This window comes from Podarcis bocagei, assembly GCF_964188305.1.
Source record: "Podarcis bocagei genome assembly, chromosome: 9".
Lineage (NCBI taxonomy): Eukaryota > Metazoa > Chordata > Lepidosauria > Squamata > Lacertidae > Podarcis > Podarcis bocagei.
Window position 1 is genome coordinate 38631222 of NC_138134.1, and position 144179 is coordinate 38775400.

At 40.8% G+C, this 144179-nt stretch overlaps 3 protein-coding genes across 4 annotated transcripts in view; 1 reads left to right on the forward strand and 2 right to left on the reverse strand.

The window, feature by feature from the left end:
• ASIC5 (acid sensing ion channel subunit family member 5) overlaps nt 1-3657 on the forward strand; it is a 17581-nt gene extending 13924 nt beyond the window's left edge. The window contains exons 9-10 of one of the 2 annotated variants that reach the window (XM_081208430.1): nt 1105-1196; nt 2100-3657. In XM_081208430.1, coding sequence (XP_081064556.1) covers nt 1105-1196; nt 2100-2290 — 283 coding nt within the window. In that variant the 3' untranslated portion in view covers nt 2291-3657. The remainder of the gene's footprint in view (nt 1-1104; nt 1197-2099) is intronic. The other variant, XM_081208429.1, reaches the window with a different exon arrangement.
• Nucleotides 3658-13114: 9457 nt separating this feature from the next.
• On the reverse strand, nt 13115-57737 carry GUCY1B1 (guanylate cyclase 1 soluble subunit beta 1). The gene is made up of 14 exons (XM_081208395.1): nt 57586-57737; nt 56922-56995; nt 35126-35226; nt 34619-34737; nt 31184-31381; nt 24411-24641; nt 23675-23791; nt 23303-23436; nt 21502-21699; nt 18521-18758; nt 17141-17281; nt 16241-16395; nt 15413-15539; nt 13115-14268 (listed from the first exon to the last, which is right to left on the reverse strand). The coding sequence occupies exons 1-14, from the start codon at nt 57586-57588 to the stop codon at nt 14245-14247; spliced, it is 1860 nt and encodes a 619-aa protein (XP_081064521.1). The 5' UTR covers nt 57589-57737; the 3' UTR covers nt 13115-14244.
• An 11524-nt stretch (nt 57738-69261) lies between these two features.
• GUCY1A1 (guanylate cyclase 1 soluble subunit alpha 1) lies at nt 69262-102448 on the reverse strand. Its single transcript, XM_081206859.1, has 9 exons — nt 102186-102448; nt 84256-84613; nt 80602-80663; nt 79608-79666; nt 77206-77915; nt 75873-76358; nt 75242-75385; nt 71123-71277; nt 69262-69985 (listed from the first exon to the last, which is right to left on the reverse strand). Exons 2-9 carry the CDS (start codon nt 84499-84501, stop codon nt 69784-69786), a joined length of 2064 nt encoding a protein of 687 aa, XP_081062985.1. The 5' UTR covers nt 84502-84613; nt 102186-102448; the 3' UTR covers nt 69262-69783.
• Nucleotides 102449-144179: the final 41731 nt, after the last annotated feature.

Sequence of the window (144179 nt, forward strand, 5' to 3'; positions counted from 1 at the left end):
TAGCAATTAGTCACTGAAGCATGACAAATTACAGGGAAATGTTTCTGTTCCCAAGTGATTAACCAGTCAGGATCAAACAAACATATTAATGAGTTTAACATCATAAATTAACTAATAGTCATCCATTGATTTTTCAGAAACTTTAAAAGGTAGTTTCAACTATTTACAGCCCTATTCCAAATATGTATTGTGGCATTGCCTCAGCTACCTCAGGAAGCCCAAACTGTGGGATCCATTAGCAGGGTCATTATGGTAATTATAACGCAACAGGTTTAAAATGGAGGTGGTCCTTGAAGAAAGGAGTGCTCACGTGAGTTGAGCCTTCATTTTTAGAGCTAGGATTGCCTAACATTGATTTATTAAACAAAATTTAATGGTCCAACTAAATGTTCATAAAAAAAGAAAACTATTAGCTCAGAATTTAAGTAATAGCTAGGCCAAGGTGAAGCACTCAAAGCTGGTCATCAGCAATCATTTGAACTGAGTACCGGTAAGTAAATACTATTTCAATGGTGTCATTTTTCATTGTTATCTAGTGATCCTAGGAATTTTAGTACATTTTGCAGCAACCAGTGAGGGTTGCCATTAAGTGTACACTCAGCCCAGAGTTTCTCCTGACCTTATCTCTTTGGCACATGTACCTAAATGAAACATTCATGTTCCCAGGCATTTATCTGTTTGCCATATCCAAACATTATACTTTTAGATTCATATTTATTTTTAAAAAACCTGTAGATGTGTACTTAAAAAATCCCAAGGACATTATCCAGTCTTCCTGCCTACCTGGATAATCTGTTCCATGCACAAGAGTTGCCTGCTTCCCATTGGAAGTTACTCTTCTTCACATTGGGATACTTCTTATGAGAAGACACAGGGGCTCATAAGAACTGTTTAGGCTGACTTTAAAACATATGAAAACACTCTTGAGTGTGCTGCAGAATCAAATTCTATGTTCTCTCCACCTCCCCACGATTTCAGATTATTGTTACTTTGTTTAAAGCATGAATAGTATTTTCTGCAGATGGTGATGGCTAGATTGATCATCATGATGATAATAAATAGTAATACAATTGCATACTAAAAGTGTGCCTTTATTATCCATAGGCGTAACCTTGTATATATTGACATTAGATATCATGATTTGAATTACAAAATGACCCGGCAGCAGAAGGCATTGAGTGTATCTGAGCTACTTGGTAAGTGACCCAAATGAACTTAAACAAACAAACAAAAAAACCCCCTACATTTCTGTGTGATCACAATAATGAAGTGGTTGTTGACATAATTACTTTATGCTGCATCACACTATCACTGTTTTCGTAATTAGCATTATTTGGATAATAAGATAGAACTATCTTTACCAGCGGATGGTATTTAACAGTGGGCAGTAATTAGTGGGTAGTATTTTTTTTTTACCCAGAATAGAATCAATAAACATTACTAAGTTAGGGTCATTAATTTCAGTGGGTCTACTCTGAGTAAAAAAAACAGTTGACTACCACCCAGTATTTCTATATAATACGTTTCTATTTGTTTGCTAACAAGTCTTGCATTACACTAGGCTACAGCACAATAATATTTATTTAGAAGTAATTTCCACTATGTTCAGTAGGTAAGTGTGTATGGTATTTTAGTTTCACTTTGGGCCCACAGAAACCAGTAGAACTTAAGTTAGTAATAGATTTCAACAGAGTTGCATAACGGAAGTGGTCGTTCTGGTGAGTATTTTTCAATCTGAAGCACAAAATCTATTCAGTTTTGAAATGGATCTTATTCAACATTGTGCAAGTACATTTCTGTTTCAGCAAGGGACTTCCCCTTGCTCTCTGCCCCACCATCCAAATGCTTTCTGGAATGTTCTGGAGCATATTTGGGGGGCATGTTGGGATTACAGGAGGGAGGATAGGAAGGGGAAGTCCCATTGTGATGACATAAGTCCATTTCATTAGAGGGCTTTCACTCAGTGTGTCAGTGATTTCAAGACTGAAGACTAGTATCCCAATCCTGAACACATTTAGATAGAATTAAATCATACTAATGTCGATAGAATACAGAGGCACAGAATTGCTGGACCAATCTCTCTATTTCTTTCATTACAGCTGATGTTGGTGGCCAACTTGGTTTGTTTTGTGGAGCCAGTATGATTACAATCATAGAGGTTGTGGAATATATTTTCACCAACTTCTGTTGGATGTGTGTCTTTCTTCTACTGAAAGCACCAGAAGTGCCCAACTGGAATACTACAGATCAGAATGCACAAACACACAAAAGAAGAATACAAGAATGTTAAGGGCTTGCAGAAAGGGAATGGAAGAAGGTGAAATTTTCTTTTCAGTAAATGGCATTTCCTTCTGAAAATAATGCAAGATAAAACAGTATTCAGTTCACACTTATTTCTCTGATGCAAGTCCAGAAAACAGATATTAGGGAAGGCAAGTATTTATGAATGCAGGGCTTGTTTATCCTGGTAGTCTGCACCGTCACGGAGAACACAGAATTTCCTCGTGTACAATAGAATTCACATTAGTCCACATTTATGTCAGTGGGATGTAGGTGTGCCTAATTCTCATTGGAGTGCACAAAATGACATTCCCCCATCCCAACTTATAATTGGTTCACTCTCTCTAAGTTTTATTGGATAACTTTCATAGGAAACTGAGTGGGGTGAGGTGTCCTAGAATTCTCCTAAGCTTGGAAAGGTCCTCCACCATTGCTATCTCTCTGGGTGGTAGCTTCCTTCCCCACCTACCCTGCTACTTTCCAGCAGTTTCTCAACTGTATCAAGTGTGAGGGGAAGAGCCAAAATGGGCAAAGACAAGACTGATGGAGGTCAAGGATTCAATATGAATTACCTTGGTTCTCATCTCAAATGAAGGCATCTGAGCATGCCTATGTTAATAGGAGTTATTGAAATGGCCATTTTTATTTCTGAAGATGTATTTATCAGGAGAGCAATTGTACAGCTAAAGTGCATGACACAACTTCCGTGTATCCTGCCACTTAAAGGCTAGCGGGTGTTCAAAAGTATGCCTCTACCTCCATCCTTCAGTGAGGAAGTTCCTCTTCATTCAGTAGTCAAGATGGGCATGAGATGTAGTCATGTAGTAAATTCATGATTATTAGATGTACAGCTGAACACATAATAGGCATATGCACATGTGAGCATGATTGATGATGCAAGACTGTACTAATGAACATGATAAAAGTGCAAACTGAAATTATAATTCACTGTTAATTCTGCTTCATTTGGGATAGTCTGCTAATTTTTGCATGCAAAAGTCAAGTTGGACTAGCATAGCAAACTGCAGACCAATAATGCTTGCTGTTGGGTGTGGGTCATGAGTCTACACAGAAGGAAGAATGATTTGGAGCTAAATCACTCTGTCACTGCTAAATGCTATGTGCTCATGCTTCAATAGAGATATAGGACCTCAGGCATCTCCACTTGCTGCCTTTTTCTCCTCCTGCCTTTCCTTAGAAGCCTCATATTGAGTCAGACCTTTTGTCCATATAACTCAGTATTGTCCACACTGGCGGCTGCAGCTTCCTCCAGGGATTCAGGCAGGAGCTGTTCCTAGCTCTACCTGGAGACACCAGGGATTGGACCTGGGTCCTTCTGCATGCAAAGCAGGTGTTCTATTCTGGAAAGAAAGTCCTTCCATATGTTAGAATTGCATTGCAGCATTATACCCAGCTTCGGAATGCTTCAGTTTTCCCATTCCGCCTTGCACTGCAGACAGCAAATCCTTGAAAAGCTTCCTAAAGAGATTTGGTAGATATATGGAAGATAGTGGTGTGGGCACAGGCCTTCCAAGTCAAAGGGTATTGCTTCAAAGCAGGTTTGAGCTCTAGAACCAGACCTCAACAATTTTGGGAAATTAATCTCTGAAGCAAGTGAATAATATAAAGTAGAAACTATAGACATTATAAAAATAGTAATACTTTAATCAAAGTTTTTTTGAAAAGGACATGACTGCAACATTTCACATAATGCAAAAACCCTTTTGTTAGATAGAATTTAAAATATATTGTTATAGACAGCCAACTCACCCACACCCTAACAGGGAAATAAATAGCTGAGGGGGGGTGTTTGCTTTAGATTGGAGAATCCCTAATTGCAATTTATGACCAGCAGATGTCCTACTTAGCTTTCTATTTTTCCAGAATAAAATGAGAGATTTTCAGGTAAAGAATGATCTTTAAAACACACAATATCCATAGCTACTTTTTTGTGCTCACTACTGACACTGCAGTCCAGTGAAACCACATTTATGATGTTCAGTAAGGGGAAGATCAGGTGAGCTGTGAGCCTTCTTAGTCTGATGTCCTGGTGCTCACTGCCAAGGGGCCTGGTCTCCCTCCATATACTTCTTAATTTTAAGTTGCACTTGGGCCAAATAAACGACTTATTCAAATAGAGGACTGTCCTCCGACAGCCCTTCAAATCAAGGCTCAACTCTGTAAAGTAGGACCCAACCCACCCTATGCGCAATGTGGCCCATGTTACTCAGAAATATGTATTTTTGCCATTCTCTGCTTTCACTGAGAGAAAAGTGACGATGTAAATGGTAGCAGAATTGTTATTTTGCAATCACTTTTTCTTCAAAGAAATATCAGTGCATGAGCCAGTGGACTCAATGTGTTTATATGGCCTAAATGTCCTTGTTTGTGTTGACAGATATTGCCAACTCAACCCTGAGGTAACTCTGAAACTTACTAGCTTAAACAAACTGCATTACAGTGGTACCTCGGGTTACATACGCTTCAGGTTACATACGCTTCAGGTTACGGACTCTGCTAACCCAGAAATAGTGCCTCAAGTTAAGAACTTTGCTTCAGGGTGAGAACAGAAATCGTGCTCCAGTGGCGCGGCAGCAGCAGGAGGCCCCATTAGCTAAAGTGGTGCTTCAGGTTAAGAACAGTTTCAGGTTAAGAACGGACTTCCGGAACGAATTAAGTACTTAACCCGAGGTACCACTGTACTAGTATTTTGTTCCACCAATACAATATCAAACTGACAGACAGTGTATGAAGATTCACAGGGGACATACCGTAACTGTATACACAAAGTCCAAACAAAACTGGCCAAGGTGCATAAACTGAACTGAGGATGTCCAATCATGTGTTGCCTCATTGTTGCCGTCTCCTTTTTCCCATCCTGTGGCTCTGACATTTTATCTTAGCATTGTATTTAGTGCTCAGCATTTGTAAGGACATGAACACACACACCTCATCCACCCCCCAGACTGCATTAATCTTTGGGGTATGCAAAATCAAAGAACTACCAGGAATGCCAATGTGGCTGAGGGTTCCCACACCCACACCCACCTGCCAGAAGGCTTTAATTCAGTAGTAGAGCATCTGTTCTGCATGCAAAAGGGCCTTAGGTTTAATACCCGCTGTCTTCTGAAAGAGCTAGGAAAGACTCTTACCTGAAATCCTGGAGGGCCTCCGCCAATCTGTGTAGACAGTCCTGAGCTAGAAGGACCAATAGCATCAAGCTATATAGCCCTGTTCCCATGTGGAATTTCTGTCCTTAATTACAAAAGGTATGCCTCAGGGAGAAGCTGAAGTAGTGATACAGCTTTTTTTCTGTTAAAAAGGAAAAACAAATCCCCCAACTACCTCATCTTCGAGGACAGGCACACCTTCACTTGAAAGTTCTTCCATTCCTCCTCTCCCACAAAAAATCAATATTATTTCACTGAGTTGGTGTGGGTGTGTATCTGGCCCAGCTTGAGTTGTAATACCTTTAATACTTATTAACATTTGATCCAAACAATCAAAGTGGCATCTTGCTCTGGGCTCTAAAATACACATTTCTTCTGAATAGCCAGATGCATAGGGACCTGGGGCAGGAGAAAGGTGTGTGCATGCATGTGCACACACCTGGATTCAGCTATCATATTTCACCATCAACTGAAATGCTCAGGTGAGCAGAAATGGGTACAGTATGCTGACCAAATGATAAGGCGCTTCCATTTCCATCTCACCTAAACTCAGTTGACATATCTACACCTTTCTTTATGTATCCTCACCATTTGATGGACATCTTGCTAATTCTGAACATCTTTCCTGTCGTGATATTTGTTTGAAATACTGAAGTTTCAAAATACTTCCATGATTCAGGTTTCACTGGAACTCTCTTTAAGAGTGTTAGGTAATACTCACAGGAACACATTTTCTTGAGAGCGGTTGATATTTTTAATTGCTTGGATTTGGATCCTAATTTTTATTATCTGTTTAGAACACCAAGTGTTATATCGCATTCCTTGCTGGAAACCACATACACACAAAGGCTGGGTGGAGGGGGAAGAAAGAAACAGCTGTTTTCCCAAACTTACAGATATGTAAAACATGGTGTCTTTTATTGATATCACAACCATCAGTCCTCTTCATTTTGATCTGTGTTGATTAGTATCTACCAAAATGCATGCAGCTGCTAAAGGGAGCTGTTTTAAAGCAACATTTCTTCAGTCTCAATAATACCACGACACATTAAATTTAAGAAGGCATTTCTTTAAAAAGTTAAAGCCTGGGTTATTAATGCAGTGTAAATATTGTTGCAGCTGTAGACATATTGCCTTCAGCAGTGGAAGCAACTACTGATAACCTTGTATTTGTTTGTGCAAATTGTCCAACCTAGTGGCCCTAACTACCTCTTTCCTTTAAGAAAACCATTTTTATACTGAATTCCAAAATCACTGGGCAACAAAAGAGGCACAATACACGAGACTATCTTGTGATTAATTTCAAGAAGCATAAGGACTTTGTTCAATACCACCGACCGTACAAGGGACTCTGGAGATGGCACCATTCCTCAAAGTGAACATGCTCCATTTGCTGTACCTAGGTACCATTTTTGCTGTGATCTTCCCAAATACAGTGGTACCTCGGGTTAAGTACTTAATTCGTTCTGGAAGTCCGTTTTTAACCTGAAACTGTTCTTAACCTGAAGCACCACTTTAGCTAATGGGGCCTCCTGCTGCTGTCGTGCTGCCAGAGCACAATTTCTGTTCTCATCCTGAAGCAAAGTTCTTAACCTGAGGTACTATTTCTGGGTTAGCAGAGTCTGTAACCTGAACCGTATGTAACCTGAAGCATATGTAACCCGAGGTACCACTGTAGATATTTCCTTGTACCCTGCTGTTTCTCCATGGATCTCTACAATGTTTCCAGGTGTATGCAAGCCTGTCAAACCCACATAGCTTCAAAGACAGAATTTAATCAAGAACATACAAGGCTATCTTATTTTGGTCTAGCTAACTCTACACCGTTATAAGCCACCCCAATCTCTGAGTGGTGCAAGATTCCAGGAGTTGCAGATGCACTTCAACCCAGGGTCTGTGTTTCCTTTTGGACAATTAATTATTTATATATATATATATATATATATATATATATATATATATATATACACACACACACACACACACACACACACACACACACACACACACACATACATACATACCCCACCCATCTGACTGGGCTTCCCCAGCCACTCTGGGCGGCTTCCAAAAAAATATTAAAATACTGCAATACATCAAACATTAAAAGCTTCCCTAAACAGGGCTGCCTTCAGATGTCTTCTAAAGGTCTGGTAGTTGTTGTACTCTTTGACATCTGGTGGGAGGGCGTTCCACGGGGAAGGCGCCACTACCGAGATGGCTCTCTGCCTGGTTCCCTGTAACTTGGCTTCTCGCAGTGAGGGAACCGCCAGAAGGCCCTCGGTGCTGGACCTCAGTGTCCGGGCTGAACGATGGGGGTGGAGACGCTCCTTCAGTGAGGCACAGTGGAGACTGTGATGTCTTTATGATTTACTTACACATATACACAACCTAAGTCTACCATGGAGGGATCTCTAGCATTACATTCCAAAAGACTTTGGCTTCTCCCACAGCCATAGCATTGGATTCAAAACAGACATCAGCATCCTACTTTTTGACTCTCTCTCCAGCCCCTGCTTAGTAACTCTGCTGCCATTCTGAACTCAAATGTTTCTCAAAACACTGGCATTGTCTTTTAAGCTAAACCCTCAAGTTGAGGGAGGGACAAAACCCACTCATTTGCAAATGAGATTTGCCTAAACAGCTCATCCCCAGGCTATCACCTCAAAATGAAATTATCTTACTTAATTAGCTTTTACACTTGGCTCACTTAAAGGATTAACAAGGTCTAGCACAGGCTTAGATACATACTGGCTCTGGCTTAAATACACACCAGTCTAGATATCACCTCCAAGCAAATTAGCTTTCACACCCCAAACCTTAATTAAATTCTAGCACCCATAAGGCTATAACTATGCTGACTGGAAGTAGCCGTCCAGGGTTTCATGTATGAATCTTTCCCACTCCTGCCATAAATTACCAGACATGGAACTAAACCTGTATCCAAAGCAGCTACATCCCCTTCAAGAGGATTAGGTAAAGGTAAAGGACCCCTGGATGGTTAAGTCCAGTCAAAAGCAGCTATGGGGTGCGGCACTCGTCTCACTTTTCAGGCCAAGGGAGCCGGCGTTTGTCCACAGACAGCTTTCCAGGTCATGTGGCCAGCATGACTAAACCATTACTGGTGCACGGAGGACAGTGACAAGTGCCAGAGCACACGGAAACACCGTTTACCTTCCCAACACAGCGGTACCTATCTACTCACACAGGTATGCTTTTGAACTGCTAGGTTGGCAGAAGCTGGGACAGAGCAACAGGAGTTCACCCTGTCGTGAGGATTTGAACCACTGACCTTCCAATCGGCAAGCCCAAGAGACTCAGTGGTTTAGACCACAGTGCCACCCACTTTACCTTTATTTGAGGATTATTATTATTCCGTCCATATATTTTCCATTACTTTCTCCTGAAGGAGCACAACATGATGGCATGTAGGATGTGTGACTTATTTTAAACTAGTAAGTGGTCTGGCTTTGCTGTTTTTCAGCTGAACAATTAGTTATTTGAAATCCTTAAGGAACGATGGGAAACATAATGACAGCCTATGGCACTTGTACAACAGTTAGCTTGTGGAGTACACTGCCGCCTCTTGAAATGTAACAGCACGGCCTGCCATAGTTTAGCTAACTCAAAAAGTCACACAAACATAACCAGTGATCAATGGAGCTTACTGTTTACTGATCAGTTAAAATAAACAGATTGGGATCCAAAGGCCAGGTTTCCCACAGAAGCTATTTACATACCCTGAAATGTTGCTCCTGAAAGTCAGGGTAACTCCAAGAGTGGCATCAAGTGCAAGTCAGAAACAAACACCAAAAAAGTCCCTGTGTGCATGCAGATGCTATAGGTGCACACAAGGGCTGTTGGGAAATATGCAGGAAGGCTTCAGTCTAGTAGATCATCCATTTATTTAAATACTTTCTGGTTTCAAACAAGCCAGTGCACAGTTCTGTTTATATGGAGAATTGTCTTTATGACACGGTTTGTAATATCAGCACCAAAATCTGAATCACCAGTAAACACCTCACCACTTCAAAATAGTTTAAATTACCCGTATGTCATGCCAATTTTGAGGTACAAACATTGTACAGAAGAATTGATTATGCCAGCAAGAGCACACAGCAGAAGAACACATCAACTAATGGTTAAATACCATAATGACAACTCAAACAGGCCAGCTGAATAAGAGAGAACATGACTTTTACAATAGGTATTGATTCTAGCCGGTCCTCCATTCTAAAATGCCAATATGCTTTGAATAGATTGTATGCTGGGTCTTTTACTGACTTTTAAAAATCCCGTTAATTATATAATATTATGGCTTCAGGACAATAATATATCCTTCCTTATTTAGAAATGAAACTGAGTTTTCTGTTTTGTTTTGTTTTTGTTTTGGCTTAGCAACCATCTTCATTGAAACTGCCTGATCTCACCTCAGAGTGTGAACACATGTCTGCATGTGGTTTTTCACAGAACTTCTCGAAAGCAGTGAGGAAATGACCTTTCAAAAAATTCAAATATGTTGTGAATTGATATCAGCTATTCTCAGTATCAGGCTTCCCTATACCTCTAAACTTAACTTGCATTTTCATAGCAAGAATTATTACTGGAAAGTTAGATATGCTCCAATTTTAAAAAAAGTTTTCACAAGTTTGCACAAGCTCTCCCCATTTGCTGTTATGCATATCCTTTTCTTCCGTTCCTGTGAAGTGTACTGTTTTAGCTCAGCACAAAGTCCGTGGAATCCCAGTATCTTGACATGACATCTATTTAAATGCTGTATGTCAGTTATTGTTTTATTTCCAACTTTACAACCCACTCACAATCAGCATTTTCACGTTGGCTATTAATTTATAGACAAGTGGCTACCTGTGAATTTTTACAGAAATGAGGGAAAGACCCACTTCAGTTTTTATAGTGCAAACAACTCAGCCAACTGTACAATTAGGCAGAGTGAGGCAGATGTTTGGGGGTTGAAGGCAGTGGCAGCTTTTCCCTGGCTGGTCCTCCTGGGGTCATCCTCCAGCAACTCTTGTGCTTGTGGACTAGTGGCCTGGTAGCAGCAATTCTTACTTGTTGCTGTCCAGAACTGGCTGGCTGTCTCACTCAATTGCCTGCTGAAGAACAAGTCATCAAGCAGTGATGAGTTAGTGGTGGTCTTAAGAGGACAGAACTGAGTGAGCAACATGGGCAGCACTGCAGAACCTAAGCTACTTTGCTGCCCTTGGATGTGGAGGACGTCGATGTCCCTATCACCACTGTTTTACTGCCACCCTGGGTAGCTTCTATTCCTGGAATGTGGGTGAGGGAGCACAATCTTCTCTTCCTGCAGGAAAAGTTCTTGGGGTGCCTCTGCATAAGGCACATACCTTAAACATATCAGTGGTTGTTTTCTTTATGTGGCAAGGGCAGCATGATTGGTACAAATTGAACTGAGCAGCTCTTATGGGACACCTGACATCACAGTTAGCACTGCAATTTATGCCATGCTACAATGAATCTGATTAACAGTGCATTTCTATATACACATAGTTCAGAGTTGGCCCCATTGCACTCAAAATGATTTATTTTTAAGCGACTATTCATAGGATTGTACTGTTAGCTCTATCGATGGCATGGTTCAGACTGTTGCATGCAGGAATTTAAAATGAGAGTGGTGACCATCTTTTTTCCAAAAGCAATTTAGTGCCCCCAGAAGCATGGTTATAATTAAGAAGTGTGTAATAGATTTGCACCAATGTTAAAGGAACGATGGTGCTGGAAACCTTAAGGCTCTTCGTATCTTGTACCCGCCATGATTTGTCTCCAGCAGCTACCATTCCTGTCCTTTTAAAGGCTTTGAACAGTTGTTGATAGCAGCTGTTTCTGGTATTAATCAGCTCTGCAGTTCTGATGCAGTATTAGAGATTGTAGTGCTGGAAGAAAAGAAAATATACTGAGCTGGTTTAACTTTTATAGAAACTAACCTTATGTGAGTTTCTTTTTTGATGCCTTGTTTTGCAGGTGTGGAAAATTCTAGTATTTGGTTCTAATAAGGTTTTCCTTTGGAACATAAAGTACAATGAAAATATGGACCTCAGCCAACATAGCACACAAATGTGAACACTCAGACTTCAGTCCCCTAAGTAAGTGTGTTTGGGGCTGGAACGCAAAATGAAAGATGTGTGCTCTTACAGTACAAATTTAAGCTCTATTATAAACAGGCTGGATTTGAAAATTCTACTAAAGTAGTGAGGAGGGAAACCTCCCCTTCCTAGGAGATGCAAAAGTGGTGACAGAGAAAGCAGGGGTCACATACACTTTCTTCTTGCTTAGCAGAGCATCCAAATAGACCCTAAAGCAAATGCAGCATGACATACACTAGCAGGCTCAATCTGGCCTATAAAATTCTTGAGATTTTTTGCGTGCATGATTCACAGATTTCTGGAAATCAACCATCAAAACCTCAGCTCTACGGTTTGCAATGGAATGCAGCCTATGGATTCAGTGAGTCTGAGATCAAGCCATGGGCTACAACAGGGGTGAATATAAACCTTCTTCAGCTTGAGGGCCACATTTACTTCTGTCCAATCTTCTATGCGTCATGTGCCGATGGTTGGTGGGGGCAGAGGCAAAAGTGGGAGGAGCAACACATGTAAATGTTCACCTTTCTACAGCAGGCTAGCTTCTATGCAAACTCACAAACGGCATCCGAACAAGCAAGAGGCATCACTCAAGGACACATTCCAGCCAGGCAAAAACTCTTGATGTGTGAGGCAGGGCCTAAGACTCCCCACCCTTGGATTATGATCTACTTAAATAAGGGAGACTCAATTCAGAAGATAGGGGATAAATTGTATTTATTATACCATTTCCAATATTAACATATGGTTTTCCACAGGGAGAAACCCTTTCAGTGAGAAAAAGCCCATAATTTAAAGACCTTCCTTATACACGTTGACATAAAACATTTATACATATATTTTATGTTGGTTAGATATATATATATTTATATAAACTAGAGACTGACAAATTTTATACATTACATTCATATTTATGTATATATACATATATGTACATGTTCATATCTTATAAAGGCATCATCAAAAAATATGAAATGAATTAGGAGTCGATGTATATATTCCTACAATATATCTAAACTGAGTTCATTAATTCTGACAGGTTTAGAATACAAGATAATCAGAAGTTCATAAAAATAAAAGTGCAGCTCACATTTACACTGGTCTATGTAGACACACATATGATGAACCTGAATAATCAAGGTTCTCTATATAATAATGGACAAACTTTTTTTTCAAGCAATAAAACAAGTCTTTAAAAAAGAGAGGCTAAAAAAAAAGGTTTTTCTTGATAACCATATCCAAAACATGTCTTTCACTTATAGGGAAATAGTATAAAATAATACTGTTGCCTCAATTTCACCCAAGAGAGCAGTCTGACCAGATCCTGGGGAAAGCAAATTTCAAGGGGAATCTTCAAGAACGCACAGCAGGTTTTGCCACCATGCTAATTGTGGAAATAGGCTTCTTGCATAGTGCACATCTGATCATTCCTGGTGCTCTGCCCAGAGGGTCAGGGCAATGGAAAAGACTGTATGGTAGAAGCCTAATGTTTTAAAATTCCTAGTGCCTTTGGAGACTGACTTCTTCCTTTAAAAAGTACAAAGCAATCTTACTTGTATTCTTGGATACTTTTGTGGAGAGGAGCAGTTATTTGCCTTGCAATTTAGAAGTACCTAATCCATGCTTTGTAGCCTAACCATGCTGTGCATTCAGGGTCATTTTGCACATGCCTATACTGTATATGTCACATGGGACAGTCTTTGCCAATGCCTCTGTATGGGCCTTGCAAGAAGCAGAATGACAGAGACCTGTGACTTATTATAGGTCCCCTAATTTCAGATAAAAACTTGGTCAAAGCCCCAGAAATTCTTCATTATTATGGACCTCAAAGTTGGGTATCCAATTTTTTCTTTGGAATGTCCCCTGGTCTAAAAAGCAATAATATCATTATGCATTATATTAAAAGTTGTCCAACAACGTATTATGCAAGTATGCATGAATCATCTTTACCCCCAGAATTCAGTAGGAGAAATAGGAGAGAACACAATTAGATTTAGAACAGAAATTGACTCACATTTCCTACTATAACATAATATTAAACAACCTACCCTTCTCTTCCATGTATAAAATGCGTATGTTGCATCAGCAGACTGTCAATACATAGTAAAAGAGCAACCACCAGCGTACTGAAGCTACCTTCTAGAACAAACTGCAATATTTCACAATAGCAGATTGGAGGAAAGCAGATGGATTAGTATAAACTTTACAACAAAATGCCAAATCACGGCTATAAAAATATCAGTTCTCTGAGCTCATGATGCTTGCTATCAATTGGAATTTTTCCCCTCGCAGAAACAGTTTGAGTTACAGCATCATAAAGATCGTGGTGATTAGTCACTAAAGATGTAGATGAGAAGCATATGTGTGAAGCACTACGTCCCTTATGGCATGTGAAAAAGTTTATGTTAGATAAAGAATGGGAGACCAAAGACATTGAGATACACAGACCCACAGAAGACCTACTACAATATCAAAAGGGGGGGTGACCATAGAGCAGCACAGAGGGGTCGGGCAGAGGAGCTTAGTGAAAATGTTATTGTTTGGCACAGATTGGATGAACAAACAGAAGAGACACAAATGTAGCAACAGCAGTCACATCTAATTACAAACAGGCTGTATTAGTGGCAGGACACAGTGTTCCACTCTGTTCTTTGTCCTCTTGCTTTTCGCCTGGCTCAGTTAGCATCATGCGTTACATCCTTGAAGGCATGCGAGAAAAGTTTGAAAAGGAAAGAGTTGAGCTTGTGGTAATAATGTGTAATAAGTTAAGATATATTCTCACATGGGTGAAGTGCAACAAATTAAAACGGTGTTTGAGGAAGCACATACTTTATGTATCTTGGTAGTGACACTAACCCATATTTAACCATGGGAGTTACTCTCAAGTGAACTTGATAGTTTCAATTCCTATAAAATAAGAAAATACCTCCAATTGCCTTGTGGGATCTGGAACATTCCACAATATCCCATGTAATGCAATTCAGTACTGATGTTTGAGAAAATTCCCATTTTAAAACAGGACTCTGCCAGCAATAGGCCCAATTCAGGCACATTCTCTGGGAGCTGGTGCAATGAAGGGTCATTTTATTCCTGCCACCCCCTTCTTTTGCCTTGGGTGGCATAAGTGCTAGGGATGGAGCACTGGCTGTGCAGCTTCATCAAGCCCCCATCCCAGCAAGCCAGGAGTTAGGATTACAACCTAAAGCAATTAGTTAGCTACTTCTGCTAGTAGTTCACAATCTGTTAGAATATAAATCTATTGCTCTATAGTAAAGCCTGCTCATTAGGATGCCATAATTACTATGCACTTTACCAATTTAAAACAATTTATTTGGAGTGAAGAGTTTTCAACTTTAGAGCTTCAACAAATAGTGGCTTTCAATTTTACGTCAGGCTAAATTGCAAATATGTTTTGGTAAAATCAATCCGTTTCTGAAAACAAATACTAAGGGGATGTTGTGTGCATATTACAGGTGACTGACAGCAATATCATTTTAAATGAAGAGAAGCAAGGTTAGAAATTTCTGCTACTCCTAGCCACAGACATTGCATAATACCAGTTCCAGCAAAGTAGGACGTAGAAAGTGTGTGAGATTAAAATTTAAAGACTTAGTGCTCTCTCGTTGACTTTTTGAAGCAGAAAGCCTGATTTCTAACAAATGCATAAACACCAGGGACAAATTAATATATTGTCAAGAAATATATTAATGGGTTTAAAAAAGAAGGTTAACTTATTCGAGGGAACACTGAATTTTACAAGGAAAACAATGTCTGTCATGATTCTGACTGTTCATACATATTCTGTGCGTCTTCTTTTTAAAAGCACTTTTTGATTAGTCATACCTCTGTCTCTGTGCACTTTCTGGACAAAAACCAAACTTGCATTGGTTCTTTTTTACCCTTCATGGAAACGGGACCTCTGTGTTCCAGATGGAATTGTGGGTCTGAATTTTCAGGAGCCATTAGACACCTGCAAATAAAAAGAGATATAACTGAATCATTAACTGCAAAATACACTTTCATGAAGTGCTTTCAGACCAAGACTTGCAATACAGTAAAGATGTCAGAATACGTCTTAAAGAGACTATAACACCCAGAGTATCTGAAGGTGACTGTCTTTCCCCGTATGGAATAATTGCTCGCACTAACAATGCAACTGTAACCCCCTGATCTTTGTAGCTGCAGGGTTTTCGGATTTGGAAGAGTTGACCTTCTTATGATCTCTGATGACAGGGGAGAGCTCCATCACCACCACGGAGGTCCTCATTGTACCCAGTCAGATAGGAAGCCTCCAGCAGCATTTTTCCTGCTTGTGGTAGCCTTTGGGAAGGCCCACAGTGCCAGCAATTTTGTATCTCCCAGATCCAAAGTTTTATGGATCTATCAAAGGTCACAATTTATGTACCTCTCAACTGTGGTAGCCTGGAGTTGGTACAGCAAAAAACAAAAATCTCCCACCCTGTCAGATATACTCTCTCCACTCTGTCTGACTGTTCCCCAGTCAGGGGTAGAATTGCTCTGTGATGCAAGTATTGGCAGTGTGCCCCCCCCCAAAAAAAAACAGCTGCTATAAGGCGCTGTCTCTAAAATCAATGAAAAAGTGAGCCCATTGTTCTAAGAAAGCTGTTTTCTGGATATTGCAATAAGCCATCTGTACACTCAATTTCTCACCTGTAAGTATATTCAGAGATATTGATTCTTCCTTTCTCTCCAGTAGTTTCTGTTCTGCTTGTTAGATTAACAGTGTTTCCAAAAAGACAGTAACGGGGCATCCTTTGGCCAATGACACCTGTGACTACTTCTCCTGTGTGGATGCCTATTGTTATCTTTTAAAATGAACAAAAATATAGATGAACAGTAACAATAATAAAAAGATGTTACCAAGTTGTTTGAAGTGAAATGCATACAGCATTGCAATTTTGCATTTGCACAATAAACAATTACATAAGTAGTGGGTAGATGGCTTAGCATTTGTGGGAAGATAAATGTAGCCATTGCACAACTGCTTCTAAATTGTTTTACTGATAATTTTAATATTTCTGTAAACGACTTAGAAGCTTCACTACAACAAAGACTTTGTTAAAAAAATAAAACAAACGAAGCCACTACCTGAGTGCTTGTTAAGCAAAAGAGCTTCCAACAGACAGAGTTATCCTACAAGAGGATGGAACAATGTTGCTGTGTTATCTCAACCCACATTCTCCTAATGTCCCCTTCATCTGTCCCAAGCACCAGTCTTGAGGGAAGGAACAACCTAACAATCTCAGAATGATCCAGACCACCAATCTCAATGCACACTATCAAGGGGAAGGGGAAGCACTGATGAGAATGGTGGGAAGATATATGAAGTAATTCTCTCATGGAAGTATATTTAGTTTGGTGGTATTGCTCAACCATTCCCTATTGCATTCTGCATCAGTGCCTAATACTGGTCTTGTACGATCTTGCCCCATGGTTTCTAAGCTACACACACCTGAAAGTTGGCACTCAGATATGTTTGAAAAATCTAGGTATGAATTCTTCTTGTATAAAAACTCCCTGAGGACCAGTAGCATGTTGTCAATTACTAACCTGTACAGACTCTCCATCAACTTGAACCTGTCCGGCAATTTCCATCATATCCAATGCTAAGTGGCAGATAGAACGCGCATGGTGAATGCATGGCTCTGGCAAGCCACTTACTGTCATATACTTGTCTCCAACTGTCTCAACCTAATAAAATGTGAAGTTGGAAGTTATTCCATTTTCTTGGTTACATGGAAAAAGTGTTATTACAAACACTATTCATACCTTTGAAACAGAAAGGGCCCTTGCACTAGCAGATGGTACAATTTAAAGGTTGCACAACAAAGGAATCCAACACAACAGTTGCATTAAGAAAAGTTTGTTGTGCAATCTCTTGTGCAACTATCTTTGGTAATGTGCTTGTGTTTTCCCTAGTGTATCAATGTTCCAGCAGCACAAGTATACCGCCAAGTGACTTTAACTTAGCACTCCATTGGATGCAACCCATTGATCTGTGTCCTATCGCAGGATACTTTCTAAAAGCAACGTATGGTTTAAATATAGAAGAATCAGAGAAAAGTACATTATTTTTTAGATAGGTAGCAAGTGTAGAGGCCTAGAAAGCTTAATGAAGAAGGAAAGGAAGGGTGGCACCAAAAAGCAAACAAAAAATGAAACCCAAGCAAAATTTCAGATTGGAAAATATAATTTATTATAGCATATGATATACCCAACCAAATACATTTAGAAGACAATCTTCTTCAGAATCTTGCTCTATCTAACTCACTATCAGCTAAAACACTTGGAGAATGTTCTAGCTATTGCTGCATCAAACAAACAAAATGAATTGGGGGGAGGGGAGGGAGAGAGGCCCAAACAAAGTGTGAACAAGTAAACATGCAGGTTCCTGGAGCAAAAACTGTAGTGGCTGCATTCCTCTCTCAGTCCTCCTACTATCACACTATCCAGAAGTAAGCCATGGTTTGGCTTAGCATCTGAACATGGGCTTATGGTTTGTTTCGCAAAACATGAGTAGTAAACAAAGAACAAACCTTGGCTACAGCTGATTTCTTGTCTTAAGTGAGACAAATCATGACTTGGACATGACACTAAGAAATCACAGCTTAGCCTCAGGTATTTGGATTCAGAAAGAAGCATCAGTAAAGTGTTTTGGAGTCAGGAACTCACTTTCCCCAATTTCTGTAATCAATACTGATGCAGCTATTTTGTCTTCAGAATAAATTTATTTCAGTGCAATGTTTTCTCTTGCCAAGAATTAAACCATTATTGTGTCAATAGGAAATTCTAATACTCCATAGAACTGAGCTCAGATAATACACCTCTTTCATAATTTCATCATTACAGGGCTGTTTCTACATTAATTTTCATTTAATGCAGCATTATAGCAAACAAACAAAAAATCAGAAATGAAGCAGTGGTGCTTACCTTATAAACAAAGGGGTTCCTTCGTGAATCAGTCAGGATATCAAATCTTGTGTAAAGGTCATTTAAGAGATTGACAATTTTCATGGCTCCCTCTCCAGAGGCATGTTTACTACAGAAGGCATTAAACCCAACAATGCCACTAAAAAGTATGGTCACATTATCATAGCGCTTTGCTGGCACAGGGCGCTTGTGCCTCAGCTCATTGGCCACAGATGGAGGAAGGACAGAATACAGCAAGCTACATAATGTTGGACAGTAATAGTAGAGAAAGAAAAAGGAAGAGAGAAACATGAGTCATTTTTTGTGTGTAATAAGGTTCTCATGTGAGAGCTGATTTTATACATTTTAGGTTTCCAACAGTCACTTATTAAAAAAAATATTAATGTCAGGGCTGCCACTCAGTCCCAGCTCACATAGGACCACGCTAGCCAGCGTTCAGGTTAAAAGAGTCTTTATTGGATTACAGGTTCCATTTCCAAACTGCAATGTGCAGCCCTACTTCTTCTAGGTCAGACCGGCGAAGACCCGTCTGAGTCTCCGCCTCTAGCACACCAGCTTAATACCCTAGCCTTGCTCCACCTCCTGCGCCTTTCCCTCCGTTTCTGGGTCCTTCTGCCCCCCGGGGTCTCCTTTTTCCTACTCTCTTCTGACGCGGACCCCCCTGACCCTTCCGCCTCCTTGCGGCGGGCTTTGGGACCTGGTTCACTCTCTGGGCTGCTTACTGCGCCAGCTTCCGCTACATTTGAACTTGGCGCGCGCGCCCAACTCTCAACCTTCCTCTTGATCGTTTCGTCGCTCCCCGAGGTGGGCGTGACTACTCCTGACTCATGCCCTCCCTCCTTCTGAAAGCCTCCGGAACCCGATATCTGGTCCCCTTTCTCCCCGCTGTTCCCGTCTGGGTACGTGGGTCCCGATCTCCAACTGCTGCTCTCTGATTCCTCTCTGGACCCTTCTTCCTGGGATGTCCCCCTGCTTTCCCCCCTTGCTCTGACTGCTGGCGCTCCCTTCTGGGAATCCTCGGACTCACTGGATAAGCTCGGCGATCTCGGTTCGTCATCCCCACTCATCTTTCCTTCGTATTCCTCCCCCTCGCTCTCTGTCTCCTCCCTTCTCTGCGTCTCTGCTTCTGAACCCCTGACAATTAATGACAGAAGTAATACTCTTTAAGCACCAGACATTGGTGTGCATTAAAAGTGTTCCTAGAATACTGAAAGATAAAATGGGCAAAACTATATAGGTATGAGAAAGCACTGCTAAACACTTAAGGACGTGTGCTTAAATCACTGTAGTTGAAATTGATGGTACATAAAAATACGTAATGTTCCATGGAATGTGCCCTTAATCTTTTGCAAAGAAGTCACATACTCTAGATTTATCTGGAGAATGGTTGGGGACAGGCAATAGCTTTAAGAAAAATGAAAATGGCCCACAGGGGCAGAGTTAACCATGTTATATGTATTCATTTCCCTTGTCACCAATGCCTATGGTCAAACAAGCAACAGTGAGATGAATATACACACCCACAAGCACTTCCAGTCTGGATAAATTGATATTTCAGCAGAGATATCCATTATCAGCTAGAGGGTTATATGCTCACATTTTATTATTTACTGTCTCCCCGCACCCAAAAAAATTGCAAAGCACAATATTCACAAAAAGTGAAATGTTTCATTCTAAAGACTACACATAAAAGGTACTTAGACTGTATGATTCAGACTAGATGAGATGCCATTCACACAATTAGGAATTATATGAATGGCTTTTTAAAAGCAAATTGGAAGTGTGTGGGCCCTGATACAGATCAGAATCCTGACATGCAGCATTAACCTTTTACCCCTAATAATTGCTAATTGTGTGAATCTCGTTTAGCCCTTAAGTTATGTGCATGCAAATTAAACAAAGATCTCCCGAGCCACCTTTTTCCTAAGTTTTTATGGTGTCCAGAAATATTTTATTATTCTGAAAGCTCAACTGATTCAGGTTGTGATAGATAGATTATGTGTCAGTAAACAAACATTAGGATCCAAGACATAAAAGCTAATGAGACGTTGAGGGAAAACAGACAGAGGGAAGAAAACAGAGGGAAGAAAGATAATGAAGGGAGATAACAATCAAAGTGGATGCATTTCCTTCAAAGACTAGTACATGAAGTCTTCCAGAATGCTTTCATTTTGAGCCCATTGAAATACAGTTTACACAGCTATTCAGTGACTTAATATAGTATTCTGAATGAGTTAATAGGTATTAATTTTCATTTAGCTTGTTTGTGTCCTTATTTTCACATACCAGCTCCAATTTGTAATCATATTCAGATTGTCAGAAGGCATAAAACTATTAAAGAAAATCAGTGACTATGTCAAATGCTCATTACTGTAAACAGTGATTCCTGGCCCACCTATGACATTCAGAACAGCTTAGAATGTGGGTGGCCACCATTACAATAAGGACCCGCATGCACCTGCTGGAATCTTCTGGTGGCTCCTATCTCTACAATCAGTGTGACGTGTGAATCAGCCCCACATCACTGATACCAAGACTGAGAAGGCTATCCTGTCCAAGGTAGGAACTCCTTAGACCAAAATGTCAACATTTCCAAAACGAAACACCATAGTTTCATAATAGTGATTCATAAAATATTAACTATTCCACTAAGTTAAACTGATAATCATTAGCTCAATGGCTGCCTCATAATACAGAAGGTGGGAGGAATAATACAGGGACATGCATGATCTAAAACTTTTAACAGGTCAGAATCAGATCTTAGACAGAGGTTGACATGGACATCCATTCAAAAAGTTCATCTTGCATTGATAAGAATTATGTAAGAATTATAGCAATAATGCATGTGGCAAAGAGTCACTAACTAACAGGACAATTCAAAATAAGATGTGTTTGTGAAGCCTCAAAATACAGCTTAAGACGGAAAATAATTCCACTACTTTCTACTGTTTCTCATGTAAACTTGAGAGATAAACTCTTACGTGTCTGTCTTTTTCTTCTCATCTTCCAGTGCTCTTAATGTGTGCTGAAGCCTGTCTGTTAGTATCTCCAGCTCTTGAGTCAGCTTGTATTCCTCTCTGAACTGCTCTCCCAAAAGGACCAAATCACGGGTAGCATCATGCAGTGGAATGTCACTCAGGTATAGCCCTCTTCTAGTTAAGTCATCCAAATTCATCACACTGTAATACAAATAAACAATCAAAAGACCAGATGGGGAAATGGTGGGTTAAACCTGGCACTCAGATTTGCCTTGCACAGCCATTAAAAACACTGATCAAGTTAATTTGCAAATATATTTTGACACTACCCCAAAGTAAGAGAGAACCTCAACCTCATTATTTAATATGCACTGAATATGCCGCCTTTTCTACCCTGTCAACACAGGGAGGAGAGATAAAGCTGAGAATGGAGAAGTGCGATCAAACAATTAAAATCACTACAGAAACATACATGATGTGATAGTGCTGTGAGTTTGCCTGCTACTCAAAGACCTTCTTTCACATATCATAACAGAGGATTATAGGGAATAAGAAGACATAGAGCAGACACAGATCACTATATCTGAAACTAGCAAGTTCTGCCATCAATGGGCTTATGTTACTGTGCCAGAAGAATGTTGTCCTGGAAATGTTTAAGCCAAATGGCCAAAATAGAGGTGATTAAGGAGATCCATGTCTAGACCTCCCATCAGAGCAGTGGTGGTGAGAAAGAGGCTTTGACCATTTTCCCAATCTAAATCATTTCATGAAGCTCCTTGAGGGGAGGGGGAGCAGTGGGGTCAACAGCACCTTGAGAAACAAGCTTAGATTAGGCAGATGGTGCAGGGTGAAAAGGGTTAAATACCAAGTACAATTGCTCTGCCTGAATGGGCATCCCCAATGGCTTCATTAAAATAAAGTGTTGTTGTTGCTAATACACACACAACCATTTGCATTATGGATATTTTGGCCCAAAGAGTCTGCAATACAGGTAATTCATATCTGATGCTTATTTAACTTAAGTGATCACAGATCAGGTTGGGGGGGGAGGTTAAATAAATAAATGGAGAGCAGAGGAAGCCCACCCTACATTTATTTATTTCCCCCTGAACCACCTGCACAAAGCTGTGATTGTGGGCTTACTTGGCTTAGGGAAGGAAGTGTAAGGCAATGCCCCCTTCCCAAATCTGGGCAAGAACTTACTGGGCATTGGAAAGTAGGTGGGGGAGGGACTCTAGGTCCCTACCAAAGCTCTTCTGCTTCCTTCCCAAAGTCGAGTAAGCAGCTCTCCACCTTGCAGAGGACCTGGTTCTGGGAGTTCCTGGCTTTATGCATTTTTAGGGCCCTTGGACAGTTAAGTCTAGTGAAAGGCGACTATGGGGTTGCGGCGCTCATCTTGCTTTCAGGTCGAGGGAGCCAGTGTTTGTCCACAGACAGCTTTCAGGGTCATGTGGCCAGCATGACTAAACCACTTCTGGAGCAACGGAATACAGTGACAGAAACCAGAGTGCATGAAAACATTGTTTATTTTCCTGCCACATCAGTACCTATTTATCTACTTGCACTGGCGTGCTTTCAAACTGCTAGGATGGCAGGAGCTGGGACAGAGCAATGGGAGCTCACTCCATTGCGGGGATTTGAACTGCCGACCTTCCAATTGGCAAGCCCACAGCACCACCCACGTCCCTGTGCATTTTTAGATATACATGTGGACTCCTAGAACCAAACCCTCATGTAAGATGTGAGTTACTGTACAAGTTTTTGTAACAATGCACTGCAATATACACAAATTGTGTTTGCTTACCTTGGAGAACAAAGAAAGAGAATACTATCTGCTTCTGGTAGGTAGATCATTTGACCCTTAAGGCGTAAGCAGCTAATTTCTGTTCCAGTTAATTCATCTTCGCACTCTAACTTTTCCACATCCAACAGCCCTTCCTTGTAAAGAAAAAACCAAAACCCATAATTGCAGCTACAGGTGTCATAGTTATGTCTGTATGTTTTCATATCTTTCCACAAACTACTTTAATGCCATCCACAGTCTAATGTTGTTTTTACTTCTGTTTCACCCAAGCAGAAACATGTCAAAATGTGGTAAAGAAATTTGAGGTTCTATTGTTCATCCAAGTAAAACATTATTATCCATTGAAAAATGGCAGGTGAATAGTGTGGTTACCTTGCTCCTCAGCACAAAGACTGTGTTGATATGTGAGAGGATTCCATGGAAACTAATATCAATATGAGGCCGAACCAACGAAAACACTGACAAAAGATTGCAATACCCTGGCTGGAGCTGAAATATAAATGAGACAGACAAATTTCATTTCGAAGACCTGAAATTATTTATACTCTATATAATGTGTAGCATTTGAATTCTGTTTCCCAATGCTCTAGCTATGCTAATTTATCAGTACAATATTGAGGAGTATCCCCCCACGCACACATACACAAACACATATGTACAACACTAGATTTTACCATATTAGTAAACTGTCTGACTAAAGATGGTCAGTTCCAATCAAGGAATGATTTGTTGCACCATCTTGAGATGCATATTCCACATGACTAGTCATATGACTCAAATTATGGAAGGATTTGGGACCTATGTGGACTTTTGATCAATTCCAACAGATGTAAAATAAATTAAAAATAAAAATGTTAAAATATTGCTTAAAAGGCTGTTGAAATGAAGGACTGTGATACTTTATGAAGACAAAGATGGAATTAGTTAAAGACATTAGTGTGAAATGTCTTTTGGAGTTCTAGCAGTGCAAACAAAATTTGTCCATACGTAATAAATCCCACAACCAATATAAGTTAGTGAATAGCATTCACTAGTTCACCGGGTGTGGTGGTGGGAGCACAGAGGAAGAAAAATGTATACGGTTTTCAGGAAAAATAATAATTCTCACCTGTGGAAGGACTCTGTATATTGCATTGCCACACTGGGTGACAACTAGATATCTATCAAATATAATATGGAAAGGGAAAGCTTTGCAAAAAGTATAAGGACTGATGCGAGACTCTTGAGTGCCATTCTCTTCAAATCTGTCCAGGTCTTCATAAAAATCTTCTTCCTTAGACTCCTTCTCTTCAATTAAAAACTGAATGTGGTCACACTCTTCATTTCTCTGTTGAATAACCTGAACAACAACAAAAACCTGAATTACAACAACAATTATGGACAATTTTACTTTTAAAAACATTTTTTTAGGGTTATTCTTCTATAGCAAGGAACAAGAGCTATTCTTGATTTTCATAATTCCAGATTTTGACCCTGGATTTGAGGGTCCATTGACCACAACTCTGTTTCATTGTTTTTTCGAGCAGGATGTCTATATAGAAATATGTTCATTTTTATTTTATTTTTTTAATGCAAACATAGCAGAGAGAAAAAAAATATCACCAGCTGACATTAATACTAAAAAATGCTCCATCAATCCTGAATTAAACATACAGATTAATATAGACAATCAACGTGTACAAATAGGTATCCAAAGAAGATTGACACTTATAAGATTGACGCTTATGTTCAAATGAAGAAAGGGCAGTGAGAGCATCAGACCACTGAGCAGCAGAAGAAATAATAAATACATTCCAGGCCATCTGAAGTCCAAGGCTGGTTTGAAATGAAATGGAACCCTAGGCAGTGCCACAACTTTAAGAAGTCTTGACCACCATGCATGGCATACCTGTCAACTACCCCGATTAAATTGGGACAAGAAAGTTTTGGACATCGTGCTCTCAGCATGGCATCCTGAAACACATGAGACTGTGACCTCACAGCCCTAACTAAATTAAAATAAAATAAAAACAATACAAAGGTTTTTTAAAAACAATATGGCTGAAGTGCTTAGCCTGCAATGTTAACAAATATTGCTTATTGGTGGTAGATCTCTTTCTATTCAAAGTCCCTCCCTCCTGGGATAATGCTGAAAATATAACGAAAGAAAACACGCAAGCCAAATGATTTGTACATTATAAAAGCCCCTGCAGAATACTAGCAGCATCCCCCCCCCACTAAACTTATGAAACTGCCTAGTCTGTTTCAAAAAGTGCCACTATTAAACAGCAGCAGGTCGCCACAGTTTCAGAAAACCAATCTGCTGTTTCGTTCAAGTGCTCTGCAGTCTCCAATGACCTCTACCGAATGAGTATGTGTCAATAATAGCACAGTTGCAACTGTAATTCACAGTGCTGAATTGAAATGAATAAGAGCAATTGAGATAAAGGAGGAGAGGGAAGGACATGAAGGAGTCGGAACACTAAAAAATAAGTAAGTGCTTGAGCCAAAGCACAGATGAAATCAATAGAAACATTTCCGTTGTATTCTGGAAAAAATGAAAGCAGTTGAGTGTCTGTTAAAAAAGATGATGTGATTGGCAGAATACACGCTGCTGGGGGGGTGGCTCTTAAAACCTGCAAATTAAGTAAATAATGCCTCTTAAAAAGAATACTCTAGAGTTGAATGCAAAAATGTGTTTGAAAACTCACTGAAGAAAAAAATTGCATTTTCCCTCAGGAGTACAACGAGTTTCACATCGACTTCATTCTCTTGCACTTTCTATCAAGAATAATTATTGTTAACTTCATTTTAAAGACGTATGTGCCTGTGCTGCTTACATGTCTACTCAGAAGCAAGTTCCACTGAGTCCAATGAGGCTTGCTCCAGCAAATACAGAATTTCTGCCCCAAACCTCCTCATGTAGAACACCTGACACTATTATTTTTATTAGACTTGTTACTTGCTTGTTATTCAAAGATGTTCAAGTAACTAATAACATTTTCTTTTTTAAAAAACATAAAATCAAAACACCTAAGTTACACATACACACAAAACATCTGAAGTTCATAGAAGCAGAATTAGATAACTCCTTGCTTCTCAAATTTTATATGACTTCAAATAGGTCCGGGAATTTGCTAAACACCCGACTGTGGAATATTAAATAAATGAAAGAGCATCACCAGCAGCGACACAGCCAGGAATAAAGTTTGATTTTTGTTTCCCTCTGTGGACCTAGCTACCAAGTTACGTCAGCCAATCATGCGTACGTACTCTTTCACCATGGTAACAGCAATAAAAATGAAGACAAATCACTCTTTAAGTTTCAAAGAGATATCTAGCAGATTCTTTCTCCTGTGCTTTGCAATAAAATCTTCTGCAAAACTGATGTTCCCACTTGGCTGTGTGAAAAGTGGCATTTATAAGGGAGAGAGCTTTGAAAATGCCTTCAAACTGCTGTACAAAAGGCCTTCAGAACAATTTTTAGATTCTGGGGAAACATAGATAGTTTTATATTGTTTCGTGCTTATGTCCATTGTGTTGCATTAAAGTTAGCTTTTGAAAATGCTATGCAATAGTACAGTATGTCTTATGTTTTCACTTTTTTCGAGAAAAACACATTAAGTAAGATAGGTATGTGATTGTTTACCATCATGGAACTGGAGATTTGTGGGAGAGGCAAGGATATATGTGAAGCAGCATTTTTACGTGAATGCATTTCCTTTGTGTGTGTGTGTGTTGCAGTGGAGGGAATTCGCTTGCAAAGAAGGAGCCCTGTTTAGGTCAGACTTTTCTATGTATAAAAATTATAGCCCACCTTTCCTTAACATTCTCCAAGGCAGCTCACTAACAAATGATGGTGTTGTGTGTGTGCTTTTATGGTTTAAAAGAACAGATATGCCAACTGGATTTTGAAAGAGACGTTATGCTCCTGGCTTATACAACCAGAACAAAGCTCCTGAGCTAAATTTAACTCAGTTCTCAACTGTAGTAGTTTAGATCAATGGCTGCTTTAAAAGAGACCCAGCACTAATGAAACACTTCACCAAAATGGGTGTCCTTTGATGAGACAAAAGCATCTCATCAGAAGTTTTTGTCTTATGGGATGTAAAGACTTATTGATTTATCATTGATTTAACACTACATAAGATAAAGTGGATTCTAGTCCACAAATGCTTGTATTAGAATAAATCCTTTGGACATTATGGTCCCACAAGACTGTCGTTTCAGCTGCAACAGACTGACAGTGGTATTCCTCTGAAATGTCATGTCAGAGGGCATTCAAACATACTGTAACAATAAACTACAGTTTATCATTATAGGAATGAACCTTCACAAACTCTCTTCCCCTTTTCCAGAGACACCTTGAAGAAGAGAAGCACTTCAATTACATCTGAAACCATTATGTCTGTACTATGGTTTACTGCAGCAAACCAACTACAAACCTTGATTTATGAAGCTGATTTGTTTCAAAAAAAAATGTTAGTTATGACTAACCATAGTTTATGGCTCATATGTCAATAACATTGTTGTTTGCTTGTCTGCTTGCTTCAGGTCAAAGATGGTCAGAGTCCCTACCATAGGAGCCAACTCCAAGGGGCCGTGGGTACCTGGGCACCCACAATAATATAATTATGGGAGCCGGGCACCTACAAAGTCATTGAGAAAAGCCGGCAGGTGGCAGTGGTGGTGCCTCCAAGAGAGAAGTAGTTCAGCTCTGTCCTCCAGAGTCAGCCAGCGAGGCACCCTTTTCTGGATGGGGAACTCAGACATGGGGGCAGAGTCTGCCTCCAAGTCTGAGCACCTCCCTGTGGAAAAGAAGAAGAAGAAAAGTTTGGATTTGATATCCCGCCTTTCACTCCCCTTCAGGAGTCTCAAAGCGGCTAACAATCTCCTTTCCCTTACTGCCCCTCAACAAACACTCTGTGAGGTGAGTGGGGCTGAGAGACTTCAAAGAAGTGTGACTGGCCCAAGGTCACCCAGCAGCTGCATGTGGAGGAGCGGAGACGTGAACCCGGTTCCCCAGATTACGAGACTACCGCTCTTAACCACTACACCACACTGGCTCTCTGGTGTCTTGATGGCTTCCAAGAGGAGCCACTGCTGCTGCTGCCAGCCGCTGCAACGTGAATGTGCGATGTCACACACACACACGCCTGCACATAGTATGTGTGATGTCACATGTCCGTGTTGCGGTGGCGGGCACCCACATTCCCTACGTAAATCATAAGTAAAGGTAAAGGTACCCCTGCCCGTACGGGCCAGTCGTGCCAGACTCTAGGGTTGTGCGCTCATCTCACTCTATAGGCCGGGAGCCAGCGCTGTCCGCAGACACTTCCAGGTCACGTGGCCAGCGTGACAAGCTGCATCTGGCGAGCCAGCACAGCACACGGAACGGCGTTTACCTTCCCGCTGGTAAGCGGTCCCTATTTATCTACTTGCACCCGGGGGTGCTTTCGAACTGCTAGGTTGGCAGGCGCTGGGACCGAACGACGGGAGCGCACCCCGCCACGGGGATTCGAACCGCCGACCATGTGATCGGCAAGTCCTAGGCGCTGAGGTTTTACCCACAGCATAGCAAGCCCCAAAAATATGCAAAGAAAATCAAATGAATAAAAAATCAACTATTTTGGCAATCTTCCTTATACCGTGATAGCCTGCCCTTTTGCCCTTGCATGTCTCCCATCCTACAGCTGCCTCTGTTCATTTTGCCTGAAGCTAAAGGTGACAATCAAGGTGAAATGAGTATCAAGCATTCTGATTTCTAGGTGTCTTGTCAGGCTAAAATTTTTCATGCAATTTCCCCGAGTTTAGTGCTATTGGGATAATTTTCTTGACATTTAGCAAAAGAAATGAATAAATCCCAACCTTTTAAAAATAGAAATCTATGAAGGCTGTAGACAAAACAAACTCTTTGCCAACTGTGTGAAGAAAAATAGGAAACCAACAAAGATAGGAGTATGTTCCAATCTTTGTACCGCTCCAATGCAGACTTTTTTTTGGTTCCTTTAATTTCTTATCTACTCAAAAGGCTGTGTGTGTTTACTTCCAGATCATACTGACTAGTATTTCTGTATTTCCACAGTTACGTGTCACAATTCTATAGATTGAGTTATTAGACATACTTTGACTTTCACATGGCCTCTGTGTTTGTGGCAGGCTGTAATTTGATTTTGTCGTAGCTATCCGGTACACAGTTCATCTGGCGTGGAAAATTTGAGCCTTGCGATCATACAAGCTCCTCTGTCTTATATTCTCTATATGAGCTCTCTTCTTTGTGACACACTATGATTTTGACTATATATAAAATCTATTTATATGCATTAAGATAAAGGTAAAGGGACCCCTGACCATTAGGTCCAGTCGTGACCGACTCTGGACCGACTCATCTCGCTTTATTGGCCGAGGGAGCCGGCTTCCGGGTCATGTGGCCAGCATGACTAAGCCGCTTCCGGCAAACCAGAGCAGCGCACGGAAATGCCATTTACCTTCCTGCCAGAGCAGTACCTATTTATCTACTTGCACTTTGACGTGCTTTTGAACTGTTAAGTTGGCAGGAGCAGGGAGCGAGCAACGGGAGCTCACCCCATTGCGGGGATTCGAACCGCCAACCTTCTGATCAGCAAGTCCTAGGCTCTGTGGTTTAACCCACAGTGCCACCCGCATCCAACTTATATGCATTACCCTGCTGAAAAATCCACAAAAAATCCGAACATGTGTCTCTTCCCACCTTATCTGCAGCATTGGTACCACATTTTATGATACCAGAACCTAGGACAAACCAGTTGAGCTCCAATCCAATGTCAGTGAATGCTGGAAGATTCAGGACAGGCAAAAGAAACTACTTCTTCCCACAGCACATAGCTAAGCTATGAAATTCATTCCCACAAGATATACTTAGACAAATTAATGGAATATAAAGTTAACAATGGCTACTAGTCATGGTGGCTGTGTTCTACCTCCATGCTCAGAGTTGGTATGACTCTGAATACTAATATCTAGGATATTAGGAGCTGTGGCGCTCATGTCCTGCTTATGGGCTTCCCATAGGCGCCTGGTTGGCCACTGTGAGGCTAGATGTGCCAGATCAGTCTTTCAGCTGGGCTCTTCCTATGTTCTTTTGTTAGTCTGAAAAAGGAATACAGTGGTACCTCCTGTTAAGTACTTTATTCGTTCCGGAGGTCCGTTCTTAACCTGAAACTGTTCTTAACCTGAAGCACCACTTTAGCTAATGGGGCCTCCTGCTGCTGCCGCTCCGCTGGAGCCCGATTTCTGTTCTCATCCGGTTTATATAGGAAGCAAAGTTCTTAACCTGAGGTACTATTTCTGGGTTAGCAGAGTCTGTAACCTGAAGCATATGTAACCCGAGGTACCACTGTACTGTTCTTACCAGGTGAGGATACACTGCAACACTTTGTTGCAGATATGACTTTTTAACATTCCTGTTGCTATTCCTTTGACTTGGACACTAGTTTAGGCTATGCTAAAGCCATTCTGATCCACTCTTTAATAACCCCCCCCCCCACCAAGTATCCAGTTCTACAATGGTGGGTTGTGGCGAGTTGCCAAGCTGCCATAAAGTGGATACTGAAGAAAATTGAACATTGTGAAAAGAGTGTGGAATGAATAAATATTCTGCATCATGACCTAGGACTACTGATGCTTCTATAAATCAGTTCTTGAACTTTTGACTATAATAATTAGAGCAATGGAAACAGGCATGTAACACATAACACAGTGCATTTTTGTGTCTAACAATGAGAAAACAGCACATTGAGGCTGTGGTGTTAATTCTTTTTCCCTTTGGGAACAAAATATCTTAAGTTAAACAATATTAAAGCACCTGTGGAATATATATTTGTGACATGTGGAAAGTTGGTGAAACTTTATGCTACAACTTACCTTCATATCTATTTCTGTGCCGTGAATTTGTTGAGCAACTGTTTTGATGATTCCAATTACAATGTCTTGGAGTCCTTCTCTCTCGGAATAGTAATGCAGAATGAGTCCCTTCCCCTTTTCTGCATCAGTACATCTAAAGGAAGGGGCCCGCATACCTGGGTATATTGTAGCAAGGTGGTCATGAAGAGCATCAAGGTTCTGCAAGGAGATTATTTAATAACAGAAAATGATTAGAACCTATTTTTTCAGCCCTTTCACTGTAAAAGTCAATGGTGTGTGAAGGCAACATAACTGCCTGAAGAATATTTGTACCAAATTCTGCTCCATACAGTAGCACAAGCACTGCTACCTGCTCTGTCTCGTCCTTCTGCATTTTCTAATGCCATAGGGGCGCTGATGTTTTTGAAACATAATAGATGATGACAATGTTTTATAAGAGCAAGCTGTATTACAGAGCATCTGTAGATCCTCAAAACTTTAGAAATAGCTTGAACTTTATTTTCTGTGAGAAATGAAAAGCCTCAACAGCTGCTTCTTCTCTTGGGAGGTCTCCAAAGGAAATGAGTATCTTGTAAATTAATTCCTTGGGCTAAACTCAGCTTAGAGCTTCCTGGTTTACTTTATTTGCTTATTTGAAATTTACATTTTATTGAGATGGTTTTTATCAATAGCCAGCATACTAGCCCATGCATTTGTCTGAATGGATTACTATGATGGCTGTAGGGAAAGATCAACCCATTCCAAAGGCCTGTTTCAAGACTCTTTTGTTACTGAGAAATTCAGCTCTCAAGACTACGCTTGTATGTTGGTTTTGTCTGACTAAGGAGCGTGGCACTCTTCCAAAGGAGTCAGAGAAAGTGACCATATTTCAAGCTAAACCCTTCACAATAAAGAAAGCTCAAGCTAAGTATTATGGGATAGTCCAGTGGCTGCTCTCAAGAATCCTCTTCAAGTGTTGCCTGTACAGGAAAATTTGTGTATATGGTTCTAAGATGCTATGAAGAAATAACTCCACGAACATGGGTTCAAGATAACAGGTTCATGTACACATGTGTATAGACACTCAGAAAGATATGTTAACAGTTTCTTAGGGCTTAAGTGGAATATGTATGACCATGCCATGTAAATACTTCAGGAAAGCAACTTCCAGCTTCAACGGAGAAATGATGGGAGAAGGGGCTAATTAACTGATTCCCTTTCTGCCATTTGAACACTCAAAATAATAGCAGCTCTTTAGGCTAGCTTCTTTTCCCCATACAATGGTAAAGTATACAGGGGTCTGATATATCTTCCTCAATGGGTGGAAAAGCAGCTTGGGAAGGTGCAAATTTTGAATGGGAAAATGGCAGGAAAGGGGCTGGGTTAAGCAGCACCTGCTCCTTTTGCTCTTGAGTTTCCAATAGCAGCTTGACGATCAAAAGGGGGGGTAAATAAGTAGGAGGTAGGAGTCTGGAAGGGGGGATAATGTAAGAGACATTAGTAACAAACCAATGGAATATTTTGGATACAGTTCTTTGAGCAAATGCAAATTACGACCAGTGAAAGGTGAAAATGTGGGGAGAAGAAGGAAGTCAGTGCCGCATGCTCTTATTGGCTGGTGTTGAATGGAGCCAGTAGGGCAAAGATGTGGCTAGAACATCACCTGGGTGATAAAACTCACCCCAAGCCGTAGCAGCCAGTGGGGTGAAGTCATGTTTCTTACCTGGCTTCCCAACACGGAGTTCACTGTCAGTAAGCAAGAGTACAGTGGAACCTCGGGTTGCAGACGTAATCCATGACAGAGGCACGTCCACAACCCACAGCGTTCGCATCCTGAAGCACCATGTTTGTGCAGGCACCGGCACGATTCAATGCTTCTGCGCATGAGCAAAGCGTGATTTAGAGCTTCTGCGCATGTGCAAGCAGTGAACCCCGGAAGTAACCCGTTTCGGTGCTTCCAGGTTTCCCGCGGTCCATAACCCAAAAACACGTAACCTGAAGCATCCGTAACTTGACGTATGACTGTACTTGCATGTTCACACTTAGCCATGGATTCGTGTTACACGTAAACTAGCCAGTGTGTTCCTTAAGTAGACAGGTTTGGGGTATATGCAGCGAAAAATGGAAAAATAAGCTCTGGGGCACAATGTTGAACATATACTGCAAGCAATTCTTTTGAGTGCTGTAAAATGCCATAGAACATATACTGCGTTGCTAATTTTAAAATATGAGAAGGCAAATAAACTACTCCCTAAAGTATCTTAGGTTAAGCACCACTTGGTGTCTGATTGATTTTTGTGTGTGTGGTTATAACATAATAATGCCCTTGGGATTTCTCAAATTGCACTTATCTAAAAGCTGCCTCTCTTTTACATTCTGCTTTGTATTTCCATTATTAATGCTTTCAGCCCTACATAATATAAAAAGGAAGAATTGTATATTAAAAAAATACTAACAACCGCTCCCCTCATCAAATGGGGGGCACCTTTTGCATGGTCACGTGCAGCCCCCCCCCCCGAATCCCATGCGGCTCCTGGCAATATGGGCTGGCTTCGCCCTCCCCAGGCTGGAAACCTGGAGGTATCCACCTACCTCAGCCAATTGCCCAATCCCACCTGGGGAGGCGTTGCCAGGGGATTGGCCAAGTAGGGGGAGGGACTGCCCTGCCCACACAACAGAGGGTGGATCTTACCTGGGAATCATCAGTTGGCTCCAGAATTGTATATTTTTAAAAATACTAATTATATTTCTTTCTTTCTTTTTGCTTGCCTTTCAAATTAAGTTTCACATATTTGTATTCCTTTTAATTTAAAGAATGTGTTCATGTGTAATTTAGTGTGCAACTGAAGCCTTAACTTGAGATGGTACAAATGCAAACTGGTAGGTAGGTTTTCCTGAATGAGTGTGTTAATTCAGTTCTTAAATTGTAAAATCAGTTTATTTATGGAATAGGAAGTGCAGCAAAGCACTAATTATTGCCTAAGAGAATAGCCATAAATAGATTTCTCATTTGAAATTCTATGAACATGTACTGCAAGAGTTAAGTCCCATAGAACTCAACAGGCTTGGTTTTACTAAACATACAGGCCCAAACACAACAACCCTGAGGGGTACAGGAAACAATAAATGATGTGGTAACCTTTGGGGGATTGAAATGGCCACAACTTTACTGATTACAGTTGCAAGAAGGCTTTGGCTTAGGCATCGGGTATATATCCTGGATCAGCCAAAAGTAACTTCCATGGCCCATTAGCCCCCATGTGGGCATATGGACAGAATCCTTCCCCTTGGACCCCTCTACTGGCTGGGGCCGATGATGCTGACCAACCAGATGCTTGGAAGCTTTTTGCCTCCCCACCTCAAGTTTGCCCAAGGCCACACTGGGCCACAACTGCTGCTGCCATCGAGAAATTACACTGGAATTTGACCATTAATGGTTTGCCACAGATTTCTTACCTGCAAAAATTCTCTAACATTAGAGCCCAATACACGCAAGATGGTGTCATAACCAGATTCTTGACAAAACACAAAAAACATCTTCCCAAACATCTGAAGGATTTCTCCAGCGTTAAGGTCTAAAGAAAACATGAAATATTATATAATACCTGAAGGCACTGAAGCCCTGCAGAACCAAAAAAAAAATCACATTTAATACTTCCTAATCACACTGAGGAACATGAATGCATTGGGCTTTTAATATTTTATTGCAAGATACCACTGTCAGAATTCTGTGCGCTGTATTTTTGTGTACTTCAATTTTGTTTTGATGCATTTGAAATGCAAGCACCTTCTCTTTCTTTTAACAATGAAAACTGACATTCCCAAGATGCTTGTGTGGCATGAAAAACTACAGCGCAATAAATGCATTAATGCAAATCAACAAACATTGTGAACTAACTACATGTAAACTTCAGCTTTTCCTTAAATGTTAATCAGTGCTGAAGGAAATAAAGATATACTTACTAAGGACTTTGCTTGCCGCAGCAACCAGATCGTATGTTTTTGAATCATCATAAATAATTCTAACTAGAAACTGCCCTTCTTCATCCAATTGTGCCTCCCGCCTAAAACAAAGCACAGCAAAAATATAAAATAAATCTATGTATGTGGGAAACATAGCCAAATAATAAATATTGCAGTTGCTTATTAGCTGAGAAGGTTCAGAGCATGCTAGGTATAAAGATACCATACAATCCAGAGACAGCAATCTTAAATTATTTGAAGGCAGTCTGGAATAAACAAACTACAGATTTGGTTTTCATTTTATATCAGCAGCTAACATATTAAAAGGGACGTGGGTGGCACTGTGGGTTAAACCACAGAGCCTAGGACTTGCCGATCAGAAGGCTGGCGGTTCGAATCCCCATGATGGGGTGAGCTCCCGTTGCTCGGTCCCTGCTCCTGCCAACCTAGCAGTTCAAAAGCACGCCAAAGTGCAAGTAAATAAATAGGTACTGCTCCAGCGGGAAGGTAAACAGCGTTTCCGTGCGCTGCTCTGGTTCACCAGAAGTGGCTTAGTCATGCTGGCCACATGACCCGAAAGCTGTATGCTGGCTGCCTTGGCCAATAAAGTGAGATGAGCGCCAGAACCCCAGAGTCGGTCATGACTGGACCTAATGGTCAGGGGTCCCTTTACCTTTAGCTTTAACATACTAATTGCTCAAAACTGGAAGATGCTCCCTCAATAATACCTTGAGAAATTATTTTAATTTTACCAATTTTAAAAAGTTTGGATAGTGAAAGAGATAGTGCTGATACTATAACATTTTTTCAATATAGAAATGAGAAATGGATAATAGTTGGATTGATTTTCTAATTTTGTAAGTATAATGAAGTCTGCAATGTACTGTTGTTCTGTTTGCTGATGAACAGATAAAAGGAAAAAATAAAGTAGGCCAAGTCCCAGCTCTTTGGTACTATTAATATCATTATCCATCCCTATCCTATGGACAGAAAGCAGGTTTTTTTGCAGCTAGAAGGCAAGTTTCTTAATTCTCTCACATGGAAGATGTCTGTTCAGAAACATCCAGGTTTCAACCAACTGAAGAAGAAATGGAGGAACAGAAACAAGTCTCAAAATGGCTGTATCCCATTTTAGCATATGTGTGTGTGAATAGTTATATGAGCCACCCCGCTTTTCGGGTGGTATAACACAACAGCATTCAGCCTCACCATTAAGGAGAATTACCAAAGTAACAGAATCTAAAACTTTCCCAAAACTACAGTATGAGGAGTTGTTTCCTTAATCACTTGGCTGTATTACAAATGTCAAGATGTGCTTAGGAGCTTCACTCATCCATATCCCAGACATTCCACATTTATCAGCTGTGCAGGGCAAGGAACTTGCATTTTTCCTAGCAACAAAATGCTGAGGAAATGCTATTTTCCTAGAGGAGTGTTATGATGGAAAAATACATGTTCACTTCATTGCATATCCCATTTAAGAAATATTTTCAGCCATATTATGTTCATTTTGGTCAGAAATGACCTTTTTATATATATATATAAAGAAAAAGATACTTTTAAGAAAGCAAATGTTAAAAACAATAGCTACCATAAGTGGAGTTAATTATTAACTTGCAGGCTCCTGCACCTGCTTCCATTGTTTTTTTAACCAATAAATCAGAACACACAAGTAGCATGGCATGAAAAGCCACAGCTTTATTTATGCAAACATTTGGGGCTGAAAGTAAGGCAAGGCAGCAGTGAACCCAGAAAAACATGCCACTCCCAAAGAAAAGGAATCCGTTGTAATCATAGTAACTAACTTTTTTGTTTAAGACTGGAACATGTAGATGCATGCCATCTCCTCCAAACATGTTGCCCTTGGGCTGGGAAACCTAATAAGCTCCATCAGTGATTTAATACAACTCACTTCTATGTAGTACTTGAGCATCAAAGAACTCTCATCTGACAAGCAAAAAGTTGTTATCGCTGGAAAGTGCTCATCAAAAAGGAAGGATTGCTTGAGCAAATTGTCAATGGAAAAATTATTTCAGTTTCTTGGATAAAATGTTGGCCCAGAAACCATCTCAGTGAAGCCTGAGGAATTGCATGCAGAACTGCACAAATGAGCGATGCCCCAAGCAGAATAGGAATACATGTAGAAAATATAATACAATTCTATAGAATAGCTAGAATACACAAATCAGTGCTGGCATATGATCTCACAAAGAATGCAAGACATAAATAATTCACTGCCCTCCAAGTGTTGCCAGGAGTGTGGAATGAGATGAGCTTCCTTTCCTTTGCAATGGGAATGTCCAGAGAGATCGTGGTTTGCAGTTTATAAGAGTTTCTCAGATACGATTTAAACAAGTGCTCACCTCTGAATATTTGCTAGCATTTCTGTCTATCATGGGCCATTGAAAAAAATATCTCTACATAAATCTGGTGTTATTACTTTAAGAGGTTGGAGGCATGGAGGGAGCATGTAACTGGGAAGTATAAGCAGGTTTTGCTGCCACAGGCTGGCTTGCCAGGACCTGGCAACTGACACTGTCAGAATGATTAACTCATCAGAATAGGCTGGACAGAACTTCTTAGAAATATAGAGCGGTATTCAGATATGTTTTACTGTGTGCATCTTTCCACACTAAAAAAATATCTTTGTAAGAGTTGTGGACATTAGCTGTTTGTTGTTATGCTCAAAAAATATAATAAAATGCATTGGGGAAAACAAAAGAGAAGGAATGAACAGTTATCACAAGCAGGGTGGTTATGTCTATCCTCTCTCAGTGACTCCTGAACCTTAGCAGACTGTAGACAATCTCATCCTACGTCATCACAAAGAATATGGGACTAACATATCATTTAGCCAACCCTTCATATCATTGTGTCTGCTTTGGAACAAGCGTCACAATGCAACGAATCAAGGGCACTGTTTCTCAAGTAGATACACACTTTCTAAATATTTTTAAATTGTGGGAACATGTACAGGGACAAGAAGAATTAATTGTTTGCAGTAAGGGTTTGCATAGATAAAAAACAGTGGGGGATGTACCAAGATCCTGCAGAATACTTAGGGCAGGCATTGTGGATTGCTGAAAACAAACTTGTAAAGGATGACTGAACACCTCTGCTTTCCACACAATCATGCACACATATGATTTTCCTTCAAACATCCTATCTAGTCCATGGATTAGAGTGATCAAGGGGAACGCATTTGTGTGTGTGTGCACACAGGAACAGGAGGGAGTTAGCATTTTTTGGCAAAGGGTTGCATCTCCTTCTGGAGGCTATGTGCCAAAGTGGGTGTGGCTCCCCCATGTTCTAACACACACACATCAGGACATCAATAACAGGACACACACAAACACACACATGTTCAACTTTCTTCCCACCCCACCACCATTTTCTCATTATACCACCTGGGATACAAAATAAGTCCAGTGCAAGACCAGGTGGCTGTGAGACCTCAGTTGTGAGCAACATAAATAAAAAAAACTTGGTCTTAAACAAATTAAAATACATTTACACTAGTTAAGTATGGCTATAATAGTACTAACTTTCTGTTTACTTGTAAAACGGCCCACAACAGAAATCCAGTGGCTAAACCCAGCAAAGCCTTTAATTTTTATTTCATGTACAGTCTGCTTTGGACTTTCCATGGGAAAAAGCATTTTTGTTTGTTTTGAAATACATTGCAATGTTTCTGAAAAGCTACTCTTGGGAACATAGTGCAATTCCCACTGATTATAATAGGAATTGCAGACTAAAATGCCAGTCTGGCCAGTTGGCTCGTGTGGTCCTGTTGATATTAATACATTGGAGCAGTTATGGATATATATTCATAAGAAATTGAGAGGGATAAGTCAAGATATCGTGCACAACAGAGTGTTTGATTCAGGCCTCATGAGTTTTCAAAACCTTGCTTGGCCACAACCACATTGTATCTCTCATATTTGGTATCTCATTGTATCTCTCATACTCAGGATTAAAAGCAGACTCGCTGGGGACAGAACACCAGGAGAAGAGGAGATGGCGATTCTTGTCAATCTCTCCTTCTCCCTGAAGCCCCCTGTAACTCTTGAAATCTCCTGTGTATGATTGGGATACCCCTAGAACAGTCTGACAGGTGATGGAAGGAGCAGTAGGGAACAATCTATGAAAAGCATCTCCTCCCCGCGTCCTACTTCCATAGGGAAGCTCTAATGGATCTTGAAGCCATTTGCAATGAAAAGAGCCCTTGAACCTGCAGAGGGGGAAGTCTGGATCCAAACCTAAATACTGTATTACAAAGAGAATATTAGCAATATTACCACATGGAAAGATACATGAAAAAAGCTTGCCATAGAAAGTAAGGCTGAAATCTCAAAATAGAAACTTTTGTGGGGGTCATAGTCTTCTGAGATTTCATCCATACTTTTCAATGCAAAATATCTCCAAAAGTTAGTGATAACTGTGGTGAAATATTGGAATCCTTATATACTGAGGTAATAAGATCAGTAACTGTGATTGTCTTAAGATGCTGGTTCAAAATTAGCCTTGGGCAGTAATCTTTGGAAAACTCCCATCTGCAGCTGAGGTTGGTTTCTCATAAAGTTCATCCAGTATAGTAGCAAGCTTTTAATGTCTACGTGTGGGAGGTTTTCTTTTAAAATGGCTGCCAAGTCAAACAAATAGAAAAACAATGTGATTTATGATTGGTGTCATCTTTCTTTTCAAAACAGGGTGTGCTTCAGTGCTTAACTAGATTAAAGTACCAAAAAACCCAGTAAATGTATATGGAAGGGGGAGGGAGCTTAACAACAGCTCTAGAAAGGCGAACAAAGGAGTTTAACTCCAGATCTCTGTACATAATCAACTTGTCTTTTGAAAACACATCTATTTTTGAGAATATACTATGTTATTATGATAACCGTGCTGTAACTAAATACAATGCATTGCCTCTCCACAATGTACAAAATACCTGCCAAGTATTAGACTATATATATAGTGGAGGTATTAATTTAAAACCATGAATAAATAGTTCACAACTCTTTTCAAACCCTGTAATGCTTTTATATGTCACAAGAACATGAGAATGAAAAAAGTAACAGGACCTGATTGTTTTCATAATTGCCTTCTAGTTTGCAGAATGTATCTGCTAAAACACTAACAGGAATTAGCCATTAAAAGGACACTGGACTAGCAAGGCCAAGAGTAATTAGGCATCTTGCAGACCACATCTAACTCATCAAGGCCTTTTCTCTTGGCCCCCACTCTCCACTGCAGGGGGGGGAAAGAATTGTTCATTTAGCTTTGAGGATTTGGAGACAACAGAGTTCAGTTGCAAGTTTGGATATGCAGCATAATTTCACTATGTGCAAAAAGGATGACTTCAGGTTTCAATCCTAAGTACATACCTTGGGAAATAACCTAATGAGACATACTCCTTCTCCACATCATTTGTTCAGCAGCCAACCACTTTTTCTCTCAGTGCCCAGGTGATTTTGCTGCTTGAAGCAGAGCTCCAAATGGCAACCCCCACAGCCAAGATAAACTTTCAAAAGTTCAAACATCACTTTCTACCTTCACCTGTTCCCTAAATTTTATCACACATAGCAGACTGTTTCTTCTTACTGTATGATAAGGCTGTCCTAGTTTTCTTCCAATTTATCTGATTTCTCCCTTACTTCTAGATGTTTTGAAGCTTACTCTGGAAAATGCAGAGAAAGCATGCGGGTGTTTTATCTGCTGGAGGTTACATGTTCACATAGTGGTCATGATCTCCTCTCCAGAAACCATCACGCTTGTGCATTTGTACTAAGCCAAGGTCTGGATTAGCATTATATGTAAATCAATTTGCACAACTCACTTCAATGGACACAGTTCAGACAAAGCTAAGCTCATTTAAGCTGTATTAAAGTCAGTGGGAGAGCTTTAAAATATGTGATCAACTCTCACACTGTAAATATGGGACTGAAAAGTTCTTAACTTTGGTCGGATGAAAACATGGAAGGGGGCTGCAAATACCATTTTCAGCTGAGGTCAAGCCACTCTGGTTGTTTTACTGTAAAGTAAAACTTTACTGCAAGTATCCAAACACACAAACAAGATCACAATATAATTTTTTTGTCATACAAATGTCAAACTTCAGAGCTTGCAGTGTTTCTCCTTACTGTGATTTATGGTTATGTTAGAAGCTTTTCAGTCTTGTGACATATAACCTTGACATTTTATCTATAATACATTTCCTATTCACTGTGAAACTCCCTACAATAAATGTTTAATATAAAGAGGAAGAGCTCATTTGTAGCAATGCTCCCAAGAGGGAAATTGCAACATAGAATGGCTACAATGTAAGAAGGGTAAAAGAAAGTGCTACAAACTTCATAGATGTGAATATATTCAAGCTTCCCTGGAAAAACTTACATACTATGCTGCCATGAACAATTAAATATAGCACAAAACTGTATTCCCTTGCAATTAAACTTTTCCTGCGTATGTGTATGGCACTTAAAACACGTTCTTTTTTAAAAAAATAAATAAATAAATCCAAGGTTGCTTTTATATGTCAGGCATTGTTTCTGTTGGGCTTTTTGCCACTATTGTGTGTAAGTAGACCTTGTTGTTCAACAGATACTATCATGCAGCCATTTCAAATCAGGTTTCTAAAAGTCACCTCAATTCAGATTAATGTTCACCTCTGAATAAACCCCAAACAGACCCAGATGCATGCATCTAACATAACCTCACGTGTTACAGACTGGCTGCCAGAAGAATCCAAACTCAGCACATTGGCTGATTATCTTCCTCCTTTGTACAGAAGCACAAAGCTTTGCATCTCACTGTATGTGCATGGCACTATATTTGGATCTCACTGACTTACCAACAGCATGGTAATCCAGAAAGTAAAACGATGGAGGCACAGCACTTAGAGGTCTTCAACCATGGGAAGATATGGAATTTGAAAAACTTTAACGTTGGTCACTTAAGGTCTCTCTCTGGGTTCACATATTTGGTGAAATATTTGGTGATCTCTGTATATAGTGTGCTGGTATGATACCAGTGCTAACAGCATAACAATAACACACACCTAAAGGTTAATCATTCTGTTAGAAAAAAAGTTTCTTTTCCTGCCACTCCAACGCAGCTGTTCCAGACTTTCCTCAGCATGTTGCTGCAGCCAAGGCACTGAGTTTCCACATGGACAGATTCAGCACTTCCCCACTTGAAGAAACTCACACTGGGCAAATAGGTCTGTCAGCCTAACTGATCCCAAAGTGCTGTGGCAAAGATAAAAAGCATATGTCTGCTCTGAGCTCCTTATATGAAGAATGGAATGCAATTTTAATCTATATTTTTTATCTTTTAAAAAACACACCAGTTTAGCATCATCAAAAATGAAAGCAAAAATAGGGCTATGCACTGATTAGCATCACCAAGGTGCAGAATAGAGTGAGCTGCCCACGACATGTCACCATCCTTTTCTTGCTTACTAGAGGAACAAACTGCATTCATTCATTTCTGTGAGAAAGTAAAGTGCTGCATGTCTGGGTGCTTTTGCAACGAGAACAAAACTTGACCTCTTCTCAACACTGGGCTCCCCAACTTCCAACGCAAAGGACACCTCAATGGGCAGGGAGCACAGAAGCCCAATGGATTGCAAGCCTGCATTCCCCATCTGTCAAAATGGCAGGCATTTTGCTTGCAACTAAAATATGAGAGTAAAGCCTGAATTCTACATGGCAGACATATACTGGAGGTCACAGTGTGGCCCTGAATCGATGCCATGGGTGACTCTCCATAAATACCACTTGGGGAATTATGCTGGCAAAAGCAAAGGATGGCAGGGTTTCAGTACCTGCCATACTGCGTAGAAGAGGGGAATTCAACTTCTATCAATTTGATATGACAAACTGCACCAGCCAAAGCTCCCTTTACACAATTGTTATAGCTACAGAAGCCCTGTTCTCTTTCACCTCCAGTTTCCCCACTGGTAGGTCAAACACAAGGTCATATATGTTTCATAAGCTGGGTGTATTGCCGGCCTCATTCCTAAAGGTTCTGTAAATATTGTAAACATTCAGTTAGTGGAAAAAATTATGAGTAACAAAATTAAATAAAAATGGGAATCTGTCCAAGGAACTGACTTTCTGCATAAAGTAAATAGTTCTATTTATAACACTCAGAAGGCATGGCTATTTTTGCTGGTTGTCTGGACTGTGCATGAGTGTGCTTAATGTTGGCTTTCAAAATCATATACTGTAATTTATTGATCATTAAAAAAAATCAGATGTAACATATAAAATAAACTGTGTGTTAATATTCCAAACACACATTAGCTTCCTTTATAAAACAAATTAATTTAAAAGAATGCTTCATTAAAGAAGAGAAGAGGAGGAGGAAGAAGAAGAAGAGTTTGGATTTGATATCCCGCTTTATCACTACCCGAAGGAGTCTCAAAGTGGCTAACATTCTCCTTTCCCTTCCTCCCCCACAACAAACACTCTGTGAGGTGAGTGAGGCTGAGAGACTTCAGAGAAGTGTGACTGGCCCAAGGTCACCCAGCAGCTGCATGTGGAGGAGAGGGGAAGCAAACCCAGTTCACCAGATTACGAGTCCACCGCTCTTAACCACTACACCACACTGGAAACCATATTTATAACTCTTCTGTAATAATAGTAATCAGTTTGCAAACATGGTGAATATAGGAAGAGCCTGGTGATGATGCCAATGGCCCATCTAGCCTAGCACCCTGTTCCTGCTGTGGTCAACCAGAAGCCAATGTAAAGTGCAAAACCAGGGTCTGAGTGCAACTGCACTTCCTCCACCTGTGGTTCCTAGCAACTGGTTTTCAGAAACACACTACCTCTAACAGCTGAGGTAGAAGCTCACCGTTGTGGATATTAGGCATTGGTAGCCTTAATTATCCATGAATTTGTCTAACCTTTTAGAGCCATTAAGCTGGTGTCCATCACTACCTCTGGTAGGAGTGAATTCTATAGTTTTATACACACTGCATGAAGTACTTTCTTTCATCTGCCCCTGACTCTTCTAACATTCAGGTTTATGGTATGTCCCCAGGTTCTAGAGTTATGAGAGATAAAAAACTTCTCTGTCCACTTGCTCCACCATGCATACACACTCTTTCATGACTCATCTTACACTCCTTTTCTCTAAATTAACCCCCCCCCCAAAGATGCTGCCTTTCCTCACAGAGAAGTTGCTCTATTCCCTTGCTCATTTTTGTTGCTATTTCCCAACACTGCAAGATCCTTTCTAAGGTGAAGCAACCAGAACTATGCACAGTATTCCAAGTACAATCACACCACAGATTTATATAATGGCATCATGATACTGGCATTTTATTTTCAACCCCTTTCTTCATGATTCTAAGCATGCAATTTGCCTTTTTCACACCTGCCTCACACTAGGTTGACATTTTTATTGAGCTCTTCACTATGACCCAAAGTCTCAATCCTGGTCCAACACCACCAAATTTTCACGAGCATTGAAAATTTAGCTCTTTTTTATTTTTTGCCCCAGTGTGCAGCACCTTAAACTTGCTTACACTCAGTCAGAAGAATCTTTTTGAAGTTCTTCACAACCCCTTTTGGTTTAATCCACCCTAAGCAAATTTTCTACCTCACTGCTCACCCCTAACTCTAAATAATTTATAAACAAGTCCCAGTATCCACTCTTGGGTGACACCACTTTCTACAATAATTTTCCAACTGGAAAACTGTCCATTTATTTCTACTCTCTGCTTCCTATTTCTTAACCAATTACTGAGCTAAAAGATAGCTCAGCAGTTGTGGAATAAGAAGAAAGGCTAACTCAGGAAATATGTGGTAAGGTACTTTGTGTGTGGGGGGGGGAGAGAGAGAGAGAGAGAGAGAGCTTTTTGAAAGTCTAAGAAGATGGTGTGAAGTGGATCACCTCTATCTATATGCTGGTTGACAGTATCGAAGAACTCAAACAGGTTACCAAGAAAGGACTTCAGCAAGACTTGTTCTTCTATATGTTTGAGAGTTTTATCTTTGTTAATACAGTACTTTTCAGCAGTTTTCCTGAAAGAGGCATTAATTGGCCTGTAATTTCTGAGGTCCCTTCTAGTTTTCACATATAGAGGCTGATCTTAGGAACAAGCTACAATTTTTTGTTAGAAGATCAGCAATTTCACATTTGACTTCTTTAAGAACTCCTGGGTAGATGCCATCTGGACCCAGCAGTTTGTCTGTTTTGTCTTTTAAGGCCTATAATTTCCATCTATTGTAACCATTATTTGCCTCAGTCCCTTAGACTCTCTTCCCCTGAAAGTCATCTTCCAGTGTGAGGACAGAGGCAGGCAAGAATCCATCCAACTTCTTGCAATCTACTTTCATTTCTTCAGCTAACTTTCGATTCCATATCATCCCAAGACGGAACTATTTTCCTAGTCAGTCTACTGCTACTAATGCAAGCAAAGATTTCTTGTTTCTTTATTTCATTGAATCATGGAGCTGGAAGTGACCCTGAGGATCATCTAGTCCAACCCCCTGCAATGCAAGACTATGCAGCTGTCCCTTATGGGGATCGAACCTGCAACCTTGGCATTATAGCACCATGCTCTAACCAGCTGAGCTATACTTGCAGGCTTTGTTTTAGCAACGTGCACCTCAATTTTTAGTTTATATTCCCCTATTGTCTACTTGCATTTCTTTCTTTTTTATTTTTTTTAAATAAATTTTTTATTAATTTTCCATAAGTAAAAAAGAAAACAAAGCAAAAACATAATTAAACACAAAAACGACTTCCCCGTACCACCCCTTTTCTGCATTCTTATTTCAAAATTTTTCAGCAACCCTTTCGTATTAAACTTATTTCTGTTTCGTAAATTTAACTTCCATAAGATATTAAAACAACTGTAGTTCTTTATCTCTTATAACCCTGATCCTCTAATTTTCCAAATTACAACAGTTTTTAAGGTAAACTTTAAATTTGTTCCAGTCTTCATCCACCGCCTCTTTCCCCCGGTCTCGGATTCTGCCAGTCATCTCTGCCAGTCATCTCTGCCCATATAGTCAATCACCTTCGTCTGCCATTCTTCCAACGTGGGTAGATCTTGTGTCTTCCAATACTTTGCTAGAAGAATTCTTGCTGCTGTTGTGGCATACATAAAAAATGTCCTATCCTTCTTTGGCACCATTTGGCCCACCATACCCAGGAGAAAGGCTTCTGGCTTTTTATTAAAAGTTCTCTTCAGAACTTTTTTAATTTCATTATAGATCATTTCCCAGAAAGCCTTAATCCTCGGGCAGGTCCACCAAAGGTGATAGAAGGTTCCCTCCGTTTCATTACACTTCCAACACTTGTTATTGGGCAAATGATAAATCTTTGCTAACTTAGCCGGAGTCATGTACCACCTGTAGATCATTTTCATAATGTTTTCTCTTAAGGCATTACATGCCGTAAATTTAACACCCGTGGTCCATAACTGCTCCCAGTCAGCAAGCTCAATGTCATGTCTACTTGCATTTCTTTTGCCAAACTTTGTGTTCCTTTTTGTTCTCCTCATTTGGAAAAGATTTCCATTTTCTAAAGGAAGCCTTCTTGCCACATGGTGTATTTTATCTTTTTCAATATCAGAAAAATGCAAAGTGTCACTTGGAAAAAATTCATCCAACAAAACAGGCAGGTTCATAGCAAAGCTTTGTGTTGAATATTTATTTTACTTCTTGGTGATTGAAAACATTCAACCAATGAAGCAAAGCTGTTTCCCTACACCAATATCTTACGATAGTGTATAACATGTAGGCAATTGCGAATTTTTTTTTAATTAAGGAGAGGGGGAAGGTGTTGAACAATGATATAAAACATTCACAGTTTACCATGATTAAAGAATGAACTACCATGCCTGAACCCAAACAAACATGTTTTTAAAGGGTTTCTTTTAATGTGCTAAAAGGAAGTTTTGAGAGGCTGCTGGTAGGTAAACCTTTCAATCCCATGCACCCCTTTCTGGGCAAGAGTGTTTTCATCCCAAATTTCATTGAACCAACTGTCCTGATTCAGAGCTTCATAAATGCTGCTATGAACAAGAGACCAGATATGTATATATAGGTTATCTCAAACTGCTATTGCTGTATACTGTTTTGGGATTTCTAGTTAAAAGACGTATATAAATTATATGAAATGAATAAATCAAGTGATAGGGATGGAAAAATATTCACCTTGTTAGCTAGGTGCTTTAAAATCTAGTAATGCTACCTAAGAATTTATTTGTACAGTTTCTATTCCTGTATAAATTCCCAAGTATTGAATGCAAACTCTTTAAAATATATATATATCCAGTGGTGGGAAAATAGGGGGAGGGGATCCTGATCTGTGGGAGAGTCAACTCTATGAATCCATCAATTCCTTCTGTGCCCATGATAAACTGCAAGAACTGGATAGTTGGCAAAATACCCCCTATTAATATGCTCATGGGTAAGACTGATTAGACAGATAAATGTAAAGTTTAACGCCTTAACCCTAACAGATGCTCACTAGTAGCTAATTAAGTCAAGCAGGAGCAGCTCTCTGCAGTCTGTACCAGTTAAAAGCTAGATAGCCATTTAGTACATGGCTTGTAGTCCCATGGAGAGTTCTCTTACAGTGAAAATACAGGAGGTTGCCAAACTGTGGTTATTTATAGCAGGTTTCTTGTGCTACTGGATCAAGTCAGGTGCAGCAAGCAAATAAAGCTCAGCTGCTTAAAAGCACTCTTTGTTACAGACATCCAGAAGCAGAATGGGGTCAACAAGCAGTTCTAAAATGTGAATGAATTTGATGCTTCTAGGGCAGTGTGACCCATCCAGAACGGGCAACCCAACCTCTTCAAAACTGCATGTTAATATAATGCTGAACACATTAATATTACGTAATGGAAGCTATCAGCAACTGTATGTTCTCTGGCTCAGTTTTCATCTGATCATAGCCTCCAGGTACTGGCTTAGAACTACCAATAATGCTTCTGGATCAAGACAGCAACAAAAATACTTGGTGTCATCAGCATACTGATACCACATTCCAAATTTCTGAATGATGCCACATAGGATACATCACCTGTTGTGAAAAAGTAGAGACCGTAAATGCACTCCTCCCCAAGTCCAACTCAGCTATTTAAATTTCATGTACCAACACGGAGGGAAAGAGGAATATTTCCCCTGCCCTTGCGGTTAGTTTTTACACATTGTGATTCTGCAAAGAATTTTGAACCTCTGAACATGGTTCAGAAAGAACCCAATGACTGAGCTCTTTAAGACTGCAATCCTATACACACTTACCTGTAAGTCTCACTGAAATCAATGGTGCTTAGCTCTGAATAGACATACATAGGGTTGCAGTGCACATCTTTAAATGTTTAAAGTTTAAATATTTAAACTATTAAAAGTTTAAAAATGGAATTAACCACATTAATTTAATCAATATTTTATTGCTGAGGAATCAGAAAATGTGGCTCCTTTGTTACACCCTAGTAACTTTTCTAGTCATTATGAACTTGACTGATTAGTTAATATATCTGTTTAGTAAAAATAATTACAAGTCAAGGAAGACCACAAGTAATATTTTTTACCAAAGAGCAAAAACATGTATTATATTGAGCCTAGATATACATTTTCATCTTTTATAGCTAACTGCTACAATGAAATGCAATTTAAATCTACTTTCTTTCTGCCATAGAGAAGAAATGAATTGTTCTATTGATGTATTCTGGATGGATTATTCATAGCCATTAAAACTGCATTTAAGTTGGGCACAAAGTAAAAGACTACAGGCAAAAATCCTACTCACTCTCCCAGTGCATGCAGATAAATTATGCTGGGGAGTAGTAAAAGGAGCAGTTCTTTACAATTCAGCTGAAACACAGTGACTTCTATAGTCCCACCAAAAATACCCCTTTGTAGATGGGAATTGCAACAATATTATAAACATCAGAAATTGGATAGTTTTTGTATCTTTTTAGTATCCTTTAGTATCTTTGAATTATCAAATATGCAAGAGGCCAGTTACAAGAAAAGGGGGCTTCTCCCTATGCAAATAAATTGCAAATGCAGGGAGCCCAATCCAGATTTGGACAACAATGCAGGCCTGAAGGCTAAAACTTCCAACTAACCGGGTTCTGATACAAATTCCTCCCCATGTGTTTGCAATTTACTATAAGAAAGCCATTCACACAACTGAGTGGAAGAGCAAACTTTCACTTGTGTAATGGGACTTCTCCTACCTCTGCTGTCAATCCCTCCCCCAACCCTCTGCAGAAGATTGCAGGGGATTCACAGGCAGGAATCCATTCCACCAACAATGTCCACTCCACTGGTTGATAAACACTGTTGTATTTCCTCCATAGTTCTGAGATTGCTGCAGCATACAGATGAGTATACTCTAGTAAATAGGAATTGGATATGCTGTCACACTTTTGCATAGCTGTCAACTTTTCCCTTTTCTTGCGAGGAATCCTATCCAGAATAACGGAATCTCCCTTTAAAAAAGTGAAAAGTTGACAACTATGCTTCTGTCAATTTCTGTGTGCTTCTAAAACATTTGAGACACGTCGTGTAAGAAAGTTCTCAAGCCTTCACACAAACCCCCAAATGCACATCTTACTGCAGAGCATCATCTTGTCATCTACATATTGCTGAGGTTTGTAGAAAACACAGTTGTGTTAGCAAGTCTTGGAAAATCTAAACACAGAAGTATTTTGCATTTTCAGCAGAAGCAAAATGTTTTCTATGTATAGAAGCCTAAACCTACAGACTATTACAGCTGGGCAAATTTCCCCAAGTTCCTAAAGGTTAAATATGACAATTGTACTTTAACAAGCTGCAAAGATCCAATCATACATATCTCTGTTATTTTGGGAAGTGAGCAGGAGAGGATGCTAAATCACTTTTTATTACCATTACATTTTCACTATGGTCAGATTTATTTTTTAATGAAGAGAATTGATTGCTTGCCCTTATCACTTAAAAAGGCATGAAAACAAAATTCAGCATACAGTGGTACCTTGGTTTACAAACTTAATCCGTTCCGGGAGTCCGTTCTTAAACCAAGGCATGCTTTCCCATAGCAGTGGGGGACTAAATTTACAAATGGAACACACTCAACAGGAAGCGGAACATGTTCTGCTTCCACGGCAAAGTTCACAAACCCAAACACCTACTTGCGGGTTTGCAGCGTTCTTAATCCAAGTTGTTCATAAACTAAGCTGTTCTTAAACCAAGGTACCACTGTATTACTATTATAAACATCAGAAATTGGATAGTTTTTGTATCTTTTTAGTATCCTTTAGTATCTTTGAATTATGCTAAGTGGTAAATTAAGCTAGTCTCAACTGGTGCCAAGTAAGCAGCGTGCACTATTCTGCAACTTTAGGCTAAAAATAACAGGTACTGGTACCAAATATGCAACAGCCCTAGAATCTACATGGAATCAGGGCCATTCCTGAGTATGATGAGTTTAGCACTACCAAAGTATTAGGCCTACTCATGTTCAAATAACACATGCAAGGGACGCATGCTCTGCCCCACCCCCACCCCAAAATTCCATCTGCTTCACTCCCAACATTCACATGATGATTTTGAACATGCTTAGAATCTTCCTTCACATCTTTGTGCATTCAGAAGTGGAGCTACCAACAGGATTAAACGTATTTGACAGGGCTGGTGCATGCAGCTCTGCTCTCCTTTCACGTGTTCTTTGAATACATGCAGACCAATTATCTGAATAGGACTTTCAGATAGTTGTATCCAACTAAGTTCTACATAGAGTAGACACACTGAAATTAATGGATCTAAATTAGCCACTTCCTGGTTTAACTATATTTTAAGTTGTCTGACACATAGAGGTGGCAGAGGAAAGAACATGTGAAGATAGCTTACTGAAAAAAGCTAGTTAGGACAAGATGGGATCTCTTTGCTGGCCATGTTTCATGGTCAAAAAGAGCAGAGTACCAAATCAAATGAAATCTTCAGGGATTCTGTTATGAAACTCAATGAAACTGGATGCTACTGCTCTAGCCAAACCTGATTGCTATGTCTCCGCTATTTCCAGCCTTCCTTTCTGAGAATGTTTCTTGGCAGAATGGTTGTTCTGTGGTTTCACACATCTGGATTTAATCTGTTTTCTGGACCTTTGCTTGCATGCCTTTGATCTTGATGTGGCACTTCTTGACTATGGCTAACTATGTCCAGCTAGAAAATTCTAGGAGAAATTCTAGCCTTTGATCCAGCTACATCCTGATGCAGTGAGATCAGGTGGACTATAAATATGAAGATATAAATAAATACAATTTTGTCATGAACTTCCATATACAACACTTCAAAGACAGAGATACACTGATATTCCTTCTTTTAAAAATATGATTTTACATCATGGAAAAGGTTCGGGGGGTGGAAATCAAGTGGTGTATAATTTTTTACAAATAAGATAAATAAAAATTTATTTGCAGCAAGATCAAGTCTAGAAGAAGCCATCAGAGTTCTTAATTACAGAATATGTTCAGGCAGAAGAGAAAGAACAAAGAATGAATCTGGAGAATACTGAAGTTATTCCTGGCCTGGAATTCCATAGAGACAGCCATCTTGGTAATGGGATCCTATTGCTAGTAAATCAGATGTGCTTTTGGACTCCATATGCACAAGTAATGGCACTATCAAGACCAAATGACTTTCCAGCTCTTGAGGACAATGGGCAGGGAACCTCTAGACCAGGAGTTGTCAACCTGGTCCCTACCACCCACTAGTGGGTGTTTCGGGATTCTAGGTGGGCGGTAGGGGGTACTACAGCACAAGCTGAATCCTCCTTCCATCAAGCAGTGGTGGGCGGTAAGGAAATTTTACCATCGAGAAAGATGCATTAGTGGGTGGTAGGTATAAAAAGGTTGACTACCCCTGCTCTGGACCGTGACTTGACTTTTGAATCCTGAATATTTAATAGTTCCATGAAGAATCATTTCTACTTTGTGGGGTTTCTCCCATTACTAAATGGAAATTTAAGAGAGACCATTAAGGCTAAGAGGCAGTGGAGTGAGAGTACAAATTAAATTTACTAATTGATAAAAACTAACTAAGCTGCAACTTGGCTACAGACATTCAATATGAAATAAAATTTGGTATCATCTGTTGTGTGTGTGTGTTTGTGTGTGTGTATCCATCTCTCTGTGTGCACACAGAGCTAAAATTCTTGATTTATTGTAATTTCTAGGTAAGTAACTCTGGTACCATGATGTAAGCCCTAACTGGGGGTAAAGCAGACAGTCATGTTGGACTTCTGGGGGGGACGGACCCTGAAACAAACATCTTAGTCAGTTTGAACATGATGTATAAGGAGTGGCTATTATAGGGGGGGGGATTTTAAGTACAATGTTTTATTTCTGCCTTGGGGGGGGGAATGCTTTGTTAGTGTCAATATTGTGTATGTTCTTGTGGTTGGTCATGTCTGAAGCCTGAAAACTGCATTATTTTGTGAATTGAATTTTAATGAAATTTAGGCTACACATCTACCTGGAAGAAAGCCCCACGGAATTAATGTTATTTCAGAGAAAACATACATAGGATTGTATTGTTATTTCTTATGCTAATGACAGACTTAACCAGTTGAAAATATTATCATATTATCAACTGTAATGACTACATTCAGCTATAGCCAAATGGACATCTCTATGCATTCCCTCCAAGAATTAAGGTAGCATAATTCAAATCTAATTTATACCAGGCTTAGCTCAAATTTAGTTAAGAAAACTGAAGTATATATCAGAAACATGTCAGTTCTTGGCAGGAATTAAAGGCATACACACTACTTCATCACCATTACAATTCACATCAGGAAAATGAGAGTACAAGAGTTAGAGACTACATATTAGAAATATACAGCATAAATTCACTTACTGTAGGGGGGGAAATAATCTCTCAAAGGTGCTTATTCAGCACACTGCTCACAGCTACAAGAATACATAAGTGTTATGCTATCACAAGAGAAATAATTTGCCTTGTCTGCCAAAGTGACATGTGGGAAAGAGGGGCACAGTAAATAGTATATAAATGCTATTAAATATAATAAATAATAAATTCAGTGTGTTTCTTTTGCACTTGTCCAGTCTCCTGCACAATCTGGCAAAATCCTTCCATCTTCTCTCCATAATTCCTTCTCTTTCACCTCACCTTTAGTGTCAGGGGCCTGACAACTTTTGATAGATTGTAACTGTGCTTTATGAAGGAGGGTGGGAGCAGTCTGACTTTAGGAAGCAAGGCTCCCAACTTGATCACCATGCAAATCATGGGCAAGCTTGGTAGAATCAGGGAAGCATGTGATGGAGCAGCATCCACCTATTCTTTCCCCTCTTCTGAAGAACCTCTGTGAGTAGAAACAGTCATTTGGTGGAACTGAAACAGGAGGACATGAGGCTGCATACACATGGTTTATTCTAGACTCAGTGGAGACTGAGTGCTTGTTTTTTTTCTACATAGTCCACACACAATCTTGCATAGTTTGCCCCTGAAATGCACATACTGAGAAATGAGTTTTGTTCTGAAAATAAAAGCTCACTGCAGATTGCCCCACAGTGTGTCCATTTGAAAACAAATTAAGGCAATGGGTCTCAGTATTGGGAGATGGGCCAAAGGCATTTTTGGTGGGCATAAACCAAGATGTTGTGGGTGGACCAATACCAAGACTGCAATCACCAGTTCCTTCTTTGTTTACCGGGGGTATGTGTAAGAAGGAAAAGGCATGGATAATCTAATCAAGGGGAGCGTTATAAAATGTACTGTATATCAAGTAACCACATCACCCTTGTTGCCGGCAGGCTCTAGCTCAATTTTGATTGAAAGCAGCACATTCTGAGGATCAGAATGATTTCAGAAGAACTATAGTCGTACCTCCGCTTACGTATCCCTCTGGATACGTAAACTTCGGGATGTGAACGCAGCAAACCCAGAAGTATTTTTCTGGGTTTTGCAGTGCACATGTGCAGAAGCGCTAAACCACACTGCGTGCATGTGCAGAAGTGGTCCTCTGGTTGCGAATTCCTCGGGATGCAACCAAATCTCCCGAATGGATCCCATTTGCAACCGCAGGTACCACTGTACATTTTTCTGCTACAAATGTTAGTATGTATGGAACTGGATGGAGTCAAACAAAGTCCTAAGCACTTCCTATTTGCTTTTGGTTTTTTTTTAAAAAAGCTTTCTCTCTTCACCCCCTGCCACTCTCTTGCAGGATCATGATTGATAAATGGAGTCTGCTGAGATTCTGGGAAGGCAATAAAAGCACCAGGATGGAGTAATTACTCTTCCATTCCTCTTTTCCATCCCTTTGGATGAAAAAAAAAAGAAGTGAATGTGATCAGAGTAGATTTGAGAGAGGGTGTATCAGTTAAGTTCTTCTCTTTGACACACTTTCCCTGCATGGTATTTAAAGTAAGCTGATATTTTTGTAAAGCAAGGTTGGCCCCGCTGGACTGACTGTGCTCTAGTGGCTGACTGGTGTTAGACATGCATTCTGCACATGACCAGAGGCACTGATTAAATACAAAATTGTGATTCTGAGAGGCTAGATGCATGTGTGTGTGAATTCAAGATTACGTGTTTATTTATAAAACTATTTCTGTATCACTGTTCATAAAAAAATTCAGAGCAGTTTATAACAACTTTACATAAAACCATACAATAAATATCTTGTAAAAAATTAAATTCAGAAATCAACTAACCATGGTGGGAAAATGTATTCTTAATTGTCTGCATGAGGCTGATGGAATAAAAAAGTTGTCAGTATCTGGAACAGGTAACTTGCTAGACATAGGAACCACCCATTGAAAGAGCCTCTTTCTTCACAGAATTCAAGCAGGTTATTGGCCCTCATCCATTCCACCATTGCGTTTAGACAAAAACCCAGAGCTTTCACAACCTCTGAGTCAGATGTTATGGAGATGTAGAGCTGTATGCCATCAGCATACTGATGACAATGTGCTCCAAAATTCCATATTTGTTCACTGTTTCAGTATATGCTTCTGAATGATATCAAAGAGGTGTTTTTGTTTTAAATTCAGTAATGGGGAAATGGAGATCATTCTTGGGAATTAATACAAAGAACAAATCTGTAAGGCTGTGCAGATAGCATAATGCATATAGCACAAGAATACCTCTTCACCCTTATATATGCATAGCAAACTCACGCTTTCAATTACTCATCTCACATTTAAAAGCCCTTTTCAATTTCTGTGAACTGTGCAACCTACATTGACGGGAATGCTTTGATTGAAAAGCATCCTCTTATATGCTTATATTGTCTTGGTGCTAATCTTCAACACTCACAAAACATGCATGAAAATCACAGAGGTTGCTGAAGAATAATTTACAGGCCAGTTCTATGAAGAGCCCACAGTAAAATAATAATCACGATCAGAACCAACTCAAACATCATTAAGGTTCCAAATTCTCCCAAACTCTTTTTTGTGTACATATTAAACAATGGAAGCCCTTCCTTTTTAAACACACGCAGATACGGCTCCCCGTTTTGCTTTTAAAAACTTCAAGAAGAGTTCCAGAGACCCTGCAATCCTTGTGTTTATGACCTTTCCTGTGTTTTTGATTAGTAAGGTATGAGTTTACTGTGACTTTTGACGGCATATTTTCCTTCTCAGGTGTAAGTGCCACTGTATTCTGCTCTGGTCAGACCACACCTGGAGTACTGTGTCCAGTTCTGGGCACCACAATTCAAGAAGGACACTGACAAACTGGAACGTGTCCAGAGGAGGGCAACCAAAATGGTCAAAGGCCTGGAAACGATGCCTTATGAGGAACGGCTAAGGGAGCTGGGCATGTTTAGCCTGGAGAAGAGGAGGTTAAGGGGTGATATGATAGCCATGTTCAAATATATAAAAGGATGTCACATAGAGGAGGGAGAAAGGTTGTTTTCTGCTGCTCCAGAGAAGCGGCCACGGAGCAATGGATCCAAACTACAAGAAAGAAGATTCCACCTAAACATTAGGAAGAACTTCCTGACAGTAAGAGCTGTTCGACAGTGGAATTTGCTGCCAAGGAGTGTGGTGGAGTCTCCTACTTTGGAGGTCTTTAAGCAGAGGCTTGACAACCATATGTCAGGAGTGCTCTGATGGTGTTTCCTGCTTGGCAGGAGGTTGGACTCGATGGCCCTTGTGGCCTCTTCCAACTCCATGATTCTATGATTCTATTCTATGATTCTATTCTAAGTGAGATGGATGGCCATCTGTCATGGATACTTTAGCTGAGATTCCTGCATTGCACGGGGTTGGATTGGACGGCCCTGGGGGTCCCTTCCAACTACGATTCTCAAACGGGGCACAGCGGGACTTGCGCGCCCCATAGGAGCCTGGGGCCTGCCCTGCGGTCTGGTGGCCAAGGCGAGGCGTTGGGTAGTCGACGGCCTCATCTCCTGGAAAGCAGCCGCCTGGGAAGTGCGGCAAGTCCACAGGCCTCCTGCTCCTCCTCCTCCTCGCGGCCCACTTCGTTTTCCCACTAGCTGCGAAGCCGGGCCTCGTGGAGGCGGCTGGCTTCGCCTCTTCCCACGGGCCCGCTGCCGGCTGCGAGGACCCGGGAGACCAGGGCCGCCCTGCTGGCCCTTCGTCTCGTTCTCTCTCTCCCCCGGGAGAGGCTTTCCTCCCTCGGCCTCCTGCCGGCGCCCCTTCGGAGCGTGAGAACCCGGCGAGGAAAAAGAGTCGCCTCAGGAGGAAGACGGCGGGAAAGGTCGCGCCGTTCCCTCACAGGGCGCGGGAAGAAGGAGAGCGGAGCCGGCGCGCGCGCCCTTCGGGCAGGTGAAGGCGGCGCCCACTTACTTGATGTCCTCCCAGACCTCGGGGCCGTAATTCCGGATCACCAGAAGCTCCAGAGCGTGATTGACGAATCCGTACTGCCAAAGAGGGGGGAAAGCGGGAAAGCAGCGTTGGTGGAAAGATCTCAAATATGCAAAGGGGGCGAAGCTTATGATGTGCTTGTGCGTGGAAACACGGGGAGGAATCCGGGTTGGATTCGAGAAACGGGGAAGAAAGGTAGGGATGGCGGCGATTATTCCCTCCCCCGCCTCCTCCCTCCCCCCGTTTCACCTGCTCCAGGTGGATGATGCCTACAGGAGCGCCTAGCTTCAGGCAAAACCACAAAGCCAAGGAGGGGGGTTTGGAGATGGGTACCAACCCGAGTACTTCTTCTGCAAGGGAAAGGAAAGGAGTGGGGTGCCAATATTCCCCCTTCACACCCCCGTCCCTGTTCCAGGTGGACTGCGCCCAGGAAAGAAAAGCGCGCGGCTGTGTGGGAGCCCCAACGGCGGCCGCATCTCCCCGCTCGCGACCCGCTTCGCACTCCGAAGCTATTCCCGTCCCCTGCGCCACGCTCCTTATCACGCATCCTTCCCTTCCCATCCCTGCCAGAAGAGCCGCTTTCCCCCTCCCCGAATAAAGGCGACCTGGCAGCCTGTGGCGCATCTGCCTCTCGCCTCGCACTCACCATCGCGCCTGCCGGAGCGGTGACGCCGCCTCAGCAGCAGCAGCTCCGCGCGGGGATATAGGCAGGCGAGGAGGAAGACGAGGACGGCGGCGAGCAGGCGAGCAGCGGCTTCTCGCGCCGGCCTCCCTCGATGCGCCCTCTTGAGTGTCACCCGAACGCAGCCAATCGCGACGGCGGCCCGGAGGGTGGCTTCCAATCGGAAGCAGAGGAGGGAATTCGGATGCTGCCGGGGTGGGAGGGGGGAAAGGGGAGGGGTGGCGAATGATGGGGAAGGCAGGGCGATGCGGGCTGGTGGCGACAGTGCTGGGAGAGGCGACACCGGAGGCAGAGACGTGATTGCCTTGACAATGGGGGGACGAAGGAGACGCTTCAGCTGATGCAAACCAGGCTGCCCTGAAGTCATCCTGAGGGATGTGCGTTTGCGCCCAGGGCCAGATTCCTCTCCCTCTCTCCATCTCTGTTCTTGGCTGCTTCCCAGGGACTTGCTCACCTGTTTGCTTTACTTTGATTAATACATCGACTCACCTTTCTAGTCAGTGGCTTTTCTGAGACTTGCATGGTAAATATTTAACAGGCACGATTGTTCTTCCCGTTCCCACCGGCTTCAGCATTTTGGCTCATCATTCGTGCGTTGTTATTAACCCTTTTCTAGAGCCCCCTTTGTATTTCGGAAGAGTGGCAACTATCCTCTCTATCCGAAACACGAAAGCTCATACCAATAAGTAACTTAGTCGGTCTCTAAGGTGCTCCTGGAAGGAATTTATTATTATTATTATTTTGTTTCAACTATCCTCTCTGTCTGCATTTTCACAGCTTATAACTCCATTTAGGATTTTCGCTGTTGTGATGATGATTCCGATTCCAAAATAATTACCCAAAGGTCACCCTGGCTGTGCTGAGAGCTGTCACTCCTATAAACCCACTAGTCAACTGTTATTTTCCAGATTCCATTAGAACAATTAAGGGGTGGATTCTGGCAAAGTTGTCCAGGGTGGCCCAAGCCATTTTCCCGCCTGATGTGAAGGGCAAGATGGCGCATTCCCCATTCTCTGCGCAGAATCTAAGTAGAAACCAGACTGGTAGTTGATGGTGATGGAACTGAGGCCTCCACCACACCCTTAGGGCAGCAAGCTGGCTTAGAGGCTGCAGGGCAGACCACATGGCACACATTTTTAGCCACTTCCCACCCCTCAGAATTTTCTGCCTGAGGCAGCTGCCTCGCTCTGCCACATGGACAGGCTGGCTCTGCTATTGCCAGTGTTCCTGTCCTTTCAATAAACTGTGTATCTGTATCTTTCCAATTCCACATCTTCATCAGGGGTGCTGCCCTTGCCACTTGGATGTGGTACCCTCATCTCCAAATGAACATTATGAAAGTAGAGTTTATAAGCTTTCTGCCCACATCCTTCCTCAATCTCTGAAGATATTGACTTTTTAATAAAAACAACCCAAAAACAATTCCAGAAGAAAAGCTGTATTGGGACTAATAATAATAATAATAATAATAATAATAATAATAATAATAATAAATAACCAGTGGCAGTATTGCAGCTGGATAGTTGGGGCTTAAAGAGCAAAACTGGCCAAGATTCTTCCTATGTGAAAAGGAATGATTACAGTGTAATCCTTAAATTGGCTATCAAAAACTGGAGGTGATAGTTAGCAATTCTAAAACTAGGCTTCTATAAATGGGAAGAGGGCCAAAAACTGCCAAGGGGATTAAAAATGCTTTCTTAAACTCCCCCTTATAAGAAGATTTAAAATAAAAATTGAGACAATGAAAAACAGGATGCTCATTACCCAAGACAGACTCTTAAGGAAAGGAATTAATTACTGTTTTCTTGCAATACATACCCGCAAGAGGCCATCATGATTACTGGGAAATGAAGGTTAAATAAACTCTTCTCTTGGCAGGAAACGTACCAATAGGGAAGTGATCCAAACTGGTGCCTTCTGGTGTTCAAATGTAATGGATAAAGGTCAGAATGGTCAAGTGTAGTAGCAGGAATTCAAAGACATGTGAGTGTGTGCTTTGAATATTGGACTTGCATGCAGATTGTAGTGATTAACACTGCTGACCCACCCAGAGCTATGCAGGCTGAATGAGAAAAGATGGATTGTGAAATATATTAGATTCAGTCAAAGCAATTACTGTGTGCTGTTTTGAGAAGCTCAGCAGACCCATCTAGTAACCATCCTTATCTGAATCTGCACTATTCAAATTTCTAATTGAGTTTGTTATATCCCGGTGTGCACTTAACCATGCTTTAACTTATATATATAGAAATAATAGATTTAACAGTAGAACAATGTGGAGGAATTATTGAATTAGATCAGCAGGGAGGGGGTTTAAAGACAATGTTTCTGGACATTTGCTGGATAAAGCAAATTTTAGAAATGGTTAAGTTATATGGTGATCATAATTCTTAAATCATCTCTGTAGAATCAGTGTGACTTACCTGGAGGAAATGTATTTGACAATTACAGAATAATCCAGATCCACTCAGAAATAAGACCCACTGATGCAACTAGGACTTACTTCTAAGGGTGAGAGCATGGGATTTCAACCTAATCCTATGCACACGTACTTAGAAGTAAGCTGTATGTAATTCATCAGTATTTATTTCAGAGTCACCATGCAAAGGACTGGGCTGTAAGATAAGTATATTTTATTGCAAACAGCTTCCTATAAACAGGTAGTACAATTATCATCAGATTCATTGCAATACATGTTTTCAGTACCCCACCCTTTCCCATTGTTGCACCCTTGGCAGTTAGGAGCTCCTTTTTCCAACTTCAGTTGATAAGACAACTGCAGGCATTCCTAGATCAGGATAACTTAACCACAGTTTTCCATGCATTGTGAACCTCACATTTGGATTACTGCAATGCACTCTATATGGGGTTAGCCTTGGGGAAGGTCCGGAGCAGAGGCTGCATGTCCCTTTTTGCCACCTGAGGCAAAACAGGAAGGTGATGTTCCCCTGCCACCCCACTTCCTCTGCAGCCTTCCTTACCTGGGTTGCACAGTGGTGAAGTGGCAGTGATGACAATGGGTTGTGGTGAAATCTCACAAGATTTTGGTGAGATTAGGGGAAGACCTCTCCAGAAACTGCCACCATTGTTTCTCTGCTGATGGTGGAGATGGCAGGGGCCCCCGTAGCAGCTGCCTCAGTTTTCCTCCTGGGCAGGCAGGTCTTGCTCCAGAGGCTGCAGCTGACACAAAGCACAGTGGATAGGTTGCATGTGGGGCCAAACTAACACCAGCAAATAACACCCTGCAAAAAACACCCAGGCCAAGTTCAGGGTGTTGGTACTCACATGTAAGTCCCTATGCAGCTCAGGACCAGGTTACTTGAGAGACTAACTTATCTCTTATTATACCATGGGTCGGCAAACTAAGGTCCGCCGGCCGGATCAGGCCCAATTGCCTTCTGGATCCAGCCTACGGACGGTCCAGGAATTGCTGCGTGGATCGCCAGCGCACGCGTTCTTTCCCTCTCCCTCACACAACGGTGGCGGCACCTCCCTCCCTCCTCCTGGCTTCTCTCCGCCCTGCCTAGAGGAGGAAGGGGACTGGGCTTTGTTGGTGCCAGCAGCAGCAGCACTTGAGCAGATTCCATTTTAAGCAGCCCTTTTGCGTGCCGCTCATCATCCCTCCACCGCCACTTCCAGCCCCTGCTGCTAGCAAGACACAGGTAAACAGGCACCGGGGCTCATGGTGCTCTTGCATCTTTCTTTCTTTCTTTTTTCCCAAAATATAGTCCAGCCCCCCACAAGGTCTGAGGGACAGTGGACCGGCCCCCTGCTGAAAAAGTTTGCTGACCCCTGTGTTATACACCTCTGCAGTCTGCAGAAGAGTTCATCCTGCAAGTTACGAAGATCTCAGCAGCCTGCTCTGCTGTAACTCAGAGCAGGGCTTTTAGTGTGGCTGCTCCTGTGCTGTGGAACAACATTGCTGTCAAAATATAATATCTGTACTTTCTGAAAGCAATTTTTGTCCCAACTGGCTTTCCCAGCTAAATAAATGGGTCTACCGCAAGTGTCCACTTGTTAGGGTTTTAGTCTGGTTTCAAAAGCTTTGCTTTTGTACTTTTAACTCTTTATAATTATCTGGTGTATAAATCACCTTGAGATGCTGCTTTAGAAGGTGATTAATAATTCAATAATAACAGTGAATTGTATCATCAGAGCAGTCTTTAATTCAGGAGAACCTGGAACTGATCACAGATCATGCAACACCTTCTAAACAGACTGCCTTCAGCATATCCGGCGTATTAAAGGAGAATCCAAAATAGTCGCTGCTGAAATGCTTGGGAAAGCATCATTGCCAAGTCAATTACTCTTCTCATTCAGACATCTCAACTTGGTCATCTGTACCGGATGGAAGAGGAATCCATTCCAAATGAACTTCTAACCAGAGAACATGCAGATGTTCAAAAGCCATCGAATCAAACAAAGATCAGGTTTTAAGGATGTTTGCAAGTTAAGAGGGGCCTAAGGCTGAAAAGGAACATTGTAAGCTGGGAAATTTCAGCTGGCAACAGGCTATGTAGAAGGTCAAAATGCAGCAGAAGAAAAGAATAGAAATAGAGAAGAGAGAGAATAAAGTAAAGGTCCACTGTGAAGTCTTTCCTCACCATACCTTCAAGGTATATAAATACCTTGAAGATACAATGTCCAGTATCTGTGTCCAAGATAACTGTGCATAGGTCAGTGATCCATATGTGCCATAAATATATTTCCCTTATCGGGGAAGGGCCATAACTCAGTGGTAGAGTATTGGCCTTGCAAGCAGAAGGAGCCAGGTTCAATCCCTGGTGTCTCCAGGCAGAATTGGTAATGTCCCCGCTCTGAAATCCTGGATAGCCACTGTGAGCAGTATAGACAATACTGAGATGTATGAACCAAGAGCCCCTCTATTCCATAGTCCTCCTGCAAGCCACAAAAACATAATACGTTGTTCAAGTGCCATCAGGAGACAGCCTTGGTGGAAGAGGACAGTGGTGCTGAGTTTGATGCTTTAGAACTGACTCAGTGTATGTTCCTCCACAAAGTTAGTAGAGCAAAGTAGTTTTCATCTGAGCTGCAGAAGAACTGTATCTTTACAGTATGCAGAACACAACCCAACATTCCCAGTTTAAGTCTCTGAAAACTGTTTTGTTGCAGTGAAGGCTTTAGCAGAAGTAAGGGTTCATTACCATTTGCTTGTGTAAGCAGAAGAGATTATTTGGCTGTCAGCATCAAAACCTCTGAAGCCCATGGGACATATATCTTTAGAGGATTGTTTATTTTATTCCAGATTCCTGCACAGTTTATTATTTCTTTGACTGTATGTCTAACCTCATGTTCCAGCACAACTGCATATTTAACATTCAGATCCACCCTTTGTATTTGGGAGAAAACACAGCTCAAACCACTGTATCTGGATATGATGGGGCATTCAGAGCAGTGGATCATCTGTGTGTACACACTTTGGCATCCTTCTAAACGAAGTAGCATCATTTTAAACAACCATCCAGCCATGCAGTTCAAGGGAAACTCTGTTAATGTGATGGACACCATTTCCATGTAGGAAAACACATTACTAACAACCAGAACTACTGCAGCTATGACTCTGGCAAACACAGATGATTCCACTGCTCTGAATGCCCTTCCATATCTAGAGACAGCAGCCTGAGATATGTTTTCTCTTAAATGTAAAGGATGGATCTAAAGGTTAAATATGCAGTTATGCTGGAACATGAGATTAGACATACCACCAAAGTATTCTGCAATGTGTGATGGAAAGCACACATGACACAGTGTGTGGCAGTTTTTTTTTGGGGGGGGGGAGCAAATTCCATGCTAGGGATCATTAGGAAAGGAACTGAACATTTAGACCATGTTCCTGTTACAGATGTGCCCCCCTGCTCCATGATAGATTGGCAATGATAGATTTTATGGTGGCAATGATAGATTTTATGGGGACAGGCCAGCAGGCATGGATCTGCTCTTCCCCTTCAGTGAGTACAATCATTCTGAGATCTACTGAGATCTTATACTGTCATTGAGAAAAGTCAAAAGTGCAAAACTGGTATCAAAAGTGCAAAGATCCTAGTTGGATAGCTCAGTCAATAGTTCATGAGATTCTTAATTTCAGGGTCATGGGTTTGAGCCCCACGTTGGGCAAAAAAATCCTGCAGTGCAGGGGGTTGGACTAGATGACCCTAATGGTCCCTTACAACTCTACAGTTCTGTGGTTCTATAAATCTAGCTTCAACAGATTTACCTCAAGTCATAGAATAAGACTTTGGCTTAGAACCATTTTTTGAAATCTAATTTTTTTCCAGTCCTATTACTGTTAGAAATGAAATACAGTCTTGAAAGTATGGTCATGCTCAAAGGCTTTGACTTAAGATCCCTAAAAAAAAATTCTGCTCCATGTTAGAAGTAAAAAGAGAGAGAATAAAATGCAAGATGATTCAGTGACCTGATGTAAGCCTTACTATAAATGGCAGCTGAGTTTCTATTTTTGGAGTCTCACACTCTAAGGAGATACGTTTCCTGCCTCTCTAAGCCTGAACCCTCAAAACAATTTACACTTGACTAGTCTCTGTTCAGTCACCTGGAACTGGTCCAGAGTTAAGCGGTTTCAGGTCTACAGCCCTTTTATGCAAATAAATGAGGCGGGAAAGCAGCTATTTCTGGCCACTGTGAGGAGAGACAAATAGGATCACCAAAGTAGGCCAGGCCATGCACATGAAAAAGCAGTCAACGTCTGGGCACAATATTGGGTTCTACATACAACAGAAGCCAGCAGAGTATCTTATGGCAAGAGTAAAGGTAAAGGGTAAAGGGACCCCTGACCGTTAGGTCCAGTTGCCGCCGACTCTGGGGTTGCAGCGCTCATCTCGTTTTACTGTCCGAGGGAGCCGGCGTACAGCTTCTGGGTCATGTGGCCAGCATGACTAAGCCGCTTCTGGCGAACCAGAGCAGTGCACGGAAACGCCATTTACCTTCCCGCCGGAGTGGTACCTATTTATCTACTAGCACTTTGTGCTTTCGAACTGCTAGGTTGGCAGGAGCAGGGACCGAGCAACAGGAGCTCACCCCGTTGTGGGGATTCAAACCGCCAACCTTCTGACTGGCAAGCCCTAGGCTCTGTGGTTTAACCCACAGCACCACCCGCATCTGGGCACAATATTGGGTTCTAAATACAACAGAAACCATCAGTGTATCTTATGGCAAAAGTACACAACAGGAAAACAATTCTGTATGCTTGTTTCATCAGTAGCATTGCAAATCTATGAGGTAGCCACATTTGGAATACTATGTACAATTCTAGTTGCTCCATCTCAAAAAAGAGATAGCATAGAGCTGTAAACGAGCAACCAAGATTGGAGCATCTTCCCTAGGAGAAAAGGTTAAAGCATTGTGTGTGCAAAGCAGGGGAGAGGAGTAATTTAGGAGGGAAAGTGACTGTGGTTGTGGAGTTTCTTCTACAAGTTCCAAAGATCTTAGAAGCTCACTCTACAGTAACTTGGAGGAGGGCTGCCCATTTTCTGTGGAATGTTGTTGTTGTTTAGTCGTTTAGTCGTATCCGCCTCTTCGTGACCCCATGGACCAGAGCACGCCAGGCACTCCTGTCTTCCACTGCCTCCCGCAGTTTGGTCAGACTTATGTTGGTAGCTTCGAGAACACTGTCCAACCATCTCGTCCTCTGTCATCCCCTTCTCCTTGTGCCCTCCATCTTTCCCAACATCAGGGTCTTTTCCAGGGAGTCGTCTCATGAGGTGGCCAAAGTACTGGAGCCTCAGCTTCACCTCCTGTCCTTCTAGTGAGCACTCAGGGCTGATTTCCTTAAGAATGGAGAGGTTTGATCTTAGCATTCCTGTTGAAATATGACAGGCATCCACTATCTACACTTTCCAGAAACAATTGAAGACATCTTAGTTCTGACAGGCTTTCCCAGCTGGATAAGTGGGTCTTTACCACGAGTGTCCACTTGTTGGAATTTTGGTCTTATTTTCAATGTTCTTTTTTCTCTCTTTTGTACTTTGAGTGTTTAACTGTGTTTAATTATTTTATATGTAAACTGCCTCAAGACAGTGATTAATACATCAATGCATGTGTACACACACACACACACACACACACACACACACACACAGTTATTATTTAATAACACTAGAACTTACAGGGTCGTTTAATGAAAATGGACAGGTAGTAGATTCAGGACAGATGAAATGCAGCACTTCTTCACAAAGAATATATTAATCAAATTTATGGAATTCACAGGCACAAGATAAAGAGATGGCCACTAGCTTAGATAAATTTAAGGAAGGTTTAGACTAATTCATGGAGTGTGGAAACATCAGTCATCAGGATGGAGGGATAGGATGCTTCTAGTTCAGGGGTCAGCAAACTTTTTCATCAGGGGGCCGGTCTGCTGTCCCTCAGACCTTGTGGGGGGCCAGACTATATTTTTTGGGGGGAAATGAACGAATTCCTATGCCCCACAAATAACCCAGAGATGCATTTTAAATAAAAGGACACATTCTACTCATGTAAGAACACACTGATTCCTGGACTGTCCGCGGGTCAGATTTAGAATACGATGGGGCCAGATCTGGCCCCCGGGTCTTAGTTTGCCTCCCCATGTTCTAGTTACTGTATCCTAGGGAGCAACACTAGATGAGAGCTACTGACTTTATGTTCTTCCTTGTTGACTTCCTGGAAGCATCTAGTTGTCCATTTTGGGAAAGAGAATACTGGATCTTTGGTCTGTTTTTGTAGGGCCTCTTTGACATTTTTATCATGCTGTGGGTTCACCTACTGATTTTCCAGGTCAGCAAAGTATAACTTACAATCTGTACCCATGTAGGATCACTCTCACTGGAGTTTAGCAGGGATATGCCATGGCCTGACATGGAAAACCTTTCCTTATGCAGACTGTGCCAGAGCCCTGGAATTTAGCACCATTCTGCTCCATAAGTGTTGGGCAGGATCCATAAAGAGTTGAAGGAGAAGGTTGAACTTGAATTACATGGTCTTGCTGTCTTATGATTCAACCTTACCGACCTTTACTAGGACAAGACTGGCAGGCTTCTTTATACATTTATTATGCAGTTAGGAGCTACTGCCGCTGTTCACTTCACTCAACCTAAGCCATCCAACCCTTTTGCCACCACCACCCTTCCCTCAAACTTGGCCAGCTCCACTACCTCACCCATTCCCTCACCTATCCCTCCACTTCAGACAGTAGTATTTTGAAGTGCCCTTGTTAAACCTCACTCCAGCTACATTGAATGGGGGTGGGGACTTCACAGAGTAGTTTTCCAAATTGCATTGTGAAACCCCTCCTTCCACTAAACAACTTGGATAGGCTGCCTTCCACCCTATCATTATGCTGGAGTTGGCATGGCTGTTTATGCAGCGTGATGACAGCCTTACATTTTTATGCATATAGGAAAAAATGTTCTGTACATTATTCAAGTGTTTTTCCTTTTATTGAAGTCATCATACATCAAAACATGAGTACACCATCCATACACACACACACACACACACACACACACACACACACACACACACACATATACATATACACACACATATACACGCACACACACCTTACACTTCTGTAATGAATGCAATGGAATTTGTTTAGAAATGGTCGATACTGTGGAATAGTTTTCTTTATACTTTAATATAAACTTAAATAGCAACGAAAAGAAAACATTTATTGCTATAATACATAACAAGGGAGATTTGTTCCCCTTGAAATCAGATTTATAAGTTTGATTACAGAGGTTTTAGCATTTGATTATAATCACACACACATATACACACACATTGGTATAATTTATTGACAGTGAAAGAAGTTCAGGAAGCAGTAAGTGACATATCTGTATACTAGCACTGAAAACAGCTGATAACCATATATGCATGAGCAATCAAATGTAGGCCTACTCAAAATTAAGTCCCATTAACTTCAAAGGGACTTGCAGGTATGTGTGCATAGGATTGCAGTCTAAGTGAAATGCTTGGCCTTTTAATATCTGATTAACCTGTGCCTTTCAGGAAATGGTTAATACTGAACAGAGCTTTACTTAAAATGATGCAGCAATGCAGTGAAAAAGGATGTCCCATATTTTAAGACACTTTGGCCAGGTTATGCGTTTGTTAGCTGGTAAAAGAGCATGAAACTCTTAATCAAAAATTGAGGTTGTGCCATCATGTCTTTTCCTCTCTTTCCTAATTCTTTTGATGACACATATTCACGATGACACATCACATGAGATAAGAAATAGGAAACTGTAGGAAGTAGAGAAGTCAGAGCAGTAAGTTTGAGAAAAAAGAAATTCCATTTCCAGACAGGTATGTCAAGAATAATTTCAGGGAGTTGTATAAATGAAGAGGAACATTTACAAGTCTGAGATGGGGGGAGAGAAGGACAGAGGAAGGAGATCTTACTACACAGACTTGCTTGGACCCAAAGTGTGGCAGAAAAAGGGTTTCTAAAAGGAAAAATTCCTCCTAGCTTAGTTTCAGAATTGGTCAGTATTTTACCAAGAATTTTACTCTCTTTGTTAATTGCCAGGACTGAAGGATGCAAAGGAAGAAAAAAAAAAATCCAGCCAAGCCATTTTTTGTGTCAGTGCGAATGCATAAAGTATCACAGTGTACACATGGGGCCTAGGTCCAGATCTGTAGCGCATTCTGTATGCATGCAACGTGAAGGTCGTGCACTACAAATGCATTCTGAGCTACCGTGTGAAAATTCACCGCATAACAAAAAGCACATTGAGGTATGGTGCTGGAAGAATTAAGATTAGGAATAGTTCAGATTCATTTAAAATACTGTAATGGGGCTACTTGAATGTCAACTTTGTTTCTGCTATACATTTAAAAATACTACTATAGTAATAATGGGCTGTAAATGGAAACTAAGAAAAGGTACACTGCATGGCTTGCAGTGTGCAGTAACTGAGATTGGACATGTTTTCACTTCCCCTGCTCATGAACCAAATAGCCTTCTCCCCATCAAATGAATGGTAGCCTGTAGTGTCATTCCAGGCTACTCCTTCGGTGGTACTGTAGCATCTGTGAGGCCCCCTAGGCAGAATGAGGATGAGAGGCTAGACACCAATTCCACTTGCACCTAGGTAGGCATTCTCTCTGCAATGTATTCCATGTGCATATTTAAAACTAACAGTGGGCAATGTGGCATTGCTCACCCGGCTTCCCAATGCCAAGCATCACTGCTAGTTACCAAGAAAGAGATGAGGTGGTAGAGATCTTGGTGTGGTGCAGACATGGCGATGGAAGCATTGAATTGGTTCTTCCAGGCATGCACCACACTCCCTGCCCACTTTGCCATTCCCCCATCCTTCTTGGTGCCAGCAGTGGCACTTGGGTGTTGAGAAGCCTGGTGAGCAACTCCACTAGTTGGTACAACTTGGTTAAGCAACTCTATGCAACCCAAATACAGTGGTACCTCAGGTTACAGAGGCTTCAGGTTGCGCGATTTCACACCACGCCAAACCCAGAAGTACCACAATGGGTTACTTCCGGGTTTCAGCACTTGTGCATGTGCAAAAGCACTAAATCGTGCTTTGCGCATGCGCAGAAGTGCTGAATTGCAACCCACGGATGTGCAGACGCGGCGCTGCGGGTTACAAACGCTGTGGGTTGCGAACGTGCCTCCTGCCCGCACGGATCATGTTCGCAACCCGAGGTTCCACTGTATATTTCAAGAAAGAGCAGTGCTACGTGTTATGCTGTTCATATAGCAAGCAACTCAGTTCTGCTTATTTTGAATGCTGTCCCTCCAGAAGTGATTCCTAAAGACTGGGAAGTCGAGAGAAGTGTCAAGCACATACTCTAGGGAAGTAGGGGGCCCTTATCAGACTCACCTTGGTAAAGCAGCTGTTTGCAAGAGGAAAAGAAATATTAGGTGCCTGGGCTTTTCCCCTTTCATTGTTACATGAGGTGTCACTAATATGGGCCGCTCCTGCTTCTCACCCTTCCAAACTGCCACTGACTTAATATATTTTTACATAAAATAAAAATTAAAAGTAGTATGTAATATCCCTTTTTTGGTAATTTTAATACTGGCTTTCAGGTGTTAACAAGCTAAAGTGCTGTCATGTTTCCTTTTTTTGAATGTTCAGTTCATACAGAACTCATCCTGAAAATGCAAGAAAGCACAGCTTAGTCTACTCCTGTTGGTGTCCCTAAGAAATTTGCTTTTCCATCTTCAGTGTCTTTCTTTTGAAACCAGGGCTTTGAATTTGTTCCTTGAAGGTAAGCATCAAGAAAGTAACAGATCCCGGGAATATCACTTGGAAAGTTGGGAGGAAGTTCCTGCCTTGAACGAGGAGTAAATACAAATCCTGGATAATCTTTTAGTAACCTGCAAGAAAAATTGAAATGCGGTTAAATATAATATATATGTAACCTTTAAATAATGGTGATCAATATTATCAAAACAAATTCATATTTGTTGCTTTTTTGCATGGGAGGGTGACAGTTTCACTCTGAACTAACCACTGCAATGCAAAGATCTGGAGAATTTCTTCTCATGTTTCTAATATATGCATATATCTGTCTCTGATATTGAAGAGAATGAAAGCCCCAGGACAAGTGAATTCTGCACAGCAAAGCTTTATGCGTGTATTAAACTACTGCATTGGTGGTATAAATGCAAGTGACATAACGTCTTACGTCACTTCATTATGGATCACATTGTGCTGCGATCCCTAATTTTTTATGCACGATGGTGTGCTGTATCTGCCATCAATACAAACAAATTGCTAGTTCATATAGGCTTCCCATCTGAACAAGTTTTTACTGGAATCAAAGGGTATCTGCTTGTTTTTAATTGTTGTATATGCTTTTTTAAAACAATGTTTTTCATAGAATAATAGAATTGGAAGTGACCAACAGAGGGTCATCTAGTCCAACCCCCTGCAATGCGGGGATCCCAACCACATGGTCCCCCATCCAATTTGAAATCATAACGGACCCTGCTTAGCTTTTCAAATGTGCTACGTTTATTCTTGTATCTGGAATTGTTTTATGTAAGCTTTTATTGCACTGCAAATCATACAATTGTTAATAAATGCAGTAAATAATAGGTAATAAGACTCTATTATTTGTTATTGTTTTGCTTGTTGGTTACAGCAAAAAAAAAAATTGTCTCAAAGTGACTTACAATTTAAAAGGAAAAGGCAAAAAACATACAATACCAAATTAAAATACATCACTTTTTGATCATTTTATTCAACCTTCCATAACATTCAGGTTTATCCATTCCTGACACTGGTTCTCTTGCTGAGCATTGCACAAAGCCAACACGCACAAAATCTAAATACAAACAGTCTCTTCCAACCTCTTCCCCCCACCCCACAGTTCTGCTAATTCAATAGAACCATGTCATAGAATGCAATGCGGTACTTTGCACAGGGGGGAAAGCTGCAGATAAATGTGAAAGTGATTAACAAGCCACCACTTGCATAGTATAAGAACTTTGCATAGTAAACTACTGTACCTATAGGTTGTTGGGCTGACATTTATTTTCCTAGGTACGCTGCAAGACTCAAACTTGTTGGCAAGCGTTACGTTGTTTCCAAATAGGCAATACCGCGGCATTTTAACACCGACGACTCCAGCAAAGACGGAGCCGGAATGCAGACCTATGCGCATCTTTTGAAAACAAAAGGAGATATATAATATTGTTTGATTGTTACACTTGACAAAAATCAAACTATCAAAGATGCAGTAAGTTTTATTAGCTCATTTGCAATCTTTGTGGATTATGACAGGAATATGAGCAGTGCAATTTGAAGAGCAGTAGTCAGATGGTAACAACAGAAAACTTCTTTTGATGCTTACTCTGAATAACCATTAGTCTAAACAAAGCATGTTTGTGCAGAGATGTCTAAGTGCAGTCCAACAGGCACGGCTGATGCAGAAGGTTAGATTTGGTTTTGTTCTTTTCCAGCAAACCTTGCTGGGACAAATGGAGATGGTGTTCTGTGGACCATTTTCTGAGAAACGAGTCCATTAACCTCTATCTTAGGAACTTGTGGGAGATCGTGTTTCTCAAATTTTAAGACTATTTCAACAGTTCTATCATCTTGGCTTCCCCTCAAATCAAGCACTTACCATGACTTACGATCCTGTTCTGTATTCTACAATTACATTTAAAGGATAAATACTATGCAGCCAATTTATTCTTCCATGTCCAACAAAATACTTTGCAGCATGCTGCTTGTTTACAGCTAGAAAAATTAGTTATTTATATTGTTTCTTCAAAAACGAACACCTCTCAAGAGTTACATGCACACTGTCTTCTCTTTGCAGTTTGTTCATAAACAAGGGCATATTGCATAGTAGAAATTATGTACAAAGCTGCAATCAGAATACCATTACTGTTCAAGGAATAGTCTCCTAATTTACAGGCTGGCGTTGGCAATCACTTGAAAGTTCTTTACACAAGCCCAAAGGATCAAGAGAACGCCTGCACTGACTGATGGAAGCATATTCAAATCTCAGCTCAAACTTTTACTAATATAATCCAACAATCTACTCTGCGATGCATACATGTTTTCCAGTTCCTAGAAGCCTGAAATCAATAGATAAATATGTAAATGTTTCTCTCAACTAGGATCCATCCACCTGCTAGTGAAGTGATCAAACCCAGAAAACAGAAGGCAGGTTGTTATGTACTGAGTTGAATAGGATTCAGAATGCAGCAGTCTGATAGGTCCTAAAACAATAGGACCCAGAATGCAGCAGTCTGATTGGTCCACAGGAGCCACCCAATCCAGCTCCAGGTGGAAGTGAATCCACAACCTGATTGGCCTACAGGAGAATCTCAGAATTACCGTATTTTTCGCCCTATAGGACACACTTTTCCCCCTCCAAAAATGAAGGGGAAATGTGTGTGCGTCCTATGGGGCAAATGCAGGCTTCAGGAAGCTCTCCGCAAGCCGTGGGAGAGCTGCGCGACTTCGAGCAGCTCTCCCACGGCTTGCGGAGAGCTGCCTGCACCCCGAAGCCTGGGGTGCGCTGAGCTCAGAGCCCCCCAGGCTTCAAGCTTCGCACAGCTCTCCACAAGCCATGGGATGGCTAGCGGAGAGCTGCCTGCACCCAGAAGCCTGGGGCACGCTGAGCTCAGCACCCCCCAGGCTTCGGGCTTGTGGATAGCAGCCTGTTCTGGGGGTAGCCAATCATGTGGGGCCCATTGTGTAAATAATGTATATAAATCAGACATTCTGGGAGAACTTCTATTCCTCTTCACACTATGAGCTGAATAAAGAGCATGAAATCCACTCTCGACTCCAAGTGTATTTCACAGGTGTTACCCAAGAATTGGAGGGGTCGGTGCCTTTGGAATTTTAGAGAACTGGCAAAGCCTCCCATATTATAGTGAAACCATGACCAATTAAGGATTTGCTGAGTTGTAAGGTACAATATCTCATGAGGCACGAACTGCTTTTCTTCATGCTATGCCTAAAACTAGCAGATGCTTCATACTTAGTAGGCCACAAGAAAGCAAGGGATAAATAATAAAGTTGTAGAGTTGTAGAGTTGGAAGGAACCATGAGAACCATCTGCTCCAACCGCCTGCAATGCAGGAATCTTTTGCCCAACGTGGTGCTCGAACCCATGACCCTGAGATTAAGAGTCTCATACTCTCCCAACTGAGCTATCCACAGTGACATTAACGTGGTTTTATGGGCACCCAGGGGACTTTCCAGAGGAATGCTGATTAACAGTAATGAAAACTCAATTTAGGATATTAGTAGTTTGCTTTTGAGATAGAATACAATTACATAGCAAGTGTCAAATATTGTAAGAGCTGACTATTATTAAGTGTGTTGAAAACATTATGTGTAAACAACCTCTACTGATAAGGTCCAAGAGCTAAGCCCATATGCCAGCTGCTAGGGATAGATAACACACAAGTCCCTTTCTTGGAAAGTCTAGCCTTATGGAATAGGACTGTGGAGTCTAAGGGCTACATTTCCCAATAACACTATCTATGACATGTACTGCTAGGTTGCATTGTGGAACTATAGTGGAATATAGTACACGTTTAGCGCTCACTTCCATGTAATTTGCTTCCAGAAGAAACCCATTTGTAAATAAAATGGACATGAATGCTAAACATGTGCTGTATTTGACTATAGTTCACTATATTCCACTATAGTTCTGGAAGTGGCTCTTATGTTGTCTGAAATCTCACCATTAGGAAAGCATCAAGGACATGGTATAAGCTGCCATGTGAATGCAGCCTCAGGGTGGGATACTGCCCTGCTGGGGAAAGGAGATAAAACAGAGGAAGAGACAGAAAAGTAGAGGGGATGTCAGCCTAGGATCAGGTCTGTGAGGGCTGATGAGACACCAGTGGAAACTCAAGTGGAAAAGAAGATTAATTCTAGCAGTCTGGGAAGAAAGATGGCCCTGAGATTCTGGCTAGACAAAGTGTCTTTGTGAGAAAGGCCATTGGTAACTGTACTGGACGGCAAGAACAGTGACTGCAAGATGAGCTTAGCACACCAGCAGTGCTCTCCCGATTTTTATTAATGTCCACTTGGTGATTCATGTTCACATGCTGCCTGGGCTGAAAATAAATCTTCCAAACATAATTTTTGGAAGGCATATTTATCTTTTCTGTAGAATCTTGCAGCCAAAGAAAGTGGTGTGCAGTTCAGATCAATATTGAAAACTCAGTCCTTGGCCCCTTTGGGGCTCTCATTACTCTCTAAAAGTTGCCAGGTGATAATGCTGCCATAGAAACAGCAGCTGGAATAACTCCTAGGAACTCCACACCTTGGTATGACTTTCTTTAGCAACCCTGCCCCCTGACCTTACCAGTCCTTTTGGACAGAGGTAGCCAATAGTTTTAAGCAGTTGACTTTAAACAGTGACTTTAAGCACTGTGGTCCCCCAGCCATAATTTCCTTCAGGCTGCTTATCCTCTTCTTCTCTCAGTTCCATCTCCCCTGCCCTTTTCCCAAGCCACCTATCATTCCTTCAGCTTCCTGTCTTGGTTCATTTCTTACTCTGCTCTTTTTCATTTTCTTCAGCCCCCTTGGTTTGGGGCAATCTATGTCATAACTTGCCCACATCCTAGGACTCTTCCTTGTCCTCAGTCTGACCCCATGTGAGGGTTTCTTTTTAGCCAAACACAACTTTCTCTTTCTTCACAAAATCTGTATTTCAAACTGCTTTGTACTCTGAGCGACTGAACATCCAGTGGCAACACATCAGCTAAGCCAGTATCAAAGGTGTCACCACCACAAATCAAGTATTTGTGGGGAAATAGAAACTTTTGTGGGAAAGTAGCATGAGGGAAGGGTTAAAGCCACCTTCTCCAGCCCTCAAAAGAGCACCTCCCACCATACAAATACTATGAAACAAATTCTAAAATATAGGTGGTTTGATCATGGATCTTTCACATCACACCTGGTTTGGTCCCAATTCTGCACAGAAAAGCACAAATGAATTTAGAGCACTGGTCATGAGGTAAATTGAATCATTGTGAAAGAAAAGCATTTTAGGTAATACTTCACTGAAAAATTAAAATAAGGAACATTTTTTTCTACCAGCTAGTATTTAAAATATCAGTAGTTCAGTGAGTTTGAGATAACATGCTAACCTTGATGAGCTCTCCATGTGGAGACATCACTTCATTGGACAGCTCCATCATTTTCAAAGCCATCAATGCAATCTGAATAGCATGGGTCTCACTTTCCTTGTGTAAGCCTCCAGCCACACAGTATGCATCTCCAATGGTTTCTACCTGAACATTAAAATACATAACTTAGAACACAAGTAAAATCACATGAAGAAAACACAGAACACACTTGGAAGGGTTGCCCATAACTCTGTCCCCTCCAAAGCGCACCCACCCACTTGAGATTCACATGAACTTGAGTTCTGGTGTGCTAATTGCACGATGCAACTTGCCAGCTGCTGGAGCAGATTATTTTGAGCTGTAAAATCTGGTTTACTGTGGTGTTTCATCATGACAAAAATGTCAAAATATTTATCTTTCATCCACCATCCATGAGGTTCTATCATCAGTCCTAGAGGCATTAACTCATAAATAGTGCCAATGAAGCTAGAAAATTTACCCCACACTAGATTGCATTCTGAGGTATATAATTTGTTAAATGACTTATTCCAGATTAACACCATCCCCTCTAAGTTGCATTATATCACTCAAATAACCTTACAAGTTTGATTCCCCTCTCTAGGAGGACAAATTGGTGCAATAAATTCTCTACCTTATAGACATCCAGCTCTCCACACTGGTAATCAAAGAGAGTGTAGAGCTCATTGAGCATTGTGATAACCTGCATAGGTGAACACTGGGAACAGATAGCAGTGAACCCTACGATGTCAGAAAAAAGCATTGTCACATTATTAAATTTCTTGGCCTGTACAACTTGTCCTTGCCACAGCTGCTGTGCAACCTCTCCGGGGAAAATAGAGCACAGAAGATCTACTGTCTTCTTTTTCTCCTCTTCAAGGGCTTGGTGTGCCTGCTCAAGAGTAGCCTTAAGTTTTCCTAGCCTTTTCTTCAGTCCATCTTGAGCTCGGGCTTGTTCTCCTATTAAAACAACATCCCTAAGTGCATTATGAATCGGAATATCTGAAAGATAGAGGCCACGTCCTGTAAAGTCTTCTAGTCTATCCACACAGGGGGATCCCAAGAACAAGATGGTACTGGACTCAAAGATGTAGATCATCTGTCCTTTAAGGTCCATAACCTGAAACAATGAGAGAACGATGAGGTGATGTGAGACTTCTGGAGCATTATGGAAGTTTACTAATGCAGTGATAGCCAAGTTATTAAGCCATAGTACCAAACTCTCTCCAGACAACCTGCTTTGGGTTAGAAGCTCAATGATTATTATAAAATCACAAATCTCAACACCTCTGAAGAGCTTTAGATAAATAGGGGCTGTCCCTCTACTAGGTGGAACTTAACAACTATTGTTCCCACTGGGTAATTTGGTAAGGAGAGGCACCTCACATGCACAAATAGGGGTCAATAGGCGCTAGAAAACTCAGAGTAGGGTCTGGATGCAGCTTACATGCTATCCTACAGATTTTCTGGCAAGGGCCAATACGTTTACATGCTCTCCTGTGATTGTTTGCTTTTTAAAAAACCTCCTTATTGAAATATATCTTAAGGTGGAGTTTTAACCTAGCTTTCTCCCTGACATGCTTGTTTTCCATGAGTACGGACTTTTCCTCATGAGGTAATGTTAAAACATGCATTCCCTTCCCCTGCAGTCCAAAGTGGAATGACCCCCCCAAAAATGTAACAAGTGCAGAATAGCTTACTTCAAACAAGCATTCCATTGTTAATGGAAGCATTAACAAATAAATGCAAGAATTTTTTATGCTTTCATTTTTGCGCTTTTGCTATGAAAAGAAACTTACATGAGGAGAAACTTCAAATTCAAAATTCCCGATGTCAAAGCCCCCCAAAATGGGAGGAGTCATTCATTGCCTTATGTAATACTTCCAAAGCTACTATTGCATTTGCACACTTGAATTAGAGATGGGATGGAGAAATAAGAAATATAAATATGATAAACCTGTTCTTACCCCTGTTGACCTTTTAAGAGCGCTGTCCCCTCGTCTCACTCTTATAGTAAACTGCATGTTTAGCATTGTCATGATCCCACTAAACGTGGAGTTTATTTTAGGGGCCAGGATTTCGAACCACTCATCAAAGTTTGGCTTTGCTTGAAATTCTCTCCTGCTCAACAGTCTCCTTATACCATTGCCAACTTGCAGAATAGCCATATCCTTGTCAAACATGCAATGAAATGGGAAAGTCTTGCAGAACATGGAAGCAGGAATCACAAGAGAAGACTGAGGTTTGCAGGGAGATAAAGATGGCTTTGCACTTTTGACTTGCACAGAGTACAACAAATATGGCTGGTTAATAAACTCAGCGCTATCTTTGCAGAAGCAAGGGGGCATCACCGTCACTTCAACCTCTGTTTCATACAAAATGTGAGCTGCTGCTTTGATAATGCCGGACAGGATGAGGCTGGTTGTTTTCTTGGGAAAGAAATAGTACACGTTTAAGAAATCTGGGTCCTTTTCCAAGCACAGTATTGAGACCTCTTCAAGTCTACCCTTTTTTTCTGCTTCGTGGCAGTGAGCACTCTGCTTCAGAAGAGTACTGAAACTGTTCAAAAAGTCTTTCAGGGATCCCCCGACAACTCCTAGGATATGTTCATCTTCTTCATAGCATATTTTGAAAAGCTCTTCACCAAGTGATTCCTTCATAATGTTTACTGGAACTCCTGCAAAGTTAAAACATTTTGTACCAGCATTCTTCTAAACAGTATGCCTTTGATTTTTTTTTAAATCCTTCTGCGCTTCATTTTCTTTCACCCCAAACCTGTTTTCCACTATTAAACACCTTCAAACTAACAAAGCCATTTCAGATCAGTCTCTGAAGGCATCTCCTCTCATTCTCACAAAACCTCATATGGTAGGAGCAAAGTACTTGTTGACTTTGCTTTGCAATTTTATTTTATTTTAAATATTTTAAACTTTTAATTGTTACGTCTTTAATTGTTTTATTGTATATGTTAACCAAGGAATTTTTATGTTAAGTATTTTAATTATGGATTTATTTTATAGTCGTAAGCTGTTTAGAAATCATTTGGACAAGTTATAACAACTTTTCACGTCTATTTGTTTTGAGCAAAAAATTGGTAACCATTTCTAATGGAGGACAATGAATAAGAGTCCTTCCAGATGGACAAAAAAAGAAGTGGATTAGAGTTTACTAAAATCTAAGAGCTGAACTAAGCATTTGGTAGCAAACATGGATTTTGGAGTCTGAGGTGGCACTTGTCCACTGGAAAGCAACACATGTGGTATGCGTGCAAGTTCTAGAGGAGAAATGCCAAAATGTTCATGTATCACCTCATGACAGAGAGATGACATTGCAGAGGAGGTGTGTACAGTGGTACCTTGGGTTACAGATGCTTCAGGTTACAGACGCTTCAGGTTACAGACTCCGCTAACCCAGAAATAGTACCTCGGGTTAAGAACTTTGCTTCAGGATGAGAACAGAAATCATGCAGTGGTGGCACGGCGGCAGTGGGAGGCCCCATTAGCTAAAATGGTACCTCAGGTTAAGAACAGTTTCAGGTTAAGAACGGACCACCAGAACAAATTAAGTTCTTAACCAGAGGTACCACTGTACTCCAATACTAACGAGGAAGGAGCATGCAGCTACCCATCCAAAAAAGCAAAATAACAAAGCAAAAGGGATCACCAAATGACTTGGGGAGGAAGGGAGATTTCTTTATATTTAATCCCTTTAAGTATTATGGGGCTGCTTGAGAGAGTGCTCTCCTTCTAAAGCAGGGATGGAGAATCTATGACTCTCCAGATGTTGCTGGACTCCAGTTCCCATCAGTTCCAGGGCAGGGATTACGAGAGTTGGAGTTTTAAGAATACATTGAAAGCCATAGGTTTCCCATTCCTGAGCTATATAATTTTTTAAAAAAATTAAAATGAAGCTTGTTTTTAAAGGCACATATACTCACTATTGCAACAGATGTGCTTGTTTGTAATAGACACAAAGCACTTAGTATCACAATAAAGCAGAAAGGATAACATTTTCTCAGCAACCAAGTAGTTTGAGTGAATGCCTAGAAAATATAAATCCTCTGCATCACAAATATTTTCTTAAACTAAGCAACAATTGCACTAGAAAATATCTGCTCGTATTGTCAACCTCCCACAGTAGCCAAAGCCAGGTTGAAACAACACCATATAATGAAGACTGCACTGTTAGCCCTGAAAGTAATTTATTATCTCCTACTGTGTCCTCAAAATATGAACTGCATCAACATGATCCCTCACTATTGCTTGTTACAAATGTGAGCGGTGTGTGCAGAACTTATTCCACTTCAAATGTTTAATAAGCATCAACTAATTGCATTAAGTGGAATTGCTTGCCATAATTATCTCATTACCTGATGCATTTGCATGGTCAGTGATTAGCTTTTCAAAGTCTTCTCTATCCCCAGAATTCCTATAAATGATGCAAAACAGAATTTTAAAAACTACCTAATCCACAGTAAAAATTAATTTTCAGGTAATAAAACCTGAAAAAAATAAAACAACAGATAAGCAACCCAATTTGCAAAGTTAATTTGAGAAAACTTTAGATTCCCATTTACTCAAAAATTTAGTTGCTCTTTCTTATCTGCTAACTAAGCAATTTTGCAGAAAAACAATTAAGCAAGCCAATGCTTTTGTGTCTCTTCCTCATACAACCTATTCTGTTCCTACACAACCACTAGCAAAAGAACTAGCATCTTTCTGTATCTTCACCACCACCGCCAAGTAATTGGAAGCAAATCCTACACTCGAATATCAGTAGGATTCACAGCTGAGTTAGCTTAAAATCATAGTGCCACAGTGTTCAAGTTCTACAAACTCAAGTTATTATGAAAGGAATTTTAGCTTCCAAGAGTAGCAGGATCAGAGACTAGGCAAGACTACTATGAAATTTTGCCTCCTAGTCCAATCCCTGCTTTGACTTGAATTTTCATTATAAAGATTCATGACTCCTATGCAACCCCCTCCCCCTTTCTTAGGGAAAATATATAGCTGAATATATTTTTAAATAAAAGTAAAAGTCAGCTACTTTTTAAAGCTATTAGTTCTCATGCCTAAGGACAACTTTGCAACTCCCATTTGTAGGAACAGGCAAACACAAAATGTCTTCACAATAGAGAGAGGAAAACTCTAAAGGGAATACTGCTCAAAATTCAGTGTCTTAATGTTGAATTGTTGTTTGATACCTTAATACTTAAGACTGTGTTTGGCATTTATGGTACCTGATTTCACTAACATAGGGATTTGTTATATAATCTGTGCAGTCATTACCGTAAATGGGATCCAACTTCCTATTTGGTTTTTGCACTTGTTATTGGTTGCAAAAAGTTAACTTATTTAACTTACCTGATTTCTTTTATTTTATTATTTGCTAGTGTCCTCTGAAATGCAAGATATAACCTTTCATACTGAAAGGAGAAAAGTCATATTAATTCAAATGTCAAGTTTAAGCATTTCATATACTAGAATTTCATATTAGAATGAGCTGCAAACCTTATACTAAAGGTAGAATGCAATTCTATCCAAAATTAGAACACACCTATTTGTAGATCATCAGAGTCCCCAACTTGTCCTGTCTACATTATTGTGTAGTGTAATGTGACTGATGTTTTCAGATGGCCAGCATTCTGTGCCAAAGCACCTGCCACTAGACTAGATATGGATCAGGGAGATCACATTGTAAGTTCCCATACTAACACAACAAGCAACTGTGGGCCCGTATCACTGTTATGGAAATTTACAACACAGCCCATTCCATTGATAAGATGCCCAGCTACAGATGTTACTCTCCAAATACTGTCCATATTCACATACCACTGTGGACAAATGAAGATGCAGTGTGCTCATATCCACTGGATACACTTCGTTACTCCTCAGCCCTTCCAACTCAGTGATTAATCATGGAGTGCTCTGATGAGCACACATAGTTTCCCATTTGTATGTGCCTGTCCATTTATTTCAATGAAGGAAGGTGATCTGTGTCTGTATTGACTCAGTTCATTGAAATGAAGGATAGATGTCACATATGAAAATTGAACACATGGAAGCTTTCAGGACAGAAGTATTTCTTTGACAGAAAGGTAATGCTGCAATTCCCTTCAGTTAACACATAATGAAGTTTGGTCAACTGTATCTCAGGACTTATATATGTATCAGAATGCCCAAATTATACAATAATAGAGTTGGAGGGGACTGTGTAAGTCGCCTAGTCCAATGCCCTGCTCAGTGCAGGAAATCCCCAATGGAGGATTGAACTATTTATCTATTTAGCCTCCTAATATGAGAGTCAGTATATATGAGCATATTGTGAAAATGACAGGATCTCCAAGCTTGGGCACATAATGTTTTAGTGTCTTTCATTAACCTTGTTGTGTGACACACAGAACTTTGTAGACAGCAGTTTTATGGGAGGAAGAATGGAAGTGTGTCCATGCTGCCTCAAGAAAAAACTACACTGGTAATGAAGGCTATGTTCTACATTTGAAATAAAAAGAACAACTGAACGAATGTTATACCTTATTAAAACAAGATGTAATTAATATTTATATCTAAACAGAAACAATATGTGCAGCGCTTTCCAACTCCTTATTTGAGTCTGGACTTACAATCTTCTTAAAAAACAAACCAACCAACGAATTAAGAAACAAACAAAGCCCCACATGAATTTGCTAGTATCTTGAATCTCATCAAATGCTATTTTGGGCCACACTATACACTCCCCATGATATTTGCACACAACCTTTCACTGACGTCAATGGAAGCAGCATGTGTTGATCCAAGGCACGATAGTCACCTTCTCAGTTTTTTGAGTTTTTCATGTGGAAACTGCGTACATCCAGTGACGAGAGATAGTAACTTTTAAACAAATCTAAGACCATCTAAGGCAGGGGAAAGAAAGCTGGTCACAATCTACTGGGAGATCTCTGGGTGCTTTGCAGTAGATCAACAAGGGTTTCTGCCTCAGTTATTTAATGATAGCAACAACTAAATGACTCCCTCTCTCTAATTTAGGATGCTGAAATAAACAAAGCTTGCTGGTAAATCCAGCAAGCCTGAAATCTCCCCGCCCCAGTTTTTATAGATAGGCGTATTCCCCCCCGCACACACACACATATAATGCAGTCAATCCCTTTGCAACAATCTGCACCTTTGAAAGCAATGTTGGGACATTTTTCTCAGTCAGTGTACCAGTTCAATGAACTGCAAGCCAAGTCTAGAGGTAACAATGAAGGTTCTATGGTTATATCTGAATCCTATCATTTCAGTATATACATTAACAGTATGCAACATTAAATATAAACAAAATGAAATGTCTCTTTTAGTATATATTTTACAGCACAATCCTATATATGTCTATTTAGAAATAAGTCTTATTGAGTTTACACTCAGGTAAATGAGCTTAAGCTTAAGCACCCTTAATTAAAAGACAGCAGCATGAATATTATACCTTACTCCTGGTAGGCAGTATACTTTGCATGTGGAAGACAACTTGCCCAATCGCTTTTTAAAGAACCCCATACACTGGTGCAATGAAAAAGATCTATGCTTCAGTGAATCCCAAAAACTGATGATATTTGGGCTAGACTGCATTGAAACAGATGAACCACTAGTCTGACTCAATGTTGGGAGGCTACTTGTCTCACTAAGGAATGCTGCATTGCCCACTAAATTTGATTCTTGTCACACTCTCCCATGGATTTATAAACTGTTTTTGAGATGCCTTTCCTACAACTACAATGGGGAGAAGACTAAAAAAACAGACATTCCATAAAAAGCAGGGGCTGAGATGTGTAATAAAGAACATGTAAAGATTTGGCATCCAATTAGCAAAATTGCCCTTGCCCTTAATAGTGTATTGGATTTCTGGATTGAAGGTTTGTGGTTATAATCCATAAGTTTTCATTTCCCCCTTTTCAGTTTCCACAGCTTTATTATTATTATTATTATTATTATTATTATTATTATTATTATTATTATTATTATTATTAACCAGCAATTCTCTACCCACACTATGGCTTTAGCAAGCATCATTCCTTCTGCAGTGCTCAGTAGATGAGATGACAGACACCACCCCCTCTATTGTGCTCAGTGCAAGCCACACTTATCTGCACATCAATTTTTCAATATTGTACCAATTTATATGTAGGTTGCTCCAACTGTTTTCCATTAAAACTAGATGGTTTCCAGTAGTTCTTTTCCATGCACCTTTTCCAACTCTACAATATCTTTTGTTTTTTGAGATGTGGTCTAAAACATAACTTAGTGGTTGGCTGTGATAACGGGATTGCAATCCTGGGTTTTTCATTTGTTACCACAGCTGCTTCCCCATGGCTTCCTATTTTGTCATCAAAACATTAGGAAGCCAAGTGCAGCAGGCCAGTTGCAAAGATCCTTCATCTTACCTCTTCCTTACAGGATATGTTTGGTTGGGAAAGACCTATGTGATTGGGCCCACTCACATGGTTCCAAACTTTCACATGTTAGTATGCCAGAATGGCAATAAGCTCCAGAAAGCATCTCTCTCATCAATGCTGCAACAAATTCACTGCTATAATAAATTAAGGTGCCCTGACATGGAATAAATCTGAGTAAACCTGCTCCATCTAGATGTTGCCATGGTTCATCTGGCACAAAGTATTATCCACCCTTACTTCGCATAGGTTGCTAACCTCTTTAAATTTTGCTAAGTAACTGCTAAATCAATGTGTGAGTAAACATTTCATATTTGAGTTGCTTTTAATCATCCTTCTTTTCCTTTCCCTAAACACAGAAGATGTAGTAAAATAAGATTAAATAAATGCAAAAGGTTTCAAACTACAGGATTAGGCATAATTAGAAATGAAAACAGAACCCAACATCAAGAACAGAGTTTGAAAAGGAGCATTCATCAAGTGAAAACTGTCTTGCTTTTATAATTATTGCTTAAAAGGCTTTCTTCTAAAACCTCCCCTAGAATGGTCTTTTAGACTACTTTCATCAAAGCATCATAATAATTTATACCTCAGGAGAGATGAGTTTGCAGATGCTCTCAGCTAAAGTGTGCAGATACACTCGACTCCTGCTGGTTTTCCTTTGTGGAAGGTTCTCGTGCGTAGTCTTTTCTCTGCAAATTGGCAAAGCAGCCTTGGAACTATTTGGCACTTCTGCACATTCATCCTCATTTTCATCTGAAATCCCACTTTGGGTCAATAACGAAAAAGGGCACTCGCCAGTGATCTTCAGGTCTTTCAGTTTGGTACAGAACATACTGCACAAGTCTCTGTTCACCAAAGTTGTGAATTTCTCTAGTTTGGGCTGAACATGTCTGTTCTACTAACCGACAGCAGAAGATGACAGGAACAACTGTGGCTTTATATCCCTGCAACAAAAGATGAAACAGAAAAGAGAAGCACTGCATTTGTACATTTGTTGAATTTGGTTCAACTTCAGAAACATAAGCTTCCTTAATTCAGCAGGCTCTGGCTTTGCAACACACAAGCATGACTTCACAGTTGACCTTATGTTCAATTACTTCATACAACACAGAGCCAAATGGTAGATGTAGTGTGTGAACAAGAATACACCCAGTCCAGTACTTTGAAAGGTTAGGACAATTGCACAAAGAATTAAAAATCCACAAACCCACCTTCAACACCATATACTTCAAAATGGCATTTATGTCAAAAGGTAGAGGGATTGCCATTTACTCCGATTCAATTTTTAAGAATGGGTTTTCATGGGGAAAACTCTTGAGCAAAAAAAAGGAGGGGCACTTGGACATGGAGCTTTAAAGTGCAGACCACGCCTGGAAAGGGCGGAGGAAAGGCACATGTGGATAATCCCCAAAGGAAAACTACATTCACTCGTGTATCTTTCCAGGATTCCATTCAGTATCACTTGTCTTTTCAGTACAAAAAAAGGAGGGGAAGGTTAGATATAAGAAATACGGGCTTCCAATATACCACTGAGAATTAGGTCCTCTTATTCTCCTCTGGTGGATGCATATTATTTCAAAAGAAATTCACCTGGAGATCAGCTGGATAAATTACAGCTTCTCCAAATTAATTGGCACAATCCTAGCGGACCTTCACTGACCATAAAGACACTTCCAGACTTTGTGTTCTTTTGTGAGTGAGTGACAGTGTGCCTGCCATGTCCAATGGGGACAGTACCAACCTCTGCAATGATCGCTGCTGGGGGGCGAATTAACTAGCAGCATCAACTAGCACGGCCATTATGGTGCAATTACAGGGAGTAATGGCACTAAGGACTCAGCTACACAGCTGCAAATAAAATGTTTTAGATGTGTTGCAAAGTGCAATATACAAATGTATATTGGATGGCAACAGTGAGCTATGAAAATTCAATGTATTTTTCAAAACATTTTTTAAAAAAGCACTTTCACAGAGTTTTTTTTATATGTGTGTAGATTCCACCTCTGTAACTAAAATAAGATAATGTGAGTAAAGATTGAGTAAAGATTGGTATCTTATTTGTTGCTGGAGGCTGAAGAGCAATATTTGTCTAGTCCTATGTACCTCTATGTACAGAAAATTTGGAACGTCTCCAGATCAACAACAAAAATAACCTCCTCTATTTGTGAATATAACTACTTTAATACCCTGTAAGGTAATGTACAAAACCTAACTCCCTACTTTTCTTTCGCATGTTTTGGCAGTAGGTTATATTCTGAAAATAATGTGTAAAACAGATGCTAAGTACCAGCAACTACGAGCCTGGATTCTTCACTTTGCAATCATCTGGATGCATCAAAGTTTGGCTAGAACATGATTAACATTTCTTATGATCTAAATGTTAATGTGGTAGAATCATATAATTGTAGAATTGCAAGGGACCACAAGGGTCATCTAGTTCAACCCCCTGCAATGCACATATTTGAAACATCATAAAGGACATTATACATAGGACTGTATCCAGTGCAACACTAAGTCACATAGTGCTGGCGGAACATTGTGGTGCAAGAGAAAACACAAGTACATGACCTAAGATTGTTCAACAAAAATCTGCTGTTGAGTAAGAAGCTTCTGCTAGTGCAATTCCTAGTTGGAATATTTTGTTGTGCAACTTTGCCCATCCATTAGCACAAGGACTCTTGCACTAGCCACTGGATATCACCCATACTACTTTGCTATGTATTAGTCAAACCATCACTGCAAGTGTGATCCACTCAATTTTACTCATTCCCAACCTACGCAAGAGATTTTAGGTTGATTTGTGCAAGGCACAGCAAAACACATTATCATTGATATGTGTAGATTGTCTTCTGTTGTGTTTAAGATGTGCTTTGTCATAGAGGCAGATATACACAGTACTGTACAGTACTGGATATACAAATAGTTTATTTTTGCAAAAGAAGCCAGTGTAGTTGTTTGGTTATATCATCATTATGTCTCCCAACCAATCTGATTATAGTATTAACAAAGAAAAGCACAGCCAGCCAGGTTGGCGAAAGATCTACTCATACTGAGAATATACATAAGCAAACAGAATCACGCACAACACTCAAAAAGCACAAACTGACAAGTACTTAGATTATATAAACAGGCTGGCTTAACTTTACATGCCAGAAGAGAATATGGAGTGTGTACTCCATATGAGCTTGATATTATGTGCAAGTTCCATTTGAGAGGGTGGGATAGAGAATAAGAGGCTATGCATGATTTAAATAAAGATCAAAACTCAACAAACTGAAGCACATTGTGTATCCAAGATAAACACATTTATTTATTCTTTACTGAACTGGTTTCCACCCCCACCCCCTCATTTTTGCACTCAGTGTTATAAGAGAAATAAATAATAATGGACTCAGATAAACAGGACAGTGATAGAACCATAGAAATGTAGAAGAATTTGGTCTATTTCCTCTATCAAGATGATCCTCTGAACTCAACACTCCAGAAAAGATTCACTCAACTTATCTAGGCTTCAGCCTGCCACAAGAGCAAGAATGAAGCCGTATTTGTCACATAGCTACTTTCTTTAGCCTTAACTCCACCTCAATCAAACTAATCTCTGTTGAGTACCAAGCTACCTTGCTGCTTGGAGAAAACAAGCATCTTCTCACCAAACCCAACTTCCATTGTCTATGTATCACAGATCCAAACTTACTCATTGTCTGACAAAAGGAGGTTGGCTGGTACACTGGGGTTATTATTATTTCAAAGGAGTTCTCAAAGGGTTACTTTTCGTTGCCAAGTAACTGGGAAATATTCCTGGAACAAGGAGGCAGAATCAAACTATTTTGATCTATCTGGGCAACAAGTATTACAAAAATAGTTCTGAAGCCATTAGCTTTATTATTAAGATGTGTAAAAGAAAGATTTCTTTGGCCTTCTTTGAAAACCATGGCTGAAGTCATTACAGTCCACGGCAAATAATTTCAGCTGGGTACGGATTGCACGCTAGGTAAACTGAGTATAAGGTAAAACACAGTAGTTCATGGGGGAAACTGCAATATTTACATCTATTGCTATGTTCTATGCAGTGTTCTTTTTATTTAAGTTATGAAAATCAAGCTTCTGTCAGTGTCAGTAAAACCTAGTCAAGAAAGGCAGCATATAGAAATGGCAGGAGATTTCAGAAGGTATGAAAAAATAATTGCCATTCTTCTACCTGTAAATATCTACACAAACAAGTATTCTGCACAGATAGAAATGTGGTCATACATGTAGGATTATAATAAACTAATTTATACTCAGGATGGACTTAAATAACAAGTCAATGAATTTCAAGGGATGAACACTACCCATAAAACAGACATCAGACCTTAAATGCCAAGGATATTGAAGGGTTCAAGCCTTCCTTACTTCTCAGTAGGTACAAAACAAAGAAATGTTAACTTAATGGCTGCTTAAATAGCTGTTCTTTTATTATTAAGGCAGTAGAGTTCTTAAAAATGCTATACGGTTGCATCGGAAAACACCCAAAGAAAGAAAGTATTCACAGGCAAAACATAGTACAGTGTAACAAAGGAAGCAAAATTACTGAACCATTTGGAGGATAGTGAAGTATGGTGTTGATAACTTAAAAACAATTAAGGGCTGCTTCCAAGTTAATATTTTGCAAGCCTGCAGGGGCAGGGGAGCTAAACTGAAACAAGAGTATAAAAACAAACAAAAAAAGAGTATCAAAGCTCAACATACATAGTTATCTCTTGTGCATGCATAACATCTGTTTGTATCACTGTCTGTTCATAAATCAAACCATTATGTTTACTCCATATAAAGCAACTAAATATAGAAACAATGTCCTCATCGAAGGCTCAGTGCGATGGTGAGACTGCCCAATAGGTCCATCCTTTCTCCCATGCTAATGTTACTACCACATGGTGTGGTAGAAACTTTCTAAACAACAGACAGGAACAGAATATGAACATATATGACAAGTAAAACATGAAATTAAGGAACTCTCCAGAATTCATTTTGATTCTAACACCACAATGCATGCAATGATTTTTATCACGGAAGAACATCTTAAGACTATTTTTCAAGGTTTATCAAATTCAAGACTAATCTGTAATACTAAAATTCACACACAAAGCCTCTCCCATACCTTATTGATCTTTTGTACTTACTTCTTATTTTTATAATATAGATTAGTCATGTTCTGGAGACACTTATTTAATTATGTATTAGGCAGAAAGTTAATTTCCAGAAATCTGGAGTCTGGGCTAATATGATTATAAATGTCTGAAGACTGCTGTGTGGAGACAAGTCTTAAGGAATCATGACAGGAACATAAACTTTACGTATATCTAGTTTTTCATTTAAAACTGCAAATGCACCTGTTAGCAAGTGGAATACCTCTGGTGAGGCAGGACGAACGAGGGAAGGGGGGCTTTATAAATGGGTGTTGGAGATGGGAGGTACCTGTGCCCACTCCCCATGTTGCTGAACCACAACTCCCATCATCCCTGGCCATTGGCCCTACTGGCTGTGGCTGATGGGAGCTGGAGTCCAAGAGCAACAGGAGCTCCCCATCTATGGTATAAAGTGTAAAATATCATTGCTTCCACTTCCTGTGTCACATTGGCTATTTGAAGCAAAGATCCTCTGCCCCAGCAGTACCCTCCCAGCCACCCTTCTCCTAACAGGCTGGCACAGGTTTCATATACCAACCAATGGGGAGGTGCATCCCACTGATTTAACTGCATCAGATGCCTGCTTTTGCTCATCTCTCCTGTTTATGCAGACTTCAGTCTTTCACCTCAAAATCTGGGTGGAACAAACCAGATAATTGTTATTGTGAGTTTGGGAGGGTGGGGGTTAGTCTGTACGATGCCAGAGTCCCTTCTAATTTGGGGCATCCTGGATCCAGCAAGAGCTAAAATCTAATGGAGGAATCAATTGTTGGAAGTAGCCAGACCAGCTTCTTGATGCGTTAATGGGCTTAAGCATGGCTTAATAATAAAGGAAATGGCTTTGTGCCAGACGTCAAATGGGTGGGCCCCCTGGCTGATAGTGAGAAGCACAATAGGTAGTGTGTGAGGAAGCTGGGCTAGATGCAGGCAGAAGCTAGAGAGTGAGGCCAATGCTTGATTTGCGCATGCCTCCAAAGTTGTGGCTATGGGAGAAGCTAGACCTTCTGGGGGTTTTAATGCTGTAATCCCCTCCATTTTAGGCTCAGGTTGTATATATGTAGAAATAAACCATATATTGAAAAGACACCACAGTGTACCTGCTCTCCCTCATTCCAAGGAAACTGAACCCTGGGTAAGCTCCTGGAACCCCCTGGAATCTTGCACCACTCAGAGATTGGGGTGGCATATTATCATTCTTAAAATGCCTAGTAAATCTATGTTTTGGTATGCATTACTTCTGGGGATTTGGATTATTTCCTAGACAGGAACACAACTGGAGATGAACTGGGGTGGGGTGGGGAGTGGAGATGAATGATACACCACACATGTCTAAGCCTTAATGTTTTCTTTTCAACTAGAGCCAAAACATGGTGAATTCTTTTTAAAGAACTTATTTTCTATGATACTTTTTTTACTGAAATAAAAGAACCCAATTTTCTTGGAGCATTCAGGAGCTTTAGAGAAGTCAATGTATTATGGAAAAACAGTATCACTATAACATGTTTTGATAATTCACACACCCATCCCACACCCCACACTGGGCACAGAATCTTTAAACTTTGTTTGCAGCAGAGAATTAAATCCTACATAGCAAGCGATGCATCAAGCTGACAACAAGAGCAGATTCCAAAGCGACAAGACACTGTCACTAAAGTAGCAAAGCTGGAGCTGAGATATGAGAGCTGTTAATATTTGACTTAGAATGTCAAAGGTTTCCCACCGCCTATCCAGTTACTCCTGAAATGAAATTATGGAAATACATTATAAATGCACACATTTTGCCTCACACATTTTTCTTTTAATATGTGAACAACAGTCAGCTGGAGAACATAGAATAGAGCAAGCAACAGAACAATTCTATAGAAACCTGCACACACCATTTAAAGGTTTGTCCCATTTTAGCAGCTAAAACTTGCAATGTAATGAAGTCAGTATTGTACATAACACTTCTGGCCTATTAGCAAATATGTTATTCATAGACTGAATTTACTATCCAAAGTATGGCTTATTGGTTACAGCAGAATTTGGAGTTTATTGAAAGAAAATGAGTCCAAATGACACGTGACTGCAGGAGATCTTTGATTAAACCTCCCAATATTTTCGTTTTCAGTTCAAGGCAGCCACAGGCAGCTCTAAATTAGTTCAGAGCTGTGGCACAAAGGAAGGAGTCAGCACCAAAACTGCTGGGCTGCCCCTCCCACAGGGCCATTGATCCAACTCAAATCAAAGCACCCCATGGCTATTTTTAATTAAAAACTAAAAGTGAGAACCAGTCACAAATCTCCCACATCCCATGCAGTTTAGCTTCTGTGTCATTAGGAATAAAGTACCTTAAGATTATGCTTGTGAATGCGTTGGTCTCAAAATAACTGAGTTTGAAGTTTAGAGTGGCCCCTGGGAACAAGTGAATTAATATTCATTAACTGCCATGCTTGCTCTGTGACATTAATATTAATATTCATTTGTAATCCATAACAAGTTATACAATGTATTTAAGCCCCCTTCATTGTTCAACAGCTAGGGTGTTGACTTGTATCAGCCACAATGGGCAAAAACAATAGGGTGTCCACATGTTCTCCTTTACAGAGGACAGTCCTTTGTTTGAAGGAATCCTCTAGTTGGTGAGCTGTCTGGTTTTAAAGATAAAGACCCATAAGAAGGGAGAGCAGGGACCTTGAAGTTGCCCATCAAAAGCAGCACCTGGACAGCAGATTGAGCAAGCACACAGATCACCTGTTCAGTCTTTCTCACTATATTGTACATCTATTAAAATTGTAGTAATCAATTCTACATTTGTATCTGTAAATACGAATTAGTGGAAGGAAATTTTACACAAATCAGTGTCCTCTTTTGTGGAGAAGTGTTAAGTGACCACCCTAATAAGCAAACTGTTGTTGCAGGTTGCCAATTAGTTTCCGGGCTATATTCCAGCTGACTGTACTTACATGGACAAGGGCAGAGGTACAAGAAAAACTCCCCTTCTCTTTTGTTTTTTATCCACGTTGTTATGAAATTTTTATATCCCACCTGCCACCTTAACCAGGGCTCTATTTCAAAATTTGACAGCACAGGTGAAACCATTTAAAAGATCTTGCTACTTGTCACTATCAATTTTGAAACCCCAAATACCTCCCCCAGTTGTATGTACCCTGGGCTGTGGTTCAGTAAAGCACATGCCTTGCATGCACAAAAGCCATGTTCAGTTCCTAGCATCTCCAGTTAAAAAGGATCTTGGGTAGCAGAGATGAGAAAGACCTTTCTCAGACACCCTAGAAGCACCACTGCTAATCAGTGGAGAGGATAATGGGCTAGATGGATCAATAGTATAAAAAAACAGCTTTTTACAAGCCATTTTGTCTCACTAGAGCTACCGGTGTCATACAGGCTGTGCCAGACACAGAATACAGTTTTAGCTTTTATGGAGAAGGTCAGTGTTTGTTCCATAACAGGAAAGCAGATTTGCAGGATCAAAATAAATCCTCTCCAATCTAAACAACTGTTACATCCCTTTAAATAAGATAACCATGCAGAACAATTTTCCAATATATACTCAGTTTTCTTACTTTTCTAACACAAAAGCATGTTGTTACACCCATATAGTTCCAGTGCTTTGGGGGGCCCAACAGGTATTCCCTTCCATATGATTAATGCATTGTATACAGTTTGTACTTTATAGTAGCTCCTTCCTTCCTTTTTTCATTCAGTCCACTTTGCTGTCCTTTTTCCTACTTAATGTTTTATTGAAGTTTTCACACACACACACACACACACACACACACACACACACACACACACACTATGCACTCACTGTGAACAACAATGCATGCACAAAACTGAACTTCCTTCTTTGCATCCCCATTTCCCTCTGTACAGTTTTCATATACTAGAGTTTATAAGCAGTACTTATGGAAATATAAAGCCACAATCGACATATTGCCTAACTCCCTCATCTATCTTTGTTATGTCTTTTGCATTATAAAGCACTTTCTTTCCCCCCACCACCCCAGCCAAGACTTGTGGGGGGAAAGGATCTCACCAGACTGAACTACATTGCACTGGACCGACTGATGCTAAATGTGTCTGTTTGAAACATATATTTAGCAACCCCTTTCTCTCCTGAAGGGCATATTAACTATATTAATCATCTCTAGGTCACTGGAAGCCATTGGCTTGGAAAGAGATTATTTAATTACTATTTGCTTTGTCTAGGCCTCCAGACAATCAATGTGCTTTTGACTCAGTGCAAGCATTAACTCTTTTATAACCTTTCCTTGAGCTCGAAATGCTCCTGTTTACTGGGTACACATGAGCAATCATTAACATTTTGGGTTTTTACTTGAGGTGATGAATTAGTGGTGCCATGCCTTCTACATTGCCATGTAGATTTGCTCATGTCATTTCATAACATTGTCATACTACTTAAGAAGCTTGTGTGTGTACGTCTCATTGAACCAGCCACTCCACATGCACATAACAATGTAATACATTTGATGGTTTTCAAGATGCCACAAGACTGTTGTTTCTACTGCAAAAGATTTGCTCCTCTGAAAGCATATTGTCCTATTCAGAATAATCATTTGACATAGCACTCTTGAAAACTGTACCATTTCAAACTATATGTGGAGGGATTGCACATTTGAATACTGTACTCCTCAATGTTATATTTATGTAAATGGTGGATGAAATCCATGTAGAAATCCTTACATAGTATCTGTACTACCAGATTCATTTTGAGCAGTTTCAGTACACTAAGGAAAAAAGGGAAAGTACAGCATATTAACTGTTGGAACTCATCAGCATGCCAACTAGCATAAATTGCTTTGATTATAAATAGCACTTTTAACTGACATTTTAATCAAATTCTAGTCTGTTTGGCCTCTACCCACTTCCCTTCCATGTCACAAACACACACACAGTGTAACCTTTCTGCTGAATTTTCTGGTGTGTTTTTTAGAATCTCACCCATCCTGTGATTTTTTAAATTTTTATATTTGTGTTTGTCATTCTAGAATAAACATGCAAAACATTATTGTAGTCAGTAGAGGCTGCTAACTCCCTTCAGCTTTGGAACTAGGTCAGCAATTATAAGACTCACTGGATAGCTAAACTTTAAAAACTAGAGGGAAACCCCCAGACTCATCTTTTTCTAAGTTATCTAAAATGACCCTAACGTCACCTTGGCAAATTGTCTTAACATTTCACAGACCTTTAATTCACTTTTTTGACACCAACCTCATCTCACACAAACAGCTTCAAAGGATGATATCAAGGGATCAATGGAGAATATCAAAACATATGGAAAAGAAACCATCCAATTTCTGAATTTGCCTAACAAGCTCTAGGAAACTTCCCAGCCAAAGTAGTGCTTAACGTGTGAAACGGTTTCCCCATTTTTCATCGGACACTGACACCAAAAAACATTCCTTCCATAAGCCACAGTATTTTTTTTTAAATAAACTACATATATTAAATTTGTGGTTAGATTTATGCTAAATATTTCTCATTAGTTATGTTTTTAGCTGTTCCTATTTTATCTGTAAGCTGAATTTACAGGTGGGGGAGGCAGGCGAATAAACAAATGTGAACAAGCTTCTCCAATTTATTTACTAACTTAGTAGCACTGGTCCATTGGTTACTTGAAATATTGTAATTCTCTTCCACAGAATGGTGGCACAATTCACTGATACTGTGAAGCTTTTGGGTGAAAAAGTTTGTGTTTTCATATTACACAATAGTGTTTCATGTTGCCCAATTTCCCAAGCCATAGAACATGCCAGGGAATAGCCTTTCACAGGGTCATGGTCCTTGTGAGGAAAGAGTCCTGGAGATTTGTACTGCTTTTGTATCTTCAAACAAACAATTTATGTTGAATGGGAAGCAAGTATATAAACAGGCATCAATTGTCAAAAGCAACAGGACATCCCTAAGGCTTATACCAGTCAAGTCCAAAAACGTAGCAACTGTATCTCTCTTTGTCTAAATTCAAAAGTGTTTCTCTTTTCCCTTTCTTGGCACTACAGATGGAGAAGAATTTTGTTCAGGTCACATTTTTAAGCAAACTGACCTAATTTACACCTTCTGGACTAATGCACAGATCAGAATGTAATTATCTATTGGATTTCATGCTTCTCTGAAATAGCTAACATAGTTCTCAGCTTTAAAAATGCACCAAAATGCAAAAAGTATATATTTTTGTGATACAATATGTCAAGAAATGTGTACATTGAGGTAGATGTGTACAAATATATATTTTATAAAGTATTATTAAGTGCATCTCTAAATACATTTTTCTATGGACTTTAAAAAATGCAATTAATGCATGAATGGGGCAGAACAGACTCATGAATGAACACATGCAAAACTGACATGGACCAGATGTGCACTGATTTGTCCATCCATACTTGGCAATACATTCCCTGGGTGTGGCGGGGGGGTGATCTCAGACCCCACTCTGAGAGGTATAGATATAACTAGCATTCCAAACATCTGGAAGAGCTAGCCTAGTTTAGTAAGGATCAGTAGTGGCTGAGTATGTCCAAGCTTTGCAAAAGGTAGCATATTTATTGCAATGCTATTAACCTCCTTGAATTCATGGGAAAGGCAATAAAGATAAACAAACACAACTAACCTTTTTGTGAACTGTATTTCATAGCATTTAGGGAGTGCTGTCTAAAGCATTTTAACAAACTGGGCAAATGGAAATTTCCATCCAAATTCTATCCATGTAATAAATTCATTACTGCAATATTTTTCTTGCATAATTATATAATTATTTAAGCAATCACTTTCAAGTGGGCATGTCTGGGACCCTGGGCACTTTGAACAGAAGGACCTAAGAAATGATACTTGGTCCCATTCTATCTATCTGTGTGTGTGTGTGTGTGTGTGTGTGTGTGTGTGTGTGTGTGTCATATATATATATATATATATATATATATATATATATATATATATTTGCTTTCGTAGATTTTCACGGGTACAGGAATGTAGGTTTTGGTGTCTTCGGGTGTCTTCCCGTGTAAGAGTTGGGGTGTCTAATATATATATATATATATATATATATATGTAGGTTTTGGTGTCTTCGGGTGTCTTCCCGTGTAAGAGTTGGGGTGTCTAGGCGACGTTTCGACGAGGTCTCACTCGTCATCTTCAGGCTGGTGCTTTCGGCTTCTTGTTACTAGAACAGAGCTCTGTTCTAGTAACAAGAAGCCGAAAGCACCAGCCTGAAGATGACGAGTGAGACCTCGTCGAAACGTCGCCTAGACACCCCAACTCTTACACGGGAAGACACCCGAAGACACCAAAACCTACATTCCTGTACCCGTGAAAATCTACGAAAGCATATATATATATATATCCACCCACACATAAACAAACCAAATTATTCTCCAAGATTCTCTGTGTTACAATTGACCTAATTACAATATGGGCTAGACTGTTCTCAAGGGATATAACAATGCAAGTGACAAATCTGCTTTTCCAAAAACTGTTTATGTGTATTATCCCTGACTTTTTACATATGGAAACATAAAGCCATTATTCTCTTAACCTTTCATATACATATCCATGCCTATCCATGCTCCCCACTACTCTACTAAAATAAACATAAAGTGGAACTCAGATGAATTATATTGAACTCTTGTTGGTTTTAAAACAGTTCAAAAAATTCAAAACTATACTTTATTTAACTACTGTAATCCTCTACATGTTCTGCCTTCATACTCGCAGGAAGCTGTAAAAGTCCAGCTGTGACATTTTCAACAGATTTATTTCAATGCCCATTAAGTATGCATTTGAGGTGAGAAAATCCATAGTTGCACAAGAAAGAAAGGGTGGGAGAAACTCAGGTTACAAACATGGTTTCAGCTGCTGCCAAATGTGATTGCTGCAACAGAAGCACTTAGCAGCTGTAAACCCTGTGCAATGAAAGAGACCTCTACGACAACATCTGGGAAAGGTACATGGGCCTCCACTTTGATTTATTCTCTCTCTACACAGAAGGCAAGAAAGGTTATATCCATGAAATACGTTGCTCTTTTTTTGGGCAGAACATTTTGCAAGATTGGTTCAGCCGATAGTCGGTTATGATTAGCTTGCTCCCTCAGGGATGCAATCCTAAACATACTTCTCTGAAAGGAAAGGCGCATTCCTAATATGCCACAGGATTTTGGCTCCACGTGTGCTAGGATGGCTTCTCCCCTGCCCTGTATGTACAATGTGATATGTGGAATGCATCCTGTCTGCATACATGACACAAATATACTAGGGTCAAATTCCACATATGCAACAGAAGGGAGTAGTTGCAGCATGTGGATGAGGCATATATTCTGTATTTTGCAGGGAACATACACAAGACAAAGGCTCATTCTACTTTATATGTGGAATCTAGCCATGTGTGGAGCCTACCTACTGGTGTGAATTGGCCCTAGGCCCCATTGATTTCAGTGGGGTATGACTTCCAAGCAAACAGGGGTTTTTTGCTTGGTGGGTTTTTGCAGCTTTGAGATTCCAAACAATGCCCTCCAATGCATTATAAGGTTTAATAAACCCAGTTATCAACTTTGTTTCTCCGTGATGGAGACTGCATCTTATGGTGCCAAGGGAAAAGAAGGCAAGACAAATGAAAATAAAGAAATGTACCTATTGCTATTAAATAGCAATGTAACAAATGTTTGTGCCACAGGAGCCACATTTGTGCACTTCATGGATTACCTCAAAGAAGTTCATATAGCTGATAAACTGATAAAAAAATAATTACTCAATATATTTCAAATAACTGCTCAACAACTGCATTATACTCTAGTCTACTGCAATGTTAGCTTCACATTCAGTTGTCAGGGGCGGGGGGAGCACCAAAATAATTATCTGGCTATTATCAGTTAGTGACCTTTTCCACTTTGTTTCTTCTCCTTCCCAACTGTAGAGTGAAAGGAATCTTCTGACTGCTCTTCTATTTAGAGATAATGATCAGTTCAGCTGATTGGGGTATCTCTGCCTGCCTTTTATCTAGCAGCCTATCTGGTCTACTCATGATTGACAGAGTATAATAAAGCCTAATCTCAGTTTCAGAATCACAGCAATACACATAGGAACAAGATTTCATTCCCTACTGTTTGATAAAAAAGTGAAAACAAATTGACTGTTTCACTACTTTTTGATAGCAGTGAAAATATATAATATATGACTTCTCCTTAATGGCATAAAAAGTATACCGGCCAATGTAACCATTTCAAACAAATATTAGTTTTATTACATAAGAAACCATATTTTCCAGCAGCTGCCGCCCCTATCAGAGTTGTTGTCATCACCAATTTAGGAACTGCAATCTAGGAAGGCAGCACCTTCTGGTTTGTTCTTTTTAAATTTATTCATCCCACTCCTCTGTATTTTCCACAAAACTACTATTCATTCATTTATCAAAGAAATGTATATGCTACCTTTTAAACAAAGTGTCCCAAGATAATTATTTTTTAAAAAATATACAAAACATCCAATTACAAAACTATAATTACTACTGACAATTTTATGTCAACAACAGTTGAAAGATCCATTAGGTATTCAAAACTCACATCAGAATCCACAGCAGTGAATTCCACAGACAGATACTTGAATTTGCAACATTTCAGGTTTGATCTGTTTAATTATTCTAATCAAGTATCAACCAAAAGTGTAGTGGTGGTAGTTGTTCCCTCAAAGATCAGGCTGCATTTTGTGTGTGTTGATTTTATAACATTAAAAATGCAGAATTCACGATATTCTATGAACTCAGACAGTTGGAAGCATAACTATAAACCCTTTATCCCGACTGTCTGGATTTTAAAAACAAAACAAAATACATTGCAAGCTGTATTTTGCACATCCACATTTTTATTTTGGATCTGACATGAAAACCCATCAATAAATTATATACCTTGAAACTGATTATCTTAGTCGTCCATTAACGAAACTGTTGCCTTCCAAAAAGAATTATTGACAACAGCGTTAATTGTTGTAGTAGACACCTTTATCCTTAACCAGTGAGAGAAGGAGCTAAACATTAAGACCTTCTTTTGTGACTCCATAAAGATGTATCATGAAATAATTCTCATTAACCTCACTTTCTATATTGTTCTGGTATTACACAATGTACTTTGAAAGATATTGTTCTTTCACCATGCTTGTCTAAAGTTAGTAGAATAAAATACATGCAGTAGGTGGCCCAGACGACAAGACCCCCACTCTTGACCTAATTGATGTGGTCAAATGAAAGCAGAGCAATATGTTTGGCACCAGCTTAGCTGCAGGAGGTGCAGGAAGGACCTCCATACACACTGCCCAGGCCTGTCACTAAGGTTTGACGTCCTCCCAGGAGGTGTAACCCATTGCCTCTTGAGACAGATGGATGCCATCAACAAGTAGGTGGCAAATTACAACCCATAAGGAAGTATAATAAAGTCACAAAGTTTCTGGTGGTTTCTTAAAATTTATCAAATACGTTCTGGCATAGGCTTTTGTGGACGAGAATCCATTTGTGTCAGATGCACCTGACAAAACAGGGACATGAAAACTTATGCCACGGTAAATATGTTAGGCTGCAGTCCTACACCCATCTACCTGGGAGTAAGTCCCACTGAACTCAGCTAGACTCACTTCTGTGTAGAGATGCTGTGCTGTCAAGTCTTTAAAGTGCCACCTAAATTCCAACCACTCAATAATACAGTTAGATAATTAATAAAAACCATACTAATTTATTTGTTTTTTTACTCATATGCCAGTTGCATGTTTTCATACTGGATTAGAAAAGGGGCAAATTGGCTAAGAAACTAAGATTTTAAACAGTTCTTAGTTTTTGCTTCACAACCATGAACACAAATGGCAGAAACAACAGCAGATTCAACAATGGAGCCTTTGATAAACATTAAAATACTGTCCCCAAGTGCTCAATCATAAATCAGAAAAGCAATATATTTCTAACCTGTAGCTATTAATTCTACTTTAACTCTGCTTTCAATAGACATTTCCAAAGGGCAGAGCATACAATAGATTCACACCAATAAGTCCAGTTGGTTTTAAAATAAGAACTTATTTTCTAAACTTGCTGGAAGTAATGTAGATGAGACCGAGGCAAAGAATTCATAAGGACAAGAAAGGAGAGTTAAAACAAGCAGCCTTTTGCCATATAGCCTACATCATGCTCAACATTTCAAGAGTTGGGATGGGGGGAGGATGTTTCTTTATAGAATGTGAAGCAAGTATCAATAATTTAATGTCTGAAATCAGTCTGACTTGCACTCTAAGTGCAACTATATATTTTAGAGCTATCTCCAAGAAAGGCGGTAATGATGAAGCAACTGGGTATTGGAGTTTTGTTTTGTTTATTTTGCATACTCAGATACAATGGCCAAATAACCAGAAAAAAACAGCCTTGGTCTGGTTTGTGCTTGATTCGCAAAAATCTACAGATGAAGTTTTCCACAGACCAGAGATAGGGTTGGTGCCAAAGCATGAAAATGAGCTAGTACATTTCCTTCTTTCTTCTCTAACGGGAATAAACACCTTATTTTGGGTTGTGTCATTTCTGATTAATTTTTCCTGATCGTTTTGACACTATACCATGGTTTCATCTGCTGTTTTCCTCCTTGTTTCTGTTAACTACTGATTCTAGTTTTAGTTTCCTTATTTTAATTGATAACTAGAGACAAAATTTAAAAAATCCTTCCAGTAGCACTTTAAAGACCAACTAAGTTTGTTATTGGTATGAGCTTTCGTGTGCATGCACACTTTTTTTTAAATTTTGTTTCGACTACGGCAGACCAACAGGGCTACATACCTGTAAGATAGAGAGAGTGTGACATAAGTGGCTACAATGCTAAAGTTGGGGACATTCAGATCCAGCCATGGAGCACATGAAATGATTGATCCATTCTGCTCTCCTCCACACATTTTTTTGTTTTTTAAAAAAATTTATTTACAATTCTATCAATAGTGTATCTTGCCTTCAAGGAGTTAAAACTTGTATATATGGTTCTACCCTTCCCTATCTTATCTTCACAATAACCCTGTGAGGCAGGCTGTGCCGAAAGACTTGATGGCCCAAGGTCACTCATTGAGTTTCATGGCTGAGTGGGGATTTTGGCCTTGATCTCAAAGTGACAACTGTGAAGCTAAAAGCGAAGAACCTCGGACGCCATCCTGACCTCGGAAGAAAGGGGAGTTATGATTTAGTTTTGTTGGGTTTTTTCCCAATGCAACAGATCCTTGCAAACTGCTTTGAGAACCGTTACAGTTGTAAGGCACCGAGCAAATCTTGTTACGAAACAATAACGAACAAATAACATTTAAAGAAGCAGCCATCCAGCCTGTGCAAGTATTTGCACAGCATGCGAGCTGCTTTTCGGGGCGCAGCTACGGTGGCCGCTGAGGACAACTCTGGACAACTCTTGACTCGGCCCGAGGAAAGGCCGGCCCGGCCTCGGCAGCAACCTTCCCTGCAGCTACTGACAGGGTGAGGGTGGAAGCAGCTCGCTCCGCCTTTTCCCACGAACCTGCCCCGCTGCCGGTGCCTGGAAGCCCCGAGCTCGTCCTGACCCCGCTGCCCTGACCCGGGACGCTTCGCCCTCTGCCGCGTTCCGGAGGCCGGAGCGTGGGAACCAGGCAGAGCGAGAGCGGGACGGGTGCGCCGAGGGGGGAAGGCGGGGCCCGCAGGCTCCCGCAGCGGCTCCGGTTCCCTTCAGACCGCGCGAGCCTCTCTCCGGGCGCAGGACCTGCCTCGGCAGCAGCAGGGCGGGAAAGGAGAGAGCGGCCCGTCGCGGCCCGTCTTTCCTCTCCGGAGAGGGTAGGGAGGTCCGGAAAGGAGTCCTGGCTGAGGAACCCGCTTTGCTATTGGCAGGACTTTGCGGAGCTTCCAAACCACCAACCGCGTGCGGAGGGGGGGGGCAGTGAAGGAATGGTGCGCATAGGAAGGTGAGGGAAACGGCAACAATACCCCCTCGCTCCCCCCATCACCTGCCTCAAGTGGACCATGCCCAGAGAAAGGCATCCGCGAACCAATTTAGGGCAGAAGAAGGAGGAAAGTGGTGGCGCGCGGTGAAGGTTGGGCTAGACCGAAGGAGCGGGGCGCAGGCACCGCTTGAGCAGGCGAAGAAGGGCGGGAGAGGGCCACACCCCGGCGCGCCAGGCAGCGCCAGCCCCTCCCCTCCGCGCCCTAGCGCTGTCCAGGGTCCCCATTTGCCCCGGCTGGCGGCGGCGACGAGACGTCTTTCTCCTCGACGCCTCAGCGAGAGGTGGCCGCGCGCCGCCGACCCGAGCAGCCCCACCGCCGCGCGCTCGCCCCGTTGCCGCCTGCTTTGAGGCGCTCGCCTCCTCCACTCACCCCGGCGCGCTGCTTCTCCCCTTTCGCTTCGCCCGGCGCTCGAGCGGCAGTCGGCGGCTCTTGCTGCTGCTGCTGCTTCTTCGGCGGCGGCGGTGCCTGAGGGGAAAGCGCCGCTCGCCTTCCCAGCTCGACAGCCTCTCCCCGGCGAACTCATGTTGGAAACGTGCGTTTGGACAGCTGGCTTCAGCCGCTTCTTCTGGCCCCTCCCCGGCCTCTCGCTCCAAGCGAGGAGGCGCTTTCTTGGGCGCCCAATCGGAAGAGCCGCCGCGGCAGGAGCGGAGCGCGCGGGGGGGGGGGGGGAGCAGCCGAAGCGACACAAAAGGAGGAAAGATAGCAAGGTGCGGGGGGGGGGGGGAGAAGAAAGAGCGAGGCACTCATTAGGTGGCACATTTTAAGACTTCCCATCATCTGGGGTTCTGCTGTGTTCAGTTGCCGATTAAATACACGGATAGGTTCTTGGCTGCCATATAAAGCCTTCCCCCTTATTCTGGAATTGTTGGGAATTAACTTCAAACACCTTCATTATTACTATTACTATTGCATTTCTATCCCATCTTTCCTCCAAGGAGCTGAAGGTAGCACCTGTAGTCTTCCTCATTTTATCCTCAGAACAACACTGTGAGGTAGGTGGAGCTGAGAGTGAATGAGTGACTGAACCAAGGTCATGCAGTGAGTTTCATGATTAAGCAAGGATTTGAACCCTGGTCTCCCAGGTCCTAGTCCAGCACTCAAACCACTACACCACACTGCATCATATGTAGCTTGCCCCAAACAGATAAACATACCTGGATGCCGCTGGGAACTCTTCTATTCCTCCAGCCTGCGTTCCTCCCCGCCCCCAGCATCCACTGCCTTAGCTTATGTAATGAGAAGCCCAGCCTGGTTAATCCATCTCTTCAAGTTATATGGACCTTTTCAACTTGGCATCATGCTTCTGAGCCGGGAGTGGCCTGCCACAGCACTGTCAAACACTTGCAATAAAGACTATGCTCAGAAGAAGCAGAATTGGAGATGCTTCTGGGTGAACAAGCTGCTGGGTGCTATAGATGAGATGCAAGCTGTCATGAATTGCCTGCCATTATTAGGAGTTCTACCTGGATTGGAGAACCTCAGTCCCAAGATCCAAATGCAGCCCTCCAGACCTCTCTATATGGCCCTAAAGACTCTCCTCATGGCACACACTTCAAGCTCTGCACCCCCAGTTGTTTTTGACTGGCTGTAATGTGATCATCCCTTTTGGATGGATAGAGGATGGAGAAGTCAGTGTGCATGTGGAAAGCTCTGATTTTCAATGGTATGTGCTGAGTAAACTTCAGGTGGCTACCACCCAACATTTTTCCCATGTAAGGATAACCAAACGTAACTAAGGCCTTTGATTGCTACCAAGAAAATCTCTCTTCCTATATAGATAATACCTCTTTTTCCCTTTTCTTTCTAATAAAAAAATAGGGCAGCTGCTCATGAAAATGTCAAACTGATTTGTGTAGGATACAGTTTAGGATTCCTTATCCAAAGTGGGGAAATGGGTGCACACACATTAATGTGATAAGATGTAAATATTAAAAATACAAAAATGCAGGTGCAAGCATTATGATACTGATATATTTGGTTATTCATATAACTAGAGTTGCAAACACAAGAAAGAAAGGAAATGCTGTCATTAAAGTGAAAAAATGCATAAGGCAGTGCCTTGAAACTGATCATTCTGTACATCTTTACCAGTATCTGTTTTTCTCCAGTGGAGTTGTATGCATGCAACAAGTTTTGGTTTCCTTCTCTTTGGAAAAGCAGCCCAGTTTTGGCATACCCGCACAACAACTCATTATGCTTTGGCTTGTGAATTTTACAAATATGGAATTGTTCCTAGCTTTTTATATTGATCCCTGAGCCCTCATTTTGCTCTGGATTTTAGCATGTTCTTTTGTATGTTGTATTTTGTAACTTTATAATGCATTGTGGCTTGGCTCTAGCTGCATATAAATAAACAAATGTAAATATTCAAGAAGCTGATCATGAAATGCCTCCTTTTTTTCTTTTTCTTTTAAAAACATCTGGATCCACTCTTCACTTTATGGGAAAATCCTCTGTGTGTGTATTTAAAAAATCATTCATTGTAAATACATGCACACAAATTGAACACAGATGAAATCCTTCTCATTCAGGAAGCTGAATCATTAATTGGACTAACATTTGACTGGTTGCAGTTTTGAAATTACTCTGATTTATACAGATGAAAAACCTTATGTTCTTAAGTGGTAATAAATGCCAAAAACATTTTGACATCAAAATTGTATGTCATTATTATTATTGTTATTAGAAAAGATTTGTTTTGGACTAGTTTTTTTCCCCTGCTTTCAAAGTTGAACTCATTTATTTCAATCTGACTCTGTGTTATTTATCACATCTGTAATACACTGTAGTTTATAAAATGGTCTATCATTCTTATCTTCACAACAATCTTTGAAGTCGGTTAGGATGGGAATTATTATTCTGCACCAGTCTGCCACTCCTCTTTATGGCTAAGCAGTAATGAACCACCCTAAGGAAACTTCTAAACAGTCTTGTTGGCTAGCGGTTGCAAAGGAATGAATTGGGGGGAACCAACTGAATCTTAATTGAAACAATACAAATAAGAAGGGGTTACTATTGGGTGGAGGAGTTTGTGGTCCAGGAATGGATTAGACCAAGGCCCATTGAGGCCAGCATTCAGGTCTCACAGTGGCCAACCAGATGCCTATGGAGAAACTGCAAGCAGGACCTGAGTGCAGTAGCACTCTCACCCCTCGTGATTCCCAGCAACTGGTAATCAGAAGCAGACAAGGGATGCGGGTGGTGCTGTGGTCTAAACCACTGAGCCTCTTGTGCTTGCCAATCGAAAGGTTGGCAGTTCAAATCCTCATGACGGTGTGAGCTCCTGTTGCCCTGTCCCTGCTCCTGCGAACCTAGCAGTTCGAAAGCACGCCAGTGCAAGTATAAATAGGTACCGCTGTGGCTGGAATGTAAACGGTGTTTCTGTGCACTCTGGCTTCCGTCATGGTTTAGTTGGTTTAGTCCTGCTGGCCACATGACCTGGAAAGCTGTCTGTGGTCAAACGCTGGCTCCCTTGGCCTGAAAAGTGAGATGAGCACCACAACTCCATAGTGAAGTATGTCCTTTACCTTTACCTTTTACTCAGAAGCAAATGGCAAGGTAGTGCATGAATTCTGTGTTGCTTTTACCAAACACCTGATAGCCAAAATAGAAATTAAAATGCATCCAAACAAGGAGCTTGCATTGCTGGATATCAGATCTAATAGGTACTTGAAAAAATTTATTAAAATTTACACCACCTATTTCCGTAGCCATCACACCATCCCTGCCAATGAATCCCATAGGTAATTATAATTTCTGCAAAGAGCTGCTTCCTTTAGCCTTCCTGAATCTGCTGCCTTATCAATTTAATTGGATGACCCTGATGCAGTTCTCATGTTTTGAGGCAGTGTGCAGATTTTTCTCTATTCATTATTTCAACATAGCAAATGAGCCTACCATTAACAGTTCTTCTTAAACACCAACATTGATTGGCATGGGATTTTTTTAAAACACACACACACAAATGCTGCTTTTGCAATAAACATGCAAAGTTCAAAGATGGATATTTTATAATGACAATAACCACAACTCACAACTTTGTTTGGGGGTGGGGAATACAAAAAAATGGTGCCCACCCATCTAAAGATGATTTTGTAGCCACTTCATAGTAAAATTATGTCATACTGTCATTGTCCATTTGTTTTCTAGATGCTTAACAATGAACCATTTTTATGCTGCCTTCCTCCTGTTATTTCTTTCTTGTATTAAGAAAGCTTTTTCTTAATACTGTATCCTTGTACATTTTATTTTAAATTTTTAATCAGCAGATGGTGTTAACAGGAGAGCCTTTAAGGGAAGAGAATAGAGGATGGTGAGCTAGATTCCCTCTTTACAGTGGTACCTCGGGTTAAGAACTTAATTCGTTCTGGAGGTCCGTTCTTAACCTGAAACTGGTCTTAACCTGAGGTACCACTTTAGCTAATGGGGCCTCCCGCTGCCGCCGCCCAGTGGTGCCGCTGCTGCAATTTCTGTTCTCATCCTGAAGCAAAGTTCTTAACCCGAGGTACGATTTCTGGGTTAGTGGAGTGTGTAACCTGAAGCGTCTGTAACCTGAAGCATCTGCAACCCGAGGTACCACTGTACTTCCCAACATCCCATTTTCACAACCTTCCTAATACCACTCCTGCATCTGAGTCGGCTAGGAGGAAACCTGTTACTTCTCAAGGGGCCAGAGCTGTCCTTTGGGAATTATCCAATTGCTGGTCTCTGCCTGCAATTTACTTCTTTTTACCCTTGTTTTCTCTGGGTTGTTTTTATTAATTAAAAAAAAAAGTTTTTAAATTCACAGCGCTGTAGTTGATTAATAGGCCCACTTAGCAATGCAAACTGTTGGCAAAGACTGTTTCTTAACAACTGCTGCCACCAACGAGTCCTTGGGCAAATCTGGACACCCTAAAACAAACACCGGATGGGAAAAGTGCTTTGAGACTGGACCGCTTTGTTTGACTCAGTCAAAGTTCTGCGTTTCATTTGCTAACCTGGGCATGACGTCCGTTCATACATAATCATGGATGCAATGCAGGGTCCTCATTAAATAAAATGGCATTACTCTAGAGAGTAAGTAGACAAAAATAGCATGAAAATATAAAAAATGCAAGATTATGTAGGTGGATGTGTTTCTTCACCACTTAGCTAAGAAAGGAATTAGCAAGCAAAGCTGTTCAATTTATATTCCTGATCTTAACGTCCTAGGTCATTTTTAAAAACATGAAATATTTTTGGCTGCATGTTATGCATGTTTAAGCCCTACTTTAACATTAGCCCTACCCACAAATTGATTCAGGGCCCGATCTGGGGTGGGGCAGTGGGTCTCTGCATTGGGCCTGTCAGCAGGCTGTGCATAGCCAACATGGCCAATGTAAGTACAGTGGTACCTCAGGTTACATACGCTTCAGGTTACAGACTCTGCTAACCCAGAAATAGTGCTTCAGGTTAAGAAGTTTGCTTCAGGATAAGAACAGAAATCATTCTCCAGCAGCGCAGCGGCAGCGGGAGGCCCCATTAGCTAAAGTAGTGCTTCAGGTTAAGAACAGTTTCAGGTTAAGAACGGACCTCCGGAACGAATTAAGTACTTAACCCGAGGTACCACTGTATAGCTCATTAATGATACACCTTCTAATTTAGAATGTAATCTTTGGAATACAACACTGTTCACTTATAAGAAGAACTTAGTTCTCATTTTTATAAGGGTGATATCTGCAGGCATACTCAGACTGTAAAGGGCAATAGAACAAAAGGAATGTTAAAACTGGAACAATGCTCACTTCTAAAGTGAATTCTTCTGTAATTACATGCAATAACCGTAAAAGGAAAATGACAGCCTTTCTCACCTAAAGAGACAAAAATAGACGAATCTGTACAAAAATGTGACATTCTGAAAGTCACTTTGGCTTCTTAGTACAAGCAAAATAAATAGATTAAACCAAATTAAAGGTTAAAGTGTTACATCCCTAAAAGCTAGATAATTGAGAGTCTTCGCACTACAGATTTACTTATGCCAATCAAATGCTGGCTGGGTCTCCAATGCTCACCTTACCTAGTACTCGTCACTCATGGTTATATAATAGGCCCTCAAAAGCTTAGGAAGCTGCCTTATACTGAGTCAGACCACTGGATCCATCTAGCTCAATAGTGTTTACTGGCAGTGGCTCTTCAGGATTTCAGATGGAGTTTCTTCTGAGAGCCAGTGTGGTGTAATGGTTAAGAGCGGTAGACTCGTAATCTGGGGAACCGGGTTCGCGTCTCCGCTCCTCCACATGCAGCTGCTGGGTGACCTTGGGCTGATCACACTTCTCTGAAGTCTCTCAGCCCCACTCACCTCACAGAGTGTTTGTTGTGGGGGAGGAAGGGAAAGGAGAATGTTAGCTGCTTTGAGACTCCTTAAAGGGAGTGAAAGGAGGGATATCAAATCCAAACTCTTCTTCTTCTTCCAGCCTAAATTGAAGATACTGGGGATTGAAACAGGGACCTTTGGCAGGCAAGGCAGATGCTCTGCCCCTGAGCTATGTCCCTATTTCCTGTTTGCAACAAACATGTGTCCAAACCAATAACTGAGGTGCTGAGTCATTTTCAGAGCCAGTTCTACTTCCCTAAGCAGCAGATGCTAAGCAGTGGGCAGCAGACAGAGAAGTGACTTAGAATCTGGTGCAATTCCACGCTGGCGTAAGAAGCTATCAGCCTCACTGTTGCTGTACTGCAGGAGCCGTCGTTGCTGCTAGAACTGTTCAGGATGGGTTAAATTCTTGTAAATCTGATTGATCATAGCAAAATTCTGCAAACAGCGAGAAAGTTCAGCAGACATTGGGGTTTGACTGCTTTTGCTAATATCTAACTAGGAGGTTACGTATGAAATGTGTTGAAGACTTTACATGCATTTGAACCCAGTATGCATTAACCAGATACATTTTCTTATCTATTACCATGGTGGTTGTTAAAGTGAAGTACATGTCTGTTTGGAAGCTATTTATGAAGCGCCTGGTTTTGTGTGTTAAAAGTCACCAAAGGGCTGGCTGAGAAGTCTCTGCAGCAGATCAGTTCCTGTGTACACCATAATACTTTTAGATAAACTCAAAACAACTAATGTATACTTTAAAGCAACTTTAAAAATGTAAACAAATTTTTAAAAGGAGCAAATACAGCAGTGGAAGAAATTGAAAAATAGAATCGCTCATCGATGCAGTAATCAGGAACCCCAAAGCAGCAGCAATGCAGAAAATAAACCAAATAGCTTCAGCCAATCCAAATGCCTTCCAACAAAAGGCCAGGTTTTCCACCTGGCACTTGAAAACATAGAGTGTTGAGTTGTACCTTTCTGATGAAAGCATTCCTAAAGTCAGAATCATCACTGAAAAGACACCTCTCAAGCTTTGCAGGCACTTACCAATCCGGCAGGTGCTTAAGTTCGTATACATGACACTTCCTTCCTTCTTATCCTTGGACAAGCCTATGAAGCAGGCCGAAAGAAAGTGACAGGCCAAGGTCCCCAAGTGCAGACCCTCCTAGTGTCCCTATTTTCCAGGGACAGTTGCAGATTTACAGAAGCCATCCCAGTTTCTGATTGAATCCCGGAATGTCCTGTTTTTCCTTAGGATGTCCCTATTTGCACTGGAGAAATGTTGGAGGGTATAGAGTTATGTGACCCCCAAGCCCAGGAGAGAAGGAACTATACAACCTTTAGAAGACATCTGAAGGCAGCCCTGGAAAGGGGAATTTTAAAATGTGTAATGTTTTATTATGGTTACAGATAGGTAGCCGTGTTGGTCTGCCATAGTCAAAATAAAAAAATTCCTTCCAGTAGCACCTTAAAGACCAACTAAGTTAGTTCTTGGTATGAGCTTTCGTGTGCATGCACACTTCTTCAGATACCTGAAGAATGTTTTATTATGTTTTTATATATGTTGGAAAGCACCCAGAGTTGCTGAAGCAAGCCAGTCAGATGGGCAGGGTATTTATTACTATTACTATTATTATTATTAAAATAAAAAAAATCCTTCCAGTAGCACCTTAAAGACCAACTAAGTTAGTTCTTGGTATGAGTTTTCATGTGCATGCACACTTCTTCAGATACACTGTATCTGTGTATCTGAAGAAGTGTATCTGAAGAAGTGTGCATGCACACGAGTGTATCTGAAGAAGTGTGCATGCACACGAAAGCTCATACCAAGAACTAACTTAGTTGGTCTTTAAGGTGCTACTGGAAGGAATTTTTTTTATTTTGACTATGGCAGACCAACACGGCTACCTATCTATTATTATTATTATTATTATTATTATTATTATTATTATGGATGTACCTATTTTCACTGGAGAAATGTTGGAGGGTATGCAAGTGAACTACATGGACAAATGTGGATTTGAACATGGTTGTTCTAAGTCCTAGTCCAGCATCCAAACCACTACACCACACTTTGAGTCTTCATGGGAATATGTGCATTCTTGGAATCCAAGTCACTGTACCTTAGCACAGGCTGAACTCAGTGACTGATCAGAGATGGGGAACTGAAGGCCAAATGCAGCCCCCAAGGCCTCTTGCTGGCCCTTGTGATTCTCCCCAAGCCATATCTCCTTTTCCCAGGGTACACACCTCCCTGGCCTTGCTTTGCATTCTCCTTGAGTGTTCTTTCCTGGCTGCAATGTGTCATTCAACTCTGAAAATATCTCCTGTCTGGATGGTGGCTACAGAGCATGTGTAGAAATTAACCAGCTGCATAACAGTGAAATTCACATGAGTTGCTCTGCCCGTCTTTGCCTCTGGACCTGCCTACCTCTGGCATGTGGTCTTTGTAAGCTTGTCCAGAAAGCAACATGGCCCTTGAACTGAAAATGGTTCCCTATTCCTGCTCTGGATTTTTCGGCAAGTAACTATTCTTTATGTTTCCAACATATGGGCAAATAATCTAGCCTAATGTGAAACTAAACATCAGGAAATGAAAATAACCATGGTGACGAAAAACAAAATTATAACACTTTCTAATATATGGCAATCTGTCATGACACATTAAACAGAAATGTCGCATCCTGGAAGATTTAGTCCTGAGAACAGAAGGGAGGCCTTCTAGCTGTCTTCAAGCTCACAGATGGACAAAATTTGGAGGCTAGTGACTCGCCATGGCAACAGAGGAGTTAGCTAGAGGAAGTGGGATAAAGTTGCAGGAAGAAAGATAAGTGTAAGAGAGAGTTTTCTAAACATAAAAATATTTAGGAAATGGAACAAATTGCAAGGGAAGTTGTAACGGCCCCATCACTAGAAGTGGACTCTTTAAAAATAGCTTATTAGATAAACATGTGTCAGAGCTGGTTTTCACAGTGCAAAGACCTGGATGACCTGCTATGGCACTCACAGCTGCGTGTGAAGTTGTGCTTCAGTCATCTGGCCTTTTAGTTACTTAATATGAAATCTAATGCTTATTGTACAAGTGACAGTCATGGGCGGAATTCCACATGGAATACCTCCCATAAATCAGAGATGGAGGCTCTGTGTGGCCCTTCAATATTGCCCAATTCTCTTCAGTCCAGCCAGCATGGCCAGTGGTTGGGAATGATGGACTCTGGAGTCCAGCAACATCTGGTAGGCTAGAGATCCTCCCTAAAAAAAAAATAATAATAAATCCAGTGAAGTGAATGGAGAAAACTTTTGGGGGAATAGCAGGGAGCATAGCTCAGTGGTAGATCACATGTTCTGCATGCAGAAGGTCCCAGGTGCAATCTCTAGCATCTCCCATGTCTAGCTGGGAAATACCGTAGTCTGAACCTAGAGAGCTGCTTGGCAGACCACCTTCCCCAGCTTGGTGCTCTCCAGAAAGTTGTTGGACTGCAACTCACCACAACCTCAGCCAGCTTGGCCAAAGGGACAATAGGAGTTGTAGTCCAAAATATCTGGAGACACCAGGTTGGAGATAGCTGATGTAGACAGGACTGTGCTAGATAGACAATGGAAGACTAGCTTCCTGTATTCCATAGAAGTTGTTTTATGCCTGCTTTGACACAGGTGAGTCAGTGCTGTGATCCAGGGTGCCAATTTAGGCTACTCCCTTTATGATTCTCATAAAGAAAAAGTTGGCTTTTGCTTAACCAATGGAACTTTTGACTCCTCCCCCCTCACTGAACAGCAAATCTTCCCCTCCCTTTGTTGCCCGCTAAAATACAAACTGCTTTTGACGCTCCCCTTGCATTCAGAGGTCTTTTGTTACACAGCATAGAGGGGCTGTCATTCACAAAGCACAATTCCAAAGCACCGTTGGGAACACAAAAGTAGTCGGATGCTGCTTGAAAACTCAAAATGATGCCTTGTGCCCAAATGTGTCCAGTCTAGGGAATATCAGCCACACAGAGTGTCATTGAAATAAATGGGGCAGAGGACACTGGGGATTGCATTCATCATCCTTCTGCTTTTGACTTGGATGATGTTATCTATAATCTTGGTGTGATCTCAGCCTGCTGTGAAGCTCTCTTCATGAAACGGAATACCTAAAACTGAACAGATTCCCCTGCAAATATAAATTTGTTTTCAGCTATGCTGTTTGGAAGTGTATCTTCAAGCTACTTTTGTGGAGAAATGCCTTTCTTATTATGAGGAAACTTAAGGTGCTATTTGAGTTCCAGCCTATTCCAGTCTCCTCTTATACTCTGCTGATTTATTTATAGACTGTGAACATACATAACCAAACATGGATAAAGCTATTTCTAGACAGTTTGTGTGTTTACCTGCCCCCTCCCACCATTTTGAAGAAACAGTCTTTTTTCAGGAAGCCTTAGAATCAGATATTACACAGTGTACTGGGAAAGATGGTCCATTTCTTTGAACTCGCAGAAGATATGAATGGCATATTGACCTCAGCTGTGTGGGATTCCGTTTTTATGGACGTACGTTAAATTGTGTCAAAATGGAGTTTGTGTTCTAGTATTAAACTCACTTTTGTAACCACTGGAAGAATACCTAACAACTCTTCAGGGGGGAAAGAACAGTGCAGACATTTTCAAAATTTTGGCATGACTTCTTCAGTGCCCTCATGACTGGAATACCATTGTCAAATTTAGCATCTTCATATTCTCCTATCATAGCCCTATCAGACAGTAAATTCTTCTCAAAGGTTTGGGGAATCTGCATTCCTCCTGGTGATGCTGGATTAAAACTGCCACTTCGGTTGTTGTATTTTGCTGTGTTCACCCCCCCCCCCCGCCGCCCTGGCAAGTGTTATATGGAAACACACTGCTTTTCAGTATGTATTTATTTAGAAGACTTTCACACCATGTTTCAACTGAGCAGTGGTGCAATGGATGGGGAACATGGCAGAGCACAGGTCCAGTACATTTTTCATAGCATGAGGAACAGCACCATCTTCCAGATATGCAGGATATGCAAGTGTTATAAGCTTGCCAGTGTCTGTATGTGCAAAACCGGACTGGCTTGGGACGTGGCCATTTTGTTTGACATGGACTATAGCAGGTCCAAGATAATCCAGGACACTTCATGTCTGATCAGGGATGTGAATCCCCATCTCACCAGCCAAAGACTTGCATGCTAACCACTACACCTCACTTTGTCAGCTTATTATTCCAGATTTATCCTTTCAGTGGGGAGGGAAAACCTTGTTGACAACTACCCATTTGTAACATCTGAACAATCTGTTTGCAGTATTAATGCATTCATTGCCCCCATCTAGAAGCAATCTATAACTGCTTATTGACCCCAATCAATTGAGTATTATGTTGTGTGCTGCTGCTGCTGTGTGTAATGGATCAATAGAAATGTCTGCTCCCCCCCCCCTCCCCATTTTACTTATGGGGATGGTTCTGGGGCAGTCATTCCTACACATCAAAATTGTCAATTGCCTCACTGCAATGGATTGCTTCTCAAGGCATCTTACAACATGTTGTAATAATGTTCCTTCCCAAAAGATTTGACATCCTTCTGCAGGGCCTGCAAGACGGAGCTGTTCCGCCAGGCCTTTGGTCAAGGTTCAGTCTGATTCATTTTCTCTCTGTGTAAGAACAACCACGAAGGAGGCTTCCCAGCCTGCTTACAGGTCCTTATAGTATCAATGGAAACAGTTGGTCCTGGCAAGTATTAACAGCTTTCAATTTTAACCTGAGGATTGTCATTTGTCCAGTTTTAACTTTAACTTTAATTTATTTGAATTAATTTTGGGATGCATTTTAATTGATTGATTGCTTGTTTTCATGCATATCGTATTATTTATGTGATGCTTTATATGATTGCTTGTTTTTATGCAAATATCTTATTTATATGATGTTAGCCAGGGAGGGCGGGGTACAAATAAAAATTTATTATTATTATAAAAGAGCAACACATATAACAATCCAGCATCATTGCTCACCTGGCTCCCTAATGCAGCTGTGAAGTGACAGGGAGGTTGATGCAGTACAGGTGTAGCATCAGGAGTACGTGGATGCCTCAGCGCTGGCACAGCAACAGAGACAACCCAATAACAACAACAATACCCCACCCATCTAACTGGGTTGCCCCAGCTAAACTGATGTACCCAATGCTGACCCCATTCTGCACTGACCTCCCACCTGCCCCGTCCCTCCTTCTCATTTACCAGCACTGAGCTCCACATTAGGAAACCAATTGAGAAATGCTGCCCCAACATAGTCTGCCCTGTCCTGCCAGCCACTACTGGTTGGGTCCAGACTAAAGGCTCATTGAAATCACTGGGACTTAGATCCTAGCTATATGGCGCCAACCCATTGCTTAAGGAACCAAGACACTATATGTGGTGGGGAAAGAAAAGGATGCAAACAAGAAATAATGACAACATATGGATGGAACAGAAGGAAGACAGTTGCCAGGAGTAGAATGAGATGTAATTACTCAAAGTGGAAAAAAGTAAGTGCAGATGCACTCAAAACATTAACAGAAGGCTATGAAAACAGTAAAAGGAAGCTGGCAACATATAGAAGGTCAGTTTCCCACTGGTACAGCATAAGCTATAATGCAAAGAGTAGCTACCGGTACTATATTATTATTGGTGTATTTTCTAGCGTATGCCATCGCCTTCTTTGGAGCCTTCAGGGTTGGTGAGGTAGTATCCAATGTCCAACAAAATGGGACCTCCCGTGGCCTCCATTTAAATGACATACAATTATCAGAAGGTTGGCGGTTCGAATCCACACAACAGGGTGAGCTCCCGTTGCTCGGTCCCTGCTCCTGCCGACATAGCAGTTCGAAAGCACGTCAAAGTGCAAGTAGATAAATGGGTTCCGCTCCAGTGGGAAGGTAAAGGGTGTTTCCATACACTGCTCTGGTTCGCCAGAAGCGGCTTAGTCATGCTGGCCACATGACCTAGAAGTTGTATGCCGGCTCCCTCGGCCAGTAAAGCAAGATGAGCGCCACAGCCCCAGAGTCGTCCGCGACTGGACCTAATGGTCAGGGGTCCCTTTACCTTTACCTTTATTTGTGATTGGAGGAGCCATGGTTCCATCAACTACTCAGTCTTTTTCTTCCGATTCTTTAACTACTGTGCGCACACACAAGGCCACACCTTTAAATTCCATACTAGTTGATCTAGACATTCTATTCCCAGTAGTGGATGGTATGTTGGGGTGGTGGTACACACCTGACCTCACAACAGCCGAGTCACTACTACTAAGGAGGAAGGAAAGGGGTGAGGCAGCTGGGAGGTCAACATGGTGCAACTGCACCGGCAGAACCAATGAGTGTCATTACATCTGCTATGGTTTATCCCTGCCCCCATTTCTGTACAGTGGTACCTTGGTTCTTACACTTGATCCATTCTGGAAGTCTGTTCCAAAACCAAAGCATTCCAAAACCAAGGTGCGTTTTCCCATAGAAAGTAATGCAAAACAGATTAACCCATTCCGGACTTTTAAAAACAACCCCTAAAACAGCAATTTCACATGAATTTTACTATCTAACGAGACCACTGATCCATAAAATGAAAGCAATATTCAATGTACTGTACTATAAAATAAATAAGACAGTATTGTAGATGACAAAAAATAATTAAAAAACATTTCTTACCTGCACTGATGATAGTCATTGTTTGGATGGGGGCTTTTATCCATTTCCGCAGTCGCACAATCAATCAATCAATCAATCAATCAATCAATAGCTGAACTGGGTTCCACACAGTCACAAAAACAAATTAAATGAAAAGCCCGAAAACAAAAATGCAAAATAAATGGAAAAAACAAAAGCGTCAAATACAGTGGTACCTTGGTTCTCGAACTTAATCCGTTCCAGAAGTCTGATTGACTTCCAAAATGTTCGAAAACCAAGGCATGGGTTCTGATTGGTGCAGGCACCCCGGAAACACTAGCTGACAGCCACATTAGACGTTCAGCTTCCAAAAAACGTTCGAAAACCGGAACACTTACTTCTGGGTTTTTGGTGTTTGGGAACCAAGGCATTTGAGTACCAAGGTGTTTGAGAACCAAGGTGTTTGAGAACCAAGGTACCACTGTATTTAAAAACACAAGCATGAATGATTATGGAGTGTTTATTACTTCACCCATAACATGAACGGAAAGGGTAAGGGAAAAACTTTCTATCTTTTAACCACTATTATTATACATTAAACGTAATTTTTAAAGGGTACACGAGAGGCAAGATGGAAGGTAATTGTTCTGAGGTCTGCATTATGAGTATAAACTCAGAACAATGGCTCTTCACACACGATCCCCATGTCCTTGTATCTTTTTCTTTGTCTGGCTAGTTGATAAACCAGTTTAACATTTGAGCAAAAATAAAACAACAGCTATATGAAATATCTTAGGGCTAAGCTACCTCTGCCTTTTTTGTATTGTAATTACATTTCAAACCTAAAAAACAAAGTTACAATTCCCTTTGCCTGTCCAGTTGAGGTCTAAATGCCAGCTGAGCTTTGGTTCCAAATGTTAGCACAGGAATTCACAATGACAAGTGAGCCATCTGAAAATGGCAAAATGCTTATAAGATTTCATTTAGAAGGCAACAAGTGCACCACCTGTATAATACATCTTCATTAACTTTGACTGCAGTTCCTTTACATTTATAAATTCCATTAGTACCGTAACATGTATAATATCCTTATCATATTTTGTTGTATGAAGGTCACCTTTCTGCAACACTGCATAATCTCCTGCAATGAGGCTCCATTTTAATATTTTAATGTTCCATTATTTTAATGTTGTATTTTATTTTTGTTTTTAAGTTGTAATCACTCATCTTGTTTTTATTATTGCTTGTAAGCCGCTCTGAGCCCGGCCTTGGCTGGGGAGGGCGGGGTATAAATAAAAAATTATTATTATTATTATTATTATAATCAGCTTGGGTCTAAAAGGACTGGACTGATTCCAGCGTGTCTTTCTGACCGCTATGACTGTACTCCAGCTTTCCTCAACTGGTTGTCCTCCAAAAGCTTCAAACTACAATTCACATCATCCCTAACATTGGCAATACTGGCCAGGGCTGATGGGAGTTGTACTGCATAACATCTAGAGGGCACCAGATCTAGGAAGGCTGCTGTGTGCTGTTATTTAAATATTTCTATCATGGTGTGTTAATTCTATGCCTCCAGCAGCCATGCGTTGTAAGTATCCCATGGTGAAGGAAATTAAATACTCTCTTTACAGAAACATTTCTACTATTTCATTCACCTGTTTAAGATTTAGAATATCAAGAGTGAGCAGCAGTAAAAAATGATTTCCGGGGCTTATCAATGCAACATTGTGTTTGAAAAACACGTGGACATTCTGCACATAGAGAGCGCAAAAGGAAAAACAAAATTATATATTTTTTTAAAACATGCACATTTTTACTCAACCTTTTTTTGGAATTCTGATTGTTTACCCTTCTGTTCAGTAAATTTATACTGTCTCTGCTTTTAGTGATTTTATTTTGATGCTTAAAAAAACAACAGATTGTGACATGGTTATTTTTTTTAATTTGTAACCAGTAATAAATGTATCTAAGAAATAATACAACAGATAAATAAATTAATATCTGGCTTTAAGGAGATTATGGTCTGCTCCTATAAAATAGTTTATTTTTCACTACAGCCCTTCCTCTCCACTTGAGGCTTGGAATTACTATTCTAGAAAAATGCCATTTTTCTAGAAAAAGAAGTGTGGGAGCTCACCATAAACTTCTGCCTTATTCTCTTAGAATGGTAATGGTGCTCACCTGAGATGTGCTGGAGCTGAGCTCCTGTGAGCTTCAGCTTTAAAAAAGCTCTGGTTGTAAAACTAGCATATTTTTTCAAACCATATTTTTTCTCCAAATAAAAATAAACCTTTTAAGATGAGGAGGTGTACCTGTAGGTCAGGAATAGGAAACCTGTGGTCCTTCCAATCTGCTAGACTCCCAACAACCCCAGCCAACAACATCTGGAAGTCCAATGGTTTCTCACCCCTGCTGAAGATGAAAACAGTCGATGCACGTCTTGAAATAATCTTACATCATGACTGCTGATGAAAACAGTTTCTGAAGGCACTGGTCTTTCATAGTCTGTCATCAGCTCCAAAACAAGGACTCACCAGCACCATGACATCACATCTTTGCAGGCTTCTCATAATGAAAGAATGTGTATGCCAAACATCTTTCATTATTTATCCTCTTTTCCTTTGTTTAAATAATGAAAGACAAGATTTTCTCTCATAATGCTATAATTCTGGGGCATCCAACAAAGCTGATTGTTGGAAGATTTGGGACAGACAAAAGGAAGCACTTTTTCACACACTGCGTAGTTAAACTTAACAATTTGCTCCCACAAGAACTCAGGGGTGCCAACTTGAATAAAATATTGAGGGTGCCAGGTAAGCCCTGCCCCACTATTTGAATGGCCATGCACATCAACATAGGAGGGGGGCCCTCAAAGATTTTATTGGGAGGGCTGAAGTCCCCTTGGTCCCAAGGAGTTTCCTTCTATGCAAGAAGTAGTGATTGCTACCAACTTGGACGGATTTTAAAAAGGATTAGAGTCCAGTGGTGCTCCAAACTTTTTTCAAAGAGATTTGATGAAGTGAAGGGCCATGAGGGCCGACCAAAGGACGATCCAATGACCTTTTTTAAGGATTTTACCTCAAAGTTGTTGAGTTTTTTAAGGATTTAAGTTGTTGAGCTTTTTTTAGGATTTTACCGCAGGAAATAAACTGCCTCAGGGGCCGGATTGAACCAACCGGAGGACCGTATTAGGCTCCCGAAATGGATTTTGGATTAGACAAAATAATGGAAGGTAAGGCTATCAATGGCTACTAACAACAATATTTGCAGGCTGCCCAAGGGTATCTAGTTGGCCAACAGGATCCTGAACTTTCGACTGATCCAAGTTTCTGCTATTTTTTCCAAATGTTCAGACCATCACTCTGTATAGGATTCCACGTGAATCAAATATCAGCTTCCTGTCTGGTGAACTGCCTTAGCAATCCAAAACTGGCCAGCATAAAGGAGAGAGTGATACCCAAGCATTTTAATGAATATCTTACTCACAATGAAGCTTAAGAATAAAAGCATTTTTTTCCCTTGATAAAATAATTTTTTGAAAAATTGTGAAAATTATTTGCAATTATCTTCCTTTATAGTTTTTTTTTCTTTCTTTCTTGGTGAGATGGATGATTGCATTTGGTAATTGGACTGAAGAACAAGTGAGGTATGTTACATTACCTATTGTTAATTTCCAAAAGGATATTGTTCAAAGAGAGATAGATGCTTTTTATCATGCACAAGGAGTGGAATAAGAGACTAAAATTAAGATGAATAAGTTTTTCTGCCCCAAATTTCTAGCTATAGAGAAAGTTACATACCCACACATGGGCAGTTTCTTTTATCGAAGAGTATTATAATTCCCATTTCTGACTAAAGTTTGTGCTAATGGGCTTCCCAACACCTTTTCAGGGGTCAGCAAACTTTTTCAGCAGGGGGCCAGTCCATTGTCCCTCAGACCTTGTGGGGGGTCGGACTATATTTTGAAAAAGAATTAATGAACAAATTCCTATGCCCCACAAATAACCCAGAGATGCATTTTAAATAAAAGCACACATTCTACTCATGTAGAAACACCAGGCAGGCCCCACAAATAACCCAGAGATGCAGTTTAAACAAAAGGACACATCCTACTCATGTAAAAACACGCTGATTCCTGGACCATCCGCGGGCCGGATTGAGAAGGCGATTGGGCCGCATCCGGCCCACGGGCCTTAGGTTGCCTACCCATGACTTTATGATGATAATCAATGCAAAGGCAATGGAGAAAAAGTCACCAGCTGTGTTTTATCTTGCAGTCAGAAGAGCTTCTTTACCCAAGCACTTGCAACAAAATAAGTACTTGTTGGAGCCCTCACATGCCAGTATACACATTTCCCCTCTACACAGATATTAAACACGTGTAGGGCATAATCATATGCACATGCTTGCCACTGCAAATTTAAAGTGCAGTCATGAAAAGCTTGTGGGTTCCTTTTTAGAGTTTTCTTTGGAAGATAGAATTTGTGGTTCTCTTTTTAAACAAGACTAAACAAACACTCAACTTTTTCATTCTTGGTTTGTTTAAATGCAGTTATGGTTAGAAGAGTAATGCTTTTTTTGGCTTCCTGTACTAAAAGAATATTTGTTAAACTCAAGAGTGATGAATTGTTTATTCGTACTCGCTGTTGCCTTACTTTATTTAACTTAAGCCGATATCTATCTCCCTATCTATTTATTTCTAAGATTATCCCTCCCCCCATACACACAGACAGACACCAAAAAGCTAATGACAAGCTGCTAATAGAACTTCCTGGTCAATATTCTCAAATGTGGAAAATACTCATTAATCTTGGGAAGGAAATATTTTGCCTCTGGGTCCCAGTATATGTGCTTGTTATTCTTTTTCTTTTGTAGCACCAACAAGTCTTAAGGTCTATAATTGCATTGTGGAACTTGGCTATCTCTCTTCTGAGATTGTGCAGATGTGGCTTCCCAACTGCTGTTTCTACTTTTATGTCTTCTGTGCTAATTAAAATGCAAAAGGTTGGAAATTTGTAGGAAGTACAGTTGAGAACGAATAGGTGTTGTTGCATTGTTTTTTTAAAAAGGTTTTCTAATACACCTTATCTTAGTTACAAATCAACATTTCATTTGTGATGCCCAATGCATTGTAAGGCAGCCCTACTTGGAGCATGGCTTGCTTGCAGTTATAGATCAAGATAATCTAAGGTGGGTGGATAGTCTGTAGGCCCTTCACATGCTGATGGACTTGCATCATTCCTGAGCATTAGTCATGCTGGCTGGGGCTGACAGAAGATGGAGCCTAGCAACATCTGGAGGGCCACCTAAGAGATGGTAGTTTTTCGTTCCTTTTTTTTTTTAGTTTGTCAATTGCTCTACCCTGCCCAGGGCACCCCAAAGCGAATTACAACCAAATGAATAGACAATACATCCCACATAGATACATAAAAAACCAGAAAAGACAAATACATTAAAAAACATCTCAGTAGCCCACATTTCTGCATCAATCTGCATTTTTTAAAAAATCCTCATGAAAATTCACCAGTATTCTAGTGCAAATTTGTATTATTCCTTTTTTTTGTATGAATTTTGCCTGATACATGCATTTTTTTCATGCAATTGTCCCCAGTATAATGCATTTTAAAATTCTATTTTCATCAATATATGACATTTTATCCATGTCTTTTTGTTGTTGTTTAGTCGTTTAGTCATGTCCGACTCTTCATGACCCCATGCACCAGAGCAGGCCAGGCACTCCTGTCTTCCACTGCCTCCCGCAGTTTGGTCAAACTCATGCTGGTAGCTTTGAGAACACTGTTCAACCATCTCGTCCTCTGTCGTCCCCTTCTCCTTGTGCCCTCAATCTTTCCCAACATCAGGGTCTTTTCCAGGGAGTCTTCTCTTCTCATGAGTTGACCAAAGTATTGGAGCCTTAGCTTCAGGATCTGTCCTTCCAGTGAGCACTCAGGGCTGATTTCCTGAAGAATGGATAGTTTTGGACAACTACATCACAAAATTCAGAGAAGTGTGAGTTTTGAAGGATTCAGAGAAGTGTGAGTTTTGTTTCGGTTTGTGTCTTGTTTTCAAAAGCAAAAATTATGTAGGTTTGCATTAAAATATTAACAGAACTGAATTTCCAGTTGTGTGTGGCTCTGATGGACCCAGGTGGTTGCAAGCAGCTCTAGTGTGGAAACATCCAGCACCTAGGAATTGAAGTTTCGTTTTCTGTTCTTGGCAATTTAAGAAGTGTGTGACATTTTCTGTTTCTTGTAACAGCTTGCATAGCAGTAGCTACGGTATAAATCGTGCTATTATTCTTTGTGACAGAAGAAAAGCCTAAAGAGCTATATAATATTTTGCTCATTCCCATCTTCTTCTCTAAGCCAGTTCTGGAAAGCTTCAAGGAGGTTGAGTCAAAGAAGAAAAATAAGGGGTGTATAAAAGGGGGGGACTTTGTTGCAGTATAAAGGAAATAAATCAGCCTTTCTATCTGCAGAAAGCTGCTTTGTGATGGCAACAGCAGACAAGCAGGGAAGTACTTTAATCTTATGCAAGTCTACTCAGAAGTAAGCCCAACTGAGTTCAGTGGGGCTTGCTCCCAGGCAAGTGTACACAGAATTGTTCCTTAGCACTTTTGCATGATTTATTTGAAGTATTAGGGCACTATAACTCTAAAGTTGTGGAAAAATGTTTTGACCTAATGCAATTGCGTTTACTGGCAAAAATGTGAACTGTTGTTTGACTTGTCTTATGTCCTCACATGACATACGGGGGGGAGGGGTGTTTGCAGTTTATTCCCCTTAGATTGCTCTCCAGAAAATCTTTCTTTGTTCTGTGTTTAAAATAGAACACAGCGCACCAGTTTGCAATGTGCCATCAATGTTTTAGTAGCTCCCTCTTGACAGCAATGAGAAGCCCATGAAAAATTGATGGTACAATATGGTCCTTAAGTATGCATAATTAAATAATTTTATTCCATGAATTTCACATTAGTTACCAACCATGTGTCAGCGTCAGTCAACGAGACAAGTGAATGATAGTCATAATAGACGCATTCTGGCAAACTATGATTGTAGCCTGGTGGTCTGAATTACCCTATTTTCAAAACCTGCAGCTCTTAGGGACTTCATCATGCTATGACTAGGGCATAAAGCATGGATAGTAATGTGGTGTTCAACTCCAACTCAGCCCCAACCAGTCCCAATAAGAAAGGAAGATGGGAGTAGCACTTCAACAACACATTTGCTCCCCCTGGTTTAAAGTATCAATGGCATCAATAATCATTACAAATATATATGCATGAAATATGTAGCTGTTCCAAAATAAACAAACCTTTGTATAATACTATACATAAATAATATATCTGCAAAATAACACATATGCCTTGCAGTGTCTTTCTAAAAACCAAATGTCCCGGGCACAACAGAAGTTGGGTTTCACAAAGAGATACGTTTGGTTTTCTAGACAAAAGTCCATGGTACAAACCACTTATTCCCTCAGTCAAATCTGAAAGAGCCTTTGTTGCATTTTAGCTGTCAGAAGGCCAAAACCAGTCTTCAGATTTAGGTCTCCCAGTGATGTCAGTATAAATGAAGTCAGGGATTACAGTGCACAAACATAAATTATTTTATTTTAAAAATCTACCCATATGTTTAACCCACACAAGGCTCTCAATTTAGTTCTCTTTAATCCAATTTGTTTTTCAGGGATGCAAGATGATTTTGTTTATATTAGAAATTAGAAATGTAAGGTTGCTTACTCAGAAGTAATTCCCACTGTGTTCAGTGGGGCTTAATCCCAAATCTTGAGAGCCTTTCCCTGCAGATTATCATGTTCCATGGGCCAGTGCTAGAGGGTGGGGCTAGCTGGACCATGTAATGCAAAGGGTATGGATGCTAGGCATGCCCCCCTATCTGCTCCCATGTTGTTCTACAGAGGAGATATAACACCTGAATAAAGCACCAGGCTGCAGCCCTAGCTCAGTTTATCTGGAAATAAGCCCCACCCACTTACTGCATGAACATATATGGTTAGGCTTGCATAGTTAGCCTGGCTCCAATGCAATACAATCTGACAGGGAAAAGAAACACAGATGGATTTAAGGTGGCGTTTCCATAAGGTCACATGCAAAGTGTTTAATGGTTCACAATAAACTGAACATCTATAGAAATATAAACAGGAAAAGAAAGACAGATGATTTAAATAATTAACAGTAAATAAAAATAAAGCACAGTGTTTGTTTATTATTATTTTATGTTAACCATTTGGGCTTCATGAGTGAAAGGCATTGGGGGCAAGCTCTTCACATTCAACCAATCAGGCTTCATTCAGGGGGTGTGGGCTTGGCTTTTTCAAGTTCTCTCATTGTTCTCCAATGGAAAAATTGCCCACAAGAGCGGCATAGCTGTCAACTTTTCCCTTTTTTGAAGGGAAATTCTATTCAGAATAAGGGAATTTCCCTTTACAAAGGGGAAACGATGACAGCTATGAAGAGAGGTGAGAATGTTCAGCTCCGCCAGTATTTTCAAAAAAATCTTTCCAGCATCTAGGTTTTCTTTTGTCAGTGACAATTTTTTTGGGGTGGGTGATTGCTTTGACCAGATCTAGAATGTTAGACCCCAATAGAATCACAGAATTGTAGATTTGAAAGGGACTCCCAAGAAAAAGGAGGCACACATCTCTTGCTAGAAAGAGAGAGAGATTTTAAGTCACCATGGCCTTCATCCACTTCAACTCTGAGGAAAGTAGATCTATTCAAAAAAGGACCTACAAAGTATTGCGAGAAGTTTGCTTATTGAAGTGCTACCCTGTCTTGCCAAATGCAAGGTGGTTCTTTTAATGAGATTCAGAAGTGAGTGAGAAGATTAAAGAATTTATTCTAAACAGCAAGCAATATATACATTACCAAGCAAGCACCTCGATCTGCCACTTGGAAGCCTTCAAGAAGTGGTGAAGTGACCCCCAGGTAGCTTCAGTTTGCACGGCCCTGCGATCAATCAGTCCATGCACAAGATTCCCAGAACTCCTGCCCAACACTATCTGATTTATAACTAATTAGCCTGTTAGCCTACGTGCCTTGCCCGACTAGCTAGTGTAGATTATTAATTAGCTAGCTCCCTCTTCCAATACCGCATGTTCCTCCAAACAATGTCTAACATTAAAGAAGGTCAGAAGCTACCCTGCATTATCACTTCCTTCCAACAAATTAAAGGATGTTCTCAGCCATCAAAGAGCAAAACGATAGAGAGGGGAAGTAAACAGAGGCAGGAAGAAATGACCATGCTAGATAAACTAACTCCTCGAAATTACAATTGTCTTCCAGATAGATTGCCCCTACATACCCATGGCCACCCTAACTGAAGGAGCACCACTAGAATTCTTCCTTCCTGGAAATGGTGAAGGTTATATGGATTTAAACAACGCCCTGTTATATGTGTGCTGCAAAATTGTAACTCATGAGGCAACAAACCTTGCCAGAAATGTTAATGTAGGCCTTTTTGGGTCTGTTTCATTTTTAAAAGATGCCAGATTATTTAAATAAATGCATCACATTCTAACAGATTTCTCGTTTATTAATTTAAATTCAAGGCCACATGGCTTTTGAAATAAATATGAGACATTGGTTGAAAAGGGGGGAAATGTTAATGCATTTTTTTAAAAAATAAATGTGTTACCTTCTAGCAGATTAGAACCTTTTACTCTACAGTTATGACATTTTATTGATCCGCAGTGGCATATCTTCACGGAGGGGTCAAATGGGGTGTGGATGTGCTTTAAAAGCACATATGCTTTAAAAGTGCTTTAAATATACTGTGTGGCTGTTACCTTTGATGGATCAGCTCAAAGACAGAAATGATAGGAAGCAGTTTTATTAGATGGCTTCCATTTAGTAATATAAATTACCGTATTTTTTGCTCTATAAGACACACTTTTTCCCTCCTAAAAAGTAAGGGGAAATGTGTGTGCGTCTTATGGAGCGAATGCAGGCTGCACTGCTTTCGCTGAAGCCAGAACAGCAAGAGGGATTACTGCGCAGCAGGTGTGTCTTATAGAGTGAAAAATACGGTATCCACCAGTTGAACAAATTCAGTCTAAGAAATTAACTAAACACAAGTGCCTGCTATATTCCAAATGAGTCTATAAGTTCTGCACAGTTTCAGATAGGTGTTTTTCCCCAGCCTTACTGAGCGATACTAGGGATTGAATCTGGGAACTTCAGCATACAAAGCAGATGCTGTACTACTGAGCTCCCACCCTCCCTAGTTAACTGTGTTGCCCCTAAAGAAAGGAAATGGTTCCGTCACACAGCACTTTGAAAGTATTCTGTGGGAAAGAAATTTCTACTGAAATGCAAGCCGAGTTCAACAGATGGTAAATTAGATGTTTGGTTTCATCTGTTGAGATTCTGGGTAAATGGTTTTGCTTGCATGGGTTGCATTCCAAGGCTTCAGTGTTTCAAAAATTTCTAGGCTGTGTTTGGGTGGCAACTATCTCAAAACATCAGTTAACTGCATGGATCTCAATGAACATTTTGCTTTAATCCTATATATGCATTATAGGATTAAAACAAACACTTGTCCAATTAACACCGATTCTGGTGGAGGTTATTTAAAGGCAAGCTGAAACAACCAACAGAATATCCTCATTAAAGTCTTAAAAGACGACAGCATTGACGGCATTCATATATGTCAAAGTTTAACGCTCTCTGTCAGCCTTTCCCAACTTCGTGTCCTCCAGAGGTTTTGAATGACAGCTCCCATGAGCTCCAGCCAATCCTCATCACCCAGAGGAGCCCCAGATCATATCTCAGGATCCCATGACCCTCAGGAGCAACTTTTCCAAGGGTTGGGACCTCAGTGGGGAGGAACGAGAGGGAAAACCCTGTGGTGTGAGCAGAATGCTGGATCCAAGCCTCAGATATTATTATGTCAGGGGTTGTTTCTCAAGAGTTGTTATCCCAAGATAACAGCCCCTGTCTGCCACCAGCTTCCCCTAGATAGCTAGCCTGCTCTTTTATTTATTCCTGTATTTATTTGCTATCCTGACCTTCTTTCCCAAAGCAGCTCAGGGTGGCAAGTGAAAAAGTTGCAATACTATTAAAAAGAAAAGAAGAAAGTGGAGTCATTGTATGCACTTTTTCTTGTTTGTTTTGTAAAACAAGAAAATCTTTAATAAAAAATAATTTAAAAAGAAGAAAGAAAAGAAAACACCCAAAAGACATCTTGGATCACTCCCAATAATTCCCCCCAGGATCTAAAAAGCTCTTCATTGATAAAAAGCTTGCAGAAAAGAGACTCACACGGACACATTCTTTAGGTAACTCAGACGAAGGACCAGGTGATGTTAACACAAGACAGCAAAAACTTGAGGGGGAGAATTTAAATGTCTTTATGTATGAATTGGAGGGAGGACAAGCAGTCCTGCATTTCAGGTTCCCATCATTAAGTGTGTTGATTACAATGTGGCTACATAAATAAGAATGAGACTGCAGCCTTAGAATATGCCCTCACCCTCCCATGCTTGACCAGAATGAGTTTGGCTACTGACATGTGACTGCCACAATATAGCTTGTTCTGTGTTTTGAAACCCACAGAAAGAAAATGCCATTTAAAAAAAAACAAAACATTTTATTATTTTTCCAATGGACATCAAATTGATTGTGAATTACTAAGCCAGATTTATTAACTTTTCTGCAGTTGGATCGACATTGCCAGTTGGAAATAACTTAATTGTAATGTTTCACTATTTGTTTTTAAAAAGACTGGACAACTGTTATGTGTTTGAGTCACTCCACCGGACATGTGAAATCATCAAAGCCTGTTTGGAAAGAAATGTGCCTCTTTCTCTCTGTGTTTCACAGTCTCAGATATTCACGGAGGGTGAAGCTATCAATGGCTACAAGCCACAATGGCTATATGCAACCTCTGGGATCAGAAGCAGCTTGCTGCTGAATATCAGTCGCTTGGAGACAGCAGCCAGAGAAGGGTTTTGACCTCATACTCTGGCTTCCCATACGCATCTGGTTGGCCTCCGTGAGAAACAGGATGTTGGACTAGATGGAGCCTTGATCGGATTCAGCAGGATTCTTCCTATGTCCTTATGAATAAAGCAGCATGCCTGTGTCCCATGTGATTAGAGCAACCAATTGAAAAATTGATCAAGAAGATAGGCAGATCCAACTTGCAGAAAGTCTTAGGGCTATTTCGCATGATGGAAACACGATGTCTCCTTTTCCTTAGTGCTTACATTCAAACAATTTGCACCAGTATAATAATAATTAACAACAACAACAACAACAACAACAACAACAGAATACTAAAATACAATAACCTATTAAACATTAAAAGCTTCCCTAAACTACATTCCATTGGCATATAATATTTGCTCCAAGGAAGAAGAACAAATCCTGTAGGGAAATAGCCCAGTTTTGTTTGCTACTCTTTTTAAAGACATGTATACTCTTAGACTGGAAAGAGGAAGCACAGCGTTAAAAAAAAAACCCAAATAGAAATAGGAAAAGGATTCATTAAATTTTGTCTATAGTACTTTACTGTTCTGTGGGCAAAAGGAAGGTGGAGCCTTGCTGCTACTTATTACTATTTTGTTCTCGTTATGGGGCTAGGATGCTGTGACATTCCCTGCTGCATTAGTCCTTGATGCATAATATTAAACATTTGGAGAAGTTTTTGAAAATAACATCAAACTTTTGAAAAGTTTATAGAACAGCACAGGTGTGTGTGTGTGTGTGGCTGTAATTGTGCTATCCATCACCATTGACGTCATGGCTGCTAGCCAACAAATGTGCCAGCAGCACTCACACCTCTGCATTCCACGTGACAGAAGCAGCCACAACAAACTTTGTTGAGTAGCAGATGGAGCAGGAACTGAATTTTTCTAGAGATAAAATGTATGCTTGGAAAATGCAGTTTCCTTGTGAAAGGCATGCTCTCTGGAGGAAAACCTTGTAAGAGCTACACATTGGTTATATTAAAAATGACACCTGCAAAAACGTTCATAGATTGCTTTCTGTACATCTGGTTTTCTGGGGGGGGGGGTCTTTTCTCTTTCTCCGAATATCTTTCGCCGAATGTCATATGACAACATTGCTGATATGATCAACCCTCTGCTATGCCTTGTGAACGTCAGCCTTGCATATAGCCATGCAGCTTATGAAGACTGCCAGCTGCATGCTAAGTGACTGCTGTGCCAGAGTGGTGGACCCTTTCCCAAGACCAGGTTGCATGAGGTGAAAGCAGACTTTTCCATGCAATGGAACAAATCAGCTGTACTAATTGATTCTTTTTCTATCCCTCTGGAAGACTAATTGAAGTAGCCAGGCTTGTAATTTGCAGCACTGAAGCTCCGTAGGAGTCCCAAGAGAAAGGAAAGTCACCCTCAAAAATGTATCAGTGGCATTCCCTCTGGGACAGATCACTAGACTCTGTATGAATCTCAGTTATAGAGTGCCATCTCTACATGCCCTTGAAGCTCAGCTGTGAAGGGCAACTGAAATAACTTTTTAATACATCTGCACAGTAACTGTCAATATGTATTTGTATTGTCTCAGCACTGAGCATTCTTGTTAGTTCAGAAGCATCCCATTGTCTGCAAGGAGGATGGCACCCGCCTTTGGACCTTAACCCCAGGATTTTATGGCCTAGTTTATGAGCCTCACTACCTCACCACTGTCAATTCTCATTTAAGTTCAAACTGAAAACATGCAGAGCTTTGGGAGGTAGCTTAAGTGTGTGTGTGTGTGTGTGTGTGTGTGTGTGTGTGTGTGTGTGTGTGGATTGTGACTTATTCACCCTCTAATGCACTCTCATTATTGTAGAAAAGAGAACACACTCTCAACAAGTTATGCAGATGTTTTTCTGGACTTTGGGTTGCCTCAGAAAAAAAGACCCAAAAGTTTCCAATTCCCATCCATCCCCCAAAGATCTTGGACTGTTTCTGAATTAATCTGAGGTGAGCTTGGGTGAGCTCACCCATTTCTAATATAGCTATAGCTAATCACATCCAGAGAGAGAGAGGGGGGTGGTGGTGGATGTATTCCCACAGAGCCAAAGGATATGTCATGTGACCCTAGAGTTTCCACAAATGGAAATAAACCCAGCAGCAGCAGCAAAGGAGACTACATCCATTAATTGGGTTTCAAACTTATGCGGTTAGTGGTTGCCTGTGATCCACCAAATGACAATTAATTAAGCAGCACTCATGGTTTATGGAATATTGCTTATTTGACAGTGATTACCACTTTGAGAGAGCTATCCTGTCTCATTAAAACATGCACTAGCTACATGGCAGACCACAAGGAATAAAGTATAATTTTCCAATCAATATCTCATGAAACAAACAGAAGCTCGGTGAAGATTACGGGAAGATATAAAGTGTGAGCCTGGAGCTTCCACCCTCACCTGCGTGCCACCAGGAGAGCTTCACGTCGATACCCTGATTTTAGTTTTAGTAGACTTTCACCAACAGCAAAACGTTAGGGCTTCTGCATACTAAAAAGCAGTTTCAGAAACATCCCCCCTACTTCTTAACAAATGAAAGTGGGGAAAGAGACGTTGACATTTGAAGCCTGTGTCTATTTTTAAAATGCGAAATGGCAAAATATAATTATTGGACCATGAAGCTCCTATGGTATCTTCTTGTGTCTCTCCACATTCACTAGGTGAAAAGCCAGAACCAATCATTATCACATTCAGAACATGAGTCACTGCTGGCAGCCCCAGTCTCATCTTCCTCTGACTGACTGGGGCCATGAATAGACTAAGCATTCACTGACATCTTGAGTGGATGGGATGCAACCCTGAACTGTTCTGCTGATCTTAATGGTGTATGTTTATATGACCACATTCAGACCCTGCATTCAAAACACTATGATGCCACTTGGAACAGTCATGGCTTCCCTCAAATAATCATCCTAAGTGTAGTTTGTTAAGGAGACAAGAGTAGTTAACAATTGATCCATTTTCACTGGGAACTCTGGGAATGTTAGCTCTGGGATGGGTAAAGGGGTCTTCTAACAACGCTCAGCACCCTTAACAAACTAAACTTCCCATGATACTTTGGGAGCAGCCATGACTGTTTAAAGTGGTATCAGAGTCCTTAAAAATGTAGCACATGGTTTACCTGTGGAATTTGCTGCCACAAAATGCAGTAGCAGCCAGCAACTTGGATGGTTTTATAACAGGATTAGACTAATTCATGGAGGAGGAAGCCATCGGTGGATGCTAGCCATGCAGGTCTCTGGCAGCAGCCAGAGAGGCCTATTGCACTCATGTCTTGTTGTTCTGCTTCCCAGGAATATCCAGTTAGCCATTGTAAGAAACAGAATAGTGGACAAGATCACCCTTTGGTCTGATCTAGCAGGGTTCTTCTTAGGTAAAGGTAAAGGGACCACTGACCATTAGGTCCATTCGCGGATGACTCTGGGGTTGTGGTGCTCATCTCGCTTTATTGCCGGGGGAGCCAGCGTACAGCTTCCGGGTCATGTGACCAGCATGACTAAGCCGTTTCTGGTGAACCAGAGCAGCGCACGGAAACACCGTTTACCTTCCCGATGGAGCGGTACCTATTTATCTACTTGCACTTTGTGCTTTCAAACTGCTAGGTTGGCAGGATCTGGGACCGAGCAACGGGAGCTCACCCCATTGTGGGGATTCGTAGCGCCGACCTTTTGATCAGCAAGCCCTAGGCTCAGTGGTTTAACCCACAGCGCCACCCGTGTCCAGGGTTCTTCTTAGGCACTTACATAACGAAGGTTGAGGGCTAGGCTTCACATGTACCAACAGTGTGGTGTTGCTTGTTACACAACTGTGTGCTGCCTGCACCCTATTCTATTTTGTAACATTCTCGTTTTGCTTGTGGATATATGGATTCATTCTGACTCATCCCTCCTGCATGGCAAAACTGCCAACTGCAATAATTAGTCTTGAAAACAAATAAATACTGCCTGAACTGAAATTTCAACCTTTATTAAGCACGGGGAGGGGGGAGAAATTTGATTGTCAATACTTCATAACTCAGAGTATATTTCTGCCTCCCTGGGTGGTTTTTATAGTGCCTGAATTAGAACTCCTGGGAAAAACTCAGGAATACATGCATAGATGCAATTGCTGTAATGTTCTCTGACATCAGCACACAATTGCAAGCAAGGGAATGTTAGGCAGGGAAGGCTGGTTCTGGGGGAGGGATCTTTTTATGATTTTCTATTTTATATATTTCAATAATTTTACAATCATTTTAACAATTCGAAACTCGACTTCCTTCCCCCTCTTTCTGTGGTTCCTTAAATTTATTTTTTATATTTTCTGCATATTCCTCATTAAATTAACTTAATCATTTATTCATCTACTTTAAATGTATACACTCATCAAACTACAGGTTATTACAATAATCATGCCAATGTTCTTATCTGTTTACAGTTTATTTGTAAATATTCAACAAACCATTTCCATTCTTTTATTTAAAAAAGTTTTGTTATCTTGATTTCTTATTTTTCCGGTAAGTTTTGCCATTTCTGCGTATCCCATACCTGGGGGGCAGGGTGTCTTATCCAATTCAGGGTCCTTGAGATCAGTAGCCTGCTGGAAGTGAAAACTGGAAGAACTGGAGCTTGGACCTAGGTTTCACTCTGCTGACCAGGTAAAGACAAAAGTCCAGCCAACCAAGAAGCTTTCTGAGGCCAGTCCAAAAATGCCATACTGCCTGTCAGTTGCATGGTGTTAAATTTGCACATCCAGTTTATAATCCTTGCATACTTCCATTAATAAGAGCCCTGCTGGATCAAGCCAAAGACACATCTGTCCAGCCAGGTGCCTCTGGGAAGCCAGCAAAGAGGGCATTAGTGGAATAACCCTCTCTCTCATAAGAGTCACTTACAATATGGGAAAACACTCCCCCCCCCCCAGCAGACTTCTGGGAGCTGTTCGTCTTTCTTGTTCTCCTAGGTTTGAGAAGCTTCTGTCTTAAAAAGCTATAGTTTTGGGTGTGACCGCATTTCCTAAGAGAGCAGTGAGATACTCAATTCATTTAAGCCAGCAACACTACTCCAGAACTTTGAAACCAAAAGGGTTCCGCTTGAAATACAATTGCTGCCTATTAAGATCAACTGGCACACAAGTCGTGTCCTTGCTCAACCTCATTTGAATCTGTGTTGTTTATTGGCATTGTCCATTGTTACGATCTTTAGAGAATGACAGATCAAGCCCATTTAATTGCACAGCTCATTCGGAATTGATTTTTCACACAGAATGTACAAGACCTTTTTATGTAACACTCCCATTTATTGCAATCATTAACTCAACTTGGTTCCAACTGCACATTTATTCTACATGCATCTGAGATAGGAAGTGCGGTTGGCTGAATAACTGAGTTTTACTAGAACAGATCATTTTTTATTATTATTTTATAGCTCCCTGGTATTTTTTAATGCATTTTTTTAATTTAAAAAAGCAAAAAGCAAACATTACAATCAAATGATCAATGCAAACAATAATTCTTTCAAATTATAAAGTAGGTGGCTTACTACCCAGCACTGGTTTGAGAACTGAGACATTCACAGAGAAACCAAAATGCTTGTTTACAAAGCTATTGTACTACCAACTTTACTGTACGCTTGTGAAACATGAACCACTTATGAATGCCATCTCCAGCTCCTCAAAAGATTCAATTCAATTCTTGTTCTATGTTACCCTAATTACTCATCAATATACTCAGAATTAGGAAAATTCCACATATCATTCAGTTGATTGTCACTTGATGACCCTCAGTTATAGATGTGAAGCTTCTCTGTAGGAATATATTGTGTGTTTTGGGACAATGGGAGCTGATATGGTAGTTCTCCGGATGGTTTATTATCTCTGCTGGCTGTATCACACATGCAAATCATTCATTACTTGATGCAGAACTCATCAGGTGATAAACATGTGTATGTGAGCTCACCTGTGGTTTTGTTTGGACAGCAGAACCTTCCACTGTGTGTTTAGCTGGTAACTCAGGTACCCTGTTGTTTTTTCTCTACAAAGGGAAAAGAGTTTCCTTATTTCTTTCTACTTCAGTACATTGAATCCAGAGATGAAACCAGCCAGATTGAATAAACACTGCACACAGACAGCTCATAATATTAATAATCTTTAAGGTTTAAGTTTAAACCAATGGCTAACTCAGAAACTAGACCGGTTCATTCATTTAGAGTCTTAGAAGGGTCCAAAATCTCTTCAGTTTTCATAAAACACTGCTTACACATATTTATTTTATTTTATGATCCTCTTGACTCGTGTATTGTGAAAAGAAAAGCACACATCATTTATGGCTCTCTGCCCATTGACTATTCTAGGGAAATTATGGACTGAAGATCATGGATATAGCATATGTATAGCTTAAGGATATAGGTAATAACTAAATGCTTTCATGGTTACATCTTAGAAGCAAACAAGTACACTAATTACAAATCTTGTGAGATACAGAAGCCAGAATTCTAGCATGGCCACTTCCAGTGTTGTTAGGCTGACATCTTCCAATGTGACAAACTTTGGCTTCAGAATTACACCTGTGAGTTGGCACAATTGAACTCAATGAGTCTTGCTTCTGAGTAGACAAGTCTAAGCTATTTCACTGTTAATTTTTATCTATGTCCTGCATAGCTGGAATATTCATATTGAGACGAATAGCTCTGGGCAATCATATTGCTGAAGGATGAACAGACCATATCTGTTCCATTTTTCTTTAAAGAAAAGGAAAGGGTTTTTTCCAATATGTTGCACCAACTTTTCATTTAAATCTACTGATGTCACACTGGAATACACCATTGCTATAATATCTTGCCCTACACTTAATTTTCTAAAGAATCCTTATTTCTATTTGCTACTGTTCAATATTTGAATATGGAAGATGCTGGCTTTTTGCGCCTGAAGAAAGCCTAGCTCCTTCTCAGGTACTTTCCAGGCTGACAACTCTGTAGCTTTCTGGAAACAGAACTAATCGTAATACACATGCAATTCACTGTGTTTGAATTACTGTAATAATTCAATGTGTTTATCATAATTTCTCTGTGAATTCTGACTGGGTACAATGCTTGATCTTGAAGCACACTGGTGTGACACCCTGGACTGATGTATGTGGTGGAGAATACACAAGATGGACAGTAAATGCAACGATCCATTTCTCACGACCCTCCTACACAAGCAGGGTGGCCCATTCACTTTGCTCAGGGCAACTTCCTTTGCTCAGTTGAGGAAGATCTTGTGAACATGGGAGCTTCATGTTTGCATCCCTTTCTCTACTCTTTGAAGTTGAACTAGGTGACCCATGGGGTCCCTTCCAACACTATGATTCTTGCAATAAGTTGTTGCCAAGAAAGTCTGATAAGGCGGTATATTCAAACTAACAACCCCTCATGTGCAGATAGTAAAGCTTTCTGAGGACTCTATTCTGTGCAATTCCTGAATGTTTAAATCAGCTCTTGCCTCTCTGTCTCCCAGTGGAATTTGGATGATTTGTTTGGGTGACATCAGTGTGTGATGCCAGCTTGAGCATAAAGATGCTGACATTTTGGGTGAGTCAGCCTTCTGAACCGGGTGCCTACCAAGATGGGGTAGACTCCAAGCCCCATCAGCCCCAGTCAGCACTGCCAGCGTTCAAGAAAGATGGTAGCTGTAGGTCAAAACATCTGGAGGGCAGCAGGTTGGGAAGGAGGAACATTTAAATCATGCTATCAAATTGTTTGATTTTACAGAGCAACACTGAAGAGCCAGCTCAAATGGGATTATTATTATTATATTTTTTTAAAAAGGAAGAAATGCCTACGGAACAGTTCTGACAGAAGCTGTGAAAAAGGCAGCGTGGGGCAAGGGGTGTCACACTTTCATGTTGATGCTAGGAATGTTTTTTGGCACTTTGTGGCCGCTTTCTGCATGCCGACGAAGGAGGTTCTTTTCTCTCTCGGTAATCCTTTCTGACATGTGATTCACAACCTTTCATGCAAGAATTTGTCCATATTAGGTCAGCATTATTCAGGAGGATAACAAGCTTCACGCTATCTTTCAATCCAGAGTCTAAAAATGGATTGTGGAGACAAGCCAGCCTTTTTATGACTCAACACTTGCATAAACTCCTTTGGGGTGTAAGGGTCACATTATACAGCCAATCACCCATTTTAACTTTCTGTGGCTATATGCAGTTTTTAAGAAATAAAGAGAGAGTAGTCACAGACACATATGAGAAACTGGTAGAAGAAAGGAAGGAAGGAAGGAAGATTGTACAGAAATCAACTATAGTTTTTGTTGGGAGTATTGAGTCTTTCCTTCAGGCAGAATAATCATAAAGTGGTTGTTTTTATTTTATTATTAAATTTATATCCTACCTTTTCTCTCAAAGGAGCCCAGGGTTGAGAAAAGAGACAAAAGGTTAGGAGACATGCACAGCAATCCTAGCAATAGAAAGTTGGTGAAAATTCCTCCAGTACCTGTGACAGCAAAGGATCCAGGAGTATCCCCAAGCTACGAAGCTACTCCTTCATAGGGAGTGTAACCCCATCAAGACCAGGCAACCTCCCATACATCCAGTCTAGGGAACCACCCAATAACAGTGCCTCAGTCTTATCTGGATTGAGCTTCAGTTTGTTGGCTCTCATCCAGTCCATTACCAAGGCAAGACAACAGTCTAGCACAGGGCTCAGCAAACGTTTTCAGCAGGGAGCCGGTCCACTGTCCCTCAGACCTTGTGGGGGGCTCGACTATATTTTGGAGGAAAAAATGAACAAATTCCTATGCCCCACAAATAACCCAGAGATGCATTTTAAATAAAAGGACGCATTCTACTCATGTAAAAATACTCTGATTCCTGGACCATCCGTGGGCCGGATTGAGAAGGTGATTGGCCGCATCTGGCCCCTGCGCCTTAGTTTGCCTACCCATGGTCTAGAACATCCACTGCCCACCAGCAGATGTAAAGGAGAAGTAGAGCTGTGTGTCATCAGCATATTGCTGACATGACAGCATACTCCAAAACTCCAGATGGCCCCACTCAGCAGTTTCATGTAGATGTGAAACAGCATAGGGGATGAAGTCAAACCCTGAGGATCCCAACAGTGAAAGCTCCATGGCACCAAAGAACACTGCCCAAGCATCTCTCTTAAGAAAGGATGAAACAGCCAACATAAATTATGCCATTTTATATAAAAACACACATAGATATGAAGGAAACAATACTGATATACAGCTATGGAAAGATGAGAAGATGCCACATACCCCAAAATTACTATCTAATGAATAAACATGTTTTACACAAATATTACTGCTCAAATTTCCATGCATGATCCACAAAGATCTATGGGAACAACTCTCTGTGAAGTTCTCCTGTGCAAACCTCATTATGAGGAATTGTTTTCATTTCCCTGCTTAATTTACAAGGCTGGTAGGCTATGTACCCTATTTATAATTTCAGTCTAAGCCTTGCACACTAATAGATGGGTTGTGTAATGGGGGGAAATCCTTAAGCATTAGTCAACTAGTTTTCTTTTAATTTCATTGATTACCTATAATTCTTGCATTATCACAAAAGAGCATGAGACTGCCATTGTGCCATCTCCTATGGTTTTGTAAGACTCTGCATTACCCTCTTTTATCTGTCCCCACTTTAACTAAAGAGGATTAAAATGACATTTTAATCTTTCCATTTTTCAGGAGTTTCTCTAAACCTCTAATTTGATTTCCCCCACTTGAATTCTGTCTTTACAAACTAGTGTTACTTAGGCTATAAGGAAAAATGAAGCATACAGATTAATCTATTATTGTTATATTTGCTACATTCGTATACTCCCCTTCCTCCAAGGAACTAAAAGTAACATCCAAATAATCCTTCTAAGTAAGTTGCACAGAGACCTGGTGTGTTGCCCAATACTATTTAAGGAGGAATTAGAACCTGGATTTCACACACCATCCAAACCCCTTATAAAAATCTAGGGAATGCCTACCCTAGTTACAAATGCTTGATGGATTGCATTTATAGTCCACCTCTTTCCCCATGGATCTCAAGGTCGCATACATGGTTCTCTCCCATCTCATTTAATCTCCACAACAACCCTGTGAGGTAGGTTAGGCTGAAAGAGACTTTGTGTCAGGCTTCAGGGACTCAGCTTCCACCCCCCCCCCCTTTGGCAGTAGATAAACGGAACAAAAAGAAAGGAGTCTCTTACCAGTTAGAAATTTTAATAACCACAACATTCCTAGGAATGAAGGTGCTCCCTATTAAGGGTTCCACGCACTTTTCCTCCCTTGTCACCCACGCCACTCCCACGTCTTGCAACCTGATCTGCTCTCCTTGACCTTGGCCTGAGCAGATGGACTCTTTCCCTACTTCTTCTCCTCCTAGCTGTTCCCCACCCAGTACTTCCCATCTTCTGCCTTCTGAACTATGTCCCTCTACAAATCACTGTTCCAAATCTATACTGTCCTCCTGCTCCTGGGAAGATTCAGGATCTTGATCAGGAGTAGGGGGTGTTGGGCAATAACGCCGAGGCCTGGTGCCTCCCCCCAACTGCAGCGTCGCCCAGGAGTCATCACTCTGGTCTCCCGTCACGCTGATGTGGCCCATATCCAGGGACATGAGCACACCACAGGCAGAGTTCAAAACAGAAGCTCAGCCTTGAGGAGTAACATATAAGCCTAATTTATTGCAAATTAGATCAAACGTAACAGAACAAAGAAAACATGGCTCCTCTTTCTGTCTTTCTTCTTCAGGGAGAGAGCTGCAAAAGCTATACAGAGCGGAAACAGCGTATCTCCCTTTCCCCCCACAAGACTCCGATAATCAGTGCTGGAATGTAAACAGACATGTGACATGTAACAATCCCACACACATCTGCAGCACGGGAGGAATGGAATCAAAGTCACCCAGCAAGCATTACTGCTGAGTGGGGAGTTGAACCCTGGCTTTCCAGATCCTAGTCTGACACTCCAACTACTATTGCATGCTAGCTTTGTGAAAAAGAAAAACTCATACTCCGTGGTAAACTATGCAATAAAACATATGGTGCAAACCAATGGCAGGGCTATGCCAAGAGACGCGTGCTTGATTCTTACCAGCTAGGGCACTGGGGGAGAGAAGAGGTTTAATATCAGAAGCCCAGATAGGCATGTGTGCCCCCCGAGTGTGTCCTTTTACTTTCTTGTACATAAGCTAAAGTGAGCTGTTAATTCTTATGGGGAAATATGAAACATTGCAGAGGGGGGCAGACAGAAAGCCAGAGTGGTATTGGGGCAGCAACAGAGCCTGAGGAATACTGATGACAGGAAAGAGCCAAGGGTTGAAAAGAGGGCTGGTGCCAGAGTGGAGGAGAGAAAAAGGAATGCTGAAGCAGGGAAACAAGAGGAGAGCCAGGAAAACACCATTTCCTGCTGGGTTGGGCCAGACTGAGACATTTTGCTGCCTGAGGCAAAGGGCAAGATGACACCATTTCCCCTTACATGTACAGAAGACAATGGGACTGCTTGCTAAGAATGGGGGCATGGGTGCCAACTTGGATAAAATATTGTGTGGGCCCAGGTAAGCCCCACCTCACATAATTGATCTCATGATGCAGTGTACGCACAGCATTTGAATGGGAATGCCCATCAACTTTGTGGGGCCCCAGCCCCCTCAATTATTTTATTGTGGGGACTGAAGCGCACCTAGCCCCTAGGAGTTGGTTCCTATGAATGGAGGCTTCACAAGCATCAAGACCATGGCTACAGGAGACTATGCCAAATTAATTCCAATGCACCTCTAGTAGATGGTTAGGAGTTCAACTAAATATTATTCGCTCAGTGATGCTGGCATACAACACATTTCATTTTTTGCATAATTGGTTACTGCAATGACATTGGAATGTTTTATTGCCTAGTTTTATGATGGCATTCATGATTTATGAATCTTGTCATGACCCCAAGTCTCGACAAATAAACATGTTACTTGACATAGCTTGAGCTACAGGCTGCTTCACAGTTTGGCTCAGGGTAACAACAGGTGCTTTGGCAATAATCAAAAAGTAAGGTCATTTCATGTGTTTGTTTTACTCTTTTAAATGCATTCCCTTCAGTGTCTTCTAGTAGACAATACATATCTAAAATTAAGCATTTCTAGGCTCCTGATAGTCCAATCTATAAATTTCTACAAATACATTTTTTTCTCTAGGAAAAAGCAAATTAGTATTTAGGTCATATTTTTAATTAAAAGTTATCCAGTACTTTACATAATTAGAAACAAGAGTATGGGGGGTGTTTCCTGACAGCCATTCTTTATCAGCCTTTCCCAGGCCTGATTACTTAGCACTTACCTCAGTGAAATGATGTGCTATGAATGAAAATAGTTTCATTTAACAGAATCTGCTTTCACAGGGTGGCTTTTAGAATGACAGGACGATGGAGCTAATTCAAGTGCCCAATATTTCAAACAGAACAACAACAGCAAACCCCTACAGACCACCATATAGGTTAAAACAGGCTTCCTCAACCTCGGCCCTCCAGATATTTTGAGACTACAATTCCCATCATCCTTGACCACTGGTCCTGCTAGCTAGGGATCATGGGAGTTGTAGGCCAAAAACATCTGGCAGGCCGAGGTTGAGGAAGCCTGGGTTAAAAGCTTAGGGCAGAGATGGGGAATCTGGCATTCCAGGTGATATTTATTTATTGCATTTCTATCCACCTTTTTTTCCTCCGAAGAGCTACAAGGCAGCATGCATGGTTCGTAAGTAAGCTATTTTCCTAGACTCAGCTAGATCACACAATCTCACCTTGGAAGGAAAGAACATTTCTCTGTTTCCTCTTTCTCTCTCTCTGTTTCCCACCATGTAACCAACTAGGAAGGACATCTGGGGAGATCACTCCAAGCCCATACAGCTACATGGCTTTAGCAAAGCCATATTTGTATTTCTACATAAATAATTCAGAAACTCTTAGTCTACCATGTGAAACACCCTGCAGAGCTAGAGGAGGGCTCACAAGATTTTGGATACATAGATGACCAAACTGCCAGAGTGATCAGTGTTACAATTTAGGTGTAACAGTTTATTAAACTTACAGCAAAGGTCCTTTGCCCTTGCTCACAGTATTCCATGGGATGGACTCCACAATAAGGAGATAGCTTCTCCATATCCAAATAAAGATACACACAATCTTTATAGACCCAGGAAGGCTATGTCACATGGGAACACATGAATCTGAGCTTTGGAGAGTTTGTCAGTAAAAACCCATTTTAACTTACCAAACTGTGTGGTCTTTTCTATGCTAAAGAGGAAGAAATGGGAAGTTTGGGAAAGAAACATCAATGGAGATAGTCATACCTCGGGTTGAAGTAGCTTTGGGATGAATATTTTTGGGTTGTGCACCACGGCGACCCGGAAGTAACAGAATGCGGACGTTGGTTGCATTTGCTTCAGGATGCGAACGGGGCTCCGGAACGGATCGTGTTCGCATCCAGAGGTACCACTGTATATACATACAAGGAAATAAAAATGTAGCACAACTGGCAAGTTATAACTTATGCAGAGCTCTGTTTGCAGAAGAGTAACGGCTGTTGTCACCGTTTGACAACCTGACTGGACTGTTGCCCAATATCCTACCAAGTCCTCACCTGACACTGGGATACAAATTGGATTAGAAAAAACCAAGGGCGTGGCTGTGTTACTCTGTTACAGCAAGTAAGAGATCTGTGGCACCTTAAAGACTACTAGAGAGCCAATGTAGTGGTTAGTTCCTTAGACTAAGACTTGAGTTGAAATCCCCACTTGCCCTTGAACTTCACTGGGAGGTCTTAGACAAGTTGCTATCTTTCAACAGGGATGCTTGTGAGGATCAAACAAAGGTTTTACGGCCCACTACACCTTCCCTCTTGTGGTCTAAAGGTGATGTAAATTTTTCTCCACCCTTAGTTTATCCTCACAGCAATTCTCATGGGATGGATCTTTGCATGCCATAGACAACAAGACTAATTACATGTTGGTTCTTTGAGATTATGTATGAATTCTGTTCCAAAGATTGCTCATTTGTACATATTACTGATAGTCGGAAATGTTTTTTATACACTGCATATTGTAGAACTTTTCTTTCCAGGCATGTGCCATGGAAAGCATTCATTTCAGGAAAAAATATTGGTGATAATAGCAAAGAGTGAGGTTGGGGGAAAGGCGAGACTTCCGGGTTAGCGCCTCCGGCAATGGCGGATTTCCTCTGATCCGGAGGAATCCGCTTCGTTGAAATCTGGGTCTGGACCACCACGGCAAGGCGGAGACCCATTAAAAACCACAGGTGGGAGAAGCCTGTGGACGTGGGATTCGGCTGGCACCTTTTGCGCCTCCCCTACTCGCGGGGAAACTCGGTTTCGGGGATCCGGAGTGACGTGGGGTGAGCGGCGCGGTGCTTCAAATCGACTGCTCTTTTCACGGAGTGAAGCCGCATTGCTGTTGCCGGAGAGCGCTGACTTTTTCCTGTGGACAATTGGACTTTAAACAACTACCCGTGAGTAGAACGGAAAATTGGATTATTAAACATCTTAATTTGGCACCGAAGCGGGAAGGTTCCAAACAGGAAGCCCGCCTTCCGCTTTTGTAAATAGATTGAAGCAAAGACATTGCAAGCTAAAGCCTGGAAAGTCTTTTGTAAAGGATTAAATCTCCATCGGCTAAAATTACTAAACTCCCCTTGGAAGCAGGAGAAGAGGGGGAAAATTTTAGATCGTTTAAGCCTGCAGGAGAGAGAGTGAAGAAAGATAAATTACCACCATTTTGAACCTGGGAACGGGCTGCCAGGAAGACCGACGTTTTGGGAAAGTTTATTGACTGTGAATAAAACGTATGTTGACAGATAGTTAAATAAGAGAAACATATTGATTCCAATGTTTCCTTTTGCACTTAAAAGGAGCAAAATATCTGAAAATCGAAAATAACTTTGTTGCTGGACCTGCTTTTAAAAGGACGGATACAAATAGAAATTGTTTCCCCTAGAGGGTGCTTTTGAAACTGTTGCAGGAGTGGAGCTGGTGAATTCTCCAGCTGCAGAGATTAAAGACCGTGAGAATTAGACATTGACCTTGGACAAGAATGTGGACAGAAGAAGCCTTAGTGATTGCTTTTTGCAAGACAAGTGCTTTATTGGAACAGCTTCATGAGAAGACGGGTGTGATGATTACTAAAGTTGACAATTTTGGACAAAAAATGACTGATTTGGGACAAAAAGTGAATACTTATACAGAAACTACTCAGGAACCGACCCAGGAATCTGTTTTGACAGGGCAAGCTGTGGAGAAGATAAAGGAGGAGGTTGTTGTTGAACCTCAAGTTCAGATTCGGAGAAAGCCAGATTTGGAGAGATGGAGTCCCGCTTGGATTGGAGAAGGAAAGTTGGATAGATCCCCTTATGCAGGGATGTTCTGGCTTTTGGGATCTGGTTTTGGGCCAGGGGGAGGTTGGAGTGGTGGGGGCCTTTAACTTTGGAGGGATTTTGAAACATGCTTTGAAATATTCTTTGGATTTTAGTTCTGGCTATGGAGAATGGGCTGACCTGTCGAGAAGGGATAAAGAAATTGCTAGGTTGGAGTCTCCCCGAGATCTACTCCTCAGTGCTAAAGGAAGGAAATTAAGAACAAGATCAGCAGAAGACAAAGTAAAGTGCAGGTATAAATATGAAGAAGATCTGCAGAAGGGACATGGAAAAGAGTTAAGAGCCTCGGACAGAAGGTCACCAGGTTGATGGACTATATGGAATGGATAGAAAGGACTGACAGAACCCGAGACCAGGGAGAAGAGACGGTGGATGAAGATTGGAAGAAAGTTTAAAAATTTATTTAGAGAAATATTGTAAAATTAATGAGTGTTAGAAAAATGTTGGAATGAAACTATACGGCTTTAGTAGAAATGTTATAAGGAGTTATGTACAAATAAGTTTTAGGGTTTTTTATGGTAAGATAAGGTTAAAATAAATTAAGACAATTAAATGACAGAAAATAGTGAAAGATGGAAAGGATTTGCTGAAATAATTAATAACTAGAATACAAAAAGGGGAGCTGTGAGGAGGTCGATGAAACAAGTTAATGAAAGATAAAGATATGGAAATATTGGATGTGTTTTTAATTGTTTTTGTTTTTGCTTTGATGTATTGTGTGCTTTGTTCTTTTTTTATATGTATTGATTTGTATTGTTTAATTTCTTTTTTCTCTCTTTTTTTTACTTTTTTCTTAAACTTTCAATAAATATCATTAAAAAAAAGAGGTTGGGGGAAGGCGGGGGACATGTGGTGTTGCTATTTTCATTATAGCTTAATACTGTGGCACTGATGGATTGAAGAAACCAATTTAGCCCTGTATAAACGATTATCACAAATAATAAATGGTCTGAATGAAATGGCAAAAAGGAAACTTGATCGTAACATAAC

Excerpts from the sequence above, each read along its gene's own strand:
- GUCY1B1 (XM_081208395.1), bottom strand. Across the intron at positions 23,437-23,674 it reads TCTTTGTGCTGAGGAGCAAG|GAAGGGCTGTTGGATGTGGA; the intron begins GTAACCACACTA and ends TTTCTTTACAAG. Across the intron at positions 16,396-17,140 it reads TTGATGGAGAGTCTGTACAG|ATAACAATAGGCATCCACAC; the intron begins GTTAGTAATTGA and ends TCATTTTAAAAG.
- GUCY1A1 (XM_081206859.1), bottom strand. The coding sequence starts at position 84,501 with ATGTTCTGTACCAAACTGAAAGACCTGAAGATCACTGGCGAGTGCCCT. Across the intron at positions 79,667-80,601 it reads AATAAAATAAAAGAAATCAG|GAATTCTGGGGATAGAGAAG; the intron begins GTAAGTTAAATA and ends CATCATTTATAG. Across the intron at positions 69,986-71,122 it reads GTCAGCCCAACAACCTATAG|GTTACTAAAAGATTATCCAG; the intron begins GTACAGTAGTTT and ends TTTTTCTTGCAG.